Source organism: Lissotriton helveticus, chromosome 1_1 (genome assembly GCF_964261635.1).
Source record: "Lissotriton helveticus chromosome 1_1, aLisHel1.1, whole genome shotgun sequence".
Classification (NCBI taxonomy): domain Eukaryota; kingdom Metazoa; phylum Chordata; class Amphibia; order Caudata; family Salamandridae; genus Lissotriton; species Lissotriton helveticus.
This window is the reverse complement of record NC_136057.1, coordinates 1689973688-1690117866: the sequence shown is the minus strand read 5'-3', so window position 1 is coordinate 1690117866 and position 144179 is coordinate 1689973688. Positions and strand designations below refer to the sequence as shown.

At 44.8% G+C, this 144179-nt stretch overlaps 1 protein-coding gene across 1 annotated transcript; it reads right to left on the bottom strand.

Moving 5' to 3' along the window:
* Nucleotides 1–24733: 24733 nt before the first annotated feature.
* Nucleotides 24734–106769, bottom strand: LOC144773952 (inhibin beta C chain-like). The gene is made up of 2 exons (XM_078659007.1): nt 106302–106769; nt 24734–25549 (listed from the first exon to the last, which is right to left on the bottom strand). Exons 1-2 carry the CDS (start codon nt 106636–106638, stop codon nt 24807–24809), a joined length of 1080 nt encoding a protein of 359 aa, XP_078515133.1. The 5' UTR covers nt 106639–106769; the 3' UTR covers nt 24734–24806.
* Between the last annotated feature and the right edge of the window lie 37410 nt (nt 106770–144179).

Sequence of the window (144179 nt, the reverse complement as noted above, 5' to 3'; positions counted from 1 at the left end):
GCGGATGGTCTTTCCGTCTGCCGCGGGCGGGGGTATTAGGTGTCGGGCGGGGTCAGATCACGGGCAGATCGCCACCGCCATGCGGGCGGTGGCGATACGCCCATGATCCTAATGGGCCCCTTAATTTAAATTTACATCATAATCACTAAATCGAAAATATTTACAATGATATTACTTACAACAATATTTTCTACATCAATATTTAACACTGTTTATATTCTTGTACTTCTAAGAAAACGATATTTTTTACATCGATATAAATTACATTGATATTTAAAACAAACGATACACTTACCTCGATATTTCTGTATGTGGATATTTTCCCATCGATATTCTTGCTCTGCACCGCTAAAACAATGAATATATACAAGCATATAAATACATGACAGTAATATTGGGTACTCCTACGATGCAACCCTAACTAGATGTACCTAAGTGTACCTAGCATGTATATAGGCGTAGAGCCAAGAATTCCACTAGGATGAAGCCAACCCCATTACCTGGAGTGAGAGAATGAAGGACACCCTCTTGGTCTTGAGATGGACACCCCGCGAGGGATGTCAGACCACTGCATGCTGGAGTGTCTGCATGCAGGAACCTCAGCGTCTCATGTCAGTGTGTCAGCATGGAAGTCTTTCTTCTCTGCCTGCCCCAGCAAAGATATGGTGTATATATACCCAAAAGGTACCCTTGGGGGTTCTACCTTGCTGTGTAATGTCGGCCGAGGATGACTGGAGGGATGACCCTTATACATAAGCAGAAGATGGTAATCCTGCTGTGATTCTGAGAATCCTCATGCATAATTAATTAAGCTAGATTTCTGGGAAACCACACAATATTTTATGCCGCACCTAACTAGGTAAAAGGTCAATACCAAAAACTGGTATGTTGTACAATGACAGGGAAAATGTTGGTGAAAGGTTAGGTGACTACCCAGGCCTATATTGGGGTACATTACAAAACATAACAAGGGTAGGCCCGCGACCCGCCGTGAGGGGAAATGTCCCAGATATGTCCTGGCAAAGATACATTCCTTCAAAACTAAAGAGGCTATTCTTAAGGCAGCAAGGAAACTGGGTGTCATGTTGCGTGTTCCAGGACATTGCCCCAGCAACGTTGGCTCAGAGACAATAGTTTTGACCAATCACCGACAAACTTCGTCATGACAACATTAAATACCGGTGGACGAATCCTTTGGATTGGTTTTCTCTTATCAGAACAAATCACAACACTTCATAGACCTTTCGGAGGCAGTGACCCTTGGGACGAACATTCTCCAAATCCCATTGAGGAACTGCCCAAAAGCTCCAAGGCAGGTTTAAAACACCAAAACTAGCTACTACAGCCTTGATTCAGGTGGCAGGGGAAGCAGGGTACCCTCGGCTGATGCAGTTATCTCTTGCATACCCCTGAAGGGACATTTGCTCTGCAATGAGGCTCTCCCATTCTGTACCTGTATGGTTTTAGTACGGAGTATTGCCTGTTAGTAGGATAGGCGCTGGTCTGGGGACACTGTGTTGTTTGAAGCAATTTCATGCATTTTTTTAAAGTTCATGTTTGAGGATTGGGTGCACTGGAGGTATACCCATTGTTTTTGTTTTTAAAATGTATCCCTATTGCCTTGACTATTTGCAATAATAATATGGATGGTTTAAGTGGCTCATGCTCTCCATGCACACATATTCCCGAATTTCTCAACTGTTTATCCAATGTTGGGGACCATGGTCTTCACTCAAGTTTGTTTTCTTCCTTAGTTGTTGCTCCGTGAGTGAGCTTTTTTTTCCCTTGGATATCCGGGGGAGGGAGCGTGGGGTATATGGTAGGGGGCTCTAGAGGAGAGAAGCACAGCTGCAGTAAGGTTGGACATATGGAGGTCGCTAACTAGCCAAAGAACTCACTAACCTCAATAATGGTTTTGATCACATTAACTTGGAACACTAGGGGCCTCAATTCCCCGACCAAATGGCAAAAGCTGTGGACATTCCTTCTAGGTAAGCACAACGACATAGTAGCATTACAAGCAACTCACCTTAAACGTATTGAGGAAATCCAACTTTGAAACAAAGCCTATCCTGTTATTTATTGGTCCTCCACACCCATCAAACACAATGGAGTAGCCCTGCTGTTCCATTCCTCTTACAATTGTACCCCCCTGAGCATTAAAACAAATAGAAAGGGTTGCATATTGATGGTGAAATGGACAATCTTTGGTAGGCTCTGCATCATTGCTTCAATTTGCACCCCAAACTCTGTGCAGTCCACTTTCCTTCACTCTTTTCTCACTTTTCTTAGGGGCTTTGCAGAAGGAGACATCATACTTATGGGAGACTTTAATCTACCTGAGAACCACAGGTAGACAGCACACACAACCACTGCACACACACAAGCAGCTTTACAAAAGCACTCCAACACTCTATTTAGTCTTTAGGCTTGGCGGACGCGTGGCAACATATACATCCTACTATGAGAAATTACACCTTTTTCTCCTCACACTCCCACTGACCTTACTCGCGTATTCAGCAAAATACACAGGTCCAGGGAAGACATGGCAAAATAACGATGGATTAAACCCAGATCTGTGACTGGGGGTGAATGTTTTGCCATTGTGCAACATTCCATCCATCATTTGTTGTTTTTGCTTTTGTCACCCCGAGTGGGACAGACATGCTCAGACGTGAGTCCCGTGCTCTCCATGCCACTGGAATCAAGCTATCCTGGCTGATGATGGCTGATAGCCAGAAACCGGTCCTAGGTTGCTTGATTCCGGTCCAGGTAAGACATGGCTTGGCAGTTCGGGCTGGACTGTTCCCATGAGGCACAGGGTCAAGACTGATTCGCATATGGCCATGTCTGAACTGGGGTGGGGTGGTGAGCAAAATAATGATGGATTAAACCCAGATCTGTGACTGGGGGTGAATGTTTTGCCATTGTGCAACATTTCGTCCATCAATTGTCGTTTTTGCTTTTGTCACCCAGAGTGGGACGGTATGCTCAGACGTGAGTCCCGTGCTCTCCATGCCACTGGAATTAAGCTATCCTGGCTGATGATGGCTGATAGCCGGAAACCGGTCCTAGGATGCTTGATTCCGGTCCAGGGAAGACATGGCTTGGCAGTTCGGGCTGGACTGTTCCCATGAGGCACAGGGTCAAGACTGATTTGCATATGGCCATGTCTCAACTAGGGTGGTGTGGTGAGCAAAATAACGATGGATTAAACCCAGATCTGTGACTGGGGGTGAACGTTTTCCCATTGTGCAACATTCCATCCATCAATTGTTTTTGCAGTTGTTGTTTTTGCTTCTCCTTCAAGTGGCAGCGGAGGCAGTGCAGTGAAGCTATCAGCCCTGCCTTCCAGAGTCTATATCTAGTATTATATACCCTGTGCAAGAATTTGAACTGGATAAAGCGAAGCCTGGTGGAAATTGCTGCTTCGCGGGGTGATTGCAAGGCTTCTGCCCAGTCAAAGTCATCCATCGGCCCAACATCAGCATTCCATGTGGCCCTGAGAATGTCAAGGGTCGTGGGGGTACTCGTAACTTAGGTTTCATAGATTTTGGATATTTGTGTTCCTCCAGGTCTCCCATAAGGAGTTTGCCTTCTAGCTGGCTAAATTCTGTTTTGTGTGTTAGGTTCTTTATGTAGGGATGGAGGGCATGCTGCAACTGTAAGTATTTGAAGAGTTGGGTGCTGGCCTAGTGAATTCTCCTTGGAGGTCCCCAAAGAATTTCAGGGTACTCCCTTTAATAACGTCACTGAGGGTTGAGATACCTATATGATCCCAGTCTCTGAGCCCCTGTAGGTCTGCAACTTACAGAAGCAAACGGTTCCGCCACAGCAGAGTTTCCAGCGTTAGGTGATTCCACCAGCCCATTCGGAATAGAGTTTGTCGCCAGGTCATTATTACCACTTTTGTTGCCGGGGGTAGGTCTTTTGTGTCAACATGACTATAGAAAAATGAATGTACAGTGGGTTCACCCATAATCCATTGTTCAACTTGAAATGCAGGGTCCTCCCGAGATCCATACCACCACTCAATTAGTATCTGAAGGTGCGCTGTAGCATGGTAGGATTGTAAGTCAGCTGCTGCGATGCCTCCACAAAATGTGGATTGCATGCATGTGTGTAATCCTTGGCCGTGCTTCCTCCCCATAGAAATCGTCCCCTAATCCCATTTATTTGGTGGAACCACAAGATGGGGTTTCGGTATGGGTGCGATTGGAGTTGGAGGAGAGACCATCTTAAAGATGGCTGACCTTCCGTATAGGGGAAAGGGAAGGGGTGACCAATGTTTCAACTCGGCTTTAACTCTTTCTATCGCTGATTCTAGATTGCGCTCCCAAGCATGAGCTTGGTTGCCGGATACTTATACTCCCAGATATGTGAAGCCATGTGTCACCAGTGTGAGACCCTCTGCCCATCGGCTATCGTCCCTTTTATTGGCCACAACTGCGATTTAGAAGTTTTCATATACAAACCTGATGTCTCACCAAAGACAAGCATTACTTGAAGTATCCTGGGGCATGATCTTTGAGGGTCTGTTAGGAAAAACAAAATATCTTTAGCATATAATGCAATGCGGTCGGAGATTTCGGGGGTCCATTCGAAGCCGCGGAAGAGTGCACTTTTTCTCACCAAGGTGGATAGTAGCTCAATGGCAAGGCCAAATAGCAAGGTGGAGAGAGGGCATCCGTGCCGGTTGCCACGGTGTATTGGGAATGGCCCTGACGTGGCTCCAGCCACTCGAATTGTCACGGTGAGGGCCTTGCACAGCAATCTCACCATGGCAGTGTATCAAGGTCCCATATTAATGTGTCTCAGCAGTATAAACATGTAAGACCAGCTGACGTAGTCTAATGCTTTATCCATATCGACTAGGAGGGGGGATGCAGGTCGATCTAGTTTATCGCAAGCAAAAAGTGCGTTGTGTACACGACGCATGTTATGTCGTGTAGCTTTATGAGGCATAATGCCGGCCTGATCTGGATGGATTAGGCCTTGACCCCCAGGTGTCAACGATGCATTCCGTAATTGCATTGATTAATTGGCGCGGGGACATATACAGTGTACAGGACAACAGATTCTCAGTTTATTATGCCCTGAATGAAGAGATATCTGCCCATGGTGTCCGTCCATGTGCGATTATGTGTAAATGAGAGTCTCCGGTGTAACAGAACAGCCACACCTCTAGAGCCCATTATGAAGCAGGAATGAAGTACACAACGGGCCAGACATGGAACTTTAGACCCCATTAAATGCGTCTCATGCAAAAACAAGACATCTATCCCTAGGCGTTTTGCATGGCGAAGGACCGCCCCACATTTAATCTTGTCAAGAAGGCCACTAACGTTCCAGGTAACCACCCTAATGTATCCCATTAGGTATGGTTTGGATATGTTGATGTGTTGAATGGACTGAATGATGGTGATGTGCAGAAATAAGCAAAACAATGTGGGCACTGTAGAATATTAAAATGTAACATCTCTATAAACTGTCATACAATTTCCCCTCCCTCCGCCACCCGAACCCACCCAATACCTCAAGAAACGCTGAAGTATCTATTGTGAAAGGTATACAGCGTCCACCCCAACAGAGGATGAAGGCAGAAACAGTCCAACAAAACCCCATAGATCCCATCCCTCGCAAGCATCTCTGGGATCTTAAACACTCAGTTCAAAACTGGTAGCCCTTAGTTCATGCCAGCGAATGAGCATGTTGATCCAAGTTAAAGTATGCGGACACTCTGTTACCTGGGATGCCAATAGGATATCTTATTTCAATTCTTTGTCTTGTGAACCTGCCAGTTTGTCGCCCTGGAGTGGGAGCACCAGGATGACCGCGATCTATGCCTTCGGTTGTCTTTTCCCTAGTTCTTCTGATTCTGATGTGGGTCCCCGGAGGAGGAATCCAAATCCCTAGGTGGTGGCGTACGAGGTTTGATCGGTCTGCACTTGTCCGTCCCTTGGAAGATCTCTTCTGGTGTATCAAAGAACATGGTGCTGCTCTTATAGCTAACTCGGGAGACAACCCAGAAACAGCAGCATATATGGAATTTGAGTTCCCGAAAGCATGATTTTGCTGCCGTAAAAGATTGTGTCTTCTGCTGAACCAGTTTAGTGTAATCTGGGAAGATCATTATCTGGTGAGGTTCAAACGTGAAGGCTTTCTGTATCCAGGCCTGTCGCAGGAAGACATCTCTATCATGATAATTGAGGATTCGCGTAATGATTGGTAGAGGATGAGCACCCCGGAGAAGGCCTGACCACCAGGGCTCGATGGGCCCGCTCAAGAATAAAGCATGAAGACAACTTCCCATCTGGAATCCAGGATTTGAGCCACTGTTTCAGGAACACACAAGTCAGAGCCCTCTCAGCCCTCTGGGAATCTCACAAAGCATAAGTTATTGCGGCGGGCCCTCCCTTCCGCATCCTCCACATGGGTGGCTAGGCCCCCCAAAAGTGTTTCAAGTGTAGCGACTTGTTTTTGCAACCCACGTGATGGTATCTTCTGCCCCAGAAATCCTAGTCTCAGCCTGTGTCACCCGCTCCACAACGTTACATAGGTTGTGTCGCAGTCACATAACATCTACCCCCATTGCACCAATTTTTGCGTCCAACATATGTCATAATTGCGTTATTGCAGCGAGGATGGTGGCAGTATCATTTTGCTTTGTTGCGGGACCAGTTGATTGACCTTTAGACATGTTGGCTGCGCGATATGGGCTAGCCGATGGCAGCTGGGATTATCGCTGTTTTGTTATATGGCGCTGGATCCTTGTGTCAGGGGGCATACAGTTTGGGGGTAAGTGTGAGGGGGGTCTCCCGTACCCACAAGCCGCACCAGGACCTAGCCCACCTGCTTCTGTAGATGGGGTGACTCCCCCGCCTCTAACGGGCACTACCCCCAGACTCTTCTCGGCCCACCTCGGGTCATGGGGAAATTGCGATGAGATATATGGGAGCCACTGTGAGGATTGGTTACCCATGGGGGTGTTATATAGGATCCCCGTTGTAAGTGGCCAGCAGTCGCTGTGATGCTTAGGTATAATACACGTCGTCAATCTCAGTTGGCTGGGCCTTCGTGAATTGGAGGGATTCCGGCAGATGTACCACAAGAGTTGCCCAGCAGTGCATCAGTCCACAAACCGCCCCGTGCAGTCCTTTGGTGGGCGCGCAGGGGTTCTCCCTGCCTCCAAGGGGGATGTCTGCACCACACCTGAGCACTGCTTCTGTTGTCGCCTCCTCACGCTCAGGGTGGGCGTCCCAGCCTACCTCGACAAGAGCCGCTGCCAAAGAGGAGCCGCATAGGCCTCAGTCGTCAATCCTCCACGTGGCGCCCTGCCCAGTATCGTGCCCCAGCCCCACGGCTGCGCAAATCCAGCGCCTCAACTTCGGGGCATGCACCGATCCGGACACCGCACGGCTTGCAGCTCTGTCTCCCAGACACCGCCACCGGGGCCGCACGTATGCCAGACGCGATCTCTTGGCATAATTTATGCTGCTCCGCCTCAAATCCTGAGTGCGGCAGTTCTATAGCATCCGGGACCAGTCACAATTATCAGTCCACCACTGGGTAGCCCTACTCCATGTCACAGACCACCAGCCCCATGGCCAGGTGACCCCAGCTCCAGTTAGGCACAGATCTTCGAGTTGCTGGGCTCCCGGCCACGTCTTCTGGCTCTCGTCTAAAGGGCCGCACATATGACAGCCGCGATCCCCTCACGTAGTGGAGGCCACTCCGCCTTTGAACCTGACTGCGGGCGTTCTATGGCGTCCGGTCGCAGCCGCCATGATGATGATGCCGGTTTGTGTCCTAGGGCCCAGGCCACTACAGGTATGTCCAGTTTCAGATAAAGGATCACAGATGGCTGGCAGGATTATGAAGGATAACTTTGGGGATATGGGAGCTCAGCTAAGTCGTGTCCGCCATTATGGACTGCTTGGCCACGCCCCGCATCCAAGCATTTTCTGGCATCATGCGTAAGGATGTGCTTATGTGCAAAGCCATTCAGCCTGCCCTGGGGGGGTCCCCCAGGGGTCTTCATTAAGCCCCTCCCTCTTTAACATTTATGTTGCCCCCTTAGCCAAAATCATCAGAAATTGCGGCTTCCTCCCAGTTTCCTACGCTGATGACACCCAAATAGTGGTGGTAATTTCAAACAACACTGTCGAGACAGCGGATAGATTCAGGCATTGCATGGACCAAGTCAGTCAATGGATGCAGGCAAATTGCCTAAAGTGGAATGGCGATAAATCAAAGGTCTTGCTACTGGGAGCTGATACTAACATCTGGTCAAGCAACTGGTGGCCAGACAGTCTCGGCAGATGTCCATCACTGGTGGGCAACGTAAGAAACCTGGGGGTAATATTTGATTCCAAACTCTCTTTCAATGCGCAGATAAACAAACTTACCTCATCGGTATGGTACAAGCTAAAACTGATTAGGAAACTGCTGTCGTATCACACCGGACACCTGCAAAACCCTGGTAACCTTGCTGGCGCTTTCAAAAATAGATTACGGAAATGCATTATATGTAGGGCTGCAAAAACAGCTATTATTAAAATTACAGCGGCTCCAGAATGCAGCAGCCAGGCTGGTACTGGACATTCCTAGGTTTGAACAAGTGGCCCATAAAATGAGAAGTCTCCACTGGCTCCCCGTAGAAAAAAGGATCCAATTTAAGTCAGCTTGTCCGGCTTACAAAACTTTGCATGGATCAGGTCCTCACTTCCTAAAAAGAAACTACAGTATGAACCTTCAAGGACTCTACGGTCAAGTAGCGCTAAGCTTCTCATAACTCCCAGATTTAAACAACTAAGATGGGGGGGAGAGGCTTCCTACTGAACACAGCGAAAACCTGGAACAAGTTACCTGCAGAATTAAAAAGCAGCCCGTCACTGTTGTCTTTTCGTAAGAATCTGAAGACCTGGCTATTTTCAGCATAGTCCGGTCTGGCTCTGCACGGCTCTTCCTACTGCGGCAGCACTGTCATTTAGCGCCAAGACGCCCCCGGGCATTCGAGCGCTCTATAAATCCAATAATCAAATCAAGCAAATCAAATCTTATATCTCCTTTCACACATCCGTATTTCCTCCCATGTTCTTGCTGTACTCACGTGTTTAATATCCCCTGCCCCTTAAATAACCTTCTGACATGTCATTGCAGTGTCAATACAATAATTTCATCTTATTTCCAATTGTTATGGTGTATACGAGAGAATTTGTTGTTGATGATCTGTGTATCCACCACATCACAATACCTTCATAATGTTGGTTTATGGTTATCTAATTACTTTGTAAACACCTCTCTTGCCATCTGCAGTGTGACAACACCCCCTAGTATTCGCACTATGACCAGCACCACAGATAACATCAGAGGACATCCGCGCCAGGATACTCACCAGTAATAGAGCGCGTTACAAAACGGTTTATAACATAACATAACATAACATAACATAACATTATAACATAACATAATGACAGCAGCAATTCAGACATTTACCATTTATCGATCAGGTAGATATTTTACCAGATTTCTATCACTGCTCTGTGTTTTCAATTTTCCCTTTCTCAGCATCAGTTCATATGTCTTACTAGACTATATTGTTACGCCTTGTAAATGGAACGTGGTATTTGTCTCATGTATTTCTATCTACATTGACATCATTTGTGTTGACTATTACGTTTCCTCTCTATTCCATACATATATATTACATCCCTCCCCTCTGCAGCTGCTGGATCTCCTGAGACATACCAAACACCGTCTTTATTAACACTAGTTAATCAGCTGAATTCCAGGGGGCAGATTTACAAGCCCCTTGCGCTTCTTTTACGCCGCAGTTGCGTCACTTTTCTGACACAGCGGCGGCGCAAAGCCAGCGCCATGTTGTGGTGTATTTACAATGTGACACATCTGGGAGATGCGTCACGTTGTAAAGCCCTGCGCCACATGTAGGGATTCCGGCGCAGGGGGCGGCATTCCAGGCGCAGGAACGCCTCCTAAAAGTGGCTGAGTGAAATCTACAAGATTTCACTCAGTCACTTTTAAGGCCATGCTGCATCAAAACCCTGTGCCTGCTTGAAGCAGGCGTAAGGATTGACGCAGCATTTTCAGGATAGGGCACCCCCAAGCCTTGCAGGAGCTGCATCGCACTTGCGACGCAACTCCAGCTATGCGCCGCCTTTACGGCAGCAGATGCGTCACGCATCTGTCCATTTTTGCCCCATGGTGCGCCGCATTTTAAATGCGGCTCATCCATGGTGGCGTAGACATGACGCAAAATACCTGGCGCATCCCAGCTGATATGCAGGGATGAGCCCGTTATTGTAAATCTGCCCCCAGGAGTCTATGAACAAAGCAAGCATCTGAGGCAGCAGCACATGAGGTGCCCCTATCTTGATATGTTTGCACATGCTGGCATGTGTGACTTCTTTTAGAAATCTATTGTGAAAGAATAATATGAATTATTTAGCAAACAATTTATTTTACGACTTTTAACATTTTGCATTTTTCTCTTGCAGGTTCTAGGGTTCTAGGGGCACTGAGAGTGCAAGAATGCTCCATCACACACAAGTGGTGGACAACAGGCAATCCCAAGAGAAAATTCACAGATAGTAACCTTATCAGAGATGGGCAACCTACTGGCTATAGCAGACAACGAAGCATGTGGGAGAGGGTGTTGGCATGGACAAATCCTTTCATATGAGAGGGTTAGTGTTTCAGACACCAGTCAACTGCGCATGGTGGTGAGGGGATGTGGCACATGAGGGTGGCCCTGCATGAGACGGCGGCCCAAGCAGAGCCGTGCTTTGGACAGTATTAAGAAATATCACTAAGACATGGCCAATTTGCATAGTGGCCATCTTCATTTTAGGAAGGAGAGTGCAAGGCAACATGCCTTGATCATGCAGAAGTTAAAGACAATAACAAGCACGTGTCAATATCAATCTCCAGGGCCAAGGCATGCTTAAGACTCAAGTAAGGTGCTAAACATGTCAAGCCCATACCACCCAAAAATCATAATGACAATCCACCTGCACCACCCACAAACCGAGTACCACCTTTCTCAACTCTTATCTCCACAACCTCAACCACAAGCTCCTATGCAACCAGTTTTACATAGCCAGAGACGTGGCTGACCCCCCTCGGGTACATTAACATAATTTTCACATTTCATATACATGTCTCCCAAAACCTCTCCCACTCTGACACATATAATGGTAATGTTTAATCACCATTCAATAATCATTTTTTATAATACTTGCAAGCAGCTTTGTAGATCAAATTTAATAGCACCTAACTCTCACTTGTTTTTTTACTTCAATGTGTAACTTGCTATGTTAGTTACATTTATGAATTTATTGTTTTACACTATCCATATAGTTTGCCATTCACACTTTTGTCGTACAGTTGAATAGAAAGAACTACATGCATACCCACTTACTTGCAAAACAAACTCTTCACATTCATGATATGATTTTTATTCTAAAATTGTAAATTCTTGGAAATGGAAAAGAGAACTAAAATAATATCTACGGATCGGTAAACATAATTTAGAAAGGCGGGAACATCATGAAAACACGATGGGAGTTTTTTGAGGGAAAAGGCGTTGTACAACGAGGGAAAGATGTAAAAACGTTAACGAAAAATTAAGTCCAACCTAAGCAGTCTTATCACATAGTAACACCCGCTTAAAACAGAATGAAATGTTTAAATCGTAATGAAAGCCAGTCCTCCAACCTGGATTACTAGTCACAATCTGTGTCCTGTATTTGGGACAAATGTACCTGTCATTCCTCTGGTTCCTAATTTACCACAGCAACAATGATCTCCTACTCAGACATGGGGCTGAATGAGCAGGAAATGACACCCCATGAGAGACATGATGCCTTGGGGTTGTGGAAGGAGGCCAGGAGGGAACATAGATCTCTAGGTTAACCAGATAATGTCTTTCAGATGATATTAATTTCCCCAGTTATCTCCTGCACATCCCGAAAGAGCGCTCTATGACCATCAACGATGCCAATTATGGCCTCCTTGAGGGTAGTCATTGTGCATAATAGGGAACTGGGTGGGTTAAACACATAAGAAGGGCTCAAGCATGTCTGGGATTGTGCACCGACATAATATCGAGTCTGAAAGATCGATGTGCCAAAATATCAAGTTGGAAATATCGAAGTGGCAGAATGTCTACTTCAAGAATATCAGTGACAAGAATATCGACTTGAAGGTAAGAAATATCGGTTTCCGTAATATCGAAGTCAGTAATATCGTTTGTCAAAATATTGCTCTTAAAAATATTGATATTTATATTAGTGTTCTATATTTTAGTATCTATGTTAAAAGTATATGATGTAAAGTTTGTTGTATAAGTATAGCTGTTTTTTTTAAGTATGTGTGAAATTTTAAAAAAAGATTTATTTTATGTCAATTACATATTGCGTATTTTAGTTCTGTAGCGGGTTGTGGGTTCATAGGCGAATAGGGTGGTAAGTCATTTAATTATAATAAGTAATTAATATTTTAATGTATTAGTATTTTTAATTTATTTAGTATTAATTAATTATTAATTGGTGATTATTTTTAATTAATTGAAAATGGTGTACAATTTCTTTTTTAGGAGCAGGTTGTGGGTTTATACGAGAATAGGGTGGGAAGTGATTTAATTATAAAAAAGTCATTAATAATTTTAATGTATTAGTATGTATCCTTAATTATTTAATAATTAATTATTAATTGGTTATCAAATTTTATTCATTAATTATTTAATAATTATGTAAATTGTGTGTTTTTAGGAGCAGGTTGTGGGTTTATAGGGAAATAGGGTGGGAAGTAATGTAATTATAATAAAGTAATTATGAATTTTTACTGATTAGTATTTATAAATAATGTTTTATTCATTATACATTAATTGGTTATTAAATGTTATTAATTGATTAATTAATTAATTAATTATATAAATTGTGTAATTTTTGGGGGGAGTAAGTTGTGGGTGTAGAGGGGAATAGGGTGGGAAGTAATTTATTTTGAATAAAGTAATTCATAATTTTTATTTATTAGTATTTAGTTTATATTTTGTTGTTTGTGGTAATTTATTTATTATTAATTGTTTGTTAATTATAATTAATTTGTTGTTAAAGATGTTAATTGTGTCAATTATGTAGGAGTTTTTTATGCATTTATAAGGGAATATGGTCTGAAGTAATTTGTTTATAAATCAATAATTTTTTATTAAAATACATTTTTATTAAGCAAAATTATTTGTTTGTAAAAAAGTTGTTTAACTTCTATAGAATAAGATTTGTAATTAGTTTTTAGTACTTTTTGACATTCAAATATTTTTCTATGTTTTGAAATTTATTATATTTGCATTTTTTTTATTTGTGAGTTATTAACCATTTTTGTATTGTAGTTGGTATTTTGTTTCTTTTTCATTTTTATTTTAATATTTTGAAAATATTAATTTTAACCCTCTGCTATCCAACACGTTCCTTACTGTTGCACTCTCTGGAGTGGAAATAGTAATTTTTACCCCTCCGCTATCCAACACTTTCCCTACTGTTGCACTGTCTGGAGTGGAAATAGTAATTTTTACCCCTCCGCTATCCAATACTTTCCCTACTGTTGCACTCTTTGGATTGGGAATAGTAATGTTTACACCTACGCTATCCAGCACTTCCACTACTGTTGCACTCACTGGATTGGGAATAGTAATTTGTACCCCTCCGCTATCCAACACTTTCCCTACTGTTGCATTCACTGAAGTGGGAATAGTCATTTTTACCCCTCCGCTATCCAACACTTTCCCTCCTGTTGCACTCTCTGGAGTGGAAAAAGTACATTTTACCCTTTGCTATTCAACACTTTCCCTACTGTTGCACTCACTGGAGTGGGGATAGCAAATTTTTCCCCTTCACTATCCAACACTTTCCCTACTTTTGCACTCTCTGGAGTGGGAATAGTAATTTTTACACCTACGCTTTCCAACCCTTTCTCTACTGTTGCACTCTCTGGAGTGGGAATAGTAATTGTTTCCCCTCCGCTATCCAACACTTTCCCTACTGTTGCACTCACTTGAGAGGGAATAGTAATTTTGACCCCTACCCACATCCAACATTTTCCCTACTGTTGCAGTAATTGCAGTGGTACTAGTAAATTATTACACCTACGCTATTTAACAATTTTCTTACTGTTGCACTCAATGGAGTGCAAAATGTAAGTTTAAAAATATACAAATATTTTAGTATTTTATTTTATAATATAATGTTTTTATTAATATATTTTGTGTTATAGAGGTGGCAGCAGGCCCCAATCATGGTGGTGCTTAGTCTTGGGACACCACTGCTATTTTTTCCTCTCTGGGCCAAGCGGAGCCCCATTATTCACCTACTCCAAGCATGTTGTGTCCATTTGTTTATGAAGTAACGCTAGGTGACACACCTCACATCTCCAAATTGCACTCTGGAGGGTTGCACGACCCTTTAAAAAAACATAAACCAAATGCAATCCAAAAAAATCAATTATTGTACTTTCAATCTTCAGTGATATATTGAATGTTGAATGCGCAATGTTGATCTTCACGTGTGCTTTTAAACATTTCTCTTCTTGAACAATGAGTTTCTTTTGGCGTTGGATTGAGACATTGTCATGTTCAAATTCCCAATGCATTTCGGGATTAACCCTTCATCAGGAGAGTCATTACTCTGAAAAAAATGAATAATGTGCTATCAAAAGATGAACACTCCCAGTTTCATATCTACATACAATTTTAGGTGAAAAAATAAAAAGTTAAACAGTAGTGGCCATCACCGTGAGTTATGACTCGAAAATTTAGAAGAAAAATGTGCAAAGGACGAGCCAGGAAATTGCTAACGTAAACAAAGCATAATAGACTGGAAACGTAAGAACGAATCGTATTATCGGATCATGTTAGCTAAATCACTGATTTAAAGAAAAAATAAGTCCAAGTAGTGCACCTGCTGGTGAATATAACCAAGTGAAAGCAAGATGACGCTGCGTTTAAAAACTCACGGATGTGAAGTGAGCATGCAATAAGAAACATCGAAAGTGAGCCTGCGGTTTCAACCGGGTGACCGTGGGTGCTCAAAGACATACCTAGTCAATGCCTTTCAAAGAGCAAAAGTGTTGTAGATCAGCAATAAGCCGAGTGATAAATGGCTCTGCCTGCTCAGCGCGGATATGCCAGTTACGAATTCTGAAATAACAAGAACCTGAAACAACCACAATCATATTATGTGCCTTTATTTTTAGAACAAAATGGCGTGTCACTGTCTATAACGTTACAACTAGAGTTGTAACGTTATATTATGTGATGACTCCTGATTCACAAGCTTTACAAACAATGAATCATAGGATCTTTTGAGACTCTTCTGTAGGATTATTGGATAATTTCAAATAAGTGGAAACTTCATTCACATGTTCATTCACACTTTGTTGGTAAAAAGATGCGTCAAGAATTACCAGAGCACTAATGTCTCATAGTTACTTTCGATGGAATGATGACTATTATCAACAACTTTCCGGAACTTCCATGGGTAATTGCGCAGCACCTTGTTATGCGAATCTCTACATGCACCGCTTTGAAATTGATCACATTTTATCCAACAATGCATGGAGTACCTACCTGATGGCATACTGTAGGTACATAGACGATATCTTTTTAATTTGGAAAGGTTCCAAATCTGATCTGTTGCAATTTTTTGAATACATCAATAACATTGAAGACTGCATTAAGTTAACTAACAGCATTGACCAGCATCAACTGCCATTTCTGGATGTATTGATTACCAAACAGGGGAATAGATTGGTTACCAACATGTACGTAAAAAGCACTGACAGAAACAAATACAGAAAATAATGTTGAAATCCTGACTAATGACCATTAATCATCCCACCAAGGGTACTTTGATCAAATTGCGAACAACTGCCACATGCGATTCTAAAAATGTTATTTCTCTGCTCAAATGCACTTGTGGCCTGAAATATGTCAACTAAACCGAAAGGAAGATAAAAGTACGCTTGACAGAACACAAAAGCAACATCCAAACTCACTCAGAAAGGTCACTCGTAAAAATGCACTTTACCAATCATTAGCATAACATCAGCCAATTGAGATTCTTGGTGTTGGAACTGGTGCCCATACTAGAAGGAGTCGACAACAGGAAACGTTTATTGCAGCGAGAACTTCTTTGGATTAAAAAACTTTAACTCTTGCCATCCATATGGCCTTAATGATATATTGAAATACAGTTGTTTTTTGTAAATACTCATACGTTCACAGTAACTGGCTGTAGATTTGTCTTACGATGTAGTATTCATTGTTACAGTGAATTGCTATTTTCAACGTATCATGTGTATATTGAATATTATTTTTGGGGGGTTGAAATGTTATCAAGTATTATAGGTATACAGAACATTATTCGTCTAATTGAATTTCCTCACTTCACTTTTTCACTCTTGTCAACCTGCAGGCTCACAATACTTGCAGATTTTTCCACATATCATTCATTTCTAGTCTTTTCACCCCACTTTTCACCCATTCCAATATGGCGACGCCATATTCACGTATGCTGCTGACCCAGTTTTACAGTCTTTTCTCACTGTCTATCACCTTTCCCATTAGTCCGTGTTAACTGAACACAGAACATGCATGACGGCATTCCAGTTTTTTACCGGAATGAATCACATGGACACCGTCAAGGTAACTCTAGTTGTACCATTAGGATAGGATAGGATTTAGATTTATAGAGAACTCGAATGCTGAGGCATCTTGGCGCTGAAATGAGAAGAAGGAGGTCTAGCATCAGCAGTGCCGGTCGATTATGCCCTAGGGAACAGCCACGTTTTTATTTGCTTTCTAAACATTATCCTGTTTGCTTGGAATCTCACTGTGATAGGCAGTTGGTTCCACAGCCTAACTGCACAGTGCGATAGACTCTTTCCATCTAATCTAGCTCTACAGACTTTAGTGGCACAGATGAGAGCAGAGTTAGCTCATTTGAGACTTCTAGTGGGAATATGCCAGTGAAAGATTTTTGAAGATCAGCAGTCCCTCCGCCAAATAATGTCTTATGTACCAGACATAAGGCCTTGAATTCCAGCCGTTGCTGTATTGGAAGCCCGAGCAACGATTTAATGGCAGCAGATGTGGGGTGACCTTTTGGGATGTTCAATAATATCCGTGCAGCAGCATTTTGTCTGGACTGCAATTTGGTCTTCTGTGCCTTGTCAATGCCTATGAATAGAGCATTACAGTAGTCTACTCGGGATAAGACTAAGGCTACTACCATTGTTTTTCTTAGCTCTTGCGGAATAAAAGGGAACACATTCCTAAGAAGCTTCAGTATATAAAAGCAAGTGGAGGTTACGCGGTTAATCTGGGCCGAAACACCCAGTTGGTCATCAAAAATGATCCCCATGTTCTTAACTTTAGAGGATGGTGTTGGGCATACACCAGCCTCTATCGGCCACCAGGTGTGGTTCCACCAGGACAGACTGCCATCGAACTCCATCACCTAAAATTGTATGTAGATACGAAACTGGGAGTGTTCAGCTTTTGATAGCACATTCTTCATTTTTTTCAGAGTAATGACTTCCCTGATGAAGGGTTAATCCCGAAATGCATTGGGAATTTGAACATGACAATGTCTCAATCTAACGCCAAAAAGAAATTAACTGTTCGATAAGAGAAGTGTTTAAAAGCACATGTGAAGATCAAGATTGTACATTTAACATTCAATAAATCATTGAAGATTGAAAGTACAATAATAGATTTTTTGGATTGCATTTGGTTTACGTTTTTTGAAAGGGTCATGCAACCCTCCAGAGTGCAATTTGGGGACGTTAGGTGTGTCACACCTAGCGTTACTTCATTGATATTTCACTGACGCCCAGAAGTCAGAGGGCGGTACGCCATGTGCACCTAAATGAACTTACACACAGAAGATTTTGAACACATTGATTAACAACAGAGTGCCTCACCACGCTGATATCTATAGTGTTTATTTGTTTCCCACCTCCCAAGTGGGCTTTCACCCAGTGGGCCCTCTGCCTAGGCACATTTTGTTACAGAGCAAGGGTCTGATGTATGACCATTCCATTTTGCGGGTCCCAAATTGTGATTTTTTGCGACTCGCAAAACGGAATGTACTAATGATAGATTTTCAATGCAGGACGTCTATTTTAGAACAGAGGCATGTAGATATATTTGGGTCATGACAGTCATCCCACCTCAGGCACACTCCTCTTAGAATGACGGCTACTATGATAATATCTGAGTGGAATAATTGGCTGTTTAGTTTATTTGTTATATTCAGAAGAAATAAACAGCCCTAGGACATATGTTATACTACCCAAAACATATTTCAAAAGTATTAAAGAGCTGACAAACCAGCATCATTGCATATGTTATATGGAGAATAACTCATATGTTAACCTAACATGCAAATATGTTGGCAGACAAAGAGAGCATACGAGAGGATTACATTGCATTTGCTGACAGTATTCAGCAGTCATAGATAAAGTTTTGGCATTTGGAAGACCCAGACTGGATTTAAAACTTATCAAGGTTAGGTCTGTATCTGAGAGTCAGATAACACAAATTACTAAAGAAGTCTCCTATTGTTACATGATAAAGAAGTCACACAACATGAGGGAAATAAGATATAGAAGTAACACAGTTCTGGACTCAACCAGTGCAAGCAGATGGTACACTGTATCTGGTACCCCAAAAGCAACTCAGGAGCTGAAGATGAAGACCACTGCATATACCACAATTGTCTAAGTGTGCTGATTCCCTAGTGGTTAGTGCTATGCTACTGATTAGTATGGGACATGTAGTTTAACATGTAACCAGTGTATGTTCCATTGTCCTGTGGGCCTTCTCTGAAAGCTTTCCTATGTCTTTGGTTTCTTGGGCCTACCCACAATCTCACATTTCTGGTCATATTTCTTGCGACCAGATAGGAAACTCCCCCCCCCCCCCCCCCCCCTCCCAATGAGCCCCCTCGCTCTGGGCCTTAAGTTAAGACTGGAATTGCAGCCAGGGCTGAGAGGTAGCTGTGAATTGTGCAGTGTGCCTTCTCGCAAAGGTTTGCTATGTCTTTTGTCTCTTGTGTGTACCGATTTCTTGTAACCTGATAGTACAACACCCCCCCCCTTCAAAGATTCCCCTCGCCCTGGTCCTTAGGTTTAGACTGGAATCACAGCCAGGGCTGAGAGGTAGCTGTGAAACACTTGTTGCTCACTTTTATGTGTCATATATATTTAATGTAAAAAAAATCAACTTGCTCAAACTTGGACAGAGTTGTGGACCCTTATTGATTTCAGTGACTCAAAGGAAGGACTAAGTTGGGCATACGTAGTAAAATAACTTTTCTGTAGTCTTTAAAGGGTCATACTTCACCCCCCGGCTTGGGGATGAAAACAATTAGTGCCGCAGCAGATGAAGAGGATTGTAGAATCAACCCCTTCTAAAGGTTTTTTCTTATGTACTCTTTGATAATCATATCTTCTTGTACTGTTAATGGATATAAACAATTTTTTTTTGCTCCAGGAATCAAAAAAATTGGACAGACTTAAGGGCGATGAGGTGGTATTTAATTAGCTCCATTTTACTGAAGATGTCCTGGAAATCTTTATATACCGCTGGTAATCTGCTTCCTTTTCAACAACACAGCAAGTAAAAGGAAGAAGCTTTTTCCACCCCTATCTCAGAGAGCAGTGCTGCTGGCAACTTTGCAATTATAAAGAGTAATGGTTTGTTTAGTCATTCAGTAGAGGGAGTGTGTTTTATCAGCCAAGGAGTGTCCGGTACAATATCAAAAGCTGGAGTCTCATCGAGCCCAAATTAAATGGTTTCAAAATGTCCATTATTTAAGGCCATTCCCAAGTAGAGAGTTCCCCAACATGCTTCTCCAGAAATCAAGGGCTTCTCATCAAGTTCTTAAATAGAGCCTGGAACCCCCCTTGCTTTGTTTAGGTGAACATTGTTTGTCATGCAAACTTTGAGCAATAAAAGATCCAGAGGCCCTACAATCAATGAGAGCCAAAGTAGTAAGGGGACCATAACTGGGAAGAATCTGTACCAGGAGCTGAAAATGTCCTCTTGTGTTGAAGTATCTAAGAAGAACAAGACTTGATAGGGTTCAAGCTTCACAGTACGGTCCTGGCATTTACTGTCAGACTGCAGCCTTCCTTTAAAAAATGCGCCTGCTTTCCACAGTAAAAGCACAGCTGTTCTTTTTTTCTGTGATGCCTTTCTTCTGTGGTTAGTGTCTGGTGAATATTTCCAGGTTGCATGGCTTCCTCCGAGGAACCTTTACTGTGTCTCTCCGTAGGTACTTTGGGAATCATTACGATGGCCTAACGATCACCACTGCCAGCCCTGCGGTGGCGATCGTTACTCCATCAACATGAGATTTGCCCCCGCCACATTATGATGGCGGTGGGTATCGGGGCAGACGGAAAGTCTTTCTGCCTCTTTTCCGCCAGTGACAATCGTCACGATTGCCTGCCGGACGGAGCAGGGGTACTACTATGGTGGCTGTGCCTAGCAGGCACCGTCTGCCATATTAGCATGTCGACTTTGAAAGGCCTATCCATGGCGGAGAGGTGGGTTACACTTGTGGGTAACCTATGGTAACCCCCCTATATTACGCTGCCCCATGTGGCAGGTCAAAAGCACCCACCGCAATGTTAAATTGCAGAATGCGACCGCCATGGTGGCGTTCGGATCCTAATTCACGGTGTGGGACCGCCGCATGTCTGGCGGCCGGTCCCAACATCGCGGGGGTGACGGGCGGACTCAGGTCCGCCCGCCATCCTAATGAACCCTTTTGTTTGCATTACTCTGTATATAGAGGTCTAGAAATGTCGCAGTGCTTGGGATGCTATTCCCCTCTAAAGAAAGGGCCTCTTTCAGTCCTTCAAGCCAGCCTTGATAGAAGGCATCTGCTGCAGACTCATCCGTTTAGGAGGCCTCTGCCATTAGCTGCTGGAACTGGTGAATGTATGCTACTAGCTCCTCCTTAATTGTCGCAGGGAAAGTAATGGTGCAAGTACAAAGACTCAAGATTGTCTTTTTCGAAAATAACAGTAAAATGCTGCACAAATGTCCTAAAATGGGATAATCAAGGGCTTAGATTTAGAATTAAAGGAGTCGCCCACACTCATGTGCCTTTGCTAAAATAGCACAACATAAAGGCAACAGTAGCTTGATCATTTACACATTGATGATGCTTCAATAGAAAGTGTAAATAACACTTACTAACTTGATTCGATCATTCGGGCTCTCAGTTAAATCACCCAGGAACTTAGGAGTGATCTTTGAGGACTCACTGACCTTTACAAATCAGGTCAGCCAGGTTCAATCAATCAATCAGGCGTTTGTTAAGCGCTACTACTCGCCTGTGACGGTCTCAAGGCACTAGGGGTGGGGAAGATGCAGGTTCCAATCCATGAAGGAGGGGGTCTGTCGAAGAGCCAGGTTTTGAGGTTTCTTGTGAAGATGGGAAGCGATGTTGTCTGTCTGAGGTGGAGTGGAAGGTTGTTCAAGACCTTGGCCACGAGGAAGGAGAAGGAACTGCCTCCCGATCTTGATTTTCTGGTGTGGAGGACCACGGCGAAGGAGAGCTGGGCTGATCATAGGGTCCTTTTGGGGTGCGAGGAATTTGAGTTTGCTGTTCAGATATGCTGGTCCTATGTTGTGGAGGGCCTTGTGTGCGTGGGTGAGTATCTTTAAGGTGACTCTAGCCACGATGGGGAGCCAGTGAAGTGTGCACAGGTGCTGGGAGATGTGGCAGTGTCTTGGCAAGTTGAGGACCAGTCTTGCGGCGGTGTTCTGGATGTTCCCTAGCTTGCGGGTGAGGTTTGTGTTTATTCCGGCATAGAGTGCGTGGCCGTAGTTGAGTCGGCTGGTGACCAGGGCATGAGTGACGGTCTTTCTGTGTTCAAGCGGGATTCATTTGAAGGTCTTACGTAGGAGGCGGAGGGTGTGGAAGCAGGAGGACGAGATGGAGTTGATCTGGCGGTCCATTTTGAGCTCAGAGTACAGGATGAAGTTGTGTCTGGCGGTGTTGGGTTCGTTGGATAGGGAGAGGACGAGTTGGGTGTCGTCTGCGCATGACACAATTATATATGTTTTAAGAAGGTCCATTGAAAATGTAGATATGCTAACTATTTATATGTAAAATAATTAATAATATATTGAAAGATAGTTAAAAAAACATTTAAAAAAAATACTTTTGCCTAATTTTTATCCATGTATTGTTAGTGTTATTCACTGCCTCCACAGATTTCTGTGAGACTGTGTTACAGTACCAGTGTTTGGCTATGTGTGGTTCTTGACTTAATTCAGGGCTTGGCTGGAGTACAAGTAAGGCTGTTTTGTCAGTAGTAGAATTAAAATGGGTGTGTACTTCATATCAAGACACATTTATCTAATGTGTAACAATAATTCCAGGCAGCAAACTCAGGGACGCCTTTGAAAAGTGTGAAACCGATAGGGTGCAATTTTTGACCAACATTTTCACCAACAAAACTGGGAAAATAAGCAATTTCTGCATCAAAGGGTCAGTGGGATTTTTATTTTCCGCGCTGGTAATTTGGTTGAATTGTTGGAGGGACGTGCACTGCCTCAGTTCTGAACTATGTTGTTGGGTCCATACAGCCTCACTACATACAAGTGTACCGAAGTCATGTAATTCTGTAGCAGAAGTTGCAAAACAGTATTTTTATACCAGAAGGTCAATGCAAATTCCATTTTTAGGTCAAACCTACCAGACAGTGCACGCTGTCCCTCCCCTGGAGCATAGCCTCTGCACCATCTCTCTGGTTCTCTGGTTTCTATCCTTCCTCTGCTCACTTTAAGGAAACTTTGGGGCATATTATCAAGCCTGGGCGATAAAATTATCACCGCTTTATTGGCAGAAAACTGCTGATAAAGCGGCGATAATGGGCTTGATAATATGCTCTATGGAATTCCAATCGAAGCCCATGTCAGATGTCTTCACATCTAACATGGGCTTTTATTGGAATTCCATAGAGCATATTATCAAGCCCATTATCGCCGCTTTATCAGCAGTTTTCTGCCGATAAAGCGGTGATAATTGTATCGCCCAGGCTTGATAATATGCCCCCTTTTTCCTTTTTGCACTCAATGAGAGTTTGTGTGTTTTTCTGCTCTCTGCTTCTCTCCCCTTTATGCTCCCCCCAGTGCTTCATGTTTCCCTCTTGTGGACGTCTCCTCTGACCCTCTTAGAACAGATAAAAAAAGAAATTAATGCAAACGGTGCCTGCATCACTTCACTGGCATGTGCATGCATTCTAACACATGCTCCAATATATGCCATAACACATGCGTGCACCAGCAGAATGAAATTACCCACAGCAGTAGTCGTATTATTGCACATTTTATTTTTTTGGGGATGTTTCTGCACAGCATCTGTAAAAATTCCGACACTGTAAATCATTGCCATAATACATTGGCAAAGACAATACGTTCCAAAGGCGGAACCTGTTGGCCTAGCCAATCCGTGTTACACTCACCACTCAGTGGAAAAGTCTGCAATCTGGCCCTTGGTATTCCAGTACAGAACATTAACTTTCCACAATGCATATATTTCATATGCTATAATGAATGTTATTGTAAAAGCCTCTATTTAGCCTCTGTGTTTTATAAACTGAAAATCTGTATAGTGTCTCATACATTTCAGTGGAACCTCCGTGCATCTTGCAATTCGACTGAGTTTTGCTCTTTACTGCCGCACTCAGGGGCATATTATCAAGAACAGGCGATAAACTTATCGCCGCTTTATCGGCAGGAAACTGCAGCTAAAGCGGCGATAATGGGCTTGATAATAGGCCTTGTGAATTCCCATAGCAGCCCAGGTTAACACCGGAACCTGGTCTGCTATGGGAATTCACAAGGGCCTATTATCAAGCCCATTATCGCGCTTTAGCGGCAGTTTCCTGCCGATAAAGCGGCAATAATTTCATCGCCTGTTCTTGATAATATGCCCCTTAGTCTCCATGGGGCATATTACCAAGGGTGGCGATAGGCAATTATCGCCGGTTTAGCTGCCATTTTCGTCCGCTAAGCGGCGATAATTCTATCGCTCTATTAGCAAGCTGTCACTAACTGATGTTAGCGACAGCTTTTAGGCGATAGCGAGCGGTATGGGGCCCGCTTTGCATGTTAGCGATATTTATCGCTAATGACATGCAAAGTGGGCGTACCCAACCTGTTAGCGACTGAAAGCAGTCGCTAATGTCGCTATCGCCTATTAGCAAGGCAGGCGTAGCAATGCAAATATTCCCGCTATCGCCAAAAACCAACGCCTGCTCAGACCAGTTCTTAGCCATGTTATCCAATGGGAGGCCGATAACATGGCTAAGAGCATTTTGTCTCTAATGCGTGAATATCGCTGTATTCTCAGCGATATTCACGCATTTCGCCGCTATCGCTGGATATTTTAGCACAATGGAGAAAAACGTTGCTAATAGCATGTTTTCTCCGCTAACATATCCAGCGATAGGCAGCGATAAAAAAATCGTCGCTAAGCCTATTTAGCGATAATTATTGCTACTTGTTGGTAATATGCCCCTATGTTCAGTTGATTTGCATACCTTAGATTACCAGGTGGTTTTACATACATTATGGCAACACACTTTTGCGTTGTATTTATTATATAGAGTTTTATTTTTTAATATTGGAAATTCTTGAACAGCGGCAGCAGCTTACAACCTCATTGGACTGCTTGCTGCTGTGCGCTTACATCGATATTATGGCACTATGTGCAACCACATCTTTCCACAATCATATTTGCAATGTCTTTTTTGATGACGTTAGTACTGTTGTCAAAGTAAAGCAGAGAAAGTGGTTGCAGGTGAGTAGCTACACAGCAGGACCCCATTGACGCCAAGACATTGTTGGCTTTAATAAGGTTATAGACCGCAGTGTGGAATGAGGCAGCAGTACCTGGATTCCCAGCCAGGCTGATGGGGCATTGACCCTTGCAGTAATTCATGTAGTATCCTTCTGGCTTTATGATCCAGTTGTTCCAACCAATTTCTTTGAAGTTTACATAGAAACTCCTCCGACAGCACGTATCTGAATTGGAATTGCATGTCAAACTCCTTTGGGACAGCGGGTGCACCACAAGCCTCCTGGCCTCTGCTACTATGAATGGCCGGTTTGCGCCGCTGATGTTGGCCAGGCGTAGGCCTCCTATGCAGCCTTTACACCCCAGATGGATTCTCAACTTTTTTTCTCCCGAAGTTAGTGCCTGGTATTTGGATGGTGCAAACGGGATTTTGTACCATCCGCTTCTCCACACGCGAAGAGGCATCCGTTGAGCAACACTATGGTCCACGCAGTCCGACTGGCAAAGATATGATGTGACGGTCACTTGACTTCTCCTGTTGTAAGAATTGACCAGGAATATCCACACAGTAGCCTGGAAGATTTCTGCTCTGCTTTCTTCATCTAGGTTGAACTGGAACTGCAGACACAATCCCGAATTATTGGAGCAATCTATCAAACAGGAGATAAAGAAATCCATACCTTAAGGAACACAGAACAGAACTGTGAGACACACAACAATGTATGGCCAATGCCAAAGCACAACAGGAGAGAGATTTACAGGTTTCAGCATCAGATTCGTTTGGGACAGAATTTGCTAACTAATGCCAGTTATCTTAATTTGTTAGTTATTTAGACAAAGTTTTATTGGATTGTTTTGTAATGTAATTTTTATAGTGCTCTATAAAATTGTGCATTTGACTGGAGCTGTTTTTGTTAGGCTTTTCCTTCCCTCAAATCTCAATATTTAAATGTGTATGAGAAAGAGACTCCCTGCTGGAATTTTACTGCTGTCACACAGTTCTCGCTATGGCCTTGATTCACTACGTTTTTCCTGGCCTTGGACTTAAAAAGGGCATTTGTCAAGGCTTAAGACTGTTTAAAGACAGTCATTTTGGTTTAAGACAGTCTTAAGGGGAAAGCCCGTCGTAGGTGCATCCGTACTGCCTACGTCATCTATTGTGAGCCAGATAAGAACATTTGTAGATCAAATCAGACCCATTATTTTGACCTTTCGTGCTACTTTGCGGTCTGCTATTGAGTCACATTTCAATTTAGTTCTAGCAAGAAACATCTTTTTTAAGTAGTTACGACATGCAATTATAATTATATCTTAGATATGGGCCACTCAAAAAGCACAGGTACATTTTAACTCTTTTTAGGATGGACACTTTCCACCATATGGTTACCTTCCCAGAATCAAATGATTGGTCTCCCAATCTATTAAATTGGCCTTGCGATAATGCCTCAAAACAGACGACAATGCATGTCATACTTTTCTGCAATTTTGATTAAACGTGGAGGACATTTTATATACTAAGCTATTTAAAGCAGTTAGACTTTGTTCAATGCCGCCCGGCCTAACTATTTTTACAGTCTTTACCGACTATTGACATCTGTGTAAGAATGTCATCCTTTTTATGGAGTGTTTTTATGCTAGGAAGAAGGGTCTTTTAACCTAACAAACAAGGTAGTTAAACTACGGTGTTTGTCTAATTCTAACAAATATGTTTTAAACTGGGCGAGCAGAATAGGACCGTATGGCGGACCCTAACCTGAGGTTCTTACCCTCCTACACACTGTTCTTGACCTTACATATAGACCTATTTCTTCCTTTCTCCAAATGGTTGCATGTAAGCATATTGTCGCAAATGTTGGTTTTTTTTTAAGATGATTTGGTATGAATTGTTTTTAAGACTGAAAATGAATTATTTGTACTTGGTACTGTATAACATTGCTGAGTTAATGTGATATATAACAGGATTGACAGGGTTTTACTTTTTTTTTGCTATTTCAATGTCTATTTGTAATGTGCTTTTATGGTCTAATATTTTTTGACCGAATAAAGATGATTGATTGATTGAGTAGTCTCCCATTTTTTTATTGATGGGTAAAATGCTATTTTGACTCTAGGCATTGAGAAATTTCTCTCGTCAGTCCCTAGTGCATTTGTTTTGATCCATAAATATTGGGAGAGGAATGGCTAATACCAATTGATTTATATATCAATTTAATTCAAAATAACTTTATTCGGTTCCAAGGACCATAAAAGTTTAACAAACAAACAGCACAGCTTTAAGATTTCATAACATATTTGTAAAACAGTGTAGTTAAAATGAATAAAAGGAAAAGTTCATAAAAATCTGACAGATAAAAACATATAATCCATAATACCAATGACCTAGCACGGCAAGATATATCACTGATCGTGAAAATCCAAGGGTATAAAAGTTGTACATTAAAAGATTACAACGTTCCTGGTCAGCTTCTATAGCTCATAACGCTTTCTAATGGCCATTGCAGCTTTAACATAGTTAGACACTGTAATACAAATAGCAGAAGTGGCCAATGAGTACAGCATATTAAAACCTTCAATGTATGTGCAAGGCCAGATTTCCCTTAGAAGTGGAGCGAAACAATTTCCCCATGGCTCTTTAGAAAAGGGGACAGGATAAAATAAAGTGCGAAGTGCTCTGAGCTGCCAAATTGTCACACGAGCAGGGCCTACGTTTTTCGGCCCACCCTGATTGTCTCAGGAATGGCACTAAAAATTGTAGAGTGCGTAAACGAAATCTAGTTAAAAGAAATCGTGTCCGTACATTGGTGGTAAAAGTTAAGTAAAATTGCTGTTGAGCAGGGCACAAGCATAAGAGACTAGTCACCTCAGATTGTGTATGGCGCATATTTGCCCTAGAATAGTGCGCCTCTTTGATGATGGCTTTCGCATTTGTGAGGATACTATCAGGCTTGTCATAAAAACGCCCCATGCCTATCTCATGATACTTATCTCTCACAAATCGAAGCCAAGGGATTGATAGGGCACTATACAGTTTAGTACAGTCTTTAATCACATCCCTTGAGAACATTAATTCCTGAGACAGCCACATTTTTGCTCATAGAAGCAAAGGGGCAATGCCTATAAGGTCTTTTAAGTAGTCCAACCCCAGCTCTCGATGACAAAGGAGTGTGGGGGCACTATTCGGGGTCATCAATAGCCTTTTTATTAACTTATTTTCCAAAACCTGTAATTGACGGCTTTTATGGTGGCCCCACTCCCCTGCACCATAAGTTGCCACAGACAAACATTTAGCTTTATAGGGGGTGACTAGCTCTGTCACCAGCTTGTGTCCTAGCTTGCAAGTAAAATAACCCCTCCACAACCCTATTTGTGTGTTGCACCCTGGCTGTTATGAGCCGTTCCCAATTCATCATATTAAATAAGTTTCCTAAGTAAGTAAAATTATTTAATTTATCAATACTCCTACCCCTTACCACAAAATTTCTAGGTTTGGTCAATTTAGGGCCACACACTATAATATACGATTTAATAGAGTTAACTTTCAAATCAAGCGGCAACATAAACATCGTAAAAGCGATGAGTGATTTTTGGATGCTAGTTGCTGTCAAAGGCATTAGCACTGTGTCATCCGCATACGATAGTAGCGGGACATGATTGCAACTAATTCAGGGAAACTCAATTTCCTTATCTAATCAAAATGTCTCTAGGCCATTAGTATAGATTAAAAAGAGAAAATAAGCTAAAATACACCCCTGCCGGACACCATCTGTGGAAACAACCAACTTAGTCTTTTCCCCTTGGGGGGCATATCTTATGGCAACAGTGGTGTTAGCATGTAACCTATGCAAGAGGGAAATTAGTGCTTCCTCAACATCCATTTTCCCCATTAGTGCCCACAATTTTGCCCGATTAACAGTATCAAAGGTGCTAGACAAGTCCATGAAGGCCAGGCGGATAGAACCCTTCCTGGTCCGCATGTACTTGCTAACAATCAGAGACAGATTGAGGCACTGCTCTGTAGTACCCAGTCCCCTCCTAAAACCATATTGAGTTTTGGACATAACCGCTGTGGTGGTCGCCCAGGCTTCCAGTCAGTCAAGGGCGACCCTCCCGAGTACCATTTTTGCTGTGGCGTCGATAAGGGAAATAGGCCTATAATAAGCCGGGTCATTCCTATTGCCCTTTTTAAAGACAGGAACCATAATGGCCTCCTTCCAGGTTGCAGGGATAGGGCCAGTCACCACTGCTTTAAAGACGTTAGTCAATAGGGGTGCCCAAAGGTTAGGATTCCTTTTGAACAAATCAAGTGGAACCCCAACAGGGCCTGGGGCTTTCATGCATAATCCCTTCGCCGGAGCCTCATCAACCTCAGATACTGAAATAAATAAACTTAATTGGGAGGCCACGCTAAAATCTAGAGGCAGATCCCCACTATTCTCCTTTAACTGCAGGCAGTTTGGGTTAAATATAGCAGAGAAGTGGGATTCCCAGACATCCCCCAAAATCAGTGAAGCCATCTGCCTCACATCGTCCGTAAATAAAGGGCGATCTAATAATGTTCCGGAAGCCTTTAGTATTTTTAAGGGAAGTAGCTCTCTCCAGGTCTTCCCATGCCAATCTCCTCAGTTCTTCTTTTCTTTGGCTGACAGTAGTTTTGTATGTTTGCCTCACACTTTTAATTTGATTTCTGTCTTGAGGACTAGCATGTAGGGCCATTTTAAGATTCTTTTGAGCCCTTGAGCATTCAGTATTAAACCACTGTACCTCCTGGAATCCCCTTCTCTGGACCGGTCTAGTTAATCTCTTAGCTACATTTACACAGATCAAAATTATGCAGCCCACATAATTTTTATGTGTATATTGTCTTATATTTGTTGTAAGTATGTTTTATATGTGTTTATGTATTTGTTTGTATTTAACAGCCCTTAAGAAGTCCTGTATAAGGACGAAACGCGGCGGCTGTTCGTTGTGTTTTATCCAAAATGAAAACGAAACAATAAAAGAGAAAGAAAAAAAAGAAAAATTTGAAGAACTCCTTGTTTCTTGGATATGGACATTTTATTTGTTCCTTTTGATAACATTTCTGTTGAGTGGTGCACCTTTGCTTGTTTTTTTGTTGAGTGGTGCACCTTTGCTTGTTTTTTGTAAATTGTTAAGTTCCTTGAAGGAACAACTACTGTGACGGTTGGGTACTAAAGAGTGTGCACACAGCTCCCATTCAACACAGTAGGGATAATATTACATGAGTGTAAAAACGGGTGAGGTGCTGGTAATCAGAAGGCTCCGCTATCAGGTCTTTTTTTGTTCAATTATTTACACAGATCCACTCAAATTGTCGAACAACCTCCTCTGGGGAAGAATCTTGTTGTAGACAACACATAATCGGGTGATAATTTGCTATGACAGTTGTTCCCCAAATTGGGGAGGTTTTATTTTACACCAGTTTAATCTTACCCCTTTATTGGGATTATAATGAATCAGGCGGCCATCACCTTTTCCTACCTGGGCTGTTATACTGAGAGAAACTGTGAGGGGGTTACGATCACTAGCATTATTGGGTCCCACCTTGAAGTCGCTGACAAGCAACAAAAACTTCCTTGAAATAAACATATAATCAGCGAAACTTTCCCTGCCACCTCCAACATATGTGTGGCACTGGGGCGAGGAACCACAGGCCAAGTTATTAATAAGGCCTAGGTCATTCTCCATGATGATGGAATTTAAGGCCTCGCCCTGCGGGGTGTGGGTAAAGTGTGGCTGGGGCTGACCTTCTGTGTCCAACAGCCCACAAACTTGTTGGGCATTAACACCGCAGGTAGTGCAGAGTGGGACCTAGACCACTGCAGAGCAAATTCTCCTGGTACACCCCTGCTAGAAATCTCCGGTCATCATCTGCAAAACTGGTTTGCACAGCCAAATTTTAAAAAACCCGGATGGAAGGCAGATCTTTTAGTTCTGCAACCTCGCGTCTGTGAAACAAATTACCATTTGATCTCAGACAAACTGAGAATCTGCTGATCGTCAGAAAGAAGCTAAAAACATGGCTCTTTCCGAGGGACTAATGTCGCCCAATTATAGCTGTATTCTGTTTTTTGCAGGTATGCACAGCGTTGTAGGGTAATCTCAGTGCCAGGATACCCGTTGGGTGACAGGGCACTATACAAATTCAAATTCAATACAAGTGCAGCTAAAATCCCCCACCCAAAAGATACATAAAGGCTGCCACTTCGCAGACATTTTTGTTATTTCAGCCTGTAAGGCTATAATAACATGAGGGAATTTTGGTCAAAATACCAGTTTACCACTAGTATCTTAACCTGCGTCAAATTGGAAATAATAATTAGTTGATACCAGGGTAAAGAGTCTATGCCAAGGGTTTTATGGACCCATATTTTACCGAGATTAACAAAAAAAGCCCTCCTTTAGCCCTCCCTGCTGGAGAAGGTATTGCAGGGACAGTGAAAGAGCAATAACCGTCCAACATGATGTCAGATGATGTTGAAACCCCTGATGTACTCTAGCCATAACTCATTGGTCAGTTTGTGGCGAATACCTGCAATGTTCCAGGAAATAATTTTGAGGGGAAGAGTGGTATGTCCCTGATTCACCAAACCCACTGGTGTACTGTTAATAGCAGAGATAGTAGCAAAAGCTAATAGGCCAGGCCCCTCCCCTACGAGATTACCTTCGGGGATTGATTTAGGTTGGAGGGAAGGGTTTTCAGGGTAATTTAGATTCTTATTAGTAATGATGGATATATATGGAATGGTGCCAGCTGGATTTACACGCCCTTTGCTAACAGAGTCACATTCATACGAGTCTCTCACTAGGTTGATGTTCTCAACATCCAGACAGCCAGGTTCTTAACTGGCTGTCCAAATTGTTTGAACAGTCAGTCGATTTCAGAAAGTCTTGAGAGAGCATCAAAGCAGTTTGGGTGAGTAAAAGTAAAGGGCTGTGAAAAGGAATATATGTTCAAGCCTAGCCGTGAAGGCTGTTGTCTCAAAATAGTCCCCTGATGGGGGGATAGAAAAAATCCAATGGGCGAGCCTTTATCAGTTCACCAGAGGTGTCTCTAAGATGCTTCGAGGCAAAATGCACACACCTGGCGTCACTAAAATTAAGTACCACACAATCCCCTTCCACAGATTTAACTGTGTAACCTAACCTGCTCACCTGCCTTGCCATGATGATGTGTTCAAACCAATTGATCTGGAATGGCATTTTCCTAAAGCACCAATGAGCTAATTTATTAATGAGGCTTTGACAGTTTTCTTGGTGACCAGGGGTAAGATAGGGAATCCCTGTCAGGATCATTGTATATGGTGTACAGGCAGGGGGTAGATGTAATATGTTTTTTACACCTCCCACTTAGGGAACCATGCAATAGGCCATTACCATTTGTATTTCCTCGTGGAGAACTACCCCCTTTCAACGGGCCCAGTCTTGTTCGACTTGTAACCCCATGTCCCATCTTTCGGTTATTCCAGTGGATATTCCCAATGGGCACAGGTACCCTTGTTGCCTGAACCGAAGGGTTATTATGGGGGGTCTCTTGGGAAGAGTCCCTCTTACTTAGAGTCCTTGAAGTAGGTGTTACACTTATAGGGGCCATCCTATCCAGAGGGGCACTAAAAGAGCATCATTTACACTTTGATCTGTGTTACTAACTTGGGTGGCCCTTTCATTCTGTTTGTTGGCTGCCAGATTCTTTCCTATGTTCTGCAGTGCTCGAGCAAAAAGCTCTTCTATACAGACTAAACAAGATAAAATGAGTGCCAGAGCCTCTTGTACTATTTTATTGAACTTTTCAATAGAGGTGTCCATTCATTCATGTGCTGTGCTTCTTCCTCCTCCTGTGCGAGATTTACATGCATTGCCTGATATATGGGTATGTTTAGTTCTCTTAACCCTCGGTGAGTGGCCCTTTAATTTGTAATCAACTCCTGCCAATTCAGTATGTTTCCTCTTCCCCCTTGTTGCATGCTGAGGACTAATCTTCTCCGAGGATGGGTTAGAGGTAGGCTCAATTCCATCATATGTAGCACATTGGTCACCCTGGTTAAAAATTACAACAATGGGCGAAAGTGGGACTTGTGGCCTATGATCAAAGTCTGTTTCGGCCATGGCTGTATGAGGGTAGGAATTAACCGAAACAAGTAAATCAGGGAGTGGAGCTAATTAAAGTCTTCATTCCGCCAGTTGTATTTCCTTGCTAATCGCACCTACTGCCTTTTGAAGGAAGTAACCTATAAATATATTTCTCCTCTTTATTCTCCATCTGGGCTGACGTGGCAGTTTTGACACATTCCCAGGCCTACCATTAATGGCAACTCTGGGAGTAGGCCAAAATCCTTAGGTGTTGCATGGGAACACCCACTCACCAGCCAAGAAACGACACCATGGGGCAGATTAACCCAAAGCATCGATTTGCGCTGCCTTGTGTTACACCAAATTTATCAAGCCACTCAAGCAGACCACCTGTGATTTGACAAATTTAACTTATGAGTTGTGTCACTCTTGCAACCTGTTGGGTGGTGCAAGGGTGACGCAACTCATTCACAAATATGGCCCTAAATGTCATATGTGGCTGTGGCTGGAGCTACACTACCCACATAAGTAAATTCAAAAGCATTATTTGGGCAGGCTGTTGCAGCTGCGAACTGCTGTAAGCAAAGTTGCAATGGTATAGTACAAAAATATCAGTAACAAAATATGGTATGGCAGAAATGTTTTGCCTAAATATCATTTACAAAAATATCACCCCGCTGTAGTCAATAATAGAAAATCTAAACTCACAGAGACAATGATTTTGTAAACTATAGTTAGGCACGATATTTCAGTTAGATGATCTTTTTTTCTAACACTATGCAGTCACTGCAACAGACAGATCCCAGAGTAAACCATTTTGACATGTATGCAACACCTACTTTTGACGTCAGCTAAGTCACTTAGAAATAGAGCCTTAAATCCTACAAGGCATAGGAGCATTATTATGTAGGATATGCCTAATATTTATTTATATATATATATATATATATATATATATATATATATATATATATATATATATATATATATATATATATATATATATATATATATATATATATATATATATATATATATAGGCGCTCCAAGGTTGTCCACCTTTGAGTAGCACACGAGCAGCAGCTTGATTTATGTATAGGAGAGGACGGGGATCCGCTTGTAGATGCCGCTCCGTAATGGATCTGCCCGACGCGTTTCGAAGCTCCATATGCTTCTCTTCAGGGGCTTTAACGGAAGCGGTGTGCACAACCGCTAACCCACTTCTCCATTTTCCATATGACACACCCACCACCGTTATAGCCCCTGAAGAGAAGCATATGGAGCTTCGAAATGCGTCGGGCAGATCCATTACGGAGCGGCATCTACAGGCGGATCCCCGTCCTCACCTACACATAAATCAAGCTGCTGCTTGTGTGCTACTCAAAGGTGGACAACCTTGGAGCGACAATTTATACGCGGCCGTCAAGCCGAGGACGGGCCCACTTGCGGGGTCAATACAGGACTTGATTGTGTGCTTTCCGCACCACACTTCCCATAATACATAGTCTCATTTGAGCCTTCCATTGGTGGGTGTGTAGCCCCCTTTTTATACATAAATTTAAAAAAAACGGGATCAGGAGGAGGCTACTACCCCCCTGCACCTCTCTGCAAACTCGCCCTGGCGCGTTTGCAGAGTGGGAACTAATTCCCCTTGCATACTGGGAGTCCCAGGGGGCCAACTAGCCCACCAGGAGCCTTCAGTATGAGCCAGGGGGCTGCGTTCTTGCCTGGAATGCGCATGCGCAGGCTCCCGCGCATGCGCAACTTTTCATGGACTCATTATGGTTGAGACCTGTGGAGCTTTCACCAGCTAGTCAGCACCAGCAATAAAGGATGTGACGTTGTTGATCTATTATATTTGCGTGGTCACATGGCCTGTGCCGCATGTGCCAGATGGGTGTGGTGTGTGTGCAAACCTCCCCTCAGGGAGTGGCTGTGAGATGTTGATCTGCACACCAACAGCGAGTACGCCTGCGACAGGTAGCTATGTGGGGCCAACGTTGGAACGTAATCGGAGTGTGGTGGTGTGGCGTGGGTTACGACGGAACAGGGCAGGGATAGACACAATGACGCGGACGGCTTGTAGTACTGTGCCTGGGAGTCGAGCGGACCAGCCGCTGCGGTCGCTTTTCGAGCCTGGGTCCGAACTGTTCATAACTCACACTACATAAGTATTGAAAAAACATTTTGTGATTCCGAGGCATTTGTGAAAACATATTGGAGTTCTTTCTGTGAGTGATACCCCTTTGACGCTCCCTCTCTCCACATTAGCAGGTAACGTACCCTCTTCCCACATTACCAACATACCCCCAACAACCTTCTTGGGCCCAGAAGTGTCCCTGTGCGGTTGGACTAAGAAGAATCTTAGTCATGTATATATTTACATATAAATAAATGTATTTAAAGAAAAGAACAACAAATAAGACTGAAGGGAGTCTGGTGCTGTGGTCGCCACCACACAGTTGTTATCACTGCCGTTCAGGACTCAGGACACAGTTACACATGTGGGATTGGTTTGTGTTAAATAGGTTAGAGGTACCAGAAGCATTGAGACTGTATGAGGCTGTGATGATGCTTGATGTGGACGGGTCGCACTGGGAGCAATGTGTCTTGCCTACTGTACTGCGTCATGTGGAATCGGAACTGTACTCGAATTGTGAGGCCTGCTGACCAAAGTGTAGGCCAGAGGTAGCGATGAGGAAGGGCCCACAGCCATGTGCATACGTTGGTGGCCCAACCCGGCTTGTGTAGTGCAGGTTCGGGTGCACCCCTTGTCGGCAGACTTCAATCTGTAAATACTCACTAATCGAAGGGAGTGGGGTGCTGTGGTCGCTGCCACAAAGTTAGGGTCGCTGCCATTCAGGACTTAGGACACAGTTACACATGTGGGATCGGCTTGTGTTAAAGAGGGTTAGTGGCACTACGTGTCGCCGGCCTTGCATATCGAAATATGCCTCACTGATCAAAGGGAGTGTGGTGCTGTGGTCGCTGCCGCAGACTTGGTGTCACTGCCATTCAGGATTGAGGACACAGTTATACATGTGGGATCTGCTTGAGTTAAAGAGAGTTAGTGGCACCAAGTGTCGTCGCCGTGGCATATGCAAGTATCCCTCAAATATCGAAGGGAGTGTGGTGCTGTGGTAGCTGCAAAGAAGTTGGGTTCGCTGCCATTCAGGACTCAGGACACAGTTACACATGTGGGATTGGCTTGTGTTGAACAGAGTTAGTGGCAGCACGTGTCGCCAGCCTTCCATATGGCAATATGTCTCACTGATCGAAGGGAGTCTGGTGCTGTGGTTGACTCACGGACTTGGGGGTCACTACTATTCAGGACTCGGGACAAAGTTACACATGTGGGATCAGCTTGTGTTGAAGATGGATTAGTGACACCATGTGTCGACGGTCTTCCACAGTGTAGGTCAGAGGTAGCAGTGAGCAAGGGCCCATAGCCATGTGCATACGTTGGTGGCCCCACTGGCCTGCGTAGTACAGGCTCAGTGGCACCACGTGTCGCTGGCCTTCCATATGCAAATATCCTTCAGTGATTGAAGGGAGCCTGGTGCTGTGGTCGCTGCCACGAAGTTGGGTTCACTGCCATTCAAGACTCGAGAACCAGTTACACGCGTGGGATTGGCTTGTGTTGAACAGGGTTAGTTGGCACCACCTGTCGCCGGTCTTCCACAGTGTAGGCCGGAGACAGCGGTCAGCAAAGGCCCACAGGCAGGTGACGCTGACTTGAGCTGCACAGATTGGGAGTATTTGGTCTGCTTAACCCATTACAGTCTCCTACCCAATTGGTGTCACTTCTAATCTTGAATAGTGAACCGTGTAACCCCAGTGTAGGGCGCAGGCAGCGGTCAGGATGGGCGCACAGACACGTGGCATTGAGTTGAGCTGCATAGTTAGTGCCACCTGTAGTACTTGGCGTGTGCGCACCCTGCGATGATACGTGGTCCCGGCGGGCCTTACTGGAAGCAATATCTTGCCTTGATAAGGCCACGTGGAGATGACTTATGGTGCAGTGAGTTAGTAGCACCTGAAGCATTGAGCGTGTGTGCATCCTGCGATGATGCGTGGTCCCGGCGGGCCGCACTGGGAGCAACGTGTCTTGCGAACTGGACTGCATTATCTGCAATCGCCACTGCAACTGAATTGTGAGCCCTATTGTCCGCAGTGTCGATCGAAGGCAGTAGTTAGCATAGACATCGAGGAATGCTTTTTGTCAAGATCTTGACAAAATCCGAGGACATAGAGTACAATTCTCTGTGCAATTAATAAATCAAGGCTGAATTCAAGTTGTGAACCCTGCTGTCCGCAATGTAGATTGAAGGCAGTAGTCGATACAGATATAAGTCTGCGGTGCTGTGCCGTTGGGTTTGCAGGTGGCCTGTGTGGAGGAGGCCACGGACATAGCGGCAGCCACGTGCCAGGGTGAGGGACGCCGCTCTGCAAACTCGTTGGTCTTCCCACAAATGAACCACGCCCAGGGCCTGGCCTATTTATTCATACTCATAAGCTGGAGTGACGTACGTTGAACCAGCCCACTCCACTTCCGCTTCCAGAGGGGGGACAACACTGCTACATGACCGAGATCTTGCCCAGTTCCTGAGGTAACATTGTTGCGTCCACTGTGCACTACACTACAAGTATCAATGGTATATCTCCACATGGAGAGGTTTGTGCTTTGCATGGTGAGATCTGTGCAGCACATCAGTGTTACACTTGGCATTGTGTGCATTATTATTGATGAGTGACTTGCCTCCTTCACACATACTTGGTTGCCACATTTCCCAACATTCAGCTATTGTGTGGCTGAGGGAACATGGTATTTTGGGAAGGTCTGTTGTCCTGTTTTGCGCTACCTCTGTGGTAGTAGCGGGGGTGGTCTGGGAGGGAGGTTCTGGTGGTGGTGGCGCTGGGTGTTGTGGCCTTGTTGGGTGTCGGAACTGCATGATTAGTACCTCTATCACATGTGGGTCTTTAGATGTGGCTGTGAGTTGGGTCTAACTCACGCAGTAGATTGTCGATCTCCTTATACCAGTTAAAGGTTGATGTTAAATTGTTACTGGGAAGTCGGCCTATCGCCTGTTTTTGGATCGCATTGCAGATTTGGCTAGTTGTTGAAAATATGGGGAAGTGGTGTTTTCGTGTTTTTTTTTGCACGGGAACGCCTACTTTGCATATCATTAGCGTTAGTTGTGGCTCTCGTTTGTGGTGATTTTGTTGGAGGAAGGTATCGATGGAAGAGTGGTGAGATTTGCAGTATTCACCAGGTTGAGAATGGGATGATAATGTTAAATGAACATTATAATTAGAAATTAGCATTTAAAAAACCTTTGAAATTCATTGAAAAAAACATAGGTTTTACAGACGTTATAGTTAGGAAATAGCATTTAAAAAACCTTAGAAATTCACAGAAAAAAACATAGGTTTTAGGGACGTTATAGTTTGGAATTTGCATTTAATAAACCTTAGAAATTCACAGAAAAACCCATAGGTTTTAGGGATGTTATAGTTAGTTGGACATTTCACTCATACAAAACGATAGAAATTCCGCTGTTATAGTTACCTACCTATAACTCGCGCCTCCGCAATGCACTGCTGATGACGTCACATATTACATCATTCATGACATGGTCAGTGACATCACTGATGACATCACCGGATAGCTTCTAAACATCATCTTCTCGAAAGACAAATGGATTTGATAGCGACAAGGAGATCAAGAATAGGATGTCTGCTTGCAATCTTATGAGTGCCTGATAAAGGATTGAGGCCTAGATCCTACTTCTGTTTGTACTCAAGCTTTTGGAAGTGCTCTCAAGGGTTGGATCATTTGTCCTCTTGCACTCTCATGGACTTAAAAGGCGGAATAGGTCCCTCTTGGAAGAGCTAGTAGACCAGATGAGAATGAGAATTGTGCTGGAGCCCCTCCCATGAGATAGTTGGATCTGCCTTCCACTGCTCCACTGTGGCCTGCACCCTAGAAACCTCCCAAGCTGTTTGGAAGCTGAAGTAGTAACCAGGAAGACATTTTCCAACATATTCCAATGTTGGGACATAGTAATTTTTTCAAGCTACAGAGAACCAGGGCTAACTGTCATGGCTGCCTGCAAAACACACAGAAATAGTAAACAAGATTTGTTGGTTTGTCAGAATATGTGCTTTTTAATGAAGGATTGAGACTATTGTGGGCTGCTGGTTACAACATCCTGTTTAATCTCCAAAGCAAAACCGTGGTTAACTTCAAAGGAAAAACTTGAGAATGGGAAAAGGAAGAAAAGTAATCCTGGTGAGCCGAGGGCTCTTGCAACCACACTACTGAAGTTTGTCCCCTTGGTGCTTTTACCAACACAAAAGGCATCAGCAGAACTCTGAAAAAGGAGTATCTGATTTCCATAAAAACTCCCTGGCCGCAGCCACCTGCTCTAGAACTTTGACTTTCATTAAAAAACGAAGGGGCCAATTATGACTTTGGCGGTCCAACCACCAGACCACCTTTGGGATTCAGGATCTTGGCAGAGGCCGCGGTCTTGTGGTGGTCCGACCGCCTGGGTCATGATCGAGTGGTCGAACCGCCAAGGAGGCAATTGTCAGACCGCCGTACTTGTAATCAGGCCCTAAATCAAAAGTTTACACTCTTGACCAGTGCAATCTGCAAGGCATACCAGACACCCTGTTCATTGCAGTCATCCTGAAACCACAACCTGGTCTAAGTTATTTGCAGTCACAGATGCATAGCAGCTGCTTGGTCCTTTTTGACTTTTTTCAGTTCATGTCTACAGCTCCAATATTAGAATTTATGCCATTTGTGTCATTTTTCTAACTATTTCATTATATTTTTTATTCAGCTTATTTGGAAATTATAGTAGTTTTTTGTGTTATTCTAATATTTGTTTCAGTGCTGTTGAATATTTAATATTGATATGGGGAAAAACCTGCTACTTTTTGCCGTTGCTGCCAAAGCCCAGATTGTTTCACTGGAATTTTATTTTGGCCTAACAAATTAATAGATTATCTGTTTGATTGGACCCTTTCTCTAGTTAATAATTGGGTATCTTACATTAGCCATTTTTGTTTGCAAAAAAAAATATTTAACACAAAAGTTTCTCTAACAGATCACAACAATTTGATTTATCCTCCTTTAACTCTTTTCTTAGATCCCTCGTGTGGAATTCCACCTTGTCCCCACATCTCTTTCATATTTATATGATCCTGCTGACCTTTCTCATTCAGTTGCTCGGCTTTGACCATTACATATATGCAAATGACATAGAAATTGTACTAAAACCTCACGGGTGACATCAATAGCAGCATATCTTATCTGCATAATTGTTTTTTTTTGGGTTTTTTGCAGAGTTTTATATAGCGCGAACTAGACCCGAACCGAATCAGGTATCAGAACGCTTTACATAGCACCAGTTACGTTACATGAGGACAGACACACATTCATTTTAGGCACGGAGAGATTAAGTGATTTTGCCCAGAATCACAGGGGGGTTTTTGGCGTCGTTACCGAGACTCGAACCCAGATCCCCAGGTCCGATGTCAAGCGCCCTAGCCGTTAGGCCATCCTTATGCTTTGAAACGCATCCATGAAAACTGCCAGTGTTTTAGAAGATGTGCTGCTCTTCACACTACACAGCTTGGGGAACGTGACCAGGATTCAACAATAGAGCACACATTCATTTAGTAATGAAAGCTCACTACAAGTTGCAAGGACACAAGTAATGCTCAACAATATACAATATTCACATAAATAAATGTGTTTAGCCTTCTTTGATTGACAACTTTTCCGTAGATCGAAAACTGTTCCATTTGGTCGAGAATCTTGAATACACGCAGGTGCACTTGAAACCAACATGGGACCTACAATATACGGGCAGTAATTTATTTTTCCTTACGGCGAAGAACTTGCTGTAAAACAATTTTTTAGGCTTTTTGCAATTTTCCACAACTTACACAGGCACACACTACGTCACACATACACAAAAATACACATGCTCAAACACAAAAGGTGCATTTTAAACAAGCAGCAGGCTGATACAGACAAACATCAAACACCCATAATACACACACATTGCAACGCAGGCATTCATTATAACACGTACGAAGCACACACATGCAGGGAGCTGCGTCTGAATGTGCCCCCTTAATGAAAACTCGTGCTTTCCTAAAAATGAGGAAGCTGGTCTGGGACGGAAATTGAGCAGCTGGGACCGAGAGCGGAGGATCGATGCTGCTCTTTTTTAACAGCTGCAGCACTTTCCATTGTACCCTGGTAGCGAGAGCTTTGCCAAATTGCTTGTGTGCTTTGGCTGCTGCGTCCAATGCTGTAAAGCAATCCATCATTTAAGTTTTGGGTCACAATTTGACAATTATGGCACCACATGTGGTGGACATATTATTAATCAAAACTCAGATCCAGTACCTGACCAATGCGTGATTAACCAGGTAGGAGTTGACACTTTATGCTCCAAACATCACTCTGAAATGCTATTTTTATTAATGCGGCTACTGTACTACCCCTCCCCGAATCCCAAGAAGATGAGAAGCATGATTGCGTATTAATTACTTAGGAGGAGACTAAGGGATAGGTAGACCTGACGGATACCCCTATATCTGACCCCAAGGGGAACTATTCGTGGCTGGTTCATGTTTCAAATTACCCGACGGCACTAGTGAAGCTGACTATGTCATTACTGCCTTGAAAACTGTGGCTCATGGAAAATATAACAAATGTCGGCCCACTTCGCATGGAGCTAAGATACAGCATGGGGAACTAACAGTTAAGTTATGGATGCCTTGATGTTACGAAAGAGAGTTGCTATTGTAAATTTAGTGCCCACAAGAAAATTGTAGATGAGATAGGAGAAGGAAATGCTTTTGCCGATGAAACAGCTAAATGAACAGCCCAATCAGAGTCTAATGTATGTTGTAGGGGACAGCTAGTTGGACACCAGAAGTACCTATGTTCAATCAGTCTCTGGATTGCGTTATGGAAACACAGGAATAAGCTATGGAGGAAGAGAAAGAACAGTAGAAAGGATATGGGTGTCAGGATGGGACATGATGTTGGATAGATCTGTCAGTAAAGCAAAGATGGATGCTGCCAAATTATTATGTTAATGCTATTGTTACCATGGCCCACAGTCCAGCCCACATCAGTGCTAAAAGAATAGTGGCCACGTTATATCATGTATGGTTCAATGAATTGATTCCCACGGTGGCAGAGTCCCATATAAAGAGATGCATGATATGAGCTACTTATAACCCAGGAAAAGTTACCCCATTCCGACAGGTCATTTTGCACCCCCAGATTTGTCCTTTGAAGTCCCGCAGATTGACTTCATCGAGATGGAACGAGTAGGCAAGCTCAAGTGCATTCTGATAGTGGTTTGTGCTTTTAGTACATATGTGGAGGCTTACCCTCTACAGGATAACAAAGTCCTAAGTACTGCAAAAGTACTCCTGAAAGAGTACTTGCCGAGATTTGGCCTGCCTGACTTCTTTGGAGCAACAACAGGCCACCCTTCATTGGCCAAGTGATGGACCTGGTCTGCAAAGGCTTGCAGATAAGGCAAACGTTTCATGCTGTCTACCATCCTCAGGCAACAACAGCTCACCTACCACACACATCAATGATTCGCAAAGAAAAACCAAAGATATAACACACACCAAAATCAGAACCCAACAATGCACTCAGGGAAAATCAAACAACCATGGCTATCGCACTTTAGTAAATTTCAACAGCCATGACCAATTGACCCTCTCCGAACACATCCCTGAACTCCAATCTTGGTGTGTGCTATATCACCACTTTCTCCCTGCGAATCACCGATACGTGCCACAAGCAAGCTGTTGCTACTTGTCCTAAGTAATTGAAAATCCCGACTGAACCATTTTTTACTTTAAATACGCACACCCAGGTTCGGAGGGACAATGGGTTGCCCCATAACGTTTACCACTGTACCATCCTCAGGCAGCGTGCGTTGTGGAGCAGTATAATAGAATACTGAAAGGAAAACTGGGAAAGTTATGGGCTGAAATGAAATTAAAATGGCCTGATACTTTGACCATAGCTATGTTTTCAATGCACAATACTGAACACTCGAAAATGGGTTTATCTCCATTTCAGGTAGTCATGGGGAGACTTGCAAGTGTTTGGGGTGTACCGAGACCAAAGACATTTTCTGAAATTGAATATTCCCTGCTTGTCGATTATTGTGGCCAACTGACCAAAGTACTGTGTTTGATTCATTCATATGTGAAGGCCAGTCTCCTGTCTCGCCTTGAAGGTCCAGGTCATAAGCTAAGGCCTGGAGATTGGGTTTTCACAGCCATTTTCAGAGAAAATCAGACCTTCAGCCACGCTGAAAGGGTCCAGGTGCAAGGTCTCCTCACCACCCAGACTGCTGTTAAGTGCACATGGCATAGACATTGGATACATGCCAGTCGTGTAAAGAAAGCACCACTTCCTTTGCCGTACAATCGGTGAGTAAAGGATGGAATACCTGACTTTGAACAAATTCCTCAGCAAATGCCGTTTGGGGATGGTGATCTTTTGATACATGGTGAGGTGATGCTGTTGGAACAAGAACTTGCTGCCATCATATCTGACCCAGACGAACAGACTCTGAGCATCCTGACGGTGTGCAGCCTAGATACAATTTGCGGCCAAGGGGCAAAAAGAACTATAGACTTTGAAGAAACTCCCTTCGGGGATGTAGCAACCCATGCCAGTGGTCAAGAACACTAATGTCCGAACCTGTACAGAAGCTTGCCAGTGAGGCTTTGAAGCAAAATACACTGAGGAATTAATGCTCTTTGATAGTGTAGCAAGTACATTTTGAGGAATTTCGATTACTTTGCTCTGTTTCTGGCTATTCGTTATGCTATTCTTTGTTCCATTGGCAATTAAACAACAAATATGTATAGGAAGAGGAAGGAAGGTAAGAAACAACACAGGTTGAGTATAAAGACCAGTATAAGGAATAGTATTAAGCGTTCTTCTAAAACAGGTATTCGTATATAGATTAGGAGGTTAAATGGTGAGAAGACTACGTTTCTGATGCCTGTCTGGCCATCTTCTCTTGGTCAGAAACCTGTCCCCATCTACGGTTTGAAAAATTGGGTGTCAAATTTGTCTCTGTCCTTACTATGACAGGTCAGATCATTTCTTTGATTAGCTTGTGCTTTTTCTAACCCAGCACTCTAAAACGTATCTTTCATTTTTTTTTCTTTTTATACCATAAATTCAAAATGCTTTTTGGTCAACACTTATTGATTATTACAATCCTGTCTACTTGATGCCCTTGGGCTAAGTTTGCACGTTACAAGACTACTTTCATTCATTCATTCATACTTGGGTTTGCCAAAGCGCCCTGTGCATTTGCTTCAGCTGGTGTAAATGTACGCTGTCAGACTAACAGTGAGACTCATATCTTCACTCCTTAATTGGGCTTTCTGTTAAAAGACGAATTTTGTTTGAATGTCTTTCTGGAGCGCAAACTCTTTAGATAAGGGACAATCTCATTGTTTTCATAGTTTTACGTGGTACAATCATAGTTGTCTCATTAGATTTAGAGGAACACATCTTGTTGAGGTTTCCAGATTTCAGCAGCTGCCTCTAAGCAGCAGGGTCTTTTCAGTGGCCGCCACCTCACAGCGGAATCCCTTCCCTTAGGTTTGGAATCTAATTTCTGGGAGTTTAGGATATCCTTAAATGCAAGACTGTTTCCTTGCTCCACTTAACTCCACTCTTTCAGCTGTGTAAGTGCTTTTCTTTTTCTGAGCTCTTGTTTTCTTTGTTCAGTGCCAAGATACCCACTGGGAAAACACTACGCTTTATAAAACTTAACTAAACCTATCAAAACTAGGTTGAATTTGCACACCCAATTTGACAGACGGCTGTCTGAAAACTAATGATGGCGTTTCCTCCTGAAACTGATAGAAGTTTAGTGGTCAGGCTTGTTCAAATTTAGCTTTGCACCTCTAAACGCCTCCAGGAGGTGTATATTATGCCTCTGTTAAAAATATAGCAACAAAAACACCCACTTAAAAATAACCCAAGAAAAAAAACTAAATGAGAATACTCAAATTGCTTTTGCTACTTCTTTGGGTTGAGAGAGTTTTTTTCTTTCCCTGTTTTTATTACTAGGGAAAACGCATGTAGTCACATTTGGGGATAAAATATATTGCAATTGCTCATATCCTATCTTTGCATATTGTTTCTGGGATATTTGATGCAATGCCGTAATTTACTACGTGCACATGCATAGTTTAATACTTTTTGTCCTTTCCCCTGCCACCTATGCGTAAAGTATGCATGCCATAATGTTTGTGTAAATCTGTAAGTTATTTGCATGCTTTCTGATTTGCAACTATTTTCCTCTCTTGAGCAAAGTATACAGATCACACAACAGGCACGTCTAATATCTGAATTTTTTATTTTTAGTGTTGTTTTCTGTACTCATATTGCTAATGGATATCTTACCTCTTAATACACCCTATCTGTAGAAACCGGACAGAGTGCTGCACTTACGGGACACAGTATTGCACTTTCTCACACTTCTACAATACTTACCCTTCCTGTTCCGTTTGTGTGAATGTTTGGTTCACACAGCAGCGCGATAAATGAGTTTCCAAAGGTTTGTAAACAGATCAAACATTCCTAATTTATGAATGTTCAGTTAATTTTCTTTGAAAGTCCCTTGCCATTCTTCAAAGTGTCATTGATATGCCACGTTTTAGGTCTCTGCTACACAACGCTTGCTCTGTCTCTTCAAGACATGTTGCATATACTTTGTAGGCTTCAGCCTGCCCATAGGCTTCCCATTTCCCGGCTCGATCATCGCTCTCTTATTCTTTCTCCCCATTTGTCCATGTCATCCATGCGTCATGCCTCTTCCTCTGTTTATCCTTCCCCGAGAGCAGGGACCAAGTACTATATAAATCCACTGGTCACCATTTTAGTTTGTGTTTTACTAACTAATTTTTTCTTTGTCTAAGAGCAGTTCACACAATTGCTTGTTTTTCACTCTGAGCTCCTCTGTAAATTGGCCTGTAAATGTTGCTCTTATATCTTCACATTTGCTGCACATTCTAAGACAGAGATCAGATGTCCGACTCTCTTTTTTTTGTCTGACTTCAAAGTGAAGAGATTTGTATTTCATGTCCCTGTGTTGCTTTTATCTCTTATCATAGCAACCCCACACAGTTGATAAGTCGAGGTTTCCCTGTGAGACATGTACCAAGGCCTGGAGGTCAGTGTTTTTCCTTACCTTGCCAATCAATACTGTTTCCCTACGTTTCGCTATAGCCCGTCCCCTGTCACCCAGTTCATGTGCTTTTTAGCCTTAGTGTCTAATTGTAGTTGTAAATAAAAATCTACTGTACTGTGCTATGCAACCTTGAGGCCTGGTCCACTCTATACAGAATACTGTAAACAAAATATTAAAAATACCCCCCTCTGAACTGGCAGCGTTCCCAAACACATTTTATCTTCGTCCGTGGTGTTGAGCACATGCTCTCAGAACTACAGACTCATGCCAGAGGAAGAGAAAAAATATTTTACTTTTTTCTATGTCTTTTAACGTTTTTAGGGTTTGAATCCGCCAGACAACAGATGCGTGGTATTCTAAACTTACTTCCTCCTCCCTGCCGTCAGATATTGCTAAAGCACTGGTCCTCCTGCCTCCTCGTGGTTCTTGTCAGTCCGAAAGGTGAACGGCTGCCTCACACTGTGAGTGCTCAACCGGCCGATGGTGGAAACAGAAACACAGGTCTCGAAGCTGCAAATGGCAGGAGATTGAAATGCTGGCTTTTTTCCTCAACTTTAAGAAGCTAGGGAAGGCTCATCACTGTCTCCTGTATACATTAAAAGGGAGTCTTTTCCTGACTCTTACGTTTGTATTTTTCCTGCATTCTCGTTACACTTTATGATTTCATCTTCCCCTTCAAATCGCAGAATGCAAAACCTCGACTGGATGAGCTACCCATGCAAAAACCTGGAAAATTAGAGAGCTTTCCCCAACTCCATTAGTGAGTGTCTCAACTTGCACACTGTCACTCCCAAACAGAGGGTCTTCTCATACGTCTGTTACTCATCTCCAGCCCTCTGTATCTTTATATCTATGTGTAGTTTATTGAGCCCTAGTTACTTCTACTCATTTTAATACTTTCAGTCCTGTTTATTCCAATGTATTTGTAAGAGTACATGTACTACAATGGAAAGCAAAACCTAGACAATATCATTTACTCCCACATGCAAATGGGTAAACACAGAGGCCCGATGACAGCAAGAGCGAAAAAAATAAAATAAAAGAAATACCTTTTTTTATTGCTTCTCAGTTTTTGCTTTTCTTGCCTGTTTTGTGGTGATAGATCAAGATTTCGCATATTACGCGACTTGCTTAAAATCAAGAACCTCGAATAACTTATAATCCTATAACTCAACCTGTACGTTATACTAATTTTCCTTTATTTTTGATGTACGTGTATCTTAGAGACGCTTGCTTATGTGTTTACTAATACGAATAACCCTTGTTCCTAAAATGGCCGCCGCTTGATGGGTTTCTTCTGCGCATGCGTTAGTCACACTCACGTGACGTGACGTACTTGCAGTTTTGGTGGCAATTCTTGCGCCTGCGTACTTGCTCCTAAGATGGCTGTCTGTGTCCTAACGTGGTGAAGCTTGCGCTGATGCTTACGTGTTATTGTCTGTTGCACTAATTCGTAATGGCATAGTATATTTTATAGTAAGAAGTATAGAGTAACTATTCATGATATACGATTATTTCATTTATATTCTATGTTATTAATTTGTTTTCGCTTACTTTGCATGTACCACGGTATGGAGGGTTGATGGGATGCACGGGAGTCCATATGGGAGTACACTACTGCGCATGACAGAAATTCGGCCAGTGGCATTGAACGACTGCCAACCAGAGGTGGCAGCCAAGACGTGCCTGGGAAGATGCACCTTCACCCAGCCGAAGAAGTCAAATTGTACTGCAGTTGCTACAATTGTTATTTCTCTATTGTATTCTATTGAATATCTCGTGAGAACCCCAAAATCACTAGGCGGTCCCAGAGCATGCACATTTAGGCTTGTAGAGAGTTAATGTGATTGGTGTGTTGACCTATCCTACATGGGGACCAATCGAAATTGGGGATTCTGACACTTGCAACATTTGGGGGGTGGTACACTGACCCGAAAACAGTATAACTAGCCTAGGTTTAGCTAGAGAAATTGTCCGACTTGTCCGAATAGCTGACCTGTCACTGACCCAATGCACTCAATAGGTGACTGATACAGAGGTGCTGCGGAGCACTCTGTCCGAAATATACCATCGACTCTGGAGATTTTACTAAACCTTACGTGCTGGCGGAGCACTTTGCTGGGGAGTTCGATAACCCAATCGGGGTTCTAGCCGATAGCTGCAGCGAGGGTGGAGCGCAGGCGTTGCTTCCAAACTGCGGGTGCTGGTCGTGCCTTGGTGGTCCTGTCCTGATCCTAACCTGGTTTTCCTGTCCTGTCCTGGGGTGTCCATTCTGCTCCTGCTGTCCCATAGATGATTTTCTTTCCTTGGGGTATTTCCTGTCCTCGACTGATCCGTGGCCAGGGTTGGTCTTCACACCATTCTAGGTAATTTTCTCCTGTAAGCTGATTTTAAGCAATAATGCTAGAACTATAGTATGTTCCACTTTTTTCCCCTCCTATAGATGTATAGGATTTCCAGTCTTTTATCCACTCTAGAAGTGTTTCACCAATAGTAAAAATCTAGTTCATGCCTAAGATGACCTCATTTTTAGAGTTATCCATTCCCAAATCTGCTTAGCATTATTTCATTTTGTTCTCACTTTCCTATAGACTCATAAATGGTTGCCTTAGTTTTCTTTCTTTATGGTTATGTGCTATTCGTTATTTTAATCATTGACTGCCTCTTGGTGGTAAATTGTATGCTCTCCGAATCTGAAATTTAGATAAAACCTTTAAAACTTCCTGAGTTTGTGGTTATTTTATGAATACACAGAAATATAAAGGTGGATATTTTTGTGCCTGCTTTCCGTTCACAGCTAGCTCCCTGATCCATTGTGGTCATAGGAACCCGTAACGGTGGATTGGTAAGTCGGGTACACAAGAAATAAATAGGAAGGAACCAGGGTTACTGGTAGTGGAGCGTTAGGTCACCCGATTTAAGGTATATGATAAATTGAAAATATATGGGCCTGGTACGTGTATGGTGAAATTATTTGGCCGGGTGACCTGCGATCTCTATCAGTGGTTCAAATGTTAGAAAAGAATGTTGCATTTTGATCATGACGGCCACCTTGTTGTGGCTGGTTGCATCATGTCTTTGAGATTGAAGTCAGTTCGTACCACGTTATGTATTGCATTTTCTGTGCACGTGAGTGCTGTTTCGTTTGATTGCAGCGGGGAACTGAATTTTGTAATGCAAATTGTGCTTTCGCTCTTCTAAGCAAACAAATACCACTTGTTTACTTTGCTTTACATGTCATGTGCCTGCAATTTGGCATACACTTTTTATTTTATGTGCACTTTATTTTTTCATGTCTGTGTGCTTCCCTGCCCACCCACCTTCCATTTTCTGCATGCTTCCCCATCTCCTGCCCCCCACTGTCTGTGTGCTTCCCTTTTGTGTGTCTTCCTTCCTCACCCGCAGGAGGAGGATAGAGGCTGTTTGTACCAGTGAACACTTTCATTCCTTTTGAGCAGAACACAAACTTTTATACCTCGTCACACATACCTGCTAGGTGGTTAATGTTTTGCTGAGGCACAAGCCTTTTACAATTACGTGTTTCCTTGAGGCATGTTGTTCATCCAGCCAGGCTGCTGTTGGGGTTGGGGACGCGCCCAGGAGTTGTCTAGGCCGGGAACAGCTATGTGGGCTGGGCTCAAGCAGTTGCTGCTCGGACACTTTTTAAAATGTTTTATTTTATTTTTGCTTTTCAAATTATAGTAAGGAACATTTCATAATTTTCAATTCATGGCATTGGTACAATATACATGTCATATATAACCACAGTACATAAATCACAGTGTTGCAGAACATATCATTAATAGGACAGAGAGTTATAGACATGGCATTAACAGGTTTCATCGTGTAGGGTGAGTGTAAGCATAGTAGCAGTACAAGTACAGGACAGTCATTAAACATCTGTTAGTGACAGCAGGTAGGACGTAAGCGGCCCCCAAATGTCCCGTGGCTTGGATGCAGACGGTAGTTCTTCTGCATAGCATGTGATCCGGTCTTGACAATAAGTCAGATCCTGCAACCACCGCCCAGTTGTAGGCACTATCCTACTCTCCCAGCAGACAGAGAACCTGCGTTTAACCATCAACAGTGCTATAGACACAAATTTCTTATTAGAAGATTTTACTTTAGCCCCAATCCCCAGCAGACACATCCCCGGGTTACATTCAATAGTTTCTCCAATCATCAAACAAAGAATTTGTACAACTGATCGCCACTATTCAAGTATTTTAGGACATTCCCAAGCTAGATGATAAAAACTAGCCCCGGGTGCACCACACCGTTTACAGGCATCAGTTTGTCGCAGCCCAAATGTATACAGCTGTGCAGGGTTATAGTATAATTGATGCAAGTATTTAAAATGCACCAACCACAGGTTGCCATTTGCCCTCAGTTGGCCTGTCAGGCAGCAGCTAGTTAACCAGTGTTCTTCATAGAGCGGCTCTGGCAGCACAGCCTTCCATTTGTCCAGTGCAGTCGCGCCCCCAGGTAGCATATCATTCTGCGAAGCCCTATAGAGTTTGGTGACTAGTTTGGCCTTGGATGTAGCAGTGTATAGAAGTTGTAGTGCCTCAAGGGTTGGTGGTTCTGAGGGGAAGGGTGGGTAAAGCGGGCGTACGGCTGAGCGCAATCTAATATATACAAATAATTGCATGGCAGAGGTCTTGCCTCGGGCGGCTAAGCCCTCTGAGGCTACGAATTGGCCCCCAGGGAATACATCCGCCATGGTGGACAATCCCATCTCCCCAAGTGTCTACAGTGCGCCAGCCTCTTGGGTGACTGAGATCTCCGAATGATAGAGCAGCAGCATGTTAGGAGTGTACAGCGGTAATTTATGCGCTTGCTGACCTAGGTCGTGCCAGGCTCTAGATGTAATTGATACTGTATCAAATTCTCCTTTTTCAAATATCGTGTGTGTGTTCACTATCATGGCCTTGAGTGGTATAGGGCGCATAGCGCCCGCCTCCATGGCCACGTGCGGAATGTATGCTTGGTCATGCTGCCAATAATAGGTGTAGTGCGCCTGTGCACAAAGATACTAAAGATGGAAGTCAGGCGCTGTAAAGCCGCCCGATCATATGGAAGGGTGAGTGTCTCCCACTTGAGTCGAGGCTTCTTTCCTCCCCAGGCCAGCGTGATCAGGAGTGAGTGAAGAGTATAAAAAAAGTGTTGCGTTAGGTTTACCGGGACATTTAAAAAGAGATATAAAAATCGTGGAAGAACCACCATTTTCATCAATGCTATGCGGTCGGCAAAGGACAGGGGCAGTTTAATCCAACGATTCACCTTCTCTTCTAGCCCCGTGATGGCGGTGCCAAAGTTAGCTTGTAGAACTGTCTGTTGGTCCCTGTGTAGCCATATTCCTAAATATTTTACAGTGTCTGTACACCACGTCAGGGGGTAGTCCATGTCAAATTGATGGGTGCTGTCAGTAAGAGGCAGTATGGTGGATTTGGACCAGTTGATTCCCAGGCCTGAGAAGCGTTCAAACCGGATGTACTCTCGTATGAGTTGTGCAAGAAATTGCGCCAGCTCCCGGACATATAGCACCATGTCATCTGCATACATGGAAACTGCGAGCGGACGTTGGAGAAACCGCAAGGCCGACGCAACATGACGTTGTCTTAGGATACATGCTAAGGGCTCCAGTACAAGAGCAAATAGCAGTGACGACACAGGCAGCCCTGTCGTATGCCACATTGGATGGGAATCTTCTCTGATAATTGCCCATTCATTCTAACCCTCGCCTCCTGTCTGGTATATAACAGCTTAATCCAGTTTGTAAAGACAAATGGAACTCCTATACAGTGGAGGACTGTGATCATGTAGGACCAGAATATTGAGTCGAACGCTTTTGCAGCGTCGAGCAACACCGCCACCGCTGGCAGCGTGGGCTTCAATACATGCAGTGTCGCAAAAATAGTGCACAGATTATGGGACGTAGACCTAGTGGGGATAAATACCGACTGATCTGGAAGCACCATAACAGGAAGGAGCAGTTGTATTCTCAGGGCCAATACCTTACCTAGAATTTTGAAATCAGTATTTATGAGAGATAGCGGGCGATCTGAGTGACATCAGTTGGCTTATCGAGTTTTAAAAGCACAACCACTAGTGCCTCTCGTAGGGTCGGCGGCAAAAACTGGGTATTGTTTGCCTCCTCATAGAGCTGAAGTAGGCATGGGGCTAACTGGTCAACATATTCTTTATAAAATTCGGCCGGTAGCCCATCAGTGCCGGCAGCTTTCCCATTAGGTAATGAAGCTATAGCATCCTGCACCTCACCCAATGTGAGTTGGTGCATCAAAAAATCTTGTTATCCACCCGACAGCCACACCAAAGCAATATCATCAAGGTACTGTTCAAGCTCAGCAGTGTCAGCTGTGGGCCGGTGAGCATACACCCCAGCATAATATTCGGTAAATGCATTCAGAATAGCCGGCGTGTCATAATGCGTGTCATTATCGACAGTAATCGTCTGAATTCTGTGTGCCCTGGTCTGTGGTTCCAGTAAGTGGGCCGAGAGTGTCGTCCCCGGTCGGCCACCCTCACCATAGTAGCGTGCTTTGCACCGGCGGGAAAGATGTTTTACCTCTTGGTCAGCTGTTTTATTGTATTCTATAATTTTCTCCTTGATACGCTGGGGTCAGACCGGACATTACATTGGCGCTCCAGGTCACCCAACTCTCGTTCCAGTGTTGCCATGGTGAGGCGTAAAGATTTTAAAACCCCGGCTTGGAGACCTATGCATTTCCCCCAAATGGTCACTTAAAAGGGTTCCCACAATGTTTCAATAGTTCGGACCGACCCAATATTCATTAAGAAATAATCTGCTATTGCCTCACGGATACCCTCATTAAAGACGGGAACGAGTAACAAAGAGGATTCCAGTCGCCATTGGAAGGGAGGTGGAGTGTGGGAAGGGGGCATTATGTCTAAAGCTACTGGAGAGTGATCAGGCAATGTTCTAGGCAGGTGTCTTATCTGCGCAACCCATTCACAGACATCCTGTGTTTCCAGCCAATAATCAATACACGACCAGGACTGTCTCGCATATGAGTGACACGTACCTTCCCTGGCGTGTGGGTGTCATAATCTCCAGACATCAGTGAGGCCCAGCGACCTCATCCCATCATGCATAGCACCAGTGCCCTTTGGGGGGGGGGGGATCTGCTGTAGTCATTCTGTCCATCGCAGGATCCAACACCACATTAAAGTCACCGCCACAAATAGGCGTCTCAGGAGATATTTTATAAAGTTTACACCACAGGGCATCGAAAAAGGCGGGATCATCCGTGTTTGGACTATATACGTTCACAATAGTTAAACGTGTGTTATAGAGCGTACCCTGCACTATTATGTACCTCCCGTCTTTGTCTTCGTCAACATGTGTGGGCACAAATGGAAAAATTTTCTTCACCAAAATCATAACACCCCAAGCATATGATGAATACGATGTGGCTAGCTTTACCCCCGCCCATCTCGTGGCAATGTGCGAGTCTGCTTGCTTCGTAAGATGTGCCTCCTGCAACAGGGCAATTTGAATATGGTGCCCGTCAAGATAAGCTAGCACCTGCCGCACCTTCTTGGCATTGTTCAGCCCCCTTACATTCCAACTCACCCAAGAAATGTTAGATCATTTTGAATCAGCCATGTCTGTGAAATCTGAGTTTTAACATTGCAACACAGTCGAATTTACATGCGATATACAGTTCAGTACCTTCTGGTGTATCATGTGCAATGCCATTTTAATGGAACAGTGTTCTCCAACCACCCCTCCCACCCACAGCGATTTTAAAACCTAACCGCGAATAGATACCCCAGAAAACATAACAGAAGGAAAACAATTGTGATCTTGCAGTGCACAGCACGTGGAGAGTAAAGAAATGCAGAAACCCAATAAAGGCACCCAAGGAGCCCCAACTTCGAAACACAATTTTTTGGGGGATTCCCATTCTGTGGGTCGCTAGTAGCCCATGGCCCCCGTGTAAGCAGGATGGGTCGAGCCGAGTTGAGATCAGCTAACCAACTCATGGCTATTCGTGACCTGCAAAGTAATACAATTAATACCTATTACTAATACAACATCAGGTGTGGAGCACATTACTGAACAGGTGGTTGTGCCAGCATACATCAAAACATCGATCAGATAATATCAAGTATTAATCATGGGACAAAAGCTCAACAGACAAATCACATGCAAGCGCCCTTAGAGAATGTGATCAACAGTATATTCAGAAACAGATTCAGCTATGCCTCACGTGCTCAATCTTCAGAGTCAGAGTGTCCACTTTTCTCACGTAGTGCTTCCTGCCGCTCCAGCTGCCGAATGTACTGTAGCGTTTCCTTCGGCATCGTGAAAATTTGCGCCTTCCCATCATGTTGTATCCGCAGACGGGGAGGGTAGAGCATTGCATAGGGAATTTGGAGTGTTTGCAGCCTCTTCTTAATAGTTTGGATATCTCTATGAGCTTGTTGCACTGCGACAGTGAAGTCAGGGAATAATTCTATTTTCATCCCTTGATAATCTAGCTTCCCTTTTTCCCTAGCCAGAAGGAGCGCAGTGTCCCTGTCTCTATAGTTCAGGAGTCTGGCAATTATGGGCCGCGGTGAGGCCCCCGGGACTGGCTTTGCGGCTAAAGATCGATGAGCCCGTTCGACTATAAGTACCTTCGAGAAGTGTTCGGCCTCCAGCAGCGTCGTGAGTAGAGCTTCAACGTACATTTCCATAGGACTGTGTTGGTGGTTTCGGAGACTCCAAGGATACGGAGGATATTTCTACAGGACCGGGCTTCTATGTCCTCGTTTTTGGCTTTGATGACCTCCAGTATTTTCTCCATGGAAGTGCATGAGGTCCCAATCGCCTCCACTCGATCTTCTGTAGCCGAGATGCGCTTCTCCGCTTCCGCAATTTGTGTGCCAAGCTTGACTATTTTCGAAGCCATGGTATCCATGCGTAGATTGAGATTATCAATTTTGGCATCAATAGTTTGTAGACTTTGTTGCATACTAAGCATCATACGCTCCAGTTTTGTGGTCGCGCCCGGTTATGGGTCCGGCTCCGTGTCGGAGGCAGTGGGTGTAGGGGATTTAGTATGCTTTTTAGCTTCAAATTGCAGCTTACTCTGTTGTTTGTCTGTACGACCCATGTTGAGACAGTACTCTCCGCCGTGCTTGGTCGCATTACTGTGTGGATGGTGAGATTAGCTGTAACTCACAGTCTATGCACTAGACGCAATTTCCAGGAGTGGGCCCACCATCCAGCATGCCCGCGACAGCTACAGATAGGCCGCAATGAGGTGAAGCAGTGGAATTGCCGCTCGGGTTGTAGTGAGTAGCATTGGGAGGAGAGTGAGGTGATTGGCGGTGTTGTTAGGCAAAACCAGGAACAGCCAAGGTTGCACAAAGAGCTAGATGACGCACAGCTAAAGGTGCTAGGTTGGTATGCAAATCAGTGCGCAGTAGGGGTAAAGTCACTAGAAGAGTTATCTTTATGCACACCAGGCAGGCCCAATTCAAGATGAACTACTTTCCCGATTATCCCATAGGCTAAAGCAGCAACAGGAGTAGTTTAGCAATGGGTGCAGCATACAAATTCCGCCAGTAATGCAGGGGCGTAATGCAGGGGAGCATGAACCCCGGTTATATGGGCTGTAACTTACAGTGCCAGGAGTCTCCGACCGCACCACTCACCAAGTTTGTCCGTGAGCAGGTACTTTGCTTTCGTAGATGTACCTCAGTCCGCCGCGTCTCGCTCCAGTGCTCCCGGCAAGCCGTTTCTCCGCAGGGGATCATAAAATGTCTGCGCCGCAGTCACAGAGGCGGGCAGACTCGGCTGCAGGTCAGCGTGGTCAGGGAAGGGACGCCAGACTGGAGCGATGTAATACAGGCGGCGCCCTGCGCCCCTGCACCACAGCAGCGCCCCAGTCCCGGCAAGGGGCACAGTCCCAGCACAGCCTCCGCAGATCTCCGGGGTGAAACCCAGCGCCGGGGCCTTCAGCAGGCGCACCACCTCAAGGTCGGATCCGCGAAAGGGCCTTCCACCCCGTCACCGATTGAGTAAGTCGCACCACAGTGTCCTCTCCCCACTCGCTGAGGGTCAGGAAGCAGGCTGAGTAGTTATCGGCACCCAGCGTCCCGCTTGCGCAGGCAGGCAGCCTGCGGCTCAGGGAGGTTAGTAGCTCGCAAACATGGAGGCGGACATCTTACTGTCAGCGTGGTTCGGCAGTTCGCAGCCGAGCGTAGGGTGTTAGAGGCAGCCAATTTCAAAAATTAAACCAGCGGGGTACTCCTCAGCAGCTCAAGAGCAGGTATTAATCTGTCCCAGCCATGGTTGGCGCAGAATTTGACGGATAGTAGGCGGATTGGTAGCTCGACCAGCACAGCCATCTTGTTCCGGGCTCGCTAGCGCCCCCCTGCTGCTCGGACACTTTATTTACATCTGGCAGAAAGGTTTGTGCCTCAGCAAAACATTAACCACCTAGTTGGTATATGAGATAATGCACACAAGTTTGCGTGCTGCTCAAAGGGAATGAAAGTATGTTATAATCATATAGGCCTATGATACCCAGAACCGGGGTGAAACAGAAACAAAGTGTGCCCCTGACATTTCTGTGACTTGACTGTGTTATTTTGTGGACGGTCCCTAATTATAGTGTTGTGCACAAACACATTAACATTGACAAGGCTTATAGCTCTTGAATTGCAGAGACCTATTGGCTTTGCCAGCGCTTGTTATGGTCTGATTTGACATCAAAGCTATCTGCAGCCATTATGTGAGCATCACTAGTGAGGGGCTTTTGCTCCGCCCTCATGTTGAGAGCTCGGAGTACATATTTTGATAGGGGAAAAGTTGTGTGCTTCAACAATAAAGTGCTTTTCCTCCACATGACTGTGAACATTTTGTTTATTTATCCAGCTCACTAAGCTTGAACTTTCAGTGGCGCACACATGATATTGTAATGCTAGTAAAGTGTCTTAGATAACTATATAAGTTATGTAATTATTTCTGACAGCAGCACAGATGGGAGGATGGCAGTCATTAACCTACATAGATGTTTAGGTCTGGCTTTACAGCGCAACTGTCACCTGACCCTTTAACCTACACCAATATTATTCTACAGTTCTTTGCTTTCACACAATTACATATCCATTATTGTCCTATTTCCTTGAAATGCTTCATATTACCATACAATATTTATTTAAAGCCAGACCTATTGGCATTGCCAGTGCTTGGTCTAATGTTAGTCACACCACACAAAAGACCCACATAGAGACATACATCACATAGCTGCTCCCCTATGCAAATGTACTCCTGTCTGAAGTAGGAATTTCCCAAGTAGAAGTCTGACTCATCTGTGGAAAAGCTTTCTGAAGCTGTACATTTGTGCTTTTTTACCACCTTACCCAATTCCATTGCGGACTCAGTGGATGAAGTATAATTCTCGTGCAGAGCTCTCAAGCTTTCATGATTCTTGAGCATGAGTTCTAATTCGTATTCCTGATGACATCATAGGAAATGCTACCACAACCTTTGCCATCACTTATTACAAAAGATGTGACATCAGTGACACGTTAAAAACTGTTCAGAAATTATTTATCATGGACATTGTAGGGAGTGAGGGTAGTTACTGGAGGTCTGTTGTATATACTCCCTAGTACATGCAGACATAATGTTTGTGATACCACGAAACCCAGATTTTTAGGACAAAGTTGAGACGTTGAGTTGCCGCTATGTTTAAATGCGCGAACACTTTGCCATGTAGGTGTACAATGGCTAAACATCAGGGACCAATGTCTGAGAATTTACACACATGTGTAATACATAAAAACTGGATCTGAAAATTACTCCAAAGCAGAGAAGTTCGATCACAGATTAATTCCACAAATCCACAGCTTGCAATGGACTACTGAAATTTGACAACTTCCATCCATGGTCCCTACAGGAAAATCTGTGTATGGTCAGTTTCACAGACTTATATCGAATTGCTCTAAGATAAGCCACCTAAAAGACCAAGCCAAAAGTCTATCCGTAAAGTTATCGGAAGAACAGAGTTAACAGGGCAGGGTAAAAAGCATGCAACAACAATCATAATCCTCTCTCTTGAGAACAATATATAACCCCTAATGATAAACTTACCTATGTAACCACATATTCGGTCACATCCAATAACTTCAAAACAACCATCAACAAACAATGGCATATTCTGACCACTGGCCTAGCCCAACTAGAAAAATCTTTGTTTGCTTTCTGACATCAAACTAACCAGATGATTAGATTTATCCATACCAGACCAACTAGGAAATACACTCTTGATACACATTCAACCATTTGAGGTGTCCACTACCCGAGACTGGCTGCTACCTTTGTGGCAGATTTAGTATCTGCTCATTTACAAGCATGCAGAAAGAAACTGACTAAAGGGTTTGGAGCCCACCCATGCTTACCATTTGTGCACTTCAGCGTCACTCATATTACAGGCTCCTTAATTGGACAATGCAGGTGAAACGTCATTTCCGGTCATTTCTGTGGAGCAGGAACCAAGCACAGATTAATTCAAGTTATTCAGTTCCCGTCTGCTGCTCCCGATGTGATTGATGTACTATTTCTTCCCTCCTCCTGCTCCCCCTGCCTGCTGCACTCTCCTTAGTGCTTGCGCTTTTATTCCTTGTTTTTTTTTTTTAAATCCACTGATCCTTATCAAATCAGTAAATTAAAAGAAACATATATATACACATATAGACCTTTAAAAAAAAACAATAATTGACTTATTTCAAAGCGTACCGATTTGTGAGAACAACATATAGAATTATAGATGGGTAACTGTGAATTACAGGGACGTATTTTATTGAGGTGTTCTGAGTGACATCAAGTAGATGGAAAAAATCCCTGTCATTCACATTTTAGTTATCTATAATTTTGTTATGTAAGCCCACCTCCAATTCATCTACCCCTGCGTCCAATATATACATAGAGGCGGAGGAGTAATGGTGGAGCATAAATTAAAAAAAAACTGGCCCCTTGCCACGCTACCTCATTTTATTTATGTTGTGTTTTGTATAGCGCAAACATGACCACTTAGGGTATCGGAGAGCTTTACAGTAAAAACTTATTTTGTTAGTACATTCCGATAGTAGGCATTATACACACTGGAAAGCATAAAAATAATCTCAAAGCAGGAAAGATATTTGCAAATTTCCGAAATATGAGCCTAAAGGATCCATATTGTAAACTAGTACATTTGAATAAAAATGTAAGAAATCTACCTTTAACAGGTATATAGACACATTTGTCTTGCTAGTTAAAAGGATAGATTAATTCTCAAGGGTAAGATGAAACAGTTCTAACTGCTTCGTCTTGGGGTTCACCTGGCATGAGCAAGAAATGCTCGTGGGGAGATATGCTTCTAGGCAAATCTTTACATGATTGTTCAATAATGGATAAGGTAGGAATTTGCTCATTAGAAATATCCTGGAATGTGTCTTGAAACTTGCGGAGTGCAATATCCTTCTGATGCTTGGAGGCAGCAAATTCCAGATTCTCGGTGCAGCTCCCAAAAATGCTCTGTCTGGTTGAGTCCACTATGCTCGGGTGCAGTTTAGTGCAGTGATTGTCTTAGTCCATTCCTTTATAATTGGCGAGCTTTTGGAGGGGGATATTAGAAGGAATTCAGTTTTTTGCGTGTTTAGTTTAAGCTGATTGCTTGTTAACCATTGCGTTGTCGCCATTAATGACTCGTTCACTGCTTTGATCTCCTCCAATGCTGAATCTTAATGTAAATCTGTGTGCCATCGGCATACAGGTGGAAAGGGATGTTGGCAAGTCTGAGTATTTCGGTTAGAGGTTACAAATATGAGTTGAATAGTGAAGGGCAAAGGGTTGAGCCTTGTGGTACTCCAATCAGGGAAGGTGCCGACAGTTTTTGATTCACCAGAAACTTTTGTGTTCTGTTCCTCAAGAAGGAATTAAACCAATTTAGAATGGTCCCCGAAACGCCCATACTTATTATCCAGTCGTTCTAGCAACAAATCATGGTTAACAATGTCAAAAGCTGACGATAAGTCAAGAAGGATTAAAAGACAGATTTTGTCCTGGTCCAATGCGAGTGAGGCATCATCCACATGTGGAGTATTGCCGCTTCTGTACTATAATCTGGTCAGAACCCCGATTGGCAATCGTCTAGTAGTTTAAATTTAGAGATGTGCTGGCTCAGTTGATGATGCACACACGTTTCTAGAACTTTAGCTAATAGGAGAATATTCGGTGGGGTTCACTATTGTTTTTTTATAATAGGTATGACTTGACACGTCGTTAGGCAGTCTGGTAAGAATCTTTGAGACAGAGAAGCATTGACTATTAATGTCCAAATGGGGATGATAAACTGGTTGATTGTCATCACAAATTTTGCGGGGAGTGGATCATTATAGTGGTTGTTTGGTCCATACATTTTTGGATATATCGTGTAGTCATATAACTTGCAGGTTGACCATTGAGCTTCATTTTTAGGTACTGCCTGATTGAGTTGTATTGATTCTATGATTTGTGAAGCCTCCTGGGTAGAGGGGGTAACAACGGCTGTCCTGAGCTCAATTTCCAAGGAATTGGCTTTTGCTTTAAAGAAGGATGAGTATCTGTACCTGCATGGGCCGTAAAGAGGTGGAAGAACTGTGTACACATGTTTTTTTACTATAATATTCACTGCACACTGCTAATCTCGTCCCATAATGCTTTTCAGGGCCTTTGGTTGGGATTGTATTTTTGCCCATAACTGTGCTTGGGGTGGTCCTAAGAGGATGGGACCACCACTGAATTGTTCAGCATGATATGCTCTTTGTGTTCAAGACATCTGCTTGGTCCTCCCCCTAGGTTATGGGGACCCCAAAATCATCACCTCTCTCATTGCCTGATATTTTTCAGTATCAAAGTTCACTATTGTGAATTAGTTATGTGCTTTTTAGCATCTAAAGTTGCTTTATCAAAGCATTTGTGGGTGTGGTTTAGTAGCTGACTCCACTAGGTGGAGGAACGGAGTCTAGCGAAGCGGAGTTTATTGCCCGAGTTAGCTGTTACTCTATGGCAGGGTGAGTGCTGTTCTTGTTTGCGTGGTGTGAATGCAGGGTGAGTGCTGTGCCCATGTGCGTTAAGGGTGAGCAGTGCGAGTGACAGTAGTGCCTATGTGAGGGAACAGTAAGCAATGTGACACTGTGAGAGTAGGGTGAATAGAGTGACTGCAGGGTGAGTGATGTGACATGAGTTTTGGGTGCGGGTGAAAGTGCAGAGTGAGTGGAATGAATGCATGGTGAGTGATGTGTTTATTTGAGTGAGATTACAGAGTGAGCAGTGAGAGTGACAAGTGAGTGAAGTGTCACATGAGTGCAGGGTGAGTAGTGTGCTCGTATAAGTGCAGGGTCAAAAGCGTGAGTGCATGGTGAGTGATGTGAGTATAGTTTGATCACTGGTATGCAGGGTGAGCAGTGTGCTTATGTGACCGCAGGGTGAGTGGAAGGTGAACGATATGAGCTCATGGCATGGGGCATGAGTGCAGTGTGGTCGCTGTGAGTGCAGAGTGAGCAGTGTGCAGATGTGAGCGCAGGGTATGGGGAAGATGTGAGTGCAGAGTAACAGCATGTGATCACTTTGAGTGTAGGGTTGTTGTGTATTTCCGGTAAATCTATATAGGATCTGCACGTTTAGACAACATAAACTGTGGAAGTGGTGTCCAGACTGATTCCAGACACCCCCACCGGATATGTTCGCCTGTATAGCAGCTAGGTCACAGTGGCACTATAAACCCTTCTTACCAAGGACAGAATAGTTTCTGCCAACTATCGAACATGACAACCCTGACCCCTCAGGGATCGTGGAAACAGTACAGTACTTTTAGCTCAGTCACCCGTGCTCAATTTGTCTCAGAGATATGCACAGAAAAAACGAAGGGGATGTTTTTTAATGAGCATTTAGTGAACAAGCGTCATTCTAGTGTAAAATCTGTGCGCCGCAACAACCATAAGACAGAAACAGATATAAACGATTATAAGCACCAACTGAGTAAATTGATGTTAGATTCCTACCATAGTGCTAAAACAATAGATATATGCCGGTATATAGATACATGAAAGAAAAAATACGTACTCCTACACTGCTAACCCTAACTAGGTGTACCTAACATGTATAAAAGTGTAGAGCAAGAATCCCCCTAGGATAGAACCAACCCCATTACCTGGTGGTGTGACAGAATGTAGGACCCCGTCTTGGTCTCGAGATTTCCACCCTGTGAGAGATGTCAGACCACTGCGTGCTGAGGTGTCTGCGTGCAAGAACCTCAGGGTCTCACATCAGTGTGTCAGCATGGAAGTCTTACTCCTCTGCCAACCCCAGCAAAGAAATTGTATTTATATACCCAAAGGTACCCCCAGGGGTTATACCTTGCTGTGTCATGTCGGCTGAGGATGATGAAAGGGATGACCCTTATACATACATAGTTATTATGCAGAAGAGGGTAGTCCTGCTGTGATTCTGAGAATTCTCATGCAGAATAAATGAGGATAGTTGTCAGAGAAAACCGCACAACATTTATGCAGTACCTAACTAGGTAAAAGGTCAGCAAAACCCTGTTATGTAGTACAATGGCACGGTAAATGTAGGTGAAGGGTTAGGTGACTATTCAAGCCTATATTGGGGTACATTACGAATCATAACACCCACTCCTCCTCCGACCGGATGGCATACTAAAAAGGGAATGTCCTTTTAATTATTCATAAAACATTGTGAAAATTGTACAGAATAAAAATTTCTGAAAGTTTATAAAAATGCCTAAAAACTATATAAAAAACACAGCTGATGGACAGAATGTAGAACAATGTCATACATTCACCCCAGTATTTTTTTGCACTCCACACCACCCTGGGTTAGACACTGGCTATATGCAAATCAGATCTGACCCTGTGCCTCATGGGAATAGTCCAGTCCGAACTACCAAGCCATGTCTTTCCCAGACCGGAATCAAGCATCCAAGGACCGGTTTCTGGCTATCAGCCTTCATTCAGCCTGGATAGCTTGACTCCAGTGGTGTGGAGAGCCTGGGACTCACGTCTGAGCATACCCAGCCCACTCGGGGTGAAAATTGCAAAAAACACAGCTGATGGACAGAATGTAGAACAATGTCATACATTCACCCCAGTACAAGGATCTGGGCCTAAATCCATCATTTTTTTTCACTCCACACCACCCTGGGTTAGACACTGGCTATATGCAAATCAGCTCTGACCCTGTGCCTCATGGGAACAGTCCAGTCCGAACTACCAAGCCATGTCTTTCCCAGACCGGAATCAAGCATCCAAGGACCGGTTTCTGGCTATCAGCCTTCATTCAGCCTGGATAGCTTGACTCCAGTGGTGTGGAGAGCCTGGGACTCACGTCTGAGCATACCCAGCCCACTCGGGGTGAAAATTGCAAAAAACACAGCTGATGGACAGAATGTAGAACAATGTCATACATTCACCCCAGTACAAGGATCTGGGCCTAAATCCATCGTTTTGTTGCACTCCACACCACCCTGGATTAGACACTGGCTATATGCAAATCAGCTCTGACCCTGTGCCTCATGGGAACAGCCCAGTCCGAACTACCAAGCCATGTCTTTCCCAGACCGGAATCAAGCATCCAAGGACCGGTTTCTGGCTATCAGCCTTCATTCAGCCTGGATAGCTTGACTCCAGTGGTGTGGAGAGCCTGGGACTCACGTCTGAGCATGCCCAGCCCACCCGGGGTGAAAATTGCAAAAAACACAGCTGATGGACAGAATGTAGAACAATGTCATACATTCACCCCAGTACAAGGATCTGGGCCTAAATCCATCGTTTTTTTGCACTCCACACCACCCTGGGTTAGACACTGGCTATATGCAAATCAGCTCTGACCCTGTGCCTCATGGGAACAGTCCAGTCCGAACTACCAAGCCATGTCTTTCCCAGACCGGAATCAAGCATCCAAGGACCGGTTTCTGGCTATCAGCCTTCATTCAGCCTGGATAGCTTGACTCCAGTGGTGTGGAGAGCCTGGGACTCACGTCTGAGCATACCCAGCCCACTCGGGGTGAAAATTGCAAAAAACACAGTTGATGGACAGAATGTAGAACAATGTCATACATTCACCCCAGTACAAGGATCTGGGCCTAAATCCATCGTTTTTTTGCACTCCACACCACCCTGGGTTAGACACTGGCTATCTGCAAATCAGCTCTGACCCTGTGCCTCATGGGAACAGTCCAGTCCGAACTACCAAGCCATGTCTTTCCCAGACCGGAATCAAGCATCCAAGGACTGGTTTCTGGCTATCAGCCTTCATTCAGCCTGGATAGCTTGACTCCAGTGGTGTGGAGAGCCTGGGACTCACGTCTGAGCATACCCAGCCCACTCGGGGTGAAAATTGCAAAAAACACAGCTGATGGACAGAATGTAGAACAATGTCATACATTCACCCCAGTACAAGGATCTGGGCCTAAATCCATCGTTTTTTTGCACTCCACACCACCCTGGGTTAGACACTGGCTATATGCAAATCAGCTCTGACCCTGTGCCTCATGGGAACAGTCCAGTCCGAACTACAAAGCCATGTCTTTCCCAGACCGGAATCAAGCATCCAAGGACCGGTTTCTGGCTATCAGCCTTCATTCAGCCTGGATAGCTTGACTCCAGTGGTGTGGAGAGCCTGGGACTCACGTCTGAGCATACCCAGCCCACTCGGGGTGAAAATTGCAAAAAACACAGCTGATGTACAGAATGTAGAACAATGTCATACATTCACCCCAGTACAAGGATCTGGGCCTAAATCCATCGTTTTTTTGCACTCCACACCACCCTGGGTTAGACACTGGCTATATGCAAATCAGCTCTGACCCTGTGCATCATGGGAACAGTCCAGTCCGAACTACCAAGCCATGTCTTTCCCAGACCGCAATCAAGCATCCAAGGACCGGTTTCTGGCTATCAGCCTTCATTCAGCCTGGATAGCTTGACTCCAGTGGTGTGGAGAGCCTGGGACTCACGTCTGAGCATACCCAGCCCACTCGGGGTGAAAATTGCAAAAAACAAAGCTGATGGACAGAATGTAGAACAATGTCATACATTCACCCCAGTACAAGGATCTGGGCCTAAATCCATCGTTTTTTTGCACTCCACACCACCCTGGGTTAGACATTGGCTATATGCAAATCAGCTCTGACCCTGTGCCTCATGGGAACAGTCCAGTCCGAACTACAAAGCCATGTCTTTCCCAGACCGGAATCAAGCATCCAAGGACCGGTTTCTGGCTATCAGCCTTCATTCAGCCTGGATAGCTTGACTCCAGTGGTGTGGAGAGCCTGGGACTCACGTCTGAGCATACCCAGCCCACTCGGGGTGAAAATTGCAAAAAACACAGTTGATGGACAGAATGTAGAACAATGTCATACATTCACCCCAGTACAAGTATCCGGGCCTAAATCCATCGTTTTATTGCACTCCACACCACCCTGGGTTAGACACTGGCTATATGCAAATCAGCTCTGACCCTGTGCCTCATGGGAACAGTCCAGTCCGAACTACAAAGCCATGTCTTTCCCAGACCGGAATCAAGCATCCAAGGACCGGTTTCTGGCTATCAGCCTTCATTCAGCCTGGATAGCTTGACTCCAGTGGTGTGGAGAGCCTGGGACTCACGTCTGAGCATACCCAGCCCACTCGGGGTGAAAATTGCAAAAAACACAGTTGATGGACAGAATGTAGAACAATGTCATACATTCACCCCAGTACAAGGATCTGGGCCTAAATCCATCGTTTTTTTGCACTCCACACCACCCTGGGTTAGACACTGGCTATCTGCAAATCAGCTCTGACCCTGTGCCTCATGGGAACAGTCCAGTCCGAACTACCAAGCCATGTCTTTCCCAGACCGGAATCAAGCATCCAAGGACCGGTTTCTGGCTATCAGCCTTCATTCAGCCTGGATAGCTTGACTCCAGTGGTGTGGAGAGCCTGGGACTCACGTCTGAGCATACCCAGCCCACTCGGGGTGAAAATTGCAAAAAACACAGCTGATGGACAGAATGTAGAACAATGTCATACATTCACCCCAGTACAAGGATCTGGGCCTAAATCCATCGTTTTTTTGCACTCCACACCACCCTGGGTTAGACACTGGCTATCTGCAAATCAGCTCTGACCCTGTGCCTCATGGGAACAGTCCAGTCCGAACTAACAAGCCATGTCTTTCCCAGACCGGAATCAAGCATCCAAGGACCGGTTTCTGGCTATCAGCCTTCATTCAGCCTGGATAGCTTGACTCCAGTGGTGTGGAGAGCCTGGGACTCACGTCTGAGCATACCCAGCCCACTCGGGGTGAACATTGCAAAAAACACAGCTGATGTACAGAATGTAGAACAATGTCATACATTCACCCCAGTACAAGGATCTGGGCCTAAATCCATCGTTTTTTTGCACTCCACACCACCCTGGGTTAGACACTGGCTATATGCAAATCAGCTCTGACCCTGTGCATCATGGGAACAGTCCAGTCCGAACTACCAAGCCATGTCTTTCCCAGACCGCAATCAAGCATCCAAGGACCGGTTTCTGGCTATCAGCCTTCATTCAGCCTGGATAGCTTGACTCCAGTGGTGTGGAGAGCCTGGGACTCACGTCTGAGCATACCCAGCCCACTCGGGGTGAAAATTGCAAAAAACAAAGCTGATGGACAGAATGTAGAACAATGTCATACATTCACCCCAGTACAAGGATCTGGGCCTAAATCCATCGTTTTTTTGCACTCCACACCACCCTGGGTTAGACACTGGCTATATGCAAATCAGCTCTGACCCTGTGCCTCATGGGAACAGTCCAGTCCGAACTACCAAGCCATGTCTTTCCCAGACCGGAATCAAGCATCCAAGGACCGGTTTCTGGCTATCAGCCTTCATTCAGCCTGGATAGCTTGACTCCAGTGGTGTGGAGAGCCTGGGACTCACGTCTGAGCATACCCAGCCCACTCGGGGTGAAAATAGCAAAAAACACAGCTGATGGACAGAATGTAGAACAATGTCATACATTCACCCCAGTACAAGGATCTGGGCCTAAATCCATTGTTTTTTTGCACTCCACACCACCCTGGGTTAGACACTGGCTATATGCAAATCAGCTCTGACCCTGTGCCTCATGGGAACAGTCCAGTCCGAACTGCCAAGCCATGTCTTTCCCAGACCGGAATCAAGCATCCAAGGACCGGTTTCTGGCTATCAGCCTTCATTCAGCCTGGATAGCTTGACTCCAGTGGTGTGGAGAGCCTGGGACTCACGTCTGAGCATACCCAGCCCACTCGGGGTGAAAATTGCAAAAAACACAGCTGCACACCACCCTGGGTTAGACACTGGCTATATGCAAAAAAACGATGGATTTAGGCCCAGATCCTTGTACTGGGGTGAATGTATGACATTGTTCTACATTCTGTCCATCAACTGTGTTTTTTGCAATTTTCACCCCGAGTGGGCTGGGTATGCTCAGACGTGAGTCCCAGGCTCTCCACACCACTGGAGTCAAGCTATCCAGGCTGAATGAAGGCTGATAGCCAGAAACCGGTCCTTGGATGCTTGATTCCGGTCTGGGAAAGACATGGCTTTGTAGTTCGGACTGGACTGTTCCCATGAGGCACAGGGTCAGAGCTGATTTGCATATAGCCAGTGTCTAACCCAGGGTGGTGTGGAGTGCAAAAAAACGATGGATTTAGGCCCAGATCCTTGTACTGGGGTGAATGTATGACATTGTTCTACATTCTGTCCATCAACTGTGTTTTTTGCAATTTTCACCCCGAGTGGGCTGGGTATGCTCAGACGTGAGTCCCAGGCTCTCCACACCACTGGAGTCAAGCTATCCAGGCTGAATGAAGGCTGATAGCCAGAAACCGGTCCTTGGATGCTTGATTCCGGTCTGGGAAAGACATGGCTTTGTAGTTCGGACTGGACTGTTCCCATGAGGCACAGGGTCAGAGCTGATTTGCATATAGCCAGTGTCTAACCCAGGGTGGTGTGGAGTGCAATAAAACGATGGATTTAGGCCCGGATACTTGTACTGGGGTGAATGTATGACATTGTTCTACATTCTGTCCATCAACTGTGTTTTTTGCAATTTTCACCCCAAGTGGGCTAGGTATGCTCAGACGTGAGTCCCAGGCTCTCCACACCACTGGAGTCAAGCTATCCAGGCTGAATGAAGGCTGATAGCCAGAAACCGGTCCTTGGATGCTTGATTCCGGTCTGGGAAAGACATGGCTTTGTAGTTCGGACTGGACTGTTCCCATGAGGCACAGGGTCAGAGCTGATTTGCATATAGCCAGTGTCTAACCCAGGGTGGTGTGGAGTGCAAAAAAACGATGGATTTAGGCCCAGATCCTTCTACTGGGGTGAATGTATGACATTGTTCTACATTCTGTCCATCAACTGTGTTTTTTGCAATTTTCACCCCGAGTGGGCTGGGTATGCTCAGACGTGAGTCCCAGGCTCTCCACACCACTGGAGTCAAGCTATCCAGGCTGAATGAAGGCTGATAGCCAGAAACCGGTCCTTGGATGCTTGATTCCGGTCTGGGAAAGACATGGCTTTGTAGTTCGGACTGGACTGTTCCCATGAGGCACAGGGTCAGAGCTGATTTGCATATAGCCAGTGTCTAACCCAGGGTGGTGTGGAGTGCAAAAAAACGATGGATTTAGGCCCAGATCCTTGTACTGGGGTGAATGTATGACATTGTTCTACATTCTGTCCATCAACTGTGTTTTTTGCAATTTTCACCCCGAGTGGGCTGGGTATGCTCAGACGTGAGTCCCAGGCTCTCCACACCACTGGAGTCAAGCTATCCAGGCTGAATGAAGGCTGATAGCCAGAAACCGGTCCTTGGATGCTTGATTCCGGTCTGGGAAAGACATGGCTTTGTAGTTCGGACTGGACTGTTCCCATGAGGCACAGGGTCAGAGCTGATTTGCATATAGCCAGTGTCTAACCCAGGGTGGTGTGGAGTGCAATAAAACGATGGATTTAGGCCCGGATACTTGTACTGGGGTGAATGTATGACATTGTTCTACATTCTGTCCATCAACTGTGTTTTTTGCAATTTTCACCCCGAGTGGGCTGGGTATGCTCAGACGTGAGTCCCAGGCTCTCCACACCACTGGAGTCAAGCTATCCAGGCTGAATGAAGGCTGATAGCCAGAAACCGGTCCTTGGATGCTTGATTCCGGTCTGGGAAAGACATGGCTTTGTAGTTCGGACTGGACTGTTCCCATGAGGCACAGGGTCAGAGCTGATTTGCATATAGCCAGTGTCTAACCCAGGGTGGTGTGGAGTGCAAAAAAACGATGGATTTAGGCCCAGATCCTTGTACTGGGGTGAATGTATGACATTGTTCTACATTCTGTCCATCAACTGTGTTTTTTGCAATTTTCACCCCGAGTGGGCTGGGTATGCTCAGACGTGAGTCCCAGGATCTCCACATCACTGGAGTCAAGCTATCCAAGCTGAATGAAGGCTGATAGCCAGAAACCGGTCCTTGGATGCTTGATTCCGGTCTGGGAAAGACATGGCTTTGTAGTTCGGACTGGACTGTTCCCATGAGGCACAGGGTCAGAGCTGATTTGCATATAGCCAGTGTCTAACCCAGGGTGGTGTGGAGTGCAAAAAAACGATGGATTTAGGCCCAGATCCTTGTACTGGGGTGAATGTATGACATTGTTCTACATTCTGTCCATCAACTGTGTTTTTTGCAATTTTCACCCCGAGTGGGCTGGGTATGCTCAGACGTGAGTCCCAGGCTCTCCACACCACTGGAGTCAAGCTATCCAGGCTGAATGAAGGCTGATAGCCAGAAACCGGTCCTTGGATGCTTGATTCCGGTCTGGGAAAGACATGGCTTTGTAGTTCGGACTAGACTGTTCCCATGAGGCACAGGGTCAGAGCTGATTTGCATATAGCCAGTGTCTAACCCAGGGTGGTGTGGAGTGCAAAAAAACGATGGATTTAGGCCCAGATCCTTGTACTGGGGTGAATGTATGACATTGTTCTAAATTCTGTCCATCAACTGTGTTTTTTGCAATTTTCACCCCGAGTGGGCTGGGTATGCTCAGACGTGAGTCCCAGGCTCTCCACACCACTGGAGTCAAGCTATCCAAGCTGAATGAAGGCTGATAGCCAGAAACCGGTCCTTGGATGCTTGATTCCGGTCTGGGAAAGACATGGCTTTGTAGTTCGGACTGGACTGTTCCCATGAGGCACAGGGTCAGAGCTGATTTGCATATAGCCAGTGTCTAACCCAGGGTGGTGTGGAGTGCAAAAAAACGATGGATTTAGGCCCAGATCCTTGTACTGAGGTGAATGTATGACATTGTTCTACATTCTGTCCATCAACTGTGTTTTTTGCAATTTTCACCCCGAGTGGGCTGAGTATGCTCAGACGTGAGTCCCAGGCTCTCCACACCACTGGAGTCAAGCTATCCAGGCTGAATGAAGGCTGATAGCCAGAAACCGGTCCTTGGATGCTTGATTCCGGTCTGGGAAAGACATGGCTTTGTAGTTCGGACAGGACTGTTCCCATGAGGCACAGGGTCAGAGCTGATTTGCATATAGCCAGTGTCTAACCCAGGGTGGTGTGGAGTGTAAAAAAACGATGGATTTAGGCCCGGATACTTGTACTGGGGTGAATGTATGACATTGTTCTACATTCTGTCCATCAACTGTGTTTTTTGCAATTTTCACCCCGAGTGGGCTGGGTATGCTCAGACGTGAGTCCCAGGCTCTCCACACCACTGGAGTCAAGCTATCCAGGCTGAATGAAGGCTGATAGCCAGAAACCGGTCCTTGGATGCTTGATTCCGGTCTGGGAAAGACATGGCTTTGTAGTTCGGACTGGACTGTTCCCATGAGGCACAGGGTCAGAGCTGATTTGCATATAGCCAGTGTCTAACCCAGGGTGGTGTGGAGTGCAAAAAAACGATGGATTTAGGCCCAGATCCTTGTACTGGGGTGAATGTATGACATTGTTCTACATTCTGTCCATCAACTGTGTTTTTTGCAATTTTCACCCCGAGTGGGCTGGGTATGCTCAGACGTGAGTCCCAGGATCTCCACATCACTGGAGTCAAGCTATCCAAGCTGAATGAAGGCTGATAGCCAGAAACCGGTCCTTGGATGCTTGATTCCGGTCTGGGAAAGACATGGCTTTGTAGTTCGGACTGGACTGTTCCCATGAGGCACAGGGTCAGAGCTGATTTGCATATAGCCAGTGTCTAACCCAGGGTGGTGTGGAGTGCAAAAAAACAATGGATTTAGGCCCAGATCCTTGTACTGGGGTGAATGTATGACATTGTTCTACATTCTGTCCATCAACTGTGTTTTTTGCAATTTTCACCCCGAGTGGGCTGGGTATGCTCAGACGTGAGTCCCAGGCTCTCCACACCACTGGAGTCAAGCTATCCAGGCTGAATGAAGGCTGATAGCCAGAAACCGGTCCTTGGATGCTTGATTCCGGTCTGGGAAAGACATGGCTTTGTAGTTCGGACTAGACTGTTCCCATGAGGCACAGGGTCAGAGCTGATTTGCATATAGCCAGTGTCTAACCCAGGGTGGTGTGGAGTGCAAAAAAACTATGGATTTAGGCCCAGATCCTTGTACTGGGGTGAATGTATGACATTGTTCTACATTCTGTCCATCAACTGTGTTTTTTGCAATTTTCACCCCGAGTGGGCTGGGTATGCTCAGACGTGAGTCCCAGGCTCTCCACACCACTGGAGTCAAGCTATCCAAGCTGAATGAAGGCTGATAGCCAGAAACCGGTCCTTGGATGCTTGATTCCGGTCTGGGAAAGACATGGCTTTGTAGTTCGGACTGGACTGTTCCCATGAGGCACAGGGTCAGAGCTGATTTGCATATAGCCAGTGTCTAACCCAGGGTGGTGTGGAGTGCAAAAAAACGATGGATTTAGGCCCAGATCCTTGTACTGAGGTGAATGTATGACATTGTTCTACATTCTGTCCATCAACTGTGTTTTTTGCAATTTTCACCCCGAGTGGGCTGGGTATGCTCAGACGTGAGTCCCAGGCTCTCCACACCACTGGAGTCAAGCTATCCAGGCTGAATGAAGGCTGATAGCCAGAAACCGGTCCTTGGATGCTTGATTCCGGTCTGGGAAAGACATGGCTTTGTAGTTCGGACAGGACTGTTCCCATGAGGCACAGGGTCAGAGCTGATTTGCATATAGCCAGTGTCTAACCCAGGGTGGTGTGGAGTGTAAAAAAACGATGGATTTAGGCCCGGATACTTGTACTGGGGTGAATGTATGACATTGTTCTACATTCTGTCCATCAACTGTGTTTTTTGCAATTTTCACCCCGAGTGGGCTGGGTATGCTCAGACGTGAGTCCCAGGCTCTCCACACCACTGGAGTCAAGCTATCCAGGCTGAATGAAGGCTGATAGCCAGAAACCGGTCCTTGGATGCTTGATTCCGGTCTGGGAAAGACATGGCTTTGTAGTTCGGACTGGACTGTTCCCATGAGGCACAGGGTCAGAGCTGATTTGCATATAGCCAGTGTCTAACCCAGGGTGGTGTGGAGTGCAAAAAAATGATGGATTTAGGCCCAGATCCTTGTACTGGGGTGAATGTATGACATTGTTCTACATTCTGTCCATCAACTGTGTTTTTTGCAATTTTCACCCTGAGTGGGCTGGGTATGCTCAGACGTGAGTCCCAGGCTCTCCACACCACTGGAGTCCAGCTATCCAGGCTGAATGAAGGCTGATAGCCAGAAACCGGTCCTTGGATGCTTGATTCCGGTCTGGGAAAGACATGGCTTTATAGTTCGGACTGGACTGTTCCCATGAGGCACAGGGTCAGAGCTGATTTGCATATAGCCAGTGTCTAACCCAGGGTGGTGTGGAGTGCAAAAAAACGATGGATTTAGGCCCAGATCCTTGTACTGGGGTGAATGTATGACATTGTTCTAAATTCTGTCCATCAACTGTGTTTTTTGCAATTTTCACCCCGAGTGGGCTGGGTATGCTCAGACGTGAGTCCCAGGCTCTCCACACCACTGGAGTCAAGCTATCCAAGCTGAATGAAGGCTGATAGCCAGAAACCGGTCCTTGGATGCTTGATTCCGGTCTGGGAAAGACATGGCTTTGTAGTTCGGACTGGACTGTTCCCATGAGGCACAGGGTCAGAGCTGATTTGCATATAGCCAGTGTCTAACCCAGGGTGGTGTGGAGTGCAAAAAAACGATGGATTTAGGCCCAGATCCTTGTACTGAGGTGAATGTATGACATTGTTCTACATTCTGTCCATCAACTGTGTTTTTTGCAATTTTCACCCCGAGTGGGCTGGGTATGCTCAGACGTGAGTCCCAGGCTCTCCACACCACTGGAGTCAAGCTATCCAGGCTGAATGAAGGCTGATAGCCAGAAACCGGTCCTTGGATGCTTGATTCCGGTCTGGGAAAGACATGGCTTTGTAGTTCGGACAGGACTGTTCCCATGAGGCACAGGGTCAGAGCTGATTTGCATATAGCCAGTGTCTAACCCAGGGTGGTGTGGAGTGTAAAAAAACGATGGATTTAGGCCCGGATACTTGTACTGGGGTGAATGTATGACATTGTTCTACATTCTGTCCATCAACTGTGTTTTTTGCAATTTTCACCCCGAGTGGGCTGGGTATGCTCAGACGTGAGTCCCAGGCTCTCCACACCACTGGAGTCAAGCTATCCAGGCTGAATGAAGGCTGATAGCCAGAAACCGGTCCTTGGATGCTTGATTCCGGTCTGGGAAAGACATGGCTTTGTAGTTCGGACTGGACTGTTCCCATGAGGCACAGGGTCAGAGCTGATTTGCATATAGCCAGTGTCTAACCCAGGGTGGTGTGGAGTGCAAAAAAACGATGGATTTAGGCCCAGATCCTTGTACTGGGGTGAATGTATGACATTGTTCTACATTCTGTCCATCAACTGTGTTTTTTGCAATTTTCACCCCGAGTGGGCTGGGTATGCTCAGACGTGAGTCCCAGGATCTCCACATCACTGGAGTCAAGCTATCCAAGCTGAATGAAGGCTGATAGCCAGAAACCGGTCCTTGGATGCTTGATTCCGGTCTGGGAAAGACATGGCTTTGTAGTTCGGACTGGACTGTTCCCATGAGGCACAGGGTCAGAGCTGATTTGCATATAGCCAGTGTCTAACCCAGGGTGGTGTGGAGTGCAAAAAAACAATGGATTTAGGCCCAGATCCTTGTACTGGGGTGAATGTATGACATTGTTCTACATTCTGTCCATCAACTGTGTTTTTTGCAATTTTCACCCCGAGTGGGCTGGGTATGCTCAGACGTGAGTCCCAGGCTCTCCACACCACTGGAGTCAAGCTATCCAGGCTGAATGAAGGCTGATAGCCAGAAACCGGTCCTTGGATGCTTGATTCCGGTCTGGGAAAGACATGGCTTTGTAGTTCGGACTAGACTGTTCCCATGAGGCACAGGGTCAGAGCTGATTTGCATATAGCCAGTGTCTAACCCAGGGTGGTGTGGAGTGCAAAAAAACTATGGATTTAGGCCCAGATCCTTGTACTGGGGTGAATGTATGACATTGTTCTACATTCTGTCCATCAACTGTGTTTTTTGCAATTTTCACCCCGAGTGGGCTGGGTATGCTCAGACGTGAGTCCCAGGCTCTCCACACCACTGGAGTCAAGCTATCCAAGCTGAATGAAGGCTGATAGCCAGAAACCGGTCCTTGGATGCTTGATTCCGGTCTGGGAAAGACATGGCTTTGTAGTTCGGACTGGACTGTTCCCATGAGGCACAGGGTCAGAGCTGATTTGCATATAGCCAGTGTCTAACCCAGGGTGGTGTGGAGTGCAAAAAAACGATGGATTTAGGCCCAGATCCTTGTACTGGGGTGAATGTATGACATTGTTCTACATTCTGTCCATCAACTGTGTTTTTTGCAATTTTCACCCCGAGTGGGCTGGGTATGCTCAGACGTGAGTCCCAGGATCTCCACATCACTGGAGTCAAGCTATCCAAGCTGAATGAAGGCTGATAGCCAGAAACCGGTCCTTGGATGCTTGATTCCGGTCTGGGAAAGACATGGCTTTGTAGTTCGGACTGGACTGTTCCCATGAGGCACAGGGTCAGAGCTGATTTGCATATAGCCAGTGTCTAACCCAGGGTGGTGTGGAGTGCAAAAAAACAATGGATTTAGGCCCAGATCCTTGTACTGGGGTGAATGTATGACATTGTTCTACATTCTGTCCATCAACTGTGTTTTTTGCAATTTTCACCCCGAGTGGGCTGGGTATGCTCAGACGTGAGTCCCAGGCTCTCCACACCACTGGAGTCAAGCTATCCAGGCTGAATGAAGGCTGATAGCCAGAAACCGGTCCTTGGATGCTTGATTCCGGTCTGGGAAAGACATGGCTTTGTAGTTCGGACTAGACTGTTCCCATGAGGCACAGGGTCAGAGCTGATTTGCATATAGCCAGTGTCTAACCCAGGGTGGTGTGGAGTGCAAAAAAACTATGGATTTAGGCCCAGATCCTTGTACTGGGGTGAATGTATGACATTGTTCTACATTCTGTCCATCAACTGTGTTTTTTGCAATTTTCACCCCGAGTGGGCTGGGTATGCTCAGACGTGAGTCCCAGGCTCTCCACACCACTGGAGTCAAGCTATCCAAGCTGAATGAAGGCTGATAGCCAGAAACCGGTCCTTGGATGCTTGATTCCGGTCTGGGAAAGACATGGCTTTGTAGTTCGGACTGGACTGTTCCCATGAGGCACAGGGTCAGAGCTGATTTGCATATAGCCAGTGTCTAACCCAGGGTGGTGTGGAGTGCAAAAAAACGATGGATTTAGGCCCAGATCCTTGTACTGAGGTGAATGTATGACATTGTTCTACATTCTGTCCATCAACTGTGTTTTTTGCAATTTTCACCCCGAGTGGGCTGGGTATGCTCAGACGTGAGTCCCAGGCTCTCCACACCACTGGAGTCAAGCTATCCAGGCTGAATGAAGGCTGATAGCCAGAAACCGGTCCTTGGATGCTTGATTCCGGTCTGGGAAAGACATGGCTTTGTAGTTCGGACAGGACTGTTCCCATGAGGCACAGGGTCAGAGCTGATTTGCATATAGCCAGTGTCTAACCCAGGGTGGTGTGGAGTGTAAAAAAACGATGGATTTAGGCCCGGATACTTGTACTGGGGTGAATGTATGACATTGTTCTACATTCTGTCCATCAACTGTGTTTTTTGCAATTTTCACCCCGAGTGGGCTGGGTATGCTCAGACGTGAGTCCCAGGCTCTCCACACCACTGGAGTCAAGCTATCCAGGCTGAATGAAGGCTGATAGCCAGAAACCGGTCCTTGGATGCTTGATTCCGGTCTGGGAAAGACATGGCTTTGTAGTTCGGACTGGACTGTTCCCATGAGGCACAGGGTCAGAGCTGATTTGCATATAGCCAGTGTCTAACCCAGGGTGGTGTGGAGTGCAAAAAAATGATGGATTTAGGCCCAGATCCTTGTACTGGGGTGAATGTATGACATTGTTCTACATTCTGTCCATCAACTGTGTTTTTTGCAATTTTCACCCTGAGTGGGCTGGGTATGCTCAGACGTGAGTCCCAGGCTCTCCACACCACTGGAGTCCAGCTATCCAGGCTGAATGAAGGCTGATAGCCAGAAACCGGTCCTTGGATGCTTGATTCCGGTCTGGGAAAGACATGGCTTTATAGTTCGGACTGGACTGTTCCCATGAGGCACAGGGTCAGAGCTGATTTGCATATAGCCAGTGTCTAACCCAGGGTGGTGTGGAGTGCAAAAAAACGATGGATTTAGGCCCAGATCCTTGTACTGGGGTGAATGTATGACATTGTTCTAAATTCTGTCCATCAACTGTGTTTTTTGCAATTTTCACCCCGAGTGGGCTGGGTATGCTCAGACGTGAGTCCCAGGCTCTCCACACCACTGGAGTCAAGCTATCCAAGCTGAATGAAGGCTGATAGCCAGAAACCGGTCCTTGGATGCTTGATTCCGGTCTGGGAAAGACATGGCTTTGTAGTTCGGACTGGACTGTTCCCATGAGGCACAGGGTCAGAGCTGATTTGCATATAGCCAGTGTCTAACCCAGGGTGGTGTGGAGTGCAAAAAAACGATGGATTTAGGCCCAGATCCTTGTACTGAGGTGAATGTATGACATTGTTCTACATTCTGTCCATCAACTGTGTTTTTTGCAATTTTCACCCCGAGTGGGCTGGGTATGCTCAGACGTGAGTCCCAGGCTCTCCACACCACTGGAGTCAAGCTATCCAGGCTGAATGAAGGCTGATAGCCAGAAACCGGTCCTTGGATGCTTGATTCCGGTCTGGGAAAGACATGGCTTTGTAGTTCGGACAGGACTGTTCCCATGAGGCACAGGGTCAGAGCTGATTTGCATATAGCCAGTGTCTAACCCAGGGTGGTGTGGAGTGTAAAAAAACGATGGATTTAGGCCCGGATACTTGTACTGGGGTGAATGTATGACATTGTTCTACATTCTGTCCATCAACTGTGTTTTTTGCAATTTTCACCCCGAGTGGGCTGGGTATGCTCAGACGTGAGTCCCAGGCTCTCCACACCACTGGAGTCAAGCTATCCAGGCTGAATGAAGGCTGATAGCCAGAAACCGGTCCTTGGATGCTTGATTCCGGTCTGGGAAAGACATGGCTTTGTAGTTCGGACTGGACTGTTCCCATGAGGCACAGGGTCAGAGCTGATTTGCATATAGCCAGTGTCTAACCCAGGGTGGTGTGGAGTGCAAAAAAACGATGGATTTAGGCCCAGATCCTTGTACTGGGGTGAATGTATGACATTGTTCTACATTCTGTCCATCAACTGTGTTTTTTGCAATTTTCACCCCGAGTGGGCTGGGTATGCTCAGACGTGAGTCCCAGGATCTCCACATCACTGGAGTCAAGCTATCCAAGCTGAATGAAGGCTGATAGCCAGAAACCGGTCCTTGGATGCTTGATTCCGGTCTGGGAAAGACATGGCTTTGTAGTTCGGACTGGACTGTTCCCATGAGGCACAGGGTCAGAGCTGATTTGCATATAGCCAGTGTCTAACCCAGGGTGGTGTGGAGTGCAAAAAAACAATGGATTTAGGCCCAGATCCTTGTACTGGGGTGAATGTATGACATTGTTCTACATTCTGTCCATCAACTGTGTTTTTTGCAATTTTCACCCCGAGTGGGCTGGGTATGCTCAGACGTGAGTCCCAGGCTCTCCACACCACTGGAGTCAAGCTATCCAGGCTGAATGAAGGCTGATAGCCAGAAACCGGTCCTTGGATGCTTGATTCCGGTCTGGGAAAGACATGGCTTTGTAGTTCGGACTAGACTGTTCCCATGAGGCACAGGGTCAGAGCTGATTTGCATATAGCCAGTGTCTAACCCAGGGTGGTGTGGAGTGCAAAAAAACTATGGATTTAGGCCCAGATCCTTGTACTGGGGTGAATGTATGACATTGTTCTACATTCTGTCCATCAACTGTGTTTTTTGCAATTTTCACCCCGAGTGGGCTGGGTATGCTCAGACGTGAGTCCCAGGCTCTCCACACCACTGGAGTCAAGCTATCCAAGCTGAATGAAGGCTGATAGCCAGAAACCGGTCCTTGGATGCTTGATTCCGGTCTGGGAAAGACATGGCTTTGTAGTTCGGACTGGACTGTTCCCATGAGGCACAGGGTCAGAGCTGATTTGCATATAGCCAGTGTCTAACCCAGGGTGGTGTGGAGTGCAAAAAAACGATGGATTTAGGCCCAGATCCTTGTACTGAGGTGAATGTATGACATTGTTCTACATTCTGTCCATCAACTGTGTTTTTTGCAATTTTCACCCCGAGTGGGCTGGGTATGCTCAGACGTGAGTCCCAGGCTCTCCACACCACTGGAGTCAAGCTATCCAGGCTGAATGAAGGCTGATAGCCAGAAACCGGTCCTTGGATGCTTGATTCCGGTCTGGGAAAGACATGGCTTTGTAGTTCGGACAGGACTGTTCCCATGAGGCACAGGGTCAGAGCTGATTTGCATATAGCCAGTGTCTAACCCAGGGTGGTGTGGAGTGCAAAAAAATGATGGATTTAGGCCCAGATCCTTGTACTGGGGTGAATGTATGACATTGTTCTACATTCTGTCCATCAACTGTGTTTTTTGCAATTTTCACCCTGAGTGGGCTGGGTATGCTCAGACGTGAGTCCCAGGCTCTCCACACCACTGGAGTCCAGCTATCCAGGCTGAATGAAGGCTGATAGCCAGAAACCGGTCCTTGGATGCTTGATTCCGGTCTGGGAAAGACATGGCTTTATAGTTCGGACTGGACTGTTCCCATGAGGCACAGGGTCAGAGCTGATTTGCATATAGCCAGTGTCTAACCCAGGGTGGTGTGGAGTGCAAAAAAACTATGGATTTAGGCCCAGATCCTTGTACTGGGGTGAATGTATGACAGTGTTCTACATTCTGTCCATCAACTGTGTTTTTTGTAAAAACTATATAAGTCATCTGTATAAGCTAAAAACCCTATAAGTCCTTTAAAATATGTTCATATATATAGTTTGAGCAACTGAGAGTGTCTGAAAGCCATGGAGCTCAGTAATAGTAAAAAAAAAAAAAAAAGAGAGAACATTTTTTTGTTTAAAATTTCAATTTCGGTTGCTTTGGAAAACAGCTGAATTCTTCTGAGCACACGGAGAGCCAAATGTTTGTGTCCTATGTGGGAGACGCAACATCAGTGCTGCTTGCCTTCACAGATGATGGTCCCTGTAACACCTCACAGATCAGGTAAATCAAGCAAAGATGATCTTCAGTTCTCATAGCCGATGCTGGGGAAGCAGTTGAAACATTCAAACCCTGTGCCTGTATTAAAGCTGGTATTCAATCCAACAGGAGCTGAAGCATCCCATGGTGGCTCTAAGAATGCTGATATCAACATGGGAAGATGCTGAGGACACTGCACTACGTGGGCTTTTAGCGGGTCCAGCAATACATCCACATCCGGTGGTGTTAGACAGGGATCCAACACGCATTTTTGACCACAGAGCAAACAGGGGAGAACAGGCAAAACACAGTCAATCCAGACTGGTCGGAATGATAGGAACCAAGACTCGCTTAGCTCCCGAAGTCGAGGTGTGCCCAAATGGAGTACCATACGGTCACGGTAACATCGCTACGAGAGCGTTTTTTTCCATATCCTTGGTGACTGGGATGACCATTGCGTAGCCGAAAAATTAAAATCAGGACTCCCACTACCAGTAGCAGGATGAGAGGAAGCCTTCCAAAATTGCTTCTAAATAAAGTGTGCATAAAAGCAGGATTCTCTCCGAAGACTGTCTGAAAGGTGCTTATCAGTCCAGAACCTATGGTCTTAAATAGGTGTACTATACCCTTCGTAAGGGACATGTTAAAGATACGCTGTACCATTTCTCCAAAATGGAAAGGGCAGTTATTTCACACCTGTGCCTGTATTTCACCTGAGTACATTGCAACCTGAAGATCAAAGGTCTCTTGTGCTTTTGTTAAGGGCACATCTTTCTGTAAAAGCATGGCTTTCATTCAGCTCAGAGTATCAAACTGCATAAAGGAAACATTCAACAAGAGCCATAACTGCATCTCCCTGTCTGTATAGGTCGGTGGAACCAATACTTGCATACAACAAGTGACCCTGTGACCTACTGTGACTAGATATGCAATGCCTGGAAGCATCCCACAACAACCTTGATCATTCAGCATTAAGTAACTCCCATTTGAGAGCAGCCTAAACACTGGATTAATCACAGCAGCTGGGGACCCTTTTAAATGACAGGATAACTTTGCAACTGAACTATTCCAGGCCCCATGAAGCATAATAAGCAAATGAGAGATCCACTCAATGAATTCTCGCAGTCTGTACTGCTGAGAAACCCTTTAGTGTCCCCATTCCTGCATCTACATCTATTCGATGATTCCCAAGATTCATGGATGAAGTCCTTACCCATTGCTTCATATATCCCTACCTGATTGTGTTCTAGGCAATATTGAAATTGGAAAGCTGCTTCCGGCAATGTTATACAGCCATGAATTAACCATTCTGTGGACGGTGACTGTGCCACGGTGAAAGGTAATTGGTCTAATTTTTCAATGTGCAGCATTGTATATTTTTCATATCTTTGTGCCATTCTCATCTGTCTCTCCGATAGATTATATGAGGAGGATAGAGAGGTATTGTTAATATATCCCTAAGGCACATGACCAGAGCACAATGATTGTAACATCCAGCTTAATAATAGAATGGAATGTAACTTTGACTGCTCGTGTTGTTAGATGGACAGATCCTGTTCCACGATATCTATAGCAGAGGATACAATGTTGCCCAGTGAATAAATCATGGATATCAGTGTGGTCATAACACTGTCAACCACAGCCAAAGCCTTTTCTAAGTTTTTATTTTTAATTTCTTTTTATTTTAAAGAACATGATACAGCAATACTGTGAACAACAGCAATACACCCGAGTAGCAAATATGTCAGCAGGTATTACAGCACATAAATGAGAATAAACAGGCTGTACCTCACACATTTTATAACAATTTTACAGAGGTGTCGCGTCCAGCATGACCTTGCATTGGCAGATATAAGTTACTCACTCACGGAAGACTGGTCAAGGTCACTCTCAGGAGGAGGGCGGGTGAGAAATTGAACAAGTGGGCCCCAGATGTCCTTGGGCCTAGATGTGACAGGCAACTCTTCATCATACATAGCCAGCGTCTCTTTACAGTAGACTAAATCTTTCACCCAGCAATCTATTTTTGGAGGGTCCCCACTGTCCCAAGTGAAAAGCGCACGGCGTTTAGCCAACAATAGGCGATTCTGACAAACCGGCCCACCACCCCCCTGACTTGTGGAATGTAATGCAACAGACAGAGCAGAGGTGTGCAAGGAAGCCGCAGATCCATCATGGTGTGCAGTCGACTTATCACTTCCTCCCAGTATTGATGAACCAGACGGCAACTCCAGGCCAGATGTAGGAAATCTGCGCCAGGAAATTTACAGCGATTGCAGCTATCAGTTTACCTGAGACCCATCTTATATAACTTTGCGGGAGTGTGGTATGACTGGTGTAAAATCTTTAAATGGGTGATCCGCAAGTTACCGTTGGGGGTGAGGTGGCCCGTTAGTTGACATATTTTCTCCCACTTCTCCCCATTAATAGGAGGATCCAGAATAGTATTCCATTTATGCAAGCTATTGTCCGTCCCCCCGCACGTCTCCTCCTGCACCGCCCTATAGAGTTTAGTGATTAATTTCTTTCCTGTGGGCAATACTAGGATCAGCTGTAGGGCTTGGAGTGTCGGTGGCTCCACGGGGAAGTCAGTGTAGTGGTCTCGTATGGCCCGCTTAAGGTGGAAACAAGTGAATTGAAAAAGAGGAGAGGGGTTCTGTATGTAGTCTAGGTCACTATACGTCATGTAGTGGCCTGAGGATATAAATCCCCCATCTGAGCAATTCCTGCCTCCCTAAGGGAACGTAAAGGACCCGCCTCTTGCGTAACTGACAATGCCGCATGATGGGCCATGGGGAGGGCTGGTGCATATAGGGGCAGCTTGTTAGCCCGCCTGCCGATTGCCTGCCACGCCGCGATTGTGGTGTCAATTGTGTTAATTTCTGCTTTGGGAGTGTGCCTATTTGCATATGTTAGTACGCTCCCCAGTGGGATGGGATGAGCATCTCCGTCTTCCACCACCACGTGAGGTGTAAAGGCGTGTGGCCTGATCCAGTAATACGCATATTGCGCTTGAGCACAAAGGTAGTACACATAGAAATCCGTTGCCGCGAAACCACCCTTATCATATGGAAGAGTCATTGTCAGCCAGCCAACTCTCGGTGGACCCGAACCCCAGACCAGATGCAACAGCAACGACCTCAGTGTTTTAAAATATTGTTGAGTCAATTTGATGGGAATATTAGAAAACAAATAGAGGAAGCGGGGAAGAAGCACCATCTTGATCACTGCGATGCGATCGGCCAGGGAGAGAGGCAAGCGTGTCCACCTGTCCACTTGTTGCTCCAAAGTATCGTGTGCGCGGCCGTAATTTTCCCTGACCACAATCTCAGGATCCCGGTGTACCCACACTCCCAAATACTTGACCGGTTCAGTCGACCACTCTAGCGGGTATTCCATGGACGGACGGGACATGACCGATGTAAGCGGTATGACAACTGACTTATCCCAGTTAATCATGAGGCCAGAAAAAAGGCCAAACAAATATATTCACGAAAGACGGGGGACAGGTATTGCTGGGGTTCTCTAACAAACAGCACCATATCGTCGGCGTACAGCGATATGCCAACTGGTCGATGCTTAAAATTGAGGGCCGCAGCTCTATGGGTCTTGCTGATTTTACAGGCGAGCGGCTCGAGGACCAAAGCAAAAAGAAGGGGGGAGAGGGGACAGCCCTGCCGGGTGCCACTTTGGATCTGTAGTGGCTCAGAGGTGTGCCCACCGACTCGCACCCTAGCCGTTGTGTCCGTGTATAAAATCTTAATCTCCTGCAATATGACACTAGCAAACCCCATCTTCCGGAGTACGTGAAACATATATCCCCACTCAATGGAATCAAAAGCCTTGGCCGCGTCCAGAAGGACCGCGGCAGCCGGCAAGTCAGGATTTAGGACATGGAACATGGAAAAGATGGTGCGCAAGTTGAGGGAGGTGGATCGGTCGGGTATGAAACCGGACCGATCTGGGAGCACAAGGAGAGGCATCAAAGGTTGTAATTTAGCAGCTAATATTTTCGCCAGTATTTTCACATCTATATTAATCAGCGAAAGGGGGCGATACGAGTCGACCGATTCAGGAGGTTTGTCCTTCTTAAGAAGTGTGACAATCAAGACCTGCCTTAGGGAGGGGGGGGGGAGCGCCCGGTGTCATGTGCTTCAGCATACATTTCTAATAGATGGGGTACTAGAATGTCAGCGTATGTCTTATAAAATTCCGCCGTTAGACCATCAGGTCCAGGGGCCTTGCTGTTAGGGAGATAGAGAATGGCATCTTTGACATCGGTTTCGTCTATGGGGAGGGACAGGTACTTTCTGTGTACATCTGACAGCCACGCATAAGCAATGTCTGACAGATACTCCGTCATGACGTCTTCCTCTGCGCCACCCCGCGTGGTGTATAGTGCCGCTTAAAATTTCCTAAACTGCTCAGTCACCTCTTGTGGGGAAAAGTGTTCTGTACCGTCATTATCTACAATTTTTTCTACATGCTGGATTTGCTCCCGAAACAGCAGATTGGCAGCAAGGACCTTCCTGGTCTGCCACCCTCCCCATATGCTCTAGCCACGTTCCTCCTACCCCTATACCACGCCTCCGTCTCCGCCAATTCCTCATATTCCTTGAGCCCTTCCCTGATGCTGGCCAGGAGCATGTCAGATGGCGCCGCACAATACTCTTTCTCAAGCTTCCCTAATTCTGCTTCCTTTTTGTCAATTTGCCCCCTTAAGTCCTTCAGTATGCCCGCTGAAGTGCCCAAACAGACCCCCCTGATTGTCACCTAAATGCCTCCCATAGTGATGCCTGACTATCAACTGACCCGGTGTTCTCATCAAAATAATGCACAATGGCAGTCCTAATTGTGTCTGCAAAGATGGGGTCCAGTAGAGCCCCTGCCCGGAAGTGCCACGTGAAAGGACGGCGGGGGTTGGTGGGGATGTGCAGTCGCACCACCACAGGGTTGTGATCCGATAACGTGCGGGGAAGTACATGTATTGCGTGACCCAGTTATGTGCGCCTTCATCTAGTAACCAATAGTCCAATCTGGACCAACTGTTGTGGGCGGGTGTGATATGTGTATCCTCCAAAGCGTGCCCATTCCGCAGCCTCCAGACATCAACCAGCCCCATTTCTGACATGGCATCACGTACACATTGGACGACCTTAAGTGTGCAAGCCCCCGCCGGGTTCGACTTGTCTATCAGTGGGTTAAGGTGCGTGTTCAAGTCCCCTCCCCAAACAACCGCCGCCTCCGGCCATGAGCGCAGAACTGTAAGCATCTGTATAAAGGGAGTAGGATCATCCACCACCGGCCCGTACATGTTAATGATGGTGAGGTCCGTCAACCCCGGTTTGCCCTGCACCATCGCACATCTACCGTCAGTATCCGTATGCGTGCATGTGGGACGGAAATTGGCACCCTTCCTAACCAGGATGAGCACTCCACGTGCATAGGACGAGTAGGACGATGCCAATCTAAACCCCGACTACCTGCTTGCAACCTTGGAGTCAGTGTATTTGGTTAAATGAGTCTCCTGAAATAATGCAATCTGTATCTTCTGTCTATCTAGATACGACAACACTTGTCTAATCTTTTTCGGCGTGTTGAGGCCACGAACATTCCATGTCATGCACTGATACTCTTCACCCATTATCTAACTTGAAGCAGACACTCATAGAATGGTCATGCAATCTGGAACACCCCTCGCCGCGTAACATCCTATACAACTGTGCATGTCTCAAGCCGCTGCATCTCCTGACGTACTCGGTACCCCAGTCCCGACCCCCACCCCCCACCCACTCCAGCAACCCAATCTTGCCGAAGCCAATACCCTTAAACATCCCAAAAGTAAAGCAAAACACAGTAATGGTGGGGAACACCCAAGTAGGGGACGCAGAGGCGCTCTACAGTCCCTGTCGCATGCCAGAGGGAGGGGCCGCCTCAGGTGATCTATCAGCCCCGCATACCCACCCAACATAGCATTGCATTCAGAGTACAATAAACAACATCTTGAAAACTCAGGCAACAAATAGCAACTGGTCTCTAACCCTAGCCATTATGCGCATACACTGCTACATATCTCGTAGGAGCCCATAGGGCAGAACCACACAATCCACCTGCGTGCATGACTTAACTCTGCATGGGTCGGGAAGAGAGGGTCTGCGGCATCTCCAGGGCCCATCAGTCCGTGATCATCACTCAAGCAGCAATGACAATGTCGCCGTCCCAGGCAACTACAAGCAAATAGAAGATTTAACTGAAACACAGCCACCCCCCAGGTCAAGAGGGCAGATTGATTAGGTATGGCATACATAGAGAATACAATCATATGGCATAACCAGGCACTGCCCTGTTATTCATCCACGTCTGAAGTACGTTCCGATTCCCGCTTCTTTCCGCGAAGTTGCTTGGCGTGGTCCATGCGAGCTTAGGATTCGTGAAAATCATGGCATCTCGGTCCATCCCTATGCGAAGCCGTGCGGGGTACAGCATGGCGTACGGGACTTGCTCCTTCATAAGGAGTGTTTTGACTCCCTAGAACTCTTTCCTGGCCGCCTGCACTGTGGCTGTGAAATCTGGAAAGAAGGACAGTGTGTTGCCCTGATGAGTAATGGCGCCTTTCTGGCGGGTGACTCGCAAGACAGTGTCACGGTCCCTGAAATTGAACAACCTCGCGATGATGGGCCGGGGCGGGGCTCCCGGCTTTGGACGTGGTGCCAGAGACCTGTGCGCACGTTCAATGGCAAACATGGGAGAGAAGCATTCAGGCCCGCAGATTTCCTTAAGTAGTGTCTCCACGAATTCCTCCAGACGGCCCACATTTGTAGATTCCGGCAGGCCTAAAATGCGCACATTGTTGCGTCTCGAGCACGCTTCGATGTCATCGTTCTTAGCCTGTATGACCGCTTAGACGCTACTTGCTGCAGACCATCTTCAGTGTCAGAAATTCTTTGTTCAGCTTCGCCAAGCCTCCCCGCATGTTTGTCTAGCTTAGCGGACATGTGATCCATGCGGCCGCTCAAGGCTTCTATCTTTCCATCGTTAGATTGTAGGCTGGCCTGTATGGCAGAGTGTCTTCTCTAAGGCAGATGGGGCCTGGGAGACAGAGTCTAGCTCAGAGTCAGAGACCTTCTGCTGTGTCTTACCTCCCTTCCGCAGCTCGAACGTGAGCTTCGGCTGGTTCTTCTCTGGCTTTCCCATAGTCGCTCGCGGTGTACCTCCAAGGATCTCAGCTAAGGCTCACTGTGTGCCCCAGTTCGTCCCACCACACGGGGCAAGTGCTCAGAATGGGCACATGCTTGATATCTATATGTTCCCCCTCCCTGCAAGAGCGGAGCAGGGAACTGGAGTATGGTGCCCCCCCCCCCGAGTGGCTATCCGCCAATGCAGTAATGTCAATTCAGCGCTGGTCCGATGAGGTGTGCCTCCCGCAAGCGGCAAAGCGTGACCGTGAAATTTCCAAGCGCTAAAATGGCCACCGTGTGGGGTAAGAACACCAGTTGGGGGAGGTGGTAGTGCAGCGAGCTTGGAGCCTCAGCGTCTAATGTCCACCCTGAGCTGCATGCGCTCCGGTATGTCTATAGCGCCAGTGAGAGCGCAAAACGAGCTTCCTTCCCCCGTCCTCTATGTCCGCCAGAAATGGTAATTTGAAGGCCGGGAGGCCCAGTACAGCTCACCCAGTCTGGAGTTCTGCAGCCGTCGGCAGGATCAGATATGAAGGGCCGCTTGAGACCCACAGCCCAAGGCAGGGTGGAGGTGCTCTTATTCAGCCATGCCGCGCCGCCGACTGTGGTGCGGAGGCCTCAGGTCCACTCGTCAGGGCAGGCCGCCGGGAGCACTTGTGTTAGGCCCCGCTCCTCCCGCAGCAGCCTCCAGCCTCACTCCGGCCGCCGCGGTGTCTTGATCGCGGGGCAGCAGCACCTCTCAGCAGCGGCCCGGCGCCAATATCGCAGCCCTCTCAGTCCGCGCCTCGCTCTGCAGGGCACTATGAAGCGCCCGAGCGGGAGCACAGTTAGGGGTCGCAGCGGGTCTCTCTCACCGACCCGCCGCGCCAGGCCGCTCTCTCCGGGGCAAAGTCGAAGGCATCCGCCCCCGGTTCACATGGGCTCTCCCGCTCAGCGCCGACAGCGGATTCCAGCAGCGCCCAGGTCTGGCAAAGATTTCCAGAGAGTTTTCAGTTTGTTGGGCCCACGGGTCTCAGGATAGCTGAAGGATATTCGAGGCGGCCGGCGAAGCAGCACAATTATGCGGCCATCTTGGCTCGCGCCAGGCCACGCCCCAAGCCTTTTCTAAGTTAACTCTGTCAATTACACGCAGTCTCTCTGCAGCTTCCTGTTGAGAGATTTTCCAAATTTCATTATACATAGCGTATAAGAAACGTTTACGACATAGTTTCCGGGGACCTAGCAAAAAATCCCTTAGATCCATGTCATTTGAGAGTAAGGACAAGTGTAGTTTCACCTCTGAGAGTATTGAGGTTCTTAGCCAATCTAGGCATAACTTCCCAACCCTGTATGATGTCTCCACCCCCAGATGTTCTCGATGTACATGGCGTAAGTCAGGCCTATGGATGCTGACCTCTTCGGTGGTACCCTTGAATCTTGACTGACACCTATTTGTGTCAAAAGGCCAAACTAACCATCCCTTCCAATCGAGGTCTGTGAAATTGTATGAAACACCATGCATGAAGACATCTAGTGTACCCTCACCATTTTCTGTATAGTTTTGCCATACCTCAAAATGTGAAAGCGAGGTAATATGAGGTGTTTTCAAATCTTTAATCTTGGCTAACCCAAGACAGGAAGTCTGTTGCACAGTGTCATTCAGGAAGATAATTTCTTGTGGTATGAGGCATGCTTTAAATGGTGCCTCAGTTCCCTGAACCTGCCATTCCTCAGTACCCCAGACTGATTTTATGTCTATAGTGTCTTTCCATAAGACGAAACCCTGTTCAGACAGTTGGGCAATAAAGGATGCAGATTATATCTGTTTGGTGTTAGTAAGCATATTTTTCTTTGCAGATGTAGGAGCAGGCTTATAATAATATGAGTGTGGATCTGATGTATTAAACCCAGAAAAATAAGCAAACTTTTGTGCAAACATTTGTGCACTACTGTTCGGTGGTGTTGGGCAATGTTCCCATGGGTGATATGCGAAAACATTACGTGGTGCACTTGTTTTATGCAGAAAATGATGAACATAGGGTTGGTAACAGTAAATGGTGTCAAAATCAGATAAATCATCATTTTTTTTAAATGCTGCAGACTGTTCTAAATCAGACAGCATGCCATTTACAGTTTCAAAATCCCAATCATCAGAGTATGTTCTGGATGTGATGATATCATTTAAAGAAATTTTAAATACATATAGTATTTATAAAAGTTCAGTGGGACCAAATACATCATATGAAACTCTGTCCCAAACTATTCTGTCAGTAACTGGAACTGCTGTAATGTTCACATAGGACAGGTCTCTCTGTTAATGATGAAATGATGTATGAGGTTTCAGCACCAAGTTCGCATCTGATACTGCGGGCCTTCTGAGAGATAGTATCCATTCCTGAGCAAGAAAAAGACAGTCACTAAACCTATCCAGAAGAGTAGGAACAGTGTACCAGTTGCTATCAAGAGCTGTAGCCATGGTGACACTATGTATGTTTTTTCAGCCAAAGGTAGAAATCATGAAGTTGTATTTTGCGGAGAACTGGAGCCAGCGGTGACTCAGGTTCACTTGGATCCAGAGAAGAAGCGTTGAAACGATTACATAGCCAGATGCAGTTTGATCTATCTTCAGTAGCTCAGCAGGTTTTGTTGAACTTGCAGATGTCTCCTGTAGAGGCATATTGATGTAGATGCCTGTGGTAGGCCGAATTGATATCTGTGTTTTATTTGTGCTTTGATGTTCAATTTCAATAGAAACGAATCCCATTTCATTGTTGGTAACTCCATTACTTTGTATAGAAGACTCTTCAAATGTTATCAGTCTTTCTGTCTCAACATCCTGTATGGTAGCAATTGAAGATAGGCAGCTACCCAGGAGCCCACGTGGCCTGCTTTTCAGGATCGACTACATAGAGTGGTTTGTTCAGATCAATGGAGACAAATCTCTTTTCTAGTTCCATCAACAGCCAGGACAGGTACAGGCGTTCTGCAAGATGGCCTAAATTCTTCCTTGTCCACAGTTTTTTCTCTGACCAGGTCTCCGACTTTTGAAATCCAGGCAGGTCTTGCTGTTACTAATTTATTTCCCCAGTGGTGGCGAGTTTTACTTGGATATTGCTTTGTAAGACACTGAATTCATTGAGTTCCTGTAAAACAGCCAAATGGTTATCGATGTCAAATCGATTTTCATCCGCCACTGTGCTGCCACATTCGAGGTCAGGTACCCACAATCTCTTCCCAAATAGGACCTTGTAAGGAGTACGGCCTCCTAGGGAACTTCTTGGCATGTTATTAAGTGCCCTCTGGGCCCCATGAAGGTGATTGACCCAACTCCCACCCGAGCCTAATACCCTTGCTGTTAAAGATTGCTTTAAGTCCCGGTTCTTCCTTTCCCCTATCGCATTTCCCTCAGGATGATATGGAGATGAGTACCGTAATGCAACACCCAAACTTCCCATGACTTCTTCGTAAGCCCGAGAGTAAAACAGGGGCCATGGTCCGAATGTAATGTGCCAACTGCGTATATTCCTATGAAAACTCGCAAATCCTTTATAAAAGTTCGGGCATCAGCCGAGCGCTGGGGCCAAACCCACAGGAATCTAGAGCACGAATCCACTTCCACCAAGATATACTTTTAAGCCCCATCAGATTGTCAGAGGCCACAGTGATCTAAATAGACACAAGCAAAAGGTCTGTCTGATATTAGTAGTGGTGTTTGTGGTGGACATGCTACGGCGGAACAATTCATTTGCTGACAGATGCCGCACTTAAGGACAAATGCTTTTGTCTGTTATGTTAAACCTGGCCACCAATAGCGTTGTTTCAATAGTGAAATGTTCACAGTAATCTCTGTGTGTGCTAAGCCCAGACCCTTGTGTGCAGCTAGAATTAAACCTAATCTGCGATCCATGTTTGTTATTACTCTATCCCCACTCCTGGAATTTGAGCATACAGAATCTTTCTTGCATATAACTTGTAGGAGTACTGGAGTGGAAAGCCTTTTGGGGCTGAGCTGTTTTTGCGTGGAGCGATGACAGCTACCATTATCTATCCGTCTATTCTTGTGCTAGAACGAGTGATTGCAGCTACGGCAGCAGTTCGCATTGTCGCCTTGGGGGCTTCATCAGCCAATGAATTCCCTTTAATGTGAATGCCATCACGTTGATGACTCAGCATATGTATCACGTGAGCTCTCTGCAAGTCTTTTTCAGCTCTGCCATTTGTTCCCTAAAACATTTGCGCTTTATTGTGCTACCTGTTGAGTCTTTGGACGCTGAATGAGAGTGAGGGCTCACCTGGAGGTGGCTGGTGCTGCGAGCCCACGTCTTTGCCTTGACCTATCCTGCCCTGTGTTGCCGCCGCGACTCGCCGCACCCGCTTCGCGGGTGCCGCTTCGCGGCGCTTGGCTGTGTGGAGGGGCTGCTGAGGAACCTGCGTGTACCGGGGGCAATATCAACACCAACAGGGGAGCAGCGCTGCAGGGACTCGCTTGACCAGGAGTCCCTGCTCGGCGTTGTACTGCTTGCCGGCGCCCCCTGCTAGTCCCGCCCCGGCCTGGAAAATCTATACTTAAGGCTCTACAACCTTGCAATCAACGGGAACTCTTGGATACTGAATGAGAGTGAGGGCTCATCTGGAGGTGGCTGGTGCTGCGAGCCCACGTCTTTGCCTTGACCTATCCTGCCCTGTGTTGCCGCCACGACTCGCCGCACCCGCTTCGCGGCGCTTGGCTGTGTGGAGAGGCCGCTGAGGAACCTGCATGTACCGGGGGCGATATCAACACCAACAGGGGAGGAGCGCTGCAGGGACTCGCTTGACCAGGAGTCCCTGCTCGGCATTGTACTGCTTGCCGGCACCCCCTGCTAGCCCCGCCCCGGCCTGGAAAACCTATACTTAAGGCTCTACAACCTTGCAATCAACGGGAACCCTTGGACGCTGAATGAGAGTGAGGGCTCACCTTGAGGTGGCTGGTGCTGCGAGCCCACGTCTTTGCCTTGACCTATCCTGCCCTGTGTTGCCGCCGCGACTCGCCGAACCCGTTTCGCGGGTGCCGCTTCGCGGCGCTTGGCTGTGTGGAGGGGCCACTGAGGAACCTGCGTGTACCGGGGGCGATATCAACACCAACAGGGGAGGAGCGCTGCAGGGACTCGCTTGACCAGGAGTCCCTGCTCGGCGTTGTACTGCTTGCCGGCGCCCCCTGCTAGCCCCGCCCACGGCCTGTCACGTGGCCTATTAATCTGCACCTGAGCCCGGGCAAAGGGCGGGCCCTCTGAGGCCCTCAGAGGTCGAGGAGGCCGGGCCGGTTGCACCCCACTAACATTGACTTTGCAGGTCTCCTTAATGTATGTCTTCTCTACAGCCCCAGTTTTATTTGGATTGACTGCCGGACCGTTATATACTTAACCTATCATTTGCGGGAAAAACGCAGTTCTATACATACCATCTCGTACTTGGCGAACCTACAAACTCCACTGTATGGTATATTGCTTCCTACATCTTGTCATCTGAGTGACTATAAGCACTGTGTACATCGTATTGCATCTGAGCTCTATACCGTGCTTAGTGCGGCATCGGGTCAGTCCTGACTCACCCACCCCTGCGCAATAGTTTCCCTACAGGGGACCTGCTTATCATCACTGATATCTAGCAAGGAGAGTGGGAGGGTCCAAGTCCAGTATAACATCTTCTGTCTTTTGTTTTGGAATTGAGTAACACTCTACTCGTGATAAATACAACCGCATTCAAACTATCATTATGACTACTAGGGGCACTAGAAGCAAAACAGCAGCTGGGGGGGTTCCAGTGATAGGCCCAATAGATAATTTTATAACAAGGGCCAATGACGGATTAAATCAGGGCATCACACTCCTGGAGCGCAGGGTCTCGCAAGACTTAGCCCTAGCTAGACGATCATCTCTTGGCCTCATCGCATCAGCAAGAACACCAGTTCAGGCCAGAAATAGCAACACTGGACCTACAATTAATGTTCGTGCTGATATTCAAAGCATACCAAATGAGGTTAATTTATCAGCATCGAACCCCCTAATAGACTCTGACTTAGAATCTATCATGGATCTGGAAAGGACCCCGGACTTGCTCATTGACCCTACACCAGATGAAGTAGCTGTAGACAGTACAAGGCAATTAAGGGGCAAGCGGGAGGGCGCCATACGGAAACAAACTAAACATACAACACAGCTTAGCATGTCTAAAGTCAGAAAGTATAGCGCCCCAAAGCGAAAGGCTAGAAAAGGCGTTAATCCACACCTAAACGCCGATGGAACAAATGTAGCCATAGAAATAGTAAGCGAAGAGTCTCATGGGGCTCCGCAGGGCACAGGGGACAAACCTGATGCTAATATTGCAAACGACCATCTGTTGGAAAGAATGGGTGAACTTTTTAGCATCTATTTGTCCCCGATAGAATCTAGACTTGTACGGATTGAAAAACAATTAGCTGAATTAAGCGCTCCCACTAAAAACATTCCTAGTGACGGTGTGCCAACCCGTATGGGACTTAAACCCAAGAACACCTCAGCTCCCATCATGACCGCAAAGCTCAAAACCCCACAAGCTCCATGTAAAGGAACTGCTGCCAATCAAGCGGCAGCAAACACTATCGTTAATCCCACCGTTAATCCTCACACGACCAAGGTAGCCACACAGCCAGGGAAGGGGCAAAATACTGCCCAGAGCAAGGGAATCCCAACTGGTCAAATTAATAACTCTGCTCAAAACCCCCCAAGGGCTCAGCCCGTTCAAAATATGGCAACTAACATTTGGCAGATTCCTCCACGCATCAGCCTGCCGCCCGAATGCGGAGAGTATGTGCTGGTCCTAGTTAATGTTTCCATACTTAGGAAGGACCAGGAAGAAACCCCCCCATCCCTTAAAAATAAGACCCTACACTGGTTAATTGCAAATTGTAATTTCCCAATGGAAGGAGCAAGAGAGATCATTCACACTCAGAGAGTGGGATGGGTTGGCCCACTGAGGAAAAAGTTCGAGGGGGACTGCATAATTGTAAATTTTAAGAACCCCCAATGGACAGAAAAAACTTTGGCTAGTGCACCACTACCCTCACCATGGGAATTTAACACCACTCTACTCCCATTGGGTTACTTTTATAGACATTTGATTCCCCCTAAGTCAAATATGGCAAATAACCCCGTTGTGCCCCACCAGAACTCAAATTTCTACAATAGGATCAAGTCTCCACTTTTTCACCAGAACCAAGACCCCAATCCCCGGAAGGGCCCCGTACTGTGCCATCAGGCCCCAATGTCAACATATCAGCTGCACCATACCCACTTTCCCACAATGCCCCAATATGACCACAGGGAAAGATCATATCCAACAATCACCCCAAATCAGTTTATGTATCACAATGAAGTAAGGCCACTATTTAACATCCCAACCTATAATCGGTTCGAACAGGCCTTCTCAAATTTAGACGAGTTGGATTGACTGGATATTAGGGTAGGTAACAACATTGGAAGCAGAGTCACAAGTAATGATAACAAGGGGTGTCAATTACCAGAAGAACAAATCACAACTCAGGGAAGATTACTTGGTGACATGGATGGCATTAGTGGTTGCACAGTAGTTGGCAACACTAACGAGGAATATTTACTAGTAACACCAGGTAATGTTGCCCAGGGAATACCAAACCATACTGCTATATCCACAGTCACGCACGAATATAAAATTCCCACATCGCCCGAACTTGATGTGAATACAGTGAGGAATCCTGGGAATAAGACCACTACATATCCCAGCTATCGTGGTTTGTCAATCCTTAGCTAGAATGTAGCTGGGTTAGAAGCAAATCTCTCAGATCCTCAATTGGCCAAGTCAATTGCTGGTATAGACATTGTCATGTTCCAGGAGACTTGGGCTGTTGGGAACCTATACATTGAGGGCTATCACTGCTTTAGTGTAACAGCGCCCAAACCTAGTCTTGGCCGAGCAGTGGGTGGCTTGTTTATAGGGATTAAGATATTGGCTGGTGGCACAATCAGAGATTTGTCTAGAGGGAATCCAAACATACAAATTCTCGAATACAAGTTAAAGACTCAGATTTATTTAATAAATTTTTATAATAATGATTTTAACTGTGTACCTAATAAACATTTTGAGGCACTTTCAAACACCTTACACAATCTGGAATTTAGCCCACAAACTGATGTTGGGACAGGGATCTTGATTGGGGGTGACTTCAATGCAAAGATATTAAAAGAGCACGGGACTAAGGATAGGACCCACTTAGACCAAGCGGAACGAAGGGGCACTGAATTAGCGAACATATTATCTGGTTCACCCTTGGTGATGCCATGGAAATAGGCCACAATTCTAACGCTCCTTATGCTCCTACGTTCAGAGGTAGGGATAGTAGTTCCACTATTGACTATATCTTTATGTCGCCCCATTTAATAGATTGTGTAGTCAAGTCTATAGTGATGGAGACATCGTTTGGGGATCATAATCCACTCATAGTAACTCTGGATTTAGCCCCTAGTTCGGTTTATACGAACCTAAATGGCGCAAGGGACATCACACCCACGGTTGATGGTTTGAGATTAAAATGGAGGGGGGTTGACAGCGGGGTAATTTTGAATATTGTACAAACTAAACACCCGCACCTGATCAACTCCTGCCTATCTATGGACGGTAATTACCATAGGATAATTGCTGATTTTGGCAAATTGTGCTCAACCATAAAAACTCTTTTGTCAGTACCTTTACCAAAGGTGCAGAAAGAACCTAGGTGGTTCGATTCGGCTTGCTCATTGGCAAATAGGGATTTCCGAAGTATAAACAGTATAAACTTGCAATAACTGGTAGAAAGGCCGCATTACTATCAGAACAGTGGGATTCGCTGGTCGCCAACGCAAATCTGGGGGGCAGCGGGCCCTTCTGGTCTGCAGTCAGGAAAACAAGAGAAATGGGTAAAAAGCTAACACCAATCAGCTGTAACATAACTAGTAGTGATTGGGAGGCCCACTTCTCTAAAATGTATGCCGTTCCAATTGAGGAGTCATTGAATTATTGTCCAGGACAGTTGTGTGGCCTACAGATTGATGCCCACGAAGTAGAAACGGCTATAAAAGAGAGCCTTGGAAACAAGGCACCAGGCCCAGACGGTTTGCCTATTGATATTATTAAGCATAGTCCAGATTTATGGGTACCAATTCTTGTTAACGTCTTTAGCAGTCTGCCAACAGCGCCCATGCCTACCACCTGGGCAACCAGCACCATCGTCCCAATTTTCAAAAAGGGAGATAGGTCGGACCCAGTCAATTATCGTCCAATCCCCCTTTTGGATAACACCCTAAAAATCTTGGGACGAGTAATTTATAACAGGGTGCTTGAATGGACTGAAAATACAGAATTATTAGACCCGTGTCAGACGGGATTCAGGAGCGAGGTAGGGACAGTGGAGCAATTTCTGAATTTAAAATTGATAATTGACAAGTATAGCATTGCTCGAGCATCTCCTATTTACCTTGCTTTCATGGATCTCTCTTCCGCCTTCGATCTAGTGAATAGATCTAAACTCTGGACCACCTTACTAAATTACGGGCTAGATGAGACCCTTGTTAACTTCCTGGCCTACCTACATACTGACCTAAAAGCACAGGTCAGGATTGGGATGGGTGAAGAGGTCTCCGGAGCTATTGATATCGGTAGGGGGGTAAGACAGGGGTGCGTTTTAGCACCCCTGTTGTTCATTATCTATATTAATGGCTTATCTGGAAGTCTCAAACAAGCCACCAGCGATGTACCGACAATTCTGGGGAAACCTCTTTCAGTATTATTATACGCAGATGATGCGGTGCTCATGGGCCGCACACCCAATGCCCTCCGTTTACTCGTTCAAAGTTTTGTCCAATACATGGAGGGATTAGATCTGCGTGTACATTTCAATAAATCTTTTATCATGTCATGTGGCCCTGGGAAACGGAAGCTCAACACTATATATATAGGAACAGATAAACTTGAATCTGTCCCTATGTTTCCTTTCTTAGGGTTGGTTTTCGCTGCGAACGGCTCGTGGAGTGGGCACTTGGCCCACGCCACGAGCAAGTTCTCGAAAGCCACCAATTCTATCTTGAGCCTGCCTCGCCCGAAGAAAATAGGTCCCACAAGAGCTATTTTAAAAATATTTAGACTACAGTGCTTACCAGTAGCCTCATATGGAGCAGAGGTCTGGGGGTTGGGAGATAGCGCATGCATTCAGCAGGAAGAAAGCCGCTTCTGCAGAAAAATTCTGGGCGCCCCAATCTCATCTTCTGTTTTTATCTGTCACAATGAACTAAACCTCCCCTATGTATGTGATTTTATCAGAGCCAGACCAGCACTATTTTGGGTTAGGGTTTGGAGGAACAATTCAGCCACTCTTACACAAAATATTATAAAGGATTGCCTAAATTGTGACCGTGGCATGGAGATTCCATGGCTCTTAGGAGTATCTAAAACATTAAGTGCCGTGGACAGAGGTAATCTTTTCTCGGACCCTACCAAGATTGAGCTCAAGGATAAAATCGAGGTTAAACACGCACTCTATGCACTTTTTGAGTCTGAAAGGATAGGAAGAGAATTAACAAAATCAACTGTTGTAAAATATATGGGAAATGAACTGTGTAGGCAACCACTCCTGCCCTACCTTACTCTACCCATGACCAACTGGGAGAGATCACTCTTGTTTCGCCTAAGAGCGGGTTCAGTGAAATTTTTGTTGTCTTTCCCTTTGGGCTATCGACATAGCAATGACCCTAGCCCATGCCCGTGTGATGGTGTCAGTACACAGGATGATTTGCACTTCCTATTCTTCTCTAAATTTCACCTTAGATATATTAAATGGTTTTTAACCCCATATTTTAGGAAATATAGACTCCTTTCGCTGGAGGAGTCCTATTTAATGTTGGTTTCCCTGGACTCAGATGAATTAATCTTTCGCACTAGCACTTTCCTGAGACTGATAACACGAGTGCGCAAAATGATGGAAAATCCTTGAAATTAGCCTCATTAAAATTGTATTAAATTTTTTAATCATGAATTTTTGTAATGATGTGTTATGCAAATGAACTGTTTTATGTGGTATTTTTATGAATGTTATGAAATTCGAATAAAGGTCTTTTGAACTTGAACTTGAGTCTTTAAACCTATTCTGACCCCAGTAGTGAAGATATTCACTGTAAGACTGGGCACCGTAAAATGAATCACACACTATAAGTGTGGGGAATTCCCGATCCGTATTTATTAGTGCCAGTAATAGGGCTTTTAATTCTGCCAGCTGTGCCGTGCAGTCTCCCAGAGACTGCGTCTTCATACTGCTTGGATGGATCTTGACTTCCTGTATATGTCCTTTTACAATTGCACAAGCTGCGCTTATATTGCTGTTTACTTCCTATGGCAGGCTGAGCAGAACCGTCAGTGTAAATAATGTATTCCTACTGATCTATGGGTATTATTTAATTCAAGAGTGGATATTCTTTTTCGTTTTGCAGAAATGCTTGTGTTCTTAATGTAGAATCAAATTTGTAGTCTGCATCTGTTGCAGTGAAAGAATTAGCCCATTGTATCCATCGCAAATGTAAAGCTTTAGCATTGGAACGATTGCCTTTGTAATAGCTTCTAAGGCTGGTACTGGAGAGGCAACATTTATTTGTTTCCCCTGAGCCAGTGCTCTTTCTCTCACTACAGCAGGCTGTACTGCCGTTATAATTTTTTCTTTAGTAGCAAAACGCATTTTAGTGCTTTTGTACAAATGTGAATTGTATGCTATGGGGACCGTTTTGCCTTTATTGAAGGTAGGTAAGTGTACCCTGATTGACCCGCGAATACATGGATCACTAAATTTGAGGTATTTACACGTGTGTGTAGGTGTTTGGAAGCTATCATGTCAGCTTGTAAGAAACAAAGGATGTCCATGTGTTCCTGTGTCCAATGTCAAACTGAAAAATCAGGTCTGATTAAATCGTAGAAAGGTTTTACTTTTTCTGCGTAATCCAAAATGTATGTTGTGCCAAAATTTAGGAATGCCAATATGTATTTTACGTTTTTCAAAGATTTTGGAGGTTGGAGCAGCGCTCATTTTTGTCAAAAGTTAGATGATAGGCTTTCCCTTCAGTTGCTAACTTGTATCCCAAAAATAGGATATTGAGGGGGCAATTTTTGATTTCTTAAAGTTGAATTTGTAGCCCTCAGAGGTGAACCCCAAAATGATGTTGTTCAATCTGGTCAATTGATGCATTAATTCATCATCCATCAGATAAATATCATCTACATAGGACAATGCCTCTTCATCAAAATGTTGAAGTAACTCTGTTACTCTTGCTGAGAATAACCTGGGGCTATTCTTATACCCTTAGGACAGTCAACAGAATTGACGCTGAGAGCCTAGGGCTGGAAATGCTGGTAAATATCTGCTCTTAGGTGCTATATTTTGTCAGAAAAATTCATTTTAGATATCTAGTGTTGTTTTGTATTTTTTTCCGCACAATGTTATTCTTTAACGCGGCACTGTGTGCATTCTGTACTACAAATGTCTTTGTGCATGTATTCAAATGTCTGTAGTCTAAAACTAGATGGTATGAATTGTCATGCTTCATTATGGGAAACAAAGGATTATTAATTGCAGAGGTTCAATTCTCTATTGCACCTTGGTATTTGAGTTGATCTAAGATCTCCCTGACTTGTTTTTTCACATCTTGTTTTATTGGGTACTGTCTCCGTGGAGATGGAGAAGTTTATACTGGGATTTTGTGTTGAGGTGACTCAGCATTTCACCCTACATGACTGCGGTATAATGCAGGAGCTAATGCTACCGCCCAGTCCTGCATGTATGAATAGTGTAGTGACTTGGGAACGAGGTCAGAGAAAGCTGGTAAAATTACTGTTTCTCCCTTTGGGCAATCCATAATGATTTCAGGCTGCCACTCTTTTTTTAGCCGAAAAGATGTCTTAGCCATAAGTCAGGTCCTCCCAAAAGAGACCTTTAATTTTTCTGGGTTTGTCCCCCTCCATTTGGAGTGTTATTTTGTATAACAGGTGTGGGACACTTACCCTAGTATCAAGTGTTTCCACTGTGACATATTCATTCAACGCCGCTGTCACCAGAAATTCCATCAGGTTCTGGCGAGCTATTGTTACTTCTTCTGCGCTGTCTAGCATCGTCAGAGCCCTCAGCAGCCTGGGCATTTCTTATTTTGAGGCCAGCTACTTTCTTCTTTTAAATTGATGTTTTAATTTTGCTTCATCTTCGTTTTTGATATTATAGTCCGAAGTACGATGTGTATCTCTGGGCCTTGTTCGTTCTTCTGATCTGTGTTCTGACCGTCCTCCCCTCTCTGAGATTTTTGTTGAACCCTCAAAGGAATGAGAGGAACGTGTATCAGTATCCTGATACCAGTCAGGTTTTTTAATGTTATCACGATTTCTAAGGTTGTACCTCCTTTCGGAGGGCTCCTGCTGAGGAGACCCACCCTTTGATTGTGATCTATTATCTCTGTTCTTTTGTTTTTTATTATCCCAATTTCTATTTGGAAGAATCAGGTGCTTGTTTGGTGTTTTCCTTTTCGGGACCACCCATGAGTTGCGGTTTTGTTGCTCTAGCTCCCAAATTATCTCTACCTAATTCAGCATATATATCTTCGATAATTTTACGTAATTCACGGCCTTGTTGTACAGGAGTGAAATCCTTCAAGCGTTGGCTTATCGCCATCGCTGCTGCCTCCGCTTTTATGTTTGCCAACATAATCGTAGATACCTGGCCAAAATTTCCTAACAATTTCATCCCTAAGTTCAGAGCAGGTTCTGCTCCACACTCATTCTGTATCTGTCTCAATACGTGTGGTATCACTGCTGTTGAAGGGATACCATGAGTTATGGTATATACGCCAGCGAAAACTGTACCCCAAGAGGTACAATCCTCTATCAATGGAGCTATCCACATTGACAAGCAGATTGTTAGTATTCTGTGTTTTTCTTGAAGGCCAGTGTGTGGGAACACTGCCTCTAACTGTGTGATTTTCTGTGCTATCCAGAAAGGCATTTGATAACGTTTAGGGGGCATTCTTCCAATAACCACGCTCAGCGTTTGTGGGGTGATTTTAGTTGCAGTCCCTTGTAGTTGACCTGATGGTGTAACCCTTGTAGGTTGAAGTGTGAGTGTTGCCTATAACAAACTATGTTACATTTCTGTAGAGTTTTATTATTTCTTTATGAAGTGAACGTAAGTCTGCTACCGGCATTGTGTCAATGTCTGGAGGTGGTGTGTAAGCCGCTAGGACCGACCAAGTTGCTCCGTCCCTGCTGAGCGGACCGAGTCTCATTTTATCTGTTATGTGTGGGAGGGCACACTTAAACCAGTTTATGTGCTCCTGGAAGGTGAGCGGAACTTTAATTTCCTTGTATGGACAATATTCTTCTGTTGTTTCATCTGGAGTGTAAGTATGAAATGTTTTTGTGTGTGCATTTGCCAGTGGGAATTTGACCCATTAATAAAATACTTCTGTCCTGAATGACTCGTGTGCCTCAATCATGAATGTTACAGTCCCACCTAATGTTGGGACTCCAAACTCTGCTAGTTTTAAAGTGAGTGCATTTCAGACATTTTCTGAAATGTTTATAGCACTTTCTTGTTCCCCCTCCCCTGCTGCATTCGCTTATAATGCTGGCACAGCGTTGTCTTTTTCAGACATGGTTGAAAGAGCTTCAAGGAAACTGAGATAAGGTTTATACACAATAGGGAACTATAATCCTTCAAGCTTGATTATACCAACATCCAAAACATAGGATATGCCTACTCAGCAGCAGCTGATCTTTCCCTTCTCACATCAGACGTCTCTGGGTATATGTGAGATGGGGTATCTAAGAAAAGCACAATTGAACTACACAGATTGTCCGTTAAATAAGAAACAAACCAACGTTGGCGGCACCATGTTGTGTAGTTCCTATGAATCTATATAGGGTCTGCACGTTGAAACAACATTAACTGTGGGAGTGGTGTCCAGACTGATTCCAGACACCCCCACTGGTTATGTTTGCCTGTATATCAGCTAGCTCACAGTGCCACTATGAACCCCTCTTACCAAGGAGAGAATAGTTTCTGGCAACTATCGAACATGACAACCCTGACCCCTCAGGGATTGTGGAAACTGTACAGTACTTTTCTGCACGGCGGAAATCGAAAGACTGGCAGAGTCAGATACGCGTAAGAAGGGAACGCGGCACGTAATAGATGAATACCCAAACACAAGGCAATACTATAAAGATCTTACAAGGAAAGGTGCACAACAGGACATAATAAGACATGTGATTCTCATGAGATTTGGAGCCCTGATGATGTCCGGGTAGGACAAAACGTGATGGCTGGATTGACTTGATTTTTGTGTTCTGGATTAAATATTGAATTGAACAATAAACTCAGAATTGATCATTCAACAAAAAGACTCCCCAAGGACTTTCTTTGCGTGGAATATTAAAAATGGACAATTAATGAGCATGCCTGTCTGAATTTTTACTATTATTGATGAATTGCACGCTCCTTTTGCATAGGTTGTAGTTTTGTTGTACGTGGCCCACTGGCGGTGAGACCACATAAAGTAGAGCGTGATCAAGCTTTGTAATGAACTTCTCAGATAACACACCAGTGCGTACTTTGTTTACTGCCCTCACCGCTAGCAAGTTGTTTGATAGAGTACATGGATGGTAGATTTCTACAATAGTGCTAAAACAATAGATATATGCCGGTATAGAGATGCATGACAGAAAAAATACATACTCCTACGATGCTAACCCTAACTAGATGTACCTAGCATGTATGTAGGTGTAGAGCCAAGAACCCCCCCTAGGGTAGAACCAACCGGGTGTGAGAGAATGTAGGACCCCGTCTTGGTCTCGAGAAGGACACCCAGCGAGGGATGTCAGACCACTGGGTACATAGTTATAATGCAGAAGATGGTAGTCCAGCTGTGATTCTGTGAATCCTCATGCATAAAAATGAGGCGAGTTTTCCTAGAAAACCACATGATATTTATGCAGTAAAAGGTCAGCACAACCCGTTATGTAGTACAATGGCACTGTACATGTAGGTGAAGGGTTAGGTGATTACCCAAGCCGATATTGGCGTACATTACAAATCATAGCAGGGTGAGTGGTGAAAGTGGCAGCTGAGTGGAGCATCATGTGCGTGCAGGGTGAGCAGTGTGCTCATGCGAGTGCAGGGTAGGAGAAGAATGAATGGCGTGAGTGCATAGTGAGCAGTGTCAGTGCAGTGTAATCGCTGTAAGTGCAGGGTGAGCGTAAAAGTGAAGGGTGGGCAGTGAGAATGAGTAACAATGTAATGTTAACTTAATTTATGACATGCCCGAATCACCCAGAAATGGGTATCTCAGCGCAGAGTGAGTTGTCTGAATACAGTATGTATTGCCAGACACCTGGAGTAACTCAGCATTGTATTGATGGCTGGCGTAGGGTTTCAGATATAAGCTTAACTATTGCTATTATGGCATCAAACAGGGATGAAGGCAGGTGGAAATAATTAATGTGCTGATCCTACAACAAACTTTCAGTCTCCTGATCAGGGTTGCAAGAAGACCATATTGCTATCACTACCACAGGTATCTTGATGTCCCAGCCAGTACAAAAATAAGCAAAATCACCTAAATCCAGTATTTATAGCACTTATCTGTGCATACTTCAAACAGAAAATGTGAATAGAAAGCACTTTTAAATGTGTTCTAGTGCTCCATTAATGATATATTACTAATATTTAAAGGAAACAAAGACAGAAATGTAATGTTACAAATTAATGCATACCATTTTATTTACAACCCCATTTAGTGGCAGTGCCTGACCTTTGCAGACTCTTTAAACAACAAATGGCCAGTACTTTTCTTTTGGAAAGGTGACATCCCTTTTCCTGAGATGCCTTTTCACTAAAAGCATTCTCCCACTGTGGCAGTAAAAATAAAATACAAAAGTAAGGAATAGCCAGAGTGGGGTCCCATGGGGGTACTGAAACCAGTGAAAATAACCAAGTCTCGTTAACCAGTTCACTAAAGGCTTGTAAATGGTCTTATAACCCCTTGCATGCTCCAGACAGCCCCTGGGCCTTCACGCGTCACAGTGGGCATGTGGTAACACCGGCCGGGGGCCGTCCGAACCATGCCCACTCTCTATTTTGCCCACACAGCGAGAAAATTCTGCCAGCCCGCAAGGGGTTAAAGATCTGTGAAAAACTCGGGTGTGGCTGAGATAAGACTCCAGACACTGCCCAGCCGAAGCCACAGCAGCCCGGGCTGAGAAACATGATGGGGGGCTAAAGACCTTGTAGTCCTATGGGCGCTGTGCGCCTGCCTTACACGTCCAGAGTTAATGTGGAAAAGAGCAGCTGGGCTCCTCCTTCAGCCTTCCCACATCCCTGATGAGCAAGTTGTTGCCACCCACTCCTAAATTGCCTCCTGAAGGCCTGACCAGCCCCTTGCTATTGAAATCATTTGAGTTGAATTAACTCCAACCTGGGCCATTACATAGACGCCCAAAATGCAACGCCATGGACACAGTAAACATTCAACATTGAAAGCGAATAAAAAAATGAATGTTTGCTTGTGTAACATAACTGGTGCTCATGTAAAGCGCTTCAATACCTTCGGGTCGAGTTTGCGCTATATAAATCTTCTACAGCAAAAAAAGCGTCTCTCCATTATGACGTAACAAAGGTGGCCTGTGCCTTCAGGGCAAAGAAGACCTCGCCAAGTCCTGCACATGTGCAGCCAGTCACCTTCAAACCCCTCCCAACCCCCAAGAAAGAAAAAAAAAGATTTGGTCCACTTTAACAGCGAGAAGCAAGCAGACATTTCATCCCAGCTGCTCGTTGTTTTATCTCTTTTCCTTTCCTTTCCTTTACCCCAGGCTAGTAGGTTGACGCTCGTTACGACCAGTACCACCTGCGTATTCCACCTCCCTCAGGTCTGTGGAGTTCCAGGAGAAGCAAAAGGAGGCAACTGTTATTACCTTCCACCATTCAGCTACTGCGCTTGGGTCTCTAGAGACCTGGACGAAGCAGTGGAACAATGTCACAACAGTGGGTAGCCATTTTGCTTACACTCTGTTGTGACATCACTGCAGCGGATTTTGATCTAGCTATTCACAGTAGAGGGTTAATTTGGAAGTTATATACAACATATGGGTCCTTCAATCAGAATTTAGTTGGATAAACAGATTCATAGAGGAGAAAATAGGGAGGCTCACAGAATAATATTCGTTGAGATTGGCATATTATTTTTCGTAGATCAGAAGAGAATTTTTATCTAGCCCTAGTCACCAAAGCAGTAATTAAATAAACGAATGGGGGAGCAGTAAATTAACTTGTAAATAATTCTACCAAAGATAACATTGTGGTACCTAGTAGAAAAGGGCTAGGGAAATAGGTGTGGCTATCAGTTTAATTAAGGAGTCTTCATTCTTTAAAGGGGCAGTCCAGAACAGAAACAGACAGTTCTCTTTACTCAGTCCTGTATCTTCAACAACCACCAGCAATGGGAATTACTTTTTCTCACAATGTGTGCTTGGGTTTTGAGACCTACCGTGGCATGATTGACCAGATGGGAAACATCCTTTACGACGCAACTTTTACCACGCAGTGCCTTTACAACGCAGGTTTTTCAACGCAAGTCTTTACAACGAATTGCGCTGGGGGGCGCTCTAGGATAAGTAATAGTTTAATTTACTATCCAACACCTTCCCTACTATCCACGGGGACTGGAGTTGGAATAGTAAATTAAACTATTCACTATCCAGCACCCCCCAACGCAAGTCGTTGTAACGACTTGCGTTGTAAATCCTGCGTTGTAAAGGCATGCGTAGTAAAAGCATGCGTTGTACCAACGTACATCCGACCAGATGGTTCCTTTAAATTCACATGTTCTCCCATAACCTTGTAGATATGATAACAAGTCTTATTCTGACTCAACTTATAATAGTGGGGTGCACAGTTATCCCTGTCTAGATTGTTGCACTGAATCAGATTGTACCCACCTGCTTCAGGGAAGATCATGATTTCATATGTTTGGCCCAGACCGTCATGCTTAAGGTGCTCCTCTTCGTCCAGGGTTTGGTCTGCTGCGGCTTCCTGCCTATCGTGCAGGCTCAGGGCCGCGGCCAGCATGGCGCGTGACACAGCAGGCTGAAAGTTTGGCTGCTCTTTCAGGTCCAACTTACTCAGGATTGTCCGCTTGGCCAGTTCCACCAGCATCTTCCTCTCAGGTTCAGCAGCGGGCCTCCTGTTACAGTCAGGGCATGCCTCCTCTCCAGATGTCGCAACAAGGCTAAAAGCCAATAGATGAATGAAGCTTCGAAAAGACCAGGGCGCCATCTCTGCAGGAACACAGAATACTTGGATGAGAAGAAGTGACCCACAGACAAAGCTGTTGGTTAGAGCTGGGGCATGTTATAGCCCTGTAGGACCTCAACCAAGGAGAGGAGGCTTTAAGTAACATTTGTCGACAGTCCTCTGAGTTGGTTCAGCTGAGCTGTGTGCAGATTCTGTGTGACACATCGCAGCACCAGACTTGGCTCACATATATTGGCTGTCCCAAAATCAGATAAGCCCACAAGCAGCAAGCTATTGGCATATCCCTTTGGAAAGATGCCTGTGCTCTTTTGCCTGGTATACGAGTGTGTGAAGGCAGGAGGCAAAGAGGGCTTTGTTGAGCTCTAAAGTCGAGGGTTTAAAAAGGCAACTTAGCAATTTACGTGACATTCCAAAAACACAAAGTTCAAAGAAAGCAAAATAGCTATTAAGTAATGTGTACACAGTGAGCAAAGAGAAATGGGAGCTTTGATCCAGTGGTTTAATAATAAACATTAAAAAGCCCGTGTGATGCGATCCGGAGCTAGGTGGAGAATCACCTCCTGCCCTTTAGACCTCTTTAGCCTGGGGCAACTTCGACATTTCTCAGGGGTGCTGAAATACGCCATCGTCTTCATAGATGTGATAACCAAGAAAAAAATCTGGGGCTTGGCAAGGAATTGCCTAAGGAAGGGCAGTGGAGCTGCTCAGACTTTTCTGCAGAATGTTACACTCACTGCAGAGTGATTGACAGAGAGTGCGAGTAAGTACAGGAGTAAGTCACATGTAAAAATTGAAACACTGAAAAAGCATCATTCTTCAGATGGCGGGGTAACAAATGTGCTTAGTTTATATATATTTTTTAATGAGTGTAGGGATCAAGAGTTTTACTTCGGCGCCCGCCCACCGGGCTACTGAATGTCTGAGCTGCCAACTACCAAGGATACGCAGTCTTCATTCCACCTCAACCCTCTTTATCCCACCACCCCTCATTTTTTGTATCCTTATCAGACTCTTGCTGGTTCTTTTTCATCTCCACTTTCTCCCTTTGTTAATGTTTTCCTATCTTTCTCTCCCCCCTTTTTCTTCCTGTTGTGCTTTCTCCCTCATGCTTTGGATTAAAGTCTGACACTGAAAAATAAGCCCCAGTCCATAAAAATGTGTGCCTGGGTTTACCACTTGCAAAGTTAAGCACTGGTCATAACACAGTGACTGTCCCCCTTCTCCAGTGAAATCTGGTGAGGGCCCAATGGCATTCCAGCATCTCATGGATGCACAAAAGGTCCTAGGTTGACCAGGGCTGTGTGAAGAGCGATGGGGCTGTCTTACTATCTACGAAGCCCTATCTTATCCCCCCTGGTTGCAGCAATAGCTTGCCTTCGTACGGTCGCATGCTGCATGCGGAGCCTAGTTAAGAAAAGTGACACACTACAGGAATAGTTTCAATTGTCTTCGGATTTGATTTCTGAAATCTGTTTGGTCATTCGTTTCCAGTATTTCTGCATACTGATATGTTTACTTTAGATTTTGGTGTGGGTTTTTTTGATGGTTGGATTTGGGTAGGGAGGAGACTGCTCAGATTCCCCAATGCTGGGGGTGCTTTGTAGTGGGAGTGGGAAGGCACATGCTCAGAGTTCTGGCCACTTAGTTCTCGCTGGAACGTGCAGTTGAGTGTTCAGTACCGCAGCATGGGTCCCATGATGGCTGCACTTAGCTACTTGCACTGGAGCCCTTACTACTCAGCACACTGCCACGGTAGGGATGAACAGACATACTATTAGGGTGATGACGTGGAATGTGTGAGGCTTGAATGGTGCATGCAAGGCACACCAAGTGCAAGAAACCCACTCAACGAATAAAATGATTGCCCCGCTCCGGGTGGGATGGGTGTCTGTGATTGCTGAGGCCTCCTATTCCTGTTCTCCTAGGGGTGTCAACTTCTTTGTTTGGAAGACTATCCCCTTCCTGGTACGCAAAATTGGCCACGACGCTGAGAGTAGATACATTATAATTCAAGCCACCATTGTGAGCAAGCTTATTGTCCTGATGTGCGTATACCGGCCCAATGTTGATTCCCACATAAATATTTTACCATGTTTAAATGGAGATAAGGAAGATCAAAAGACTGGCTCTCATATGAGGTGGGGGTTTCAATGCTACAGTAGATCACAATTTAGGTAGATCAAATACTGCGAGGAGCCACCACCCAGGCTGCTGCTGACTTTATTGCAGATGAGGAGCTCACTGACATACGGTGGCCCGGACTCCCAGAGCTTCTTGAGGGCACATGTCTTCTAAAGCGCATAATTCCTGGTCCAGGATTGTCTATTGGATGATCTCTAACGATATATGCAGTAGCACCACACTAATTGAACATAAACTCTGAACCTTATCAGACCATGTACCAGTTCTCCTATAAATCTCCTTTCCGGCAGCTCACCGTAAAGTATTCACTTGGAGGTTGCCCCGCAACACTTTGTAGGATGCTGCCTTTCGAGATAAGATATGCGGTGTGATTACTGAGTACTTTATTCACAAAATGGGTTTAGTGACTAGCCCTGGAGTCTTGTGGGAGGCTTTCAAAACAGTAATTAGGGGCATCAGTATTTCTAAGCAGTCTGGTATCTTGACAAGAACCTGAAGACATATTAAGAGACTCGAAAGGGAACTTTTAGAACTAGAAAAAGAAAATTGCATGTCCTGGGGCAAAGGTATTCTGGTTGAAATAAATTTGAAGAGTAAAAACATCTCACTGTTTGTGAAATTACTTATCTGGGTTGGAATTAAAGCCATGGCATATGTTGTTGATGAATGCTTAAGCAGGGCTCTCACGCTACTCCTAGGACACCCCAGGGCCAGCTGCGGCATCACCCAAAAGCAATGTAGGGATGGATCTTCTCTGAGTGCGAGACAGATGCAATTCTATAAGAATTTGTTAGTTTTTGCACTGACATTTCTGTCCAAAACCATGGTCAGTTAGGCTGATACATCCAACTTTCGCAACATGGTGGAACTCACCTGGCTTCCTGACTCTCATTGTTCATATCTAGACATGCCTATTACTACTGGAGATACCATTCGGGTGATTCGTAGCATGCCTATAAGCTGTGCGCCCGGGGCTGATGGACTGCTGGCCCAGTTGTACAAAGAGTACTCATAAGAGTACTCACAACAATTAGTGCCACATTTGTTGGCAATGTATGAAGGCAGAAGAGCAAATCCTTGAGGTGCTGCTTGTCACTATTCTTAGGCCAGCTCTGCTGTGGAGCACTGTACGTTGTATTGTCCACTGTCAATGATAAATATTGACAATAACATTTAGCTAAACTCTTAGCTAGTCAGATCCTTCCTTTCCTTCCAGATTTGGCCAGACCAGACCAAATAGGGTACGCACCTTGGTGGAGCACATCTCATAACCTTCGTACCATCCTAGCCTTGATCCGAAGATCAACACTGGTGCTGCATTTCTTGATGCCCTTAAGAGGTTGGACTCTTTAGAATGATGGTACCTATTTCTGTTACTGAAGGGAATTGTTTTCAGTTAAATCTTATTTTTTTTCTAAATCAACTCTTTACTAACAATTTTAAAGAGTACAATAAAATGAACAGGTATTAACTGTCAGCAGTTAATACCTGTTCCAGGGACAGCCATATGCATGGTAGTACATTGTAAGAGACATTGGTCCCTTCAAAAAGAGTAAGGAGCAATAGAACTCTCGCATCTTGACTCCATCTTGCTCATTTGAGTTTTTGTAAATTTCAATTAATTTGTATTTAATAAATATATTGTGTCTCCATCCTGTAGAATATCAACACAGGTCCGATTGTAGTTCTGTGTTCTATTTCTCCTTACTGTTTTTGAAGGGGTTAATGTCTCTTACAATGGTATGTATACCCTAGGTCTCTTCTGACTCACAGGGTTCCCTTGTTTCTTTACAAAACAATTATGTATGGTAGTAAGCACATAATTAAGAGCTGAACATGAGACGCAAAGCCTCCAGGGGTGCAAGTTATAACACCAGCTCTTGTAAAGAGACAATCGCATAGTGGGCGGAGACTTTTATGTCAGTCATGTGCAAGTTATACACAGTGTATTACATACTTCGCAGATGAATCCTCTGAGTGGGAGATGTCAGTGGCCCCAGTACTGTGTATTTACCCCATCCCGAAGCCCAATATCTTTAGTGCCAGACAATCTTACCTCCTATCCTATACATTACAGTAGAAAATCATAAATGTAAATCTGTATTTGTAAAGCACAAACTACTCACCCTTACGGGTCTCAAGGCACTGGGGGCCGTCGTGGAAATTAAGTGAGCTATTGCCCAGAGTCACATGGTGCTGAGCTGCCACCGGAGCCGGGGATCGTACCCCAAACCATGTGCTCCAAAGTCAGCTGCCCTGGCCGCTGCACCACACCGCTCCACCTATCTCTCCAACAACATTCTCCACCAATCATGAAACATAATGCATCCAGCCCTGCCCTATCATAACATATCATATTATATCATACTAGACCATAACGTCTCACATCATACCATATCATATCAAATCACACATTTTGCATCACCCCTCCTTGCAGAACAATAGTGGGACACTGCTCGGAGGGGGGACGGAGTTCGATGCCCAAGGAGCATGAAACCAGTATCAGCTGACCAGTTTAATTAGGAGGCTCGGTGAATGGTTCCCATATTGTGTCAAAGACAGGCATCTGATCATTAACCTTATATATTATGAATTCTTGGCAAGGTATGATAGCCATTCCGAAATGCTAAGAACTGCTGGTGTCCACCATGCTCTAATATGCACACTTTAGCCATGGTCAGGGCCATTGCTAGCCATCGTTGGGAATGTTTGTTAGGTACGACTAAATCAGCCAGTTCACAGACAAGAGCTAAGTGCATCAAAGTGGTGATCTGTAACACAAGCAGTGGCTAACACCAGCCGCACTACTGCTCTTGATAGAATTAGTGTTGCCTAATGCCACAGATGTGTAGTAGATCACTGCCCTTCGTCCTACATCTCCGGTGTCATTGAGGGAGGGAACATGCTCCGTTGAGCTTCCTCGGGGTCCAATCCCAGTTGTGTAGGACCTAAAAATAAGCGAATTTTCATTTGGCCTCTCAGAGAAAGGTGTCATGAGTATCCTTTGCTGTCAATCGTTACTATTGAGTTCCCTTGTGTGTGTTGAGAAGAGTTGACTAATTAGTATATTATCATAATGGAGACCACCCTCTTTTATCTATCCCAAGTCTCTAGGCAATGTTAAAGAGGAGAGTGTTGAACGTCATGGGGAGCAGTCCCACGTTCACTCCTCAAGCTATGCCTCAGTTGGTTATAGGACCACTGTTGGAACTGAGGGAGGTGGAACTCAGTGCAGAGCTCCTGGAAAGATTTATGTGTATTGACCACCAGCAATTGATCTATGTGGGAAATCCTGCAAGTTGCCAGATTGGCCAGTGCGCCAAGGATGTCTATCTGTGCCATCAGTGTTTAGGGGATTAAGGGCCAGATGTAGGAGCCATTTACCGACCGGTAACGGCCGATTTCGGCCGTTACCGACCGGTAAATGGGTTTTTGGTATGTAGGGGGCATATTTTACAGATTCGGTAAATTTACCGAATCGGTAAATTTACCGAATCGGTAAAATACAGAATCGGTATTTTTACCGATTCGGAATCTTTCATATGTAGGTGGGACTCTTCAGAGTCCCAAAGCCATTACAGATTCGGTATTTTACCACCCAATCCAATTGGGTGGTAAAATACCGAATCCAGGTGTGCATGCACATGTGTGCATGCACACCTGTGCCATGTGACAGACAGACATGCCCTTAGGGCATGTCTGTCTGCCACATGGCACACATGACAGTATTTGGAGTGCTAGAGGGTGTCAAAGTGACACCCCCTGCACCCTTGCAAAAAATCGGTATTTACCGATTCGGTAATTACCGAATCGGTATTTCCCATTGATTCCTATGGGCTTCACAGCCCATAGGAATCAATAGGAAATACCGAATCTGTAATTACAGAATCGGTAAATACCGAATCTTAACGATTCGGTATTTACAGACTCTGTAATACCTACATCTCCCCCCTTCATATTTACCGACTCTTAAATACCGAATCGGTAAAATTCGGTATTTAAAAGTCGGTAAATATGAATTACCTACATCTGGCCCTAAGAGTGAAATGTTTATTTGCTCAGTCAAACTGCTCTTTGGCAACTGTGGGAAATGCATCAGGCACGATAGCCTAGTATCTGATACCTTACTCATATCTGGGGGAACCAGACAGGGAGGCCCCTTCTCCACCCTATTTTTTGCCATTGCTACGGAACCTATTGCCTCTAGACAGCTGCAGGCAGAGCAGGCACTCAACTACAATACTAGATGTCTTGTTGTGACACTATCTGCTGACAATGTCACTCTTTTTATCACGGCCCTGTCTACAAACATTTCACCTATACTATAAAACTTCCTCCAGATCGAATTCCTATTAGGCATATATATCAATTGAGGTAAGTCTGAAACCTTCCCACTCACTCCTTCCTCCTCCGAGTGCCCTTAAGAATGCTCTCTTAGGTGGAACAATTCAATTGCCAAGTTCCATCGATATCCACATTAGAAGGCATATCGAATCCATTCTGCAAGATAAGTGTGATCGAGCTATTGCCAAACTGGAAGGTCAGGTCACCAACTGGATCAGACTTTCGCTGTCTCTAGCCGTTCGATTAGCATAGCCAAGATGGCTGTCCTTCCCGCATTTCTGTATCGCAACGGGAGACAGCATGGATCTACAGACTTCAATCTTTGAAGCCTTTTGGTTTCAAACGACCGGACTGAATTAAGTTGTTACCTATAGTACCATGAGGGTACACGGTTGATACATTGTATCTCAGTTCTTGCCTGTTATACTTACACTGTGAATGTACTGTGTCACCCATTTGTTTTCACTACACTCTAAGATGGCCGCTCTATTTTTGCCCCTCACAGTCCCTCGTCAGTTTTCACCACTCCATCTACTTCCCCCCGGAACTCCGCATTCACTACGCGAAGTTCCCGGAATCTGGTCATAGACACCGCCGATACGCTACACGCGTTCCAGTCATCTTAAGTAAGTTTTGCCGCGAATCTCCCGTCACATTCGGAGACCGCCTCATTGATTCCCACCCCTAACGGTTCCTTTCCGTTATGTTTCCCTAGTGCCAGTGAGAGCGTCACACTGAAGACTCTTACGTAAGTCTCGCCCCACACGAGCGGTGATTTTATTTAATTCCCTCACCCTTTTGCCCTTAAACGTTTCCAAATCCCCTTCACTTTCCCCGCTGGAACTTAGTGGCGGACCACAGCAACCCTCACCTTCCATCCGCCATCACCCTCATTTATCACACTATGCATGGATATTGTTTTGTCACCGTCCCACCACAGCAACCCATACACTCCTTTATGAATGCATGCGGTTGAACTTTTCACACATCAACGGTAACTTCAATGAATAAGTTAACTGTATTCATGGTATAAATCATTAATTTGAGTTGCATTTTTGTCCTTCTTTGCAGCGCTCCTTGAGAAAGGAATCCTCGAGTCCGAAATGCATTGGAGCATTTTCGATTAACCTGGATTGTATCGATCAAAATTAACTGTTTGATGCTACACAAGATAAAAATGAGAATGAGACTTTAAAAAATAAAACACAGCAAACTTGATATTTTGAAACTTTTTTATTGAACTTTCTTGGAGTCAGTCACGTTTTGTACTGAACCTTACAAGTTTGCCCAACCAACAGGGATGCGCCTACGCCCCAGTAGCGCACTCAACCTCTTCTAGTATCTGATACCTTACTCATATCTGGGGGAACCAGACAGGGATGCCCCTTCTCCACCCTATTTTTTGCCATTGCTACGGAACCTATTGCCTCTAGACAGCTGCAGGCAGAGCAGGCACTCAACTACAATACTAGATGTCTTGTTGTGACACTATCTGCTGACAATGTCACTCTTTTTATCACGGCCCTGTCTACAAACATTTCACCTATACTATAAAACTTCCTCCAGATCGAATTCCTATTAGGCATATATATCAATTGAGGTAAGTCTGTAACCTTCCCACTCACTCCTTCCTCCTCCGAGTGCCCTTAAGAATGCTCTCTTAGGTGGAACAATTCAATTGCCAAGTTCCATCGATATCCACATTAGAAGGCATATCGAATCCATTCTGCAAGATAAGTGTGATCGAGCTATTGCCAAACTGGAAGGTCAGGTCACCAACTGGATCAGACTTTCGCTGTCTCTAGCCGTTCGATTAGCATAGCCAAGATGGCTGTCCTTCCCGCATTTCTGTATCGCTTTGTGAATATCCCTATCCCATTCACTAGTGCTTTTTAGGTCGGGCACTCAAGACCTCTTGTATCTACTTTAGTATATACTTATATGTGTATGTAGTTTGTGGGCTCTGGAGATCAGCCCTAAGACTTGTTTGCTTCCGCTTAGGGACTTGTTTAGTGTTCAACTGCCTCTACTTAACTGTCTTGATAGAAAACGACCAGTAGAGGTCAGTAAAATACCAGAATTGCTTTCTGCTTAGGGACTTTCTTTTTTAAATTTTCTGGCAACTGCTTCTATTTAACTTTCTTGATAGAAAACGACCAGCAGAGGTCAGTAAAATACCAGAATCACTTTAGCATTCCCTAGATTCCAGTCCATAGACATTGTCTTCCACGAGCACCGATAGACAATAATATTTTTTCAAAGCTTGTATTTTTTGTGATATGACCACTGAAGGCCTGGATTTTATATTAAAAACTGAGCTTTGGACTAAACCATTTCCAGCTGAAAGGCAATATTTCTCTCCATGTGTTCCCATACCTGGCTTGTCATGCAGCTTGGTGCTTACTTTCCCTCCATGTTAAAGAACAGTAGATGTTTTAGCACCCAGGCTAATGTGCTGCAGAGCTTAATACATATAAGGCTCCAAAGGCGAAACCGATTGCATTGCACATGCTTTTCAAGTAGGCTGCTGTTCTGCCTGATTAAGTTCATCTGGACTGGTAAACAGCCGTGCTCAAGCAGGAGCGAGTGGATACTTCCTTTTGAGCAGAGCGGAGACTCGCTGCACCAAGTTTTCAGTTGTATTATTGGTATGCCTTTTGGTACTCTTTTTCTACAGCACCCCTCGATGGAGACCGACACTGCCAGGCCATCCCCACTCAACGCGGCCCATAGTCTGTCTGCACATGACCCCAGTCCTGCCAAGCATCACGCATCAGGTGTGACGCTCATGCATTTTAGTGCTGTGTTCCGCATCACCACACTGAAATGCCTTGTCACGCATGTTGGCACCTGCCAGGCACGCCACCAGCGGCCTCTGTGCCCGGGCTCTCTTCTGCTCCGAGAGACGTGCTGCTTCTGGAGCTGAGTTCCTAAATAGTTAACCCCGATCTGCGCTCTCAGCTCTGTGGAGTGGCTGAGAGCGCTACAATGTATCTCTGTACACTGCCCAGGCTGGCAGCTGCCTGCTGTGTTGCCTGGAAACAATAAATGCGGCAATATTGGCTGTGGTGCCGGTGCGTCGCGGCTTACTCAGAGTTCACACTCTCTCTCACACTGCTCCAATTTGGGGGGGCTGCCCTCTGAGCTGTCAATCACCGTGGGGACATGGGGGGCGGGATTAAAATCCGGATGTGCCCTCATGTCCCGGAGGAAGTATGCAGAAGCGACGGGGGAATCCGAGTCAGTGGTGGTGCACGCAGGCAGCAGGACTTGAGTCTCTCATGGCCGCCTGCCGCCACGCTAGAGGGGGAATGAGCATAGCTGCCAAGGTTTCAGATTGCAATGCGGAACACCGCACTGAAATGCGTGAGCGTCACACCTGATGCGTGATGCTTGGCAGGACTGAATGAGCGATTCATTGCGGCGGGAGGTCGGCTGCGGCGCGCAGAAAACACTCCAGGCTGGCCACCTTGACCTGGCAGCTGAGTCCTCAACCGGCGAGTCAGTCTCAGCTCTGGCCAGGACTGCGAGTGGCAGCGCCGGGGGCCGAGAAGTGTCAACTCGAGTGGCCAGCAGCTGCCTGGATGAACATGAACAGGCAGAGTGCACATCGTGGCTGGGCAGCAGAGTGCAGTAAGTGACCAGCAGTCGGATCGTCACTCTTAAGTGAAAGTCCACGCCGGTGTCATAGAGTATAATAGCACGTGCATGATACTTGCAAAAAGTTTGGTACAGGTAGTAGCAAGATAAATTAAGTGGCAAGTAAATGGCAAGTTGTGGAAACTAAAGTAACCCTGTGTGTTTAATTAGGTAGCACTGACTCAGAGGTGCACTGGTGTATGTAGGCTAGGCAGCAAAATCCAGACTATAATGTAGCAATTAATTATCATGCACAAGGCTGCCGCTGGCTGTCACTAGATGGTTACGGTATAAAAACCTCACTCTAAACAGCCCGTTCCTACAGACTTTGAAACCGGAGGCAAGTGATGCAGTTTAAGACTGGAGTAAGCAACATCTCATCACTTTCCATTCTCGGCCTTCTTCGATCATTTTATTTCATCCTGGGTTTTAAAACTGCCAGCAATGTTGTTGCCTGAAAACTCGGGACTGGCTATCTGTGCTCACATCACATTGGCCAGTTGTCAATAGTCATTATATGAGCACTAAGCAAGAGCTCAGAGCTGTTAACGTCTTTGTAGCCACTTGCCTCCCTTGACATGCGTTTATTAAAAAAAAAAGGCAGAAAGCCTAGGCTGTGAATGTAGAAACAGTAGTCAGTTCTGAAGAAAAAAGAAATAAAGAAGGGTACCGGTAGGCCAGCCACAATGTGAGACACAGCACCTACGCACAGAGGTAAGAACTGAGGAACCCTTCTGCATTATTACAGCCCATCCTTCCCTTTAGTCCTACAAAGCACTGCATCAGAGAGGTATTCACATCCACTTGCCCGGCCACAGCACCGTGACCTATTACTAACATGAGTCCTGATCTGAAAAAAATAATTTCACATTATTAAAAAGCATCAATCTGCAGGGCTGCTCTGTCTGGTCATCCTTCCGGAGTCAGTGAGCCTGTTGCCTTCCTGGTTTAGTTTTACCTCTGCAGCATATGTTATCACATTAGCAGCTGCTCTGTATCTCATCTAGGGCACCACTGAGTAGTGGATATAATTATCACCAAGTCTGGTCAGTACGTGACCTTTTATAGTCTCTGCAGTGTGAATTATCTGACTGGACTGTTTGTGCAGCTGGTCTTAGTGTTTTCCCTTCTTATGGTTTGTCAAGTTGGACAGGTGTTGTGCTTGGTCTAGATATTATGTACCTATGGCCTTTAAAAGGTTGTTGTTTATTTTATGCAAATGCAATCTGATGCATCCAGTAAGTGTTTTTGTACTTAACTGTGCACGTGTCAGCATATGTACACAGAACTTTAATAAAGTACTGCTGCTGAAAAACTTAACTTGTGTAATATCATGGTTATGCATTCGTTTACAGTACAGTCCGGTTACAGGAAGGAGCAATAGGGTTAGTGTCCTTCCATTTCTGGTGCCCTGCAACAGTTTCAAGAAGTTCTTGGAGTTTCTTGTTGCTCGAATGGCCGTAATTTCTGATATTTAGAAGTTTCCCTCGTCTTAATTGCATGATTTTTGCTCCCGAGAAAGTGTCACTCATAGTCGTTGAAATGTCACTCATAATTTCACATTTTTTTTTAAAATGTCACACATGGCAATCTGAAACCTTGGCAGCTATGTGACCCAAGTCTGAGCTGTACACTGTGAGATGCACGATCCGGGCCGGGGAGAGACTAAAACGTCATGTTAATCTTGATCAAGTGTAAACTCCCGGGAGGCCTCTGGTAAAGAACCCCATGTAACCCTTGTTGAATAATTAGACAACTACATAACTTAGACTCCATTCCCTTAGCGATATGTACCCAAAATATCTCAAGAAGCCCACACTCCTAGACCCGTTTTTGTATTTCAGATTCCACAAATCAAAGCCACTAAAACCTTCTTTTCCTCCCCCCACCGCCTGTGCTTACAGCACTACCCACAATGTTTGAATCCTTGTCTTCCAAAAAACTGTCCGGGATGTACTCCATTATGCACCAGGAGGCACACGTGTGCTGCCCTGGGGCTAGAGGGAAATGGAATATCGATCTGAAGACCCCCTTGATTGATGAACAGTGGAAATACTGTTGTCTGCAGACCCTTAATTCATGTCAAATGTTTGCCCAGATCATACCACACACCTGAAGCATTCACCAAAATGGGCTTCAGAGAGAACTCCAATTCTGCTAGATGCAGAGACCCCGAGATAAACGTCTATGCTGAGGGCGTCTCTACTACACCACTCCTAAGTCTGCTGGGCTATGTGGAGGATTTTCCAATCATAATGAGTAGACGAATTGCCTTGGCTGTGTTACTGGCCAGAAGAAGAGTGGTGATTCAGAGGGGATGAGGCCCCTCCCCCACACAAGCTGCAGAACTGGCTGAAAGATGTTGCTAATTGTAGCGAACAGATGGATACATATTCGGATTTCAGGCCACCCCTATCTCGACCCAAAGACATGTCGGGCCTGATTCCGGTGTACCTCCTGCAATGCTGTGAGGCAGAGATGACACATGGGATGGGGCCAACCGTCACATAGCCCCAGGATCCTCTTTATGACACAGGGTCTCCCATCCTGTTTGCAGTGCGGGGTGGGGCCCTCACTATGTTTATTGCTGCTATTGCCTGCCATAATAAAAGAGTTCTGATGAGGATGGCCAAGGCTTGCTGGAACTCGCGGCTGTTTGGCACTCATCCGTTTCTGTGTGCTTTTTGGAATGTTTCCTGGCTGTTACCTCACATTTCTCTCTGCTGTGGGTGGGTGGATGGCATTCTGTTTCTAATCTGCAAATTTCAATAAATAAGCATATAAATAAACTACAATTAGAGACCTGCAGCCTGTCCAATCCAGACCTAAGGACATCAGCAACACTCCTGCAAAGTTACTTTATTTGACACTGTTGTGTGTGAGTTCTACTCATGAGGGGGTCTGTTGCGGAACGCTGGTGAGGTGAGCTTGTGGGAGCATTTGCGAGAGATGGCACTTGATGGTTGGGAGTGGTCAGGACGATTGTGTTGTTTGTTGTCTCCTTTTGCCTCCTGTCTCACCTGTGTTAGATTAAACTCTTTTTGTGACTTACCTTTCTGGATTTTGGAATTGCATCTCTGGCTCCAAGCTACTGATCTAAACATAAAAGTTGGTTCTGTTGTGGACACACTTGAATTGAAACATGTATTGAATACAAATAGGAAACAATTTACTTTGTGAATGATATATCAAGGAGGACACAAAACAATGACCACAATGGACGAGACAGGGCAATCTTTAGTATTTAACCTTTTGGGGTAAATTCAAATGCAATATTTAAGCAAGCTGTCCAAAACACAACAAAAACATGTACAAAAACATGTACTGGGGATACATTCAGTGGGAGAGTCGTGACTGTTGACTGAGTGTTGGAAATGATTAAACAAATAGAAACCAAATCATACAATTACATAAAACAATACATTCAGAGTATCCACTGTGCGTTACAATAGTCTCAGGAGGATAAATTATTTCTTAGGTTCCTTTGGACTCTGTGAAGGTGGATATAACAGAGATGCGCTTGTTTGTGTGCATCAAAGGCGGGTCTTTTTTGTTTATATCCCTTACCCAGGTTCTGAGGGTTACTGGGTTACCCCATTATTTGTAATGGCTTACAAGCTACTGATCGGCATCCACGTTTCGAGTGCCTTTGAATCCAGTTTGAAGTCTGGATGACACTTGGATTTCATAGAAATATGGCCATTTGCTTTGACTGGGTATGAGAGATAGCGATGACATGTTGAGTTGGCACCGGTTAATAACGTGGCAGGATTGGGGGTGAAGTCTCACCTGCTTCAAAGGTGTGTTTTTAAAGGCACCATCATGTCTGCGGGCGGCCATGATGGATTTGTCTGCAACATAGTTTGCAGTGATACGCACACTATTTGGTGTGATTCCAATGTGCATCATCATGTTTATGGTGGCCATGTTAGTTTGGTTTGCCACAATTCACGGTGATACGCACACCATTGGCTATCGTATGTCAGGGTTCAATCTGAATTTGAGCTGCGACAAACTGCACTCCAGACAAATAATTATTTTTTTTCAAGCGTGTTGCATCACATCTTGCTACCATTTTGGATTGGTCTGCAATGGTGATGCGCACAACATAAAAACTACTATTTGTCTTATTCTGCAATTTACTGTCAAGAGGATGTAGTCTAACGGCTAGAGCGGTCGACCTTGAAGCTGAAGAACTGGGTTCAAGTCTCGGCAAGGGACGCTCAATATCCTGTGATTCTGGGCAAATAACTTAATCTCCCTGTGCCTAAACAAAATGAATGTGTCCATCTGTAATGCAAATGGTGCTCATGTAAAGCGCTCTGATACCTTCAGGTCATGTTTGCGCTATATAAAACTCAGAAGAAAATAAAAATTCTACAGTATGTCATTGCTGCTGTTGCATTGATACATTTAACACCTGTTTCGGAGTTGTAGCACAAAATTCATTTTTCATTTTAATTTGTATTTTGTACTCTTTTTCTCACCTAAAACAATACATAATAATAATAATTATATTAACATGCAGACCATTACGCCACCTACTCAATTTTTGCAACTCCCTGGCGAGCTATCTATTAGATAGAAGGAATGGTTCAGGACATTCAGTGCTTATCTGGGTCTCATGGATGGTTTGAAATTCATTCCCGAGAGGAAGAGGTGGATTTTAGAGCATTCTTTGGGATTGGAGAAGCAAAACATTTTTTAACATTTACCCAAAATAGTGCTGGATGAAAAATAAGAAGAATTGGATGAGTATGAAGAAGCTGTTAAACGTCTAGAAACTCATTTTGATGAACCACCTAACCTTATTGTTAGAAGACTTTTTTTCCAGGGAACAATCTGGTTCTGAATCAGTTGATATGTATGTGGCATTGTAACGTGTATTAGCAGGAAAGAGTGAATTTGGTAATTTCGCTGATCAGTTGATAGGAGATCAATTAGTCTCCAAAAGTTTCAATAAAAGGATCCAAGAACGTCTATTAACGTATAAGGATCCTTCCCTTGATTAAACTATTGACATAGCCAACAGCATTCAGGATGTTAAGGAACTAAGCGAATCTTCACTAGAGACCCTTGCTATTGCTATTGTCAAAAACAGGAAACCTTGTTTATCCAATATGCGTTTGCAACAAAAGAATGGAGTGACATCTGATTATTTGTGTTTGAGATGTGGGGCGAAATTGCATGTAGAATCTTTCAAGTAATGCCCAGCATTAAGGAAAGAGTGTAATAAATGTGGTGTGTTGGGCCATTTTGCAAGGGTTTGTAGAAACATGAAAGATGGCTATTGTTTTAATGGATTATGTGTCAAAATGGTTGGAAGTTAGATTTGTACGGAAAACACAAACTAAGAATGTTATCACTTTTCTAACTGAACATTTTGCCAGAGAAGGTTTCCCTTCTGAACTAATTTTGGACAATGGTGTGTAGTTTGTTTCCAAAGACATGATGGTTGGTGCTGGCATTAATCACAAGCAGCGTAGTTTGTATCACCTGCAGGCTAATGGAGTTGTTGAGAAGACAACTATAGTAGTTGTCGAGTGAGTTTGAGGAGTGTCTTGGAGAGGTGTGAATGTTGAATATTAACTGCTGCACTGCTGGCGGTCTGACCGCCGTATTACGAGGCATGCCGTATAATGGACGAAGGACAGCTGTGGTCCCGCTGCCACCACCAGGAAATCCCGACCATAGCAGTATAGGCCAATGGGTCTGTTGGATGGTAGACCACCAGTGTTTCCACCAGCCCAATTATAAGGTGCCTTACAGCCGGTGTGAATGTGGCAGTCCAACCCCCACATCTGAGCAGCCGGAAAGGGAGGGATATAAGGCCAAAACTCACTCTGCTCACCTCCACACTCCCTATGCCGCTATGGAGTTGATCATCCGCGTCCTGCCCCTCGAACCTGCAGGATGATGACCAAAACTGACACTTTGGCGGATGCAACTGACAGTAAGTTATACTCTTACCCGTTTCAATAGACTTCTGAGCATATTGATGCCCTGGCATGGACCTGGCAACGGGGTTGGGGTCCCTGGCCCAAACATATTTTGTGGGACCCTGTCCAGAATTGTTTTTAATGTAAACCCAAATACTACTCTATGATGCCCTCTTTGGCCAGGTCACTGACTTTGCATAGGCACACTCTACACAAATAGATGTGTTTACATCTCATAATCAGTTGATAGTTAGGTGTGCATTAAGTTGTGTCACACAACAGCACCTCCTCATCAATATCACACTTATCAACCACCGTGACACCTTCACATTGCACAAATCCCAGGTCCTGTTGTGAGATCAAAGATAAATCTGTATGCATGTGTCATGAAACCGAAACACACCTTCTCTGCTACAACTCCGTTTTGGACTCTCACACATCAGCCACATCAAACATGTCAGTAAATAGAATTACAAATATCCAGTGTGAGAAGCATTCAAAGGGCACAATGTAAATACTCTCTGCAGAATAGGTATGCCTTTACCAAGGTGAACCCTGAAAGGCTGGAGCCCTGGGCCACAATCCTTTTTGCAAATGCCTTAAAACCTCAATGTGCATGGGACCTGTGGAAGGAAGTACATAAGGGAAAATCAATAGCATAACCAAGTGCCATGCACATGTATGTAATGTGTAAGGCAACACCATGAAAACAAACAAAGCATTAACAATATTTGTCACACATTTAGCTGGATGTAAGGTACATACAGGATAATGGACTTATGGTCATACAAATGTCCAGAAAGGTATGACAATATAACACCCTCCATGTGTGAATAAACAATATCTAACTTGAATATATCACACATATCCAACCTACATTATAGGGAGAAGTGCAACCTAAATGATGTTGACATTGGCCAGACGAAGCTGAAATACTCACCATATAACACCCAATGCATTGTTAACCACAATTGGATTTTATCCCACATAGACATCCATTTAGCATTTCCCCTTTCCTGCTTTACTCCAGAACTGGGTCCAAGGTCAGATTATACTTACCACTTCAACTAGATAAGCAATCAGGGATAAAACAAACACAACTGTAGTCACACAACACTACCTAGCCAATGATATCAATTAATTAGAAAACGAATGGCAGGACTAATGTCTTCCAAACTATGAAAAATTATAATGAATGGATGAAAAACTTCAGGTAACACAAAGGCCAATGGCCAGTCCATTCCAGGAGTCTGTGCCACAGCACGTGCCCTTACTGACACTGCCAGAGAACCTCTTCACAATGGGGCATCCATTTAGCATAGCAGGCACCTCGAAGATGGTACTTGGGTGGAGGGGGTCGCTTTAGGGAGGGGTGGCTTTGGTTTTTGAAGGGGTCTTTTTTGTCTTCTTAGGGGTATGGCAGGGTTTGTGGGGTAGGAATCAGGTTTTGCAGGGGTGGATTGGGATGTGGAAGGGATGGGTTTGGATTTGGGAGGTGTTTTCATGGCTTTCTTAGGGGTATGGCTGGGTTTTGTGGGGTGGGGATCTTGTTTTCTGGGGTGAATTGGATGTTCAAGGGATAGGTTGGGGTTTGGGAGGGATTTTCTGTACTTTGGGGGTCAGAAGTCACTTTCTCAGGGAAAATGGAGAGGATGTTCATGAGGGAGTTGGGTTTGCGAGGTAGAGATAGTGGAAGTGAGAGGTGTGTGTGTGCTGTATCTACTACGTGTTCTGTAGGTGTCTGTTGTGTGAGGTACTGTGAGCGTTTGTGTTTTTTGGTGTGTGTGATGTGGATGTGCTAGGTGTTGTGGAGCGATTTGTGGGTGTTGGTATGGTGTCTGGGGGTATGTTGGGGGTGATGGTGAGGGGGTGAGTGCCTGGAGAGTGGTTGAATGCTTTCTTTTTTTATGCGGTTTTGTCTGTGTGTGGTTCTTGGGTCTGATAAAGTGTGTGCATGCAGATGTGTGCGTGTGCTTGGGACAGGTATGGGAATAGGGAATTTGGATGGGGAAGGGGCAGGAGGTGGGGTGGAATGTTGAGATGGGTCGAAGGTTGCCATGAGCGGGGAGGCCAGAGCCTGTAAAGACCTTTGTAAGCCAGACATAGCACAGTGGATTCCTTCCAGGTAGGCGGATGGCATTCAGGAGTGCACTCTGACCCACAAGATGCTCCTCAGGAGGTCAACAGCTTCCTTACTCAGGGCAGCGGGGTAACAAGGGAAGGGGCTGAGGTGCCTACAGTGAAGGAAATGTCTCCCCTCTTAGGGGAGCTGGTCCGGCCAACTGGTTGCGGGACAACAGGGAGTGTGGCGATGGACTGGGGTGCCGGACAAGGATGGAGGTGGAACCAATCCTGTGAAGTTCACCACCACTCTGGAGTGTTCACCAGAGGATTACTCAGATGATGATGAACCTGAGCTTGAGTCTTCCATGACACTCCTCATACCTTCCTGGTCCCTGTGTCCCCTCGTGTCTGTGCTGTCACGTCCGGAACCAATGTGACCAGCTGTGTCTCCAATGACGTTAGCCCCTTCTCCTTCGATTGCCCTGGATGCATGTGAAATGACATATAAAATGGTTTATTGCAGCTGTGTTTCCACACCTGACCATCACATGTCAACAGAAAGCATTTATTAAGTGCACATATAACACCAGCTTCATGCTTCACTGTGTGGGCTTCAACATTAGAATGAGCACATGCATGAATGCTACATAACCTGCAAACAGTTGTTTCCACTTATGTCATAACCCCAGACAGCTCCAAATGCATTGTTGGACTTGTCTGCCCATACTAGGATAGTTGATCACCTTGCATACTTTGGCACTTGTAGTATACCATAGTAAAATTATGTTACCAAATAGGATTGATACAAGCTTTAACATTTACACATTGTTCACACAAGGCCCAGATTACAAGTTGTCATTTTCATCATAATACATCATGATGCCATGAAGGTCAAGTTAAAGACCAATGTACCATCAATATGTGCTGTGGCACAAATCATGTCACATGAAAATGCTCATTGCACACTGATGACACTTTTGAGTTCAAACTGCATCATATATCTACTACCTGAAAAGTCTAATGACAGCTGTACTGAAGTAGTTTAGCTATGTATCACACGTGGCATAGAAAGGTTGCCTTGAAACATTGAGGGCCAAAGTTTTGGGAGAAAGAGACTTCAAAATCACACAGCACAAGACTTCATATAGCCATATGAACATCCCCAATCCCGCTTGATACAGGTGATGTACAGGCTAATACACATTTGAAGGTTGTTGGGTCTTGGTGACTATCAATGACATGAAGAGTTGGGAGCACTATAGTCCTAATGTGATGGCACATCACAGCACCATTTGGAATAGCAAACACAAATTGCCTTGTAAGACTAAGTGTAAACACTCAATAAATAAGGTCTCTACATTTCTACATCTCACTCTATGATGCATGCCACCAGTCAGTGAATAAATGTTCAGGCACCATTGCAGATGAAGCAACAACAGGTAAATAATGTACACTGGGCAACATGTAGCCACTAATGCTGATGGTACCAGTGGTGTTTGCACGCTCATGTCATTGTTGAATGACAACTAACCAATGTGAAGTGTTGACCAGTCACTCCATGACGAGTGCACTGTATGTCATGTCACATGTAATAGGGCCACCATCACGAGAGACAGTTGTGGGGGAACATCACTCCTTACATAAGGAAGACAAACGACCTGTTTGGTACAACTGTCACTCACATCAAACAACCGGAGCAGATTTTGTGTATCTGCTCAAGACAGTAAGTTGGTAGTGAACTGGGCTCGGCTGTTTTCCTGGTCATAAAGTCAATAGGCACAGCACATCAGCATGCACCCAATACCAGACCTACACAAACAGTAACTCTGTTTGTGTGATGCACATGGGCCACCCATAATAATGATGGGGAAATGCATGCCTGTAACACACAAAGTTGTCAGCGTAACATGTATGACTCTGGCCAGGACTCACCCCCTGGTCACTGCTGTTGAACCCTCTACTGCCCATCAAGCCCCGGGTAGGTCACAACCAGTATGCGGGCCATTAGGGGGTCAGGGTCCGGTGCGCACCCGGTCCGAGTTGGGAGGACAGTCCCAGCTGGACCACCATAATCTTCCTGGTCCACCGCCTCAGGATCTCCTATCTTGTATGACAATGAACTCTGCGATGGTGAAAGACCCCAGGGTCTGCACTTTCCGGGCCAAAGCTTTACAAATGGATTACTTCTGATGGCCATTGGCCTGTATGGTTACAATAGATGAATACACATATTATAACTGCAAGTCTTAGGATATCTTTTCGGTTGACACAGATGCTGTATACACCTAGCACATGCATTAATCAATAGTTACCACTTTTGTAGTTATCTGCTGACTATCATCAACCCTGGTCATGACCTACACTGACTAAGGCAGCCCAGTAACACCATGTAGTCCAGAGTCATCCTATATGTACTGTGATTTGAGATACTATGAAACACAACCATTGTGAGCATCTGAAGGGTAAACTTATTTTGCATGATTGTACAGACACCTTTACAGCCAGACCCACTGACTTGATGCATACGGTCCACACAGGTTAGTACTATAGTATAGACTGCATCCTAAGACTTAGGTCACAAAGAAAGGGCTGGCATGTGTGTCATTGTGAGCAACTCTCTTGGGATGTGTAGAATTATGGAGCACTTAATTGGATATCGTACTACCTCTGATTGAGTTTGTGTGTTATCTACTGCCAGCACACTTTTGCCATGGTGCACAGACATAATATCGACTCCAAAATATCGTCTGGACAGAATATCGAGTTTTAAATATCGTTTGGAGAAAATATCGACTAGACAGAATATCGACAGCCAAAATATCGTTTTTAAGGTAAGTGAAGTAATATCGACTGTAAATAATATAGACAGTGAAAATATCCAAGTATATAATCTAGATAGTAAAAAATATAGTTTTTTAAATAATATTTAATTATTTATAGTGTGTTTATGTTATAATATGTGTGAAAAGTGTCAATTTATTTTATTATTTTTTTTAATTAATTATTTTTTTAATTATTGTGTAATTTAATTCTGTAGCGGGTTGTGGGTTTATAGGGGAATAGGGTGGGAAGTAATTTAATTATAATTAATTAAATATGTAAATTTATTAATTGGTAGTAATAATTAATTAATTGGTAATTAAATAATATATGTTAATTATTTAAAATTTAATTGGTAATTAATTTTATTTAATTGATTAATTGCTAATTATGTCAATTAAAATAATTTATTTTCTCTAGCGGGTTGTGGGTTTATAGGGGAATAGGGTGGGAAGTAATTTAATTATAATTATTTAAATATGTTAATTTAATAATTGGTAGTAATATTTAATTAATTGTTAATTAAAAAATGTTTGTTAATTAATTAAAATGTAATTGGTAATTAATTTTATTTAATTGATTAATTGCTAATTATGTTAAATGAAAGGGGTATTTTTAGGGTTCAGGGTCAGTTTTTAGTTTTTGGGTAAAGGGGTATTTTTAGGGTTCAGGGTCAGTTTTCAGTTTTTGGGTAAAGGGGTATTTTTAGGGTTCAGGGTCAGTTTTCAGTTTTTGGGTAAAGGGGTATTTTTAGGGTTCAGGGTCAGTTTTTAGTTTTTGGGTAAAGGGGTATTTTTAGGGTTCAGGGTCAGTTTTCAGTTTTTGGGTAAAGGGGTATTTTTAGGGTTCAGGGTCAGTTTTCAGTTTTTGGGTAAAGGGGTATTTTTAGGGTTCAGGGTCAGTTTTTAGTTTTTGGGTAAAGGGGTATTTTTAGGGTTCAGGGTCAGTTTTCAGTTTTTGGGTAAAGGGGTATTTTTAGGGTTCAGGGTCAGTTTTCAGTTTTTGGGTCAAGGGGTATTTTTAGGGTTCAGGGTCAGTTTTCAGTTTTTGGGTAAAGGGGTATTTTTAGGGTTCAGGGTCAGTTTTCAGTTTTTGGGTAAAGGGTTATTTTTAGGGTTCAGGGTCAGTTTTTAGTTTTTGGGTAAAGGGGTATTTTTAGGGTTCAGGGTCAGTTTTGGGTTTTTGGGGTACATATACAATATTGCCTATTATTTAATTAAATGTTGTTACTATATATATATGTTTTAAGAAATATGATTAAAAATATATTTTTTTTTTACTTTCATTAAATATTTAATTATTAAAAGTTATTTTAAGTATTGTTAATTATATTTTAGTAATTAATTTTTTATATTAATTTAATTAAACATTGTTTTTAGTAAAGTCGATATTTTTTACAACGATATTTTTGTAAACGATATTTTGTAGTCGATATTTTTGTACTTACCTGTTTGTACATACAAACTCGATATTTTTGTAGTAGATATTTTCACCTCGATATTTTGGGTACTCGATATTGTGGTAGTCGATATTCTTTCAGTGATCCTTTTGCCATATGTGGCACTGTTACAGGAATTACATTCAACATGCCATTGTGTGGCTGGCTTGTTAGATTGGTTGATTGTAACAAAGATGGTGATTTGCATATCAACAACTCTTCAGAAGTAACCAACTCTCTGCACTGGTAATGTGTCACCTGTGCAATTGACCTCTACAATGCAAGCATTACTTATGGAAAAGTGACACCAGGGCAGTGGGAGTAAGGGGCCTGTCAGAAGTAAATGACACACATGGACAATGTGGGTAAATGGAAAGAAGTAGCAGGTCAGGGGGTTACCTCAGTAAACATTCCAAATGTTGTCCATGTAAAACTAATCAGGACTGGTGGTGCCGATAGGAACTTTGAAGGATATGCATGTCTACAGAGAGTTTACTCTGTGCATCCGTTGTATTGCTACAGTAACTCTGGCAAAAACTGGGCACAACTCATTGTCAGGCCTTGCTCTCTACAGGAATTGCATACTGATCCCACAAGAATCTCACATTTCAAACACTTCAAAACATAAATGTACATCTTGTGGCCATCCAATAAGTGACCTCAAGGTAGTGTGATACTCTGAAGGGGTCTGTGAGGTTTAGTTAGCTCCCAAGAAAAAGTCTGGCGAGCTCTGCTCTGGGGTTAGTGAATTGTTGGACTGTACACCTAACTAACATAATTCTTATTGGCTTCTTACAGTTAACCCTGGGTGAAAAAAATCCGCTCCGCTCGCTGAGTTTGCGGATTTTTGGCAACTCGGCGATCTGCGTAGAATGCAGAGTTACTGAAAACCATGTGCTCCGCAACGGAGCAGAGTTTTTTTTGTTTGCGCGTTGAAAATGCACACAGGGGCAACTTACCGGGATACCTGCATTCTCCGGCGAGATTTCCTATCCGTTCGCGTGCGCCACGAGATTTGGTAGCCAGCTGCACTATCCCGCAAGGGTCTGAGATCGTGAACATGTCATTCGGATGCACCATTGGACATCCTGCGGAAGTTTCGTGAAGATCGCGATGCCGAACATGCAGAATTAGCAAGATGGAGAAGAATTTCTCTCGAGCAGCATAAAACCTTCTCGAAAATGATGATTTGGACGAAAAACACTCCTCAGATTGACATTTGGCTGTACTTTTTTGTGCAAGGAGTTCTTTTTCTTTTTTTACTTATTTTTGTGAAGAGGAAGGAAGTGCCCGTGTCTCCAACTTCCTGTTCCTGTCCAGCAGGCTCCTCCCAGTGCTATGCCCATCTCCTGTTCACTTTTCATTTGGATTTGGGGCTGGAAGGATCCCTTTTTTTGTCTGCTGCAACATATATCATTGGATTTGAGGATTTGAGATTTCACAAGTAAGTTGGAAAATTGGTGTTGTTTGTATGATTGAGGCATTGCACCTACATTTATTTGTACTTTTCATTGGGTTTTTTTCAATGTATTGTAGTGGGTGGCCTGTAGTTTCAGTAGGGCCCTTATGGTGTCTTTGTATGTCATGTTTCTTCTAGTTTTCTTTTGTAAAGGAAACGTTGCAAAGTTTACTACATTTTCTCCAACTTTTGCAATCAATTTGCAACATTTACTTTCATCACTTTCTTCTTGATTGGCAATGTTCTTTTTGTGTACTTACTACTTACTACTCATTCCCTAGTCTCCCTCAGGTGACTGACTTGTATCATTTTCTTTTTTTGCAAATACAACTGTCTACTACTGCTACCACTACCCACCATGGCACCTTAGGAAACCAATGTATCACCATGCAGCCATTACTTCGGCTAAACATCAATCACAGGTAAGAGAAGAAGTGTGGGGGAGTCAATAATGTATATCTTATGGAAAATAATTAATTCACACACCCACATCCTTCCGAGTACATACTACAAAGGGTCTTTAGTTGCAGAATGCATAGATAAGGAGGCGAGACTGACAGTAGTAGGACATGTACGAGTACTGCATCTATCTGTCTGTGTGTTACACTATTGGCAGATTTAAAAAACTGTCTGTGGCCCTGCAGCAAAAGGAGGAAACAAAAATAAATAAGATGATGTAAAAGAGTAACCCCCCCTCGAAAAGTTGTGCATCATATCATATGTATTGGAAAACTATAAATTATTTATTTCCCTAACAAATATAAACTATAAGAAAAACCCACAACACCTGACCCACTCCTCTCCTTAACCCCAACCAATGTCCAGTAAATTAAATAAATGTCCATGTCCAAGTTATCTCAAGAAAAAGTAAACCACAAGAATCCCCAACTAGTCCCAACATCCCACCCACCAAAAAATAAAATAAAAAAGGGGCAAGAGTCAAAGAAGACTGAGGTGGTGATGTAAGATGAGTCTGACATCTAGCGGGGGTTGGCAGGTAGCTTTCTTTAGGACCTCCTCCATCTGGGCCTCCAGGCGCACAACCTTGCGGAGCACGTGCGCCGAAAGTTTCTGCAGGAACAACAGGGGTGTGCAGCAGTAGATGTCAGCAATGGTGATGGGCGAACTGCGGCTGCCAGAACACGGCACCGTACCACCGAAGGCTGGCTGGGCCCCAGGGCATTGGAGGAAGAAGCTGCAGCTGCTGCCTCATCCTCCTCCTCCCCCAGGACAGCCAGCCGGCGATATTCATCCCAGATGCCCTCCAGCTTCCTTTGCCGGGCCCTGGCCGCCAACTCCTGCCTAGTGGTTTGGGAAGGAGTAGCTATATCAAGAAAGGAAAAAAAAGAGAATTGTTGTAACCAATACTCTTAGCAAAACAGTAACACAAAATTAAATTACAGTCCACACATACAAATTATAGTGGCACAGTAGTAGCAGTAGCACAGACAGCTGTCGTATCCTCCTCTCCTCCTCACTTCCCTTTCTCTGTCCCAAAGATTTGGATGTGATGATTATACTTTCAGGCACCAAGTATGGAGTAGAGTAGAAGTATTTTTTCTCTCTCTCTTGTTTAGCACAATTAATCTTGTAGGCATGCCAGCTCAGGCAGTTTGTGCCCTACACAGACATACTTGGGTCACAGTCTTGCAGACTCATGTACTTTACTACTGTCTGCATGTGGGGCAGTTGTACTACACAATTATATATTTCCATGACGGCCATACTTTGTTAAATCAATGGCAAATGCTCAGACAATTTCACTTTCACCCTGACTGCACTACTGCAATAATAAGGAACATTATGATGGTTAATGATCATCACATGCTTATGGATGTTGAGAAACGGCGGCACAACATCATGTCACTCACGTCACGTAATGATGATGACACACTGAGTGATTTGTAAGTACTAGTTACCAATTACCATGCAGCCGATAGGCCACCCATGGCTGACACAGGGAGGGGACTGAAGCGGAAGTGGGCTTCAGAGTCGGAGGGAGGCGATTATGGGTAGGGTAAATATTTAGTCATGCACAATATATATGTTGTGCTTGCAAAATACTGTGAGTCAAGAGAGTATTCCTTCTGAAATACAAGTACAACCTCAAACCTTTAAATCAAAAACCTTGCAAAAACTGTGCTTGTTCTTTCCAGGGCTTGTTTTTTCATTTACATTCAATGCATTGCTCTTCTAACCTTATTATTATTTTATTCATAATATTCTTCAACCTTGGCTTTGGTACTCTGGCACAGTTTAATTTTCTTTTACATTCTCTTCATCCAGTCTGACTCTGTTTTCGCCTCCTATGATACCATCTAGGCATCCATCCATCCAAACATGGCTATCATAAACCAGGTTTCCCCGACAACAACATATATTTTAGATATATAACCAACCACCACCCATGCCATGCTTCCTTGCTTGCCTTAGAGTCTGACCCCTCAAACCCCCAAGAGGATTCCTTTCACCCACCCAGACAGGCATCCTTTCTGCTTTCTCTTTCAACTTTTCACCCATCCTTCAACTACCCATGCATCCTATTCTTATCATCTTCATCCGCCACCTACGCATCCCGGGCCCCTTACTGAATTCATGCATCCTACTCTGCCAGTCATACATGTCGTCTGACTGTTTGTCTTCAAAATAAAACTGTCTTTCCTGAGTTGAAGATAGAATATGCCATTAGTTACTCAACCCCCGCAGCTAATGCTAATGTTTAAGTAAAGGCCAGGGTGTCACCTTCAACTGTTCAGTGTTCTTACAATAAACAACTTAGCCTCAGCAGAAGTACACTTCCTTGCAGCAAGTGTATTCATATTTCTCAATAAGTAAGAAATATGACTTACCACTGCCCGCCACTGCTGCTGGCTCACCCCCTGTGGCGGCCGCATCCGCCTCCTCCGGAGTGGCATCATGGCCCCCACCGCTGGGCCCGGCACTGGTGGTCGGTACGCCTGGAAGAAAAAAAATCCCATTTTAGATGCCATATACGCCTTTCCCTATTTATTTTTTTAATTAGCAAGATTGAAAATACATATTAAATAATACATATACACCACACACATCACTATCTACAATTCGCATACAAGTAGAGTAGACAGTATGTCCTATCAAAAATAACTAAATAATATCCGGTTGGGCATTTTGTTGGGGGCAATTTTTGAAATGCCTCTCAAGAAGAGGACAACCCACAGGACTGGACTCAGTGACTAGAGCTATGGTGCATCTCATATTTTGGAAAGAAGAAAGAGTGGCCAACTGGGCGGGCATGAGGTCTCTCTTCTTAGTTGGAAAATGGTGCCATCCTCCTACTCCTCTCATATACTTCCTTCCAGCCATGGTGCATGGTAACAGTTGTTTAGTGTTCACCATCAATTGCTGCTACTAAAAAAAAGTACTAGGCCTGGATTAGAAAAAGTAAAATACACCACCTTGGGGGGTCCTGCTCCTGTCCAACGTGAGTGACCACCATTACTGATTGAGCATGATAAGACAGTAAAAGAAAGTAAAGCCTTCTCATCTCACAATTCACAAACCTGCAGATATACCTTACTTGTCTTGGTATGCAATCTGCAGTCTGCACAGCACATTAGTGCTACTAGTAGTAGGAATGAGTCCTTACTAGTACTAATAGTGGCCTAGGCTTGGACCAATGGGTTCTCTGAGTCTTACAGTACCACTACTAGTCAATCCACACGAGGGCAGAGAGAAAGCTCAGTGAAACCCAGATGAAAGCAAGCTACAGACAGACTGTCGAATATAGAGTCAGAGCAGAGGTTAGTCAGATGCAGTTTGATTTGATGTAAAAATAAAAACAGACACTAGAAGAAACAATGTTGGTAGTAGTACTTAGTTAGTAGTAGGTAACAGTGGAGAAAAACAAGAATTTAGAAGCAGATAGATTGAAGAGGATTTTGGAAAAATGGAAATTAGGAAATGGAAATAATAGAGCGGTAAAAATGAGGGAAATATTAATATATTATTAACACCAGGAGGACTTTCGGCTGCATCTGAGGCCGCTTCCTGATGTTCCTGGGAGGCCCCTTCAGCTCCTGCGCCCGCCGCAGTGCCTGCTGCCCCAGTCTTCTTCTTGCCCCTGGATGCTGATCATGTAAAGAGACAAAAAATGATTTGTGTTAACTATATAAATATAATTGCTCTAAAAATATTTTTGGACAGGAAACGGCAATTGCAATAACATTCACCTATGCTAAATCAATCAGATTGACTTATTCAACTAGTAGTAGTCGACTAGTATGTATCGCAGTCGAGTACCATCCTATTATTATTATTTCGCATGTTCAATTCCGATTCCTGAATCCTAAACATACATAGCCCCGCTTATTCCTGACTTTGGAATGAATTGCCAAATAATTATAACTGCATTTTGCTTCTAAGTTCAACTTCAGATCTCATTCCCAATCATCTCTCAGACAGTCTCAGTCTCAACTCCAACAACCCCCTTTGACAGACCAATTATTAAGTTTGCATTTGATTTATGCTTCTTAATGCATAGTTGGACGCATGCATAGTTGCAGCATATACCAAATTGGTTGGTTGCTATTATTCACTCACTATAAGAACTAGATAAAGTTCTACTAGGAGTAGGACTGAAGTCATGTGAGAGCCTGAAGACGTGTCACTCACGAGTCACGACGCAGGCCGCTAAATTACCAAATAATACTAACTAACTAACTACTACCAATATCTTAGTGACAGGAGACAGGACAGCCTGACAGGACAAAGGAAAGGACTGGAGTCTTTCCTATGTGGATTAAATACCTACCGAACTTAAATTCTCGAACTTCTCTTACATAACCAGCCTAAGTGAGCGCAAAGTTGCAAACAAGTACGACGATTAGTTAGTAGCACCTAGCACCTGTCTGGAAGTAACAATCCAATAATATAACATTTTTAAACATAGGTTACCTTACCTGCATGTAAGCACTGCAGCAGCAGCATGTTAGCTATTTGCAAAAAAAATAATATTCGCAATCGCAATAATGAATAACAGTCAGAACAGAAGATCACAAAATAGTAATATAAATAAATAGCGACTCACCAAGCCCCGGACCACAACACCTAGCAGATCATGCTCCTGGTCCTGGTAAGGTTAGTCATGAGCTTCTAGCTTCTTAGGGAGGTACTGTGAAATCAGTTGATGGTCTGATGCTGTAATTTGTCACTGGAAAAAAGCTTTGAACCACCTTCAGGAGTCCTTCCTTTTCTTCCACGTGGATCTTAACAGTGAAGCTGGCTCTAATTAGAACTTTATCTCGGCAAACTATGACAATTGCTAGTCATATTACCAATGAAACATGGGTTGAAGTAGACTGGCACAGCACCTTGTTTATTGGCCATAGTGACAAACCACAAAATGCAGTTTTTCATACATGCTCTTAGCATTGCATAGGAGAGTAAACATGGTGATCACAGAAGTGTACTGTATAGCTTAGTATCCCACGAATGCTAAATAAAATATTGTCCATTGATAAACATTAAGAAGTGCTCTTTATTCGAGGCCTTTTGTGCGCACACATCTCACTTTGAATAATATTTCCTCATGAAATTGTACAGGCTTATGCAGTGGCAAGTAATATTCCATTTAGCCCAGAAACTCAATGTAGAAACCACCTCTATGAGCACTCTCCCCCTGCGGTTGTGTCACATGTTACCCAACGCCTGGTTAGACAAACGACTTTACTCTCAAACACTTGCCAAGAACATCAGTGTGATTACTCCGAATTCTTTTTCAATACATTCCTTTATTTCTTTAATCTTTTGTTAATTTATTCTATGAAATCCTAATGTTTAGACTTATGATATGAGTACATTTCAGAGGACGTCCCTTTGTCAAGGGTCAGTTGGAATCAGATCTTTGACATCTATCCAAGTCAACTTTTCAGAACCAAAACAAGGGTGATCCTTGCATGATGCGGTCTAAACACTTCCTAGGTCACAGAGGCACGAGATAGATCTTGTGAATAAGGAGAGAACAAAGGAGTTCCAGGACCGTCATCTTTCTGCTTTTTGTGGTGGCCAGCCAAAAGTCAGGTGGGAACCAATAGGACAGGGGACGGAGTAGACGCCTGGCTTTCAGTTGCACAGTGGGCATGGGACACCACCACCAGTGAGGAGGATGGGGACGAAACAATAGACGTGGAGACTGCACTCACCCACAGGTGGACAAGTTCCCAGTGCAAGAGCCTTCAGAAGCTTTGCAAGAGGGAGTGGTGAACCTGTGGACCATTAGCAAGAAGCAGTCTGTCAGGACTGGCAGTAGCGCAAGAAAGAAGAAAGCCACTAACCTTGTTCTTGTACCAAGCGGAGACGATGTCTGAAGCTAAGCCCCCCAATTCCTCCCGACACGACCCCCAACAGAGAAGACTATACTCTCTGCGTGATTTCGTGCCCCGAGGGGAAAAAAGGGGAAGGGGATAAAAGAATAAAGAAGTTGTATTGTCGGGATTCCTCTCAAGGGCGTTGTAAACACTCGGCACTGGGTTAGCAATACCTTCAAGGCTGCAAATAGGGTAAAAGCAAATGATTACTTTTCAGTTCAAAGGTACTCTTCCCTAAAGTATTGTTTGTTTCCTCCTCCAACTCACCAAGGTCTCACAGCCCACTGCAACCACAGATGTGCTTGACTGAAATGCCGATCCTATGACTTAATCTATCTTCTGCCCCTCATCCGAGAGGCAATGACAGCAAACAAATACTTCCCCAAAAGATACAATGTCCTTGAATGTTAATGCACCTAAGCACTTAGTAGTCACAAGAATAAAAATGTATGTACTCTTCCCTTGTTAAGCGAGGAGTTGTTCAGTCACAAACTTTTCTCCTTAAAACATTCTAAGTGATATCACTTCGTGTCCGTTATTGAAACAATTGACTGGCGCTTTCAGTACAAGTTCCAAAGAAACAAAATCAAATTGGGTCCAAACAAACATGACTGCATTCATCAGCAAGAAGCCCTCGCTAAATCTAAAGGCAAGTACACTGGATGCATCTTTCACTCAGACGCAGTACACAGTTAAAAAGCCTTTCTTTTACTCACGTGCCATTAAAGGCGTCTCCGCGCGTTTAACATGCATCGCGGCTTCTCTTCTCTAGAAGGAGTTTTCGGTTCTCTTGGAAACAGGTCAGAAGGAAGGAAGCGAGCCCGCTCTCCTTCCGCGGCTCTACGTGGATTATCAGGAACACCCTCCGATACTACAGATGTCTGGATTTTCACCACGTCCAAAATAGAAGGCAGGAACACTCCCTCAAAGCTTGAGTCTTCACGCTGGAATCCGGCGGGGAACACCATCCGCCATTCCGATCTCTAAACAGGATAATTGACAAGCACCTTTCCTTTGCATAGGAGGGGCTTAAGACCGAGGAGAATGCCCCAAGGCAGTCTGGTAGCTGTAGTTTTACGGGCATTTCCCGTTTTTGGTACATAAGAGGATCTCAGTCCCCTTGTCCTTGTGATCGCTACAGAACCCCCTCTCAAGGACAGCCGACCCGGCGGTCGACCAGGCTTACCAGGATGCCGTTCATGAAACAGAGCAACCAACTCAGGGCAATTCAGGTTGTTCACAGGTTCCCAGGTTCTCTCCTCAGGTCCATAACCCTTCCACTCCACCAAGTACTGAATCTTCCCCCTAACCATTCGAGAGTCAAGAATCGACTGTACCTCATATTCCTCCTGCCCATCCACATCAATCGGAAGAGGTCTGTCCAAAAGCCTAGTACTGGGAGGACAAGGCTGGAGGAGGGAAACATGAAATACAGGATGTATCTTCCAAGAGCTAGGGAGGGACAGTTTCATAGCCACAGGGTTAATGACCTCAACTATACTATATGGCCCCACATATTTCGGCTTCGGCTTATTCTCTCCTTTTAAATGCAGATTTCTAGTAGACAGCCATACCCTGTCCCCCACCTTGTAATCTGGTTCGAGTGTCCGTCTCCTGTCTGCAAAGCGTTTCTGGGAAGACTGAGCGATGGCCAGGCTACGTCTTGCAGCAACCAGCACCGCCTTGAGATGGGAATGATGTTCATGTATACTAGGTACAGGTGGGTGCACAGGTACTTCAAATGGAAGTGCATTAGGGTGATAGCCAAAAAGACAAAAAAAAAGGGGAACAACCCAGGGTGGAGTGTACAGCATTATTATAGGCAAACACCGCCATCCAAATCAACTTAGTCCAGTCCATATCATTTTGCAAGGCAAAACAGCGAAGATACTGCTCCAACGTCGGATTCAGGCGTTCCGTTTTACCATCAGTCTGTGGGTGGTAGGAAGAGGAGAGTCGGGCATCGACATCCAAAGTCTTACAAAGAGCCTTCCAGAATCGGGAGGTGAACTGGGTTCTTCTATCAGTTATGAGCACACAAGGAATGCCATGAGCTTGAACGATATGTTGAAGAAACACCATTGCCAGTTCCGCTGCAGTGGGCAGGCCAGCCAAGGGTACGAAATGTCCCATCTTTGTTAGATGGTCTACAACCACCAAGACCACAGTCTTTCCGTCGCAAGGTGGCATTTCAACTATAAAGTCCATTGACAGAGTATGCCAAGGTTTTGGAGGAATAGGTAGAGGTCTCAAAAGTCCGATGGGTTTGACATGGATGGACTTTCCTTGAATGCAAACAGCACAGTTCTTTATATAACACCGCACGTCTTCTCGGATTCGGGGCCACCAAAAAGAACGTTCCACACTAGCGATGGTTTTATAGATCCCCAAATGTCCACCCAAGGGGGAGTCATGTATCCATTGTAACACTCGTCGTTGTAAGGTCTCGGTAGGGACATAGATAGCTGATCCTTGATAGGCAAGATCGTCTTTTTCCACACGATGTTCAGGATCTTCCTGTACCCATTCCTGTAAGTTGGTGTCAGCAAGGGCTACTCGCACATCATCTAGGAATACCTGCGAGGACAACAAGGCTATGGATGAGGACTGATCACCCGTTTCAGTCAAGATCAAAGGAGGTTCATCTTCACTCATTTCTCGCTGTTCCTCTGTTTCGCCGATGCGAGAAAGAGCATCCGCCTTGCCATTTTGTGGCCCCGGTTTGTATTTGATGACAAAATCAGAATCGGAGAAGAACAATGTCCATCTCAGTTGTCGAGGAGTAAGCGCCTTTGCAGTCTTCAGGAACAACAAGTTCCTGTGATCAGTGTAAATTTCGACAGTATGAACAGCTCCCAATAGGTAATGGCGCCATTCTTCGCAAGCCCTTTTTATTGCAAGAAGTTCCTTTCTAGTAGTGGGATAGTCCAACTGGCGGCATTGCCTCCCATATACGACATCATAAACGCCGTTTTCGCAGAGTCATCCTGAAACACCCCAGGTTTGCATAAACAGTGTAACCTACATTGATTCAAAAAGTTCTCAAACTTCCGGGGGTCCCCATAGAACCTTTCTGAGGGCGCCAAAGGGATACCAGTGTTTTGTATGACATGGACAGTAGGAACATCTTCGGAAGGGTAGGATGTTGTTGGAGAAGTCAAAAAGAACCCACCCCCTTCAGCCCCCTGCGAATGATCAGGTACAGTAGATACAGGAGGTGGCAAAGTGGCTGGCTCAATATAGGAAACCCCTCCAGGACCCCTACGCGCTAACCCTGACACTTCTTTCCGCAGGATGCCCACTTCCTTATATAGAACTTGATTCTCAGTTCTGGACGTGTTGACCTCCTGCTGCAAAGCCGCAAGGCTCTCCACCACGGAATTCAACACGCTCTCAATATCCATCGTCTAGGCCGGGCTTGTATACTTGGGCTTGTCAATCTGTCGGGACTGGCAGTAGCGCAAGAAAGAAGAAAGCCACTAACCTTGTTCTTGTACCAAGCGGAGACGATGTCTGAAGCTAAGCCCCCCAATTCCTCCCGACACGACCCGCAACAGAGAAGACTATACTCTCTGCATGATTTCGTGCCCCGGGGGAAAAAAGGGGAAGGGGATAAAAGAATAAAGAAGTTGTATTGTCGGGATTCCTCTCAAGGGCGTTGTAAACACTCGGCACTGGGTTAGCAATACCTTCAAGGCTGCAAATAGGGTAAAAGCAAATGATTACTTTTCAGTTCAAAGGTACTCTTCCCTAAAGTATTGTTTGTTCCCTCCTCCAACTCACCAAGGTCTCACAGCCCACTGCAACCACAGATGTGCTTGACTGAAATGCCGATCCTATGACTTAATCTATCTTCTGCCCCTCATCCGAGAGGCAATGACAGCAAACAAATACTTCCCCAAAAGATACAATGTCCTTGAATGTTAATGCACCTAAGCACTTAATAGTCACAAGAATAAAGGGGTATGTACTCTTTCCTTGTTAAGCGAGGAGTTGTTCAGTCACAAACTTTTCTCCTTAAAACATTCTAAGTGATATCACTTCGTGTCCGTTATTGAAACAATTGACTGGCGCTTTCAGTACAAGTTCCAAAGAAACAAAATCAAATTGGGTCCAAACAAACATGACTGCATTCATCAGCAAGAAGCCCTCGCTAAATCTAAAGGCAAGTACACTGGACGCGTCTTTCACTCAGACGCAGTACACAGTTAAAAAGCCTTTCTTTTACTCACGTGCCATTAAAGGGGTCTCCGCGCGTTTAACATGCATCGCGGCTTCTCTTCTCTAGAAGGAGTTTTCGGTTCTCTTGGAAACAGGTCAGAAGGAAGGAAGCGAGCCCGCTCTCCTTCCGCGGCTCTACGTGGATTATCAGGAACACCCTCCGATACTACAGAGGTCTGGATTTTCACCACGTCCAAAATAGAAGGCAGGAACACTCCCTCAAAGCTTGAGTCTTCACGCTGGAATCCGGCGGGGAACACCATCCACCATTCCGATCTCTAAACAGGATAATTGACAAGCACCTTTCCTTTGCATAGGAGGGGCTTAAGACCGAGGAGAATGCCCCAAGGCAGTCTGGTAGCTGTAGTTTTACGGGCATTTCCCGTTTTTGGTACATAAGAGGATCTCAGTCCCCTTGTCTTTGTGATCGCTACACAGTCGACTTCAGGTCTTCATGATGGCCAAGAAGAACAGCAACCTGTGGTGTCCGAAGAACAGGCTCTTATGTCCTGAGGCTCTGACACCGTTGGTCAGATCAGGATGTTAGAGGTGTCAATGTATTAATTGTAAAAATGTTTGCAGGCAGGTTCCAAATCAGTTGATTGTGACATGGCTGCGAGTTGAATGCTTGGTGTTGTTGCTGCATTTGTTCCAGTAAATATCTTCAAACAAGGCTATGTTGGAATCATCATTTTGAGAACACACCACAGGGCCATCAGACATCAGGCCTGAGCACACCCCAGTACCATATAATGTAATTCATCATATCACTGAGATTGCACGCTCAGAACAGTAGGAGCTCAGGGTGCAATGTTCTTCAGACACCACTGACTCTTCCATGCTTTTCCTTTCCTAATATATCAATGTTTGTCTCTCCAGATTTCCAGGGGGCCATGCAACAGGTGTTCACTGGACAGTAGTCCATCTCACTGGACATTGGCAACGTTGTTGCTTTGTTCAAGGCCCTGCAAGTCGCTCAGGATGTTCAGTTTAGCAAACTCGCTTGTTGTCCTTTGTCTTCCTGTTGTAGAAAAAGAAGTCCATTTCTTCCAGGAAATGCAGTATTGACGGCAATGACACCTTCAAGCCAGCACCACAGCTCCAACTGCCAACTGGTGAGGTCAGTTCCAAGGTAAACAAGAATAGAATTGCATGACACACACATGGAACTCTATTGCATAGTAAACATTCTCCTGCATGTACGTATAACACCTTCCTCCTCTCAAACGCTCTCTTACTCATCTGGTGTCTTTCTCAGGTTCAGGTCATCTTCCGCTACTGCCCCATCACCAACCTCAGCATGTCCATAACCTCAGGAGTTGTAGGCTCCTGCCCCACCAACACACATGCCCGCTCAGAGGAGATAGTCAAGGTGAACAGTCACACAGACTTTGAGGTGGCTCAGGAGCTCCTGGCCCCACCCTAAAAGACCAACAATTATAAAATGTCTGGGATGAGCGAATGCCTCTCTACTTCTGTAGTACTATTTGGACTTTAGTTCACCTAAATTATGATTTGGGACATTTAAACTTCAGTTTTGGCTTTTCATTTGGAGTACTGACTTTGATTCCCCTTTTACCCCTTTGGATGTTGTAAACAAACTTTCCGCCAATATCTCTAATTTTACCTTTTGTCCTCCAGGTATAGACTCCACACAAGGACTTTGGAACGGCCCTCATGCCCCTTGAGTGAACCAGTTTTATTCTGGTCAGATTAAAAATCAAACTCAAATGTGTGTATCTTTTCATTATGTGTATTCTGCGTGAGCATGGCTGTTTCTGCATATGTGTTATATGACGTTTGGGTACTAAGCACATAACTTAGACTGACCCAGGCACACTATTCCAGTTGTAAAATATTCCCATAGATGTAGGTACACATAGGTGTTTATTTCTAATGTGAGTGCTGGGAATGTATCAACACACATTTTCAGTGGTATGATGGGATGATACATGTAGGGGTGTGATGTGTGAGGATGAGTCGGTGAATGGTAAGTGGATTGTTTCTAGGGTGTTTGCTGACCACGCCCACTGGAGGAATGTGTCATCCCAGGCTTCGGAATACCTGACCTAACTTGAGCTCATGATCTAGTTGTGAATTGGAGGCAGGTAGGTTGTGTAGGTGGTGGATCCAGTAGGTGATTCTTCTCCACCAGTTGACTGAGGCACATGACTTAACATGGCAACGTGAGGTATATTCCTTTGAACAAGAGTCTGTATGAGCTACATGACTTCAGTATGTTGCCTTGCATCCTCCTCTCTCGGAACCCAGAGCTGCTCCCAGGGCAACTTAATAAGGGCTTGGAGCAATCATCTAGGCTCTCCAAACCCCAGGTTTATCTCTATAGCAACCTTAGAGGGTCCTGGTGACTGGTGCCAGTGTTTCTCAGGTTAGTGTGATGGTGTGCATAGCGTCCCTCCCCGCATTCCACTTATCTCACATTCTCAAAGAAAAAGTTCATCCTTCGATCTTCCATCCTCCCAGCTCTTGCCCATGCTACCTGCCCCCTCCCAAAGGCACGGCCATCACACACTTCCACCTTGTTGATTCCATGTTACTGGAGGGTCAACCCCTGAGAGGTCTTGGGGTGGTGACTGTTTAATGGGAGAGAGCTATGTCTCACCTGGGATTTCTTCCCTGTGGGATGATGAAGTGAATACATGAGTTGCACCTGGATTTTTGGGTGAGACTCAGGACTCACCTAGGGTACATTGATGGTGATTATTGGACGAAGGCGAGTCCTTCATAGAGGGGGATTAACATTGCCTTGGTTCTTGTGCCTGGGGACATGCAATCTAGAAAACTGTAGGACGAGGGACACTGCTGGCTGTCAGTGAAGTCATTTGTGATGTGTTATCCTGTGTGCAGCCAACAATTTGTCCATGCTTTGCACCATGGGAAACAACCAAAATGGTGACCAACTGGATGTTTTGACTGGGATTGCATGCCATCCTTTGCTCATAGAAGGGCGTTATTGTCTGGCACGTCATCCCCAGGTGCTTCAAAGGAAGAGAAATGTAAACTGTAATTTTGTCATTTGTGAAGGTGGAGAAGCATGCTGTATTTCAAACAGGAAACAGCCTTTCCAACGCATTACCTATACCATGTGTCCATTACAGCACATGTGACTTTACTTCACATTTTTTACCACG

What these genes read in the sequence shown, in the direction of transcription:
- LOC144773952 (XM_078659007.1), bottom strand. Translation starts at nt 106,638, where the DNA reads ATGGCGCCCTGGTCTTTTCGAAGCTTCATTCATCTATTGGCTTTTAGC. An exon ending in CATGATCTTCCCTGAAGCAG is followed by an intron (nt 25,550 to 106,301) that starts GTGGGTACAATC and finishes CCTGTTTGATAG; the next exon opens with ATTGCTCCAATAATTCGGGA.